At 36.6% G+C, this 128,865-nt stretch overlaps 17 protein-coding genes and 1 long non-coding RNA gene across 21 annotated transcripts; 12 read left to right on the forward strand and 6 right to left on the reverse strand.

Annotated features, from left to right (window-relative positions):
- The first annotated feature begins 626 nt into the window (after nucleotides 1–626).
- On the forward strand, nucleotides 627–2,306 carry LOC125196919 (6,7,8-trihydroxycoumarin synthase-like). The gene is made up of 2 exons (XM_048095583.1): nucleotides 627–1,502; nucleotides 1,621–2,306. Exons 1-2 carry the CDS (start codon nucleotides 627–629, stop codon nucleotides 2,230–2,232), a joined length of 1,488 nt encoding a protein of 495 aa, XP_047951540.1. The 3' UTR covers nucleotides 2,233–2,306.
- Nucleotides 2,307–7,006: 4,700 nt separating this feature from the next.
- Nucleotides 7,007–8,472, forward strand: LOC125196163 (GDSL esterase/lipase At2g04570-like). Its single transcript, XM_048094560.1, has 3 exons — nucleotides 7,007–7,400; nucleotides 7,492–7,984; nucleotides 8,098–8,472. Exons 1-3 carry the CDS (start codon nucleotides 7,026–7,028, stop codon nucleotides 8,286–8,288), a joined length of 1,059 nt encoding a protein of 352 aa, XP_047950517.1. The 5' UTR covers nucleotides 7,007–7,025; the 3' UTR covers nucleotides 8,289–8,472.
- Nucleotides 8,473–8,656: 184 nt separating this feature from the next.
- LOC125196162 (protein disulfide isomerase-like 2-3) lies at nucleotides 8,657–12,789 on the reverse strand. The gene is made up of 9 exons (XM_048094559.1): nucleotides 12,633–12,789; nucleotides 12,139–12,297; nucleotides 11,477–11,590; nucleotides 10,902–11,059; nucleotides 10,126–10,225; nucleotides 9,567–9,743; nucleotides 9,301–9,446; nucleotides 9,066–9,212; nucleotides 8,657–8,979 (listed from the first exon to the last, which is right to left on the reverse strand). The coding sequence occupies exons 1-9, from the start codon at nucleotides 12,753–12,755 to the stop codon at nucleotides 8,805–8,807; spliced, it is 1,299 nt and encodes a 432-aa protein (XP_047950516.1). The 5' UTR covers nucleotides 12,756–12,789; the 3' UTR covers nucleotides 8,657–8,804.
- A 777-nt stretch (nucleotides 12,790–13,566) lies between these two features.
- Nucleotides 13,567–16,778, reverse strand: LOC125192944 (zinc finger CCCH domain-containing protein 66-like). The gene is made up of 7 exons (XM_048090624.1): nucleotides 16,404–16,778; nucleotides 15,966–16,138; nucleotides 15,785–15,844; nucleotides 14,907–15,017; nucleotides 14,533–14,820; nucleotides 14,225–14,452; nucleotides 13,567–14,146 (listed from the first exon to the last, which is right to left on the reverse strand). Exons 1-7 carry the CDS (start codon nucleotides 16,456–16,458, stop codon nucleotides 13,793–13,795), a joined length of 1,269 nt encoding a protein of 422 aa, XP_047946581.1. The 5' UTR covers nucleotides 16,459–16,778; the 3' UTR covers nucleotides 13,567–13,792.
- A 7,169-nt stretch (nucleotides 16,779–23,947) lies between these two features.
- On the forward strand, nucleotides 23,948–29,930 carry LOC125194108 (E3 ubiquitin-protein ligase COP1-like). The gene is made up of 13 exons (XM_048092150.1): nucleotides 23,948–24,277; nucleotides 25,274–25,351; nucleotides 25,936–26,091; nucleotides 26,281–26,646; nucleotides 27,112–27,269; nucleotides 27,368–27,433; nucleotides 27,962–28,040; nucleotides 28,136–28,291; nucleotides 28,379–28,477; nucleotides 28,652–28,756; nucleotides 29,044–29,223; nucleotides 29,295–29,405; nucleotides 29,522–29,930. Exons 1-13 carry the CDS (start codon nucleotides 24,038–24,040, stop codon nucleotides 29,690–29,692), a joined length of 1,965 nt encoding a protein of 654 aa, XP_047948107.1. The 5' UTR covers nucleotides 23,948–24,037; the 3' UTR covers nucleotides 29,693–29,930.
- Nucleotides 29,931–30,074: 144 nt separating this feature from the next.
- LOC125194107 lies at nucleotides 30,075–34,490 on the reverse strand. 2 transcript variants are annotated; one of them, XM_048092149.1, is made up of 10 exons: nucleotides 34,191–34,490; nucleotides 33,995–34,080; nucleotides 33,549–33,639; nucleotides 33,165–33,461; nucleotides 32,927–33,074; nucleotides 31,432–32,385; nucleotides 31,100–31,338; nucleotides 30,943–31,016; nucleotides 30,539–30,647; nucleotides 30,075–30,329 (listed from the first exon to the last, which is right to left on the reverse strand). In XM_048092149.1, the coding sequence occupies exons 2-10, from the start codon at nucleotides 34,048–34,050 to the stop codon at nucleotides 30,276–30,278; spliced, it is 2,022 nt and encodes a 673-aa protein (XP_047948106.1). In that variant the 5' UTR covers nucleotides 34,051–34,080; nucleotides 34,191–34,490; the 3' UTR covers nucleotides 30,075–30,275. The 2 variants fall into 2 exon arrangements, with proteins under 2 accessions (XP_047948106.1, XP_047948105.1); XM_048092148.1 differs by having other exon boundaries at nucleotides 33,549–33,690.
- An 866-nt stretch (nucleotides 34,491–35,356) lies between these two features.
- Nucleotides 35,357–37,107, reverse strand: LOC125191937 (clathrin coat assembly protein AP180-like). The gene has a single exon (XM_048089374.1). The coding sequence runs from the start codon at nucleotides 37,067–37,069 to the stop codon at nucleotides 35,564–35,566; it is 1,506 nt and encodes a 501-aa protein (XP_047945331.1). The 5' UTR covers nucleotides 37,070–37,107; the 3' UTR covers nucleotides 35,357–35,563.
- Nucleotides 37,108–37,909: 802 nt separating this feature from the next.
- Nucleotides 37,910–38,555, reverse strand: LOC125192960. The gene is made up of 2 exons (XR_007171498.1): nucleotides 38,476–38,555; nucleotides 37,910–38,054 (listed from the first exon to the last, which is right to left on the reverse strand). It is a non-coding gene; the product is annotated as an uncharacterized LOC125192960 (long non-coding RNA).
- A 1,037-nt stretch (nucleotides 38,556–39,592) lies between these two features.
- On the forward strand, nucleotides 39,593–44,541 carry LOC125192784 (nucleobase-ascorbate transporter 1). Its single transcript, XM_048090436.1, has 14 exons — nucleotides 39,593–39,941; nucleotides 41,085–41,182; nucleotides 41,953–42,129; nucleotides 42,211–42,311; nucleotides 42,405–42,480; nucleotides 42,566–42,625; nucleotides 42,710–42,897; nucleotides 42,979–43,075; nucleotides 43,188–43,274; nucleotides 43,375–43,433; nucleotides 43,516–43,607; nucleotides 43,702–43,779; nucleotides 43,864–44,024; nucleotides 44,105–44,541. Exons 1-14 carry the CDS (start codon nucleotides 39,866–39,868, stop codon nucleotides 44,315–44,317), a joined length of 1,563 nt encoding a protein of 520 aa, XP_047946393.1. The 5' UTR covers nucleotides 39,593–39,865; the 3' UTR covers nucleotides 44,318–44,541.
- Nucleotides 44,542–47,780: 3,239 nt separating this feature from the next.
- Nucleotides 47,781–51,365, forward strand: LOC125195265. Its single transcript, XM_048093441.1, has 3 exons — nucleotides 47,781–47,795; nucleotides 48,320–50,153; nucleotides 50,955–51,365. The coding sequence occupies exons 1-2, from the start codon at nucleotides 47,781–47,783 to the stop codon at nucleotides 50,108–50,110; spliced, it is 1,806 nt and encodes a 601-aa protein (XP_047949398.1). The 3' UTR covers nucleotides 50,111–50,153; nucleotides 50,955–51,365.
- A 2,533-nt stretch (nucleotides 51,366–53,898) lies between these two features.
- On the forward strand, nucleotides 53,899–56,269 carry LOC125193914 (plant UBX domain-containing protein 4-like). The gene is made up of 4 exons (XM_048091853.1): nucleotides 53,899–54,384; nucleotides 54,714–55,008; nucleotides 55,557–55,652; nucleotides 55,761–56,269. Exons 1-4 carry the CDS (start codon nucleotides 53,945–53,947, stop codon nucleotides 56,142–56,144), a joined length of 1,215 nt encoding a protein of 404 aa, XP_047947810.1. The 5' UTR covers nucleotides 53,899–53,944; the 3' UTR covers nucleotides 56,145–56,269.
- Nucleotides 56,270–56,442: 173 nt separating this feature from the next.
- On the reverse strand, nucleotides 56,443–57,757 carry LOC125193915 (uncharacterized protein At4g08330, chloroplastic-like). Its single transcript, XM_048091854.1, has 2 exons — nucleotides 57,632–57,757; nucleotides 56,443–57,093 (listed from the first exon to the last, which is right to left on the reverse strand). Exons 1-2 carry the CDS (start codon nucleotides 57,712–57,714, stop codon nucleotides 56,649–56,651), a joined length of 528 nt encoding a protein of 175 aa, XP_047947811.1. The 5' UTR covers nucleotides 57,715–57,757; the 3' UTR covers nucleotides 56,443–56,648.
- Nucleotides 57,758–58,638: 881 nt separating this feature from the next.
- LOC125192565 (chromatin remodeling protein EBS-like) lies at nucleotides 58,639–61,498 on the forward strand. 3 transcript variants are annotated; one of them, XM_048090179.1, is made up of 6 exons: nucleotides 58,643–58,895; nucleotides 59,215–59,339; nucleotides 59,547–59,889; nucleotides 59,971–60,039; nucleotides 60,802–60,940; nucleotides 61,322–61,498. In XM_048090179.1, exons 3-6 carry the CDS (start codon nucleotides 59,564–59,566, stop codon nucleotides 61,346–61,348), a joined length of 561 nt encoding a protein of 186 aa, XP_047946136.1. In that variant the 5' UTR covers nucleotides 58,643–58,895; nucleotides 59,215–59,339; nucleotides 59,547–59,563; the 3' UTR covers nucleotides 61,349–61,498. The 3 variants fall into 3 exon arrangements, with proteins under 3 accessions (XP_047946135.1, XP_047946136.1, XP_047946134.1); XM_048090178.1 differs by lacking the exon at nucleotides 59,215–59,339 and having other exon boundaries at nucleotides 58,639–58,895; nucleotides 61,223–61,359; XM_048090177.1 differs by lacking the exon at nucleotides 59,215–59,339.
- A 1,873-nt stretch (nucleotides 61,499–63,371) lies between these two features.
- On the forward strand, nucleotides 63,372–67,721 carry LOC125196694. The gene is made up of 18 exons (XM_048095304.1): nucleotides 63,372–63,629; nucleotides 63,848–63,965; nucleotides 64,074–64,261; nucleotides 64,364–64,471; nucleotides 64,628–64,692; nucleotides 64,855–64,960; nucleotides 65,038–65,121; nucleotides 65,423–65,569; nucleotides 65,640–65,768; nucleotides 65,856–65,923; nucleotides 66,042–66,075; nucleotides 66,320–66,404; nucleotides 66,572–66,639; nucleotides 66,710–66,823; nucleotides 66,909–66,944; nucleotides 67,023–67,109; nucleotides 67,178–67,269; nucleotides 67,513–67,721. Exons 1-18 carry the CDS (start codon nucleotides 63,516–63,518, stop codon nucleotides 67,607–67,609), a joined length of 1,740 nt encoding a protein of 579 aa, XP_047951261.1. The 5' UTR covers nucleotides 63,372–63,515; the 3' UTR covers nucleotides 67,610–67,721.
- Nucleotides 67,722–70,856: 3,135 nt separating this feature from the next.
- LOC125193348 (ribonuclease 3-like protein 3) lies at nucleotides 70,857–73,281 on the forward strand. Its single transcript, XM_048091122.1, has 4 exons — nucleotides 70,857–71,118; nucleotides 71,349–71,746; nucleotides 72,316–72,462; nucleotides 72,534–73,281. Exons 1-4 carry the CDS (start codon nucleotides 71,064–71,066, stop codon nucleotides 72,795–72,797), a joined length of 864 nt encoding a protein of 287 aa, XP_047947079.1. The 5' UTR covers nucleotides 70,857–71,063; the 3' UTR covers nucleotides 72,798–73,281.
- A 577-nt stretch (nucleotides 73,282–73,858) lies between these two features.
- LOC125192105 lies at nucleotides 73,859–77,071 on the forward strand. The gene is made up of 3 exons (XM_048089559.1): nucleotides 73,859–74,163; nucleotides 74,762–76,060; nucleotides 76,665–77,071. Exons 1-3 carry the CDS (start codon nucleotides 73,981–73,983, stop codon nucleotides 76,890–76,892), a joined length of 1,710 nt encoding a protein of 569 aa, XP_047945516.1. The 5' UTR covers nucleotides 73,859–73,980; the 3' UTR covers nucleotides 76,893–77,071.
- Nucleotides 77,072–108,687: 31,616 nt separating this feature from the next.
- On the forward strand, nucleotides 108,688–110,647 carry LOC125195266. Its single transcript, XM_048093442.1, has 5 exons — nucleotides 108,688–109,024; nucleotides 109,121–109,338; nucleotides 109,452–110,328; nucleotides 110,428–110,545; nucleotides 110,605–110,647. Exons 1-5 carry the CDS (start codon nucleotides 108,688–108,690, stop codon nucleotides 110,645–110,647), a joined length of 1,593 nt encoding a protein of 530 aa, XP_047949399.1.
- Nucleotides 110,648–110,705: 58 nt separating this feature from the next.
- LOC125192188 (ATP-dependent DNA helicase pif1-like) lies at nucleotides 110,706–112,091 on the forward strand. The gene is made up of 2 exons (XM_048089704.1): nucleotides 110,706–111,180; nucleotides 111,517–112,091. Exons 1-2 carry the CDS (start codon nucleotides 110,706–110,708, stop codon nucleotides 112,089–112,091), a joined length of 1,050 nt encoding a protein of 349 aa, XP_047945661.1.
- Nucleotides 112,092–128,865: the final 16,774 nt, after the last annotated feature.

Genomic DNA, 128,865 nt, shown 5'->3' on the forward strand with positions numbered 1-128,865 from the left:
TTATCATTTTATATAAACACGTAATTATTTATAAAATTAACTCTAAATATTTGGATAAACTAAATTGAAAATGTAAATTTATTAACGTGATATAACGCACTCATAATTTTATGTTGAATCTCAATGCATATAGATAAGAAAAGTAAAACATATAAAAAAAATTAGAATAAAAAATTAATTAGAGAAAATCAAGCATATGATTGGCCAAAACCTGCAAAATTAATTGAAACGAATAAACAAATTAACAGAAATGAATAAACAAGTTAATAATCTAGAACACATTACACATATATACATGAAATCTAAAAAAATTCTCCAAAAATTTGTCACGTGAAACAGATGTAACAAATTACGATCTATCAAGTCTTGCACGTAACACAAATATATGTCAATTCACACTATAATAATATACTCTTGTAGTGCAATCACCAAATTAAATATTTTATCTAATATTATGTAAAATATATGCATATCTTTGATTATCTATAACAAGCAAATTGGAGATCTCGCATGATAACTCTAATGATCAATCCATTTGAATTTTGAGTACATTAAATTAACCTCTTCTATTAATACTCTATAAATATTGAAATAAGAAGCCACTCTTCACAATTACGTTCATCACAATGATACTTGTACTGTCCATAACTCTACCAATATTCTTGATTTTCTACATCCTCCACAAAACCCCAACTCGGGCAAAAACCACTCTACCACCGGGCCCGCCGCCTCTGCCGCTGATCGGAAACCTCCATCAGCTCGGCACGGCGGCCGACCCTCACATCTACCTCCACCAACTCTCCAAAAAATATGGCCCCATTATTCACATGAAACTAGGCTCAGTTCCTGTCCTTGTAATTTACTCAGCCAAATTAGCCAAACAAGTATTGAAAACTCAAGATTTGGCATTCTGCAGCAGACCAAAATTACTAGGAACGCAGAAACTATCCTACTACCGCTCCGACCTCGCATTCACACCGTACAACGAAGACTGGAGGGAGATGAAAAAGATAACTCACATTCATTTGGTAAGCAACAAAAGGATTCAATCTTTTCGCCCCATCCGCGAAGAGGAGATCTCTCGTATGATCACCAACATTTTATCTGCCTCTTCTTCCTCATTGAATCTGAGCGAGGTGGCGATGGCCGCCAGCAGCCGTATGGTGTGCAGGGTTGCTTTTGGTAAAAGATACGAGGAGGGCGGGCCGGGGATGAAGAGATTCTATCAGATTCTGAAAGGATTCGACAGCCTCACCACTTCTTTCTTTGTGTCTGATTACTTTCCTGCTTTGAGTTTCGTTGATAAGTTCAGTGGCAGAATGAATAGTGTGGATGCGGTGTGTAAGGTCATGGATTCGTTCTATCAAGAGCTCATCGATGAGCACCGCGAATCGAGGAGGATGGAAGAGGAGGAAGACATGCTTGCTGTGTTGATCAAGCTTAAAGAGGATCACTCTTCTTATAGTGCTCTCACTTGGGATAGCATCAAGGCCCTTCTAATGGTAACCTTAATTTATTAATTGCATCATTTTATAAATTTTGTTTTCATTAATTATCTCTAATTTTACTTTTTTCTTCTTTTGGTTTTTGGACTATAAAAAAATTTTAATTATGGAATAGAATATGATCATAGCTTCAGCAGAGACAGTTCCAGCTGCAACGATCTGGACAATGACAGCTCTGATGAAAGCACCAAAAGCACTGGAAAAGTTGCAAAAGGAAATGAGAAGTTTGGTAGGAGAAAAGGGGAGAGTAGAAGAAGATGATCTGCCAAAACTTCCATATCTAAAAGCAGTAATAAATGAGAGTTTGAGGTTATACCCACCGGCCCCGCTGCTTATACCAAGAGAAACGATGGATGTATGTCGTCTTGATGGCTATGAAATCGGCCCCAAAACAATGGTTTATGTCAACGCGTATGCTGTAGGTAGAGATCCCGAGTACTGGGAAAATCCAGATGAGTTCATTCCGGAGAGATTCTTGAATAGTAGTATTGACCCGAAGGGGCAAGATTTCGGGCTCATTCCATTTGGGTCGGGCAGAAGAATGTGCCCTGGCATGTCTATGGGATATTTGACAACTCAGCTTTTGGTTGCAAATTTAGTGTATAGTTTTGATTGGGAATTGCCTAGAGGAATTCATGCACAAGACTTGGATATAAATCCAACGAATGGAATCGCAGTGCATAGGAAAAATGCCCTTCTACTTGTGCCTAAGAGTTATGCTGCTTAGTGTGTGTGTGTGTGTGTGTGATCTTCTATTTTACAAATAGTATTAATAAAAGGGCAGCAGATTATCATGGTAAATGGTGGCATTAAGTTTATTACTACGATTCTACAATAATTACGAGAATAACATGAAAATATGATGAAAATAGTTGATCGAATATTCCAGCATTTCATCATTGAGTTAAAATTTTGAAAATAGGATGAAAATAGATCGTCTTTATTGGGCGAAGCTCATCATGTATTGTTATAGAAATCGTACCATTCAATGAAATGTTACTTAACACGTGATGGAGAGATTAATCAAGCTATAGTGAGATTCGAACGAAAAAGTGATTCGATATATATTTAAGTTAATCTTTTTTGTCTACGTTGGAAGTGTTGTTTAGCCGGTTTAGTTGCATGTAAATTTGAAGAGTAGGGTACTAGTGTTTGCGATTTGAGTGAACTACAAAAATAGTCTCTGGACTATGAGGTTATTTTATAATGGTTTCTGGACTTTAAAAATATTACCAGCAGTCCCTGGACTAAGGGTTAATATCAAAAATAGTCTTTTTGCAATGTTTCGAGACGAAAATGCCCTTTTGAGGGGTTTTGGAGGGTTTGGACAATTTGGTCTTTTTACACTTTTAACATTTTTAATCTGGTATTATTTCAGTTACGTACTAATATAATTTCGTATATTAATTTGAAAACAATCAAAATTACTAGAAAATTTCAACAATAATCCTATATAAATTTTTAGTCAACTTGATAATATTCTATCACAAGCAATTATAACAACCGAACAGAGGCTAAATAATATAGTTCTTATTTTTCCATCATGATTAATATTATTTTTTTTACTTCTTCAATTCAGTTGAATATTATATTAAATAACAAAAATTAATAGTTTTAATCAATATTTATGTGTCCATGAATTAATAGTTTTAATTAAAAAAAATTATTGATATTTAAAAATCAAAAATTTAAAATTTAATTTTATAAATTAAATCTAATATTGAAATAAAGAAACAAAGTGAAGGAAGACAAAGGGGAAGAAGAATGATAATTTTGAAATAATATCAGATTTAGTAAATAACTGAAATAATATCAGATTTAAAATGTTAAAAGTGTAAAAAGACCAAATTACCCAAACCCCCCATAACCCCTCAAAAGGGCATTTTCGTCTCAAAACAGTGCAAATGACCGTTTTTGATATTAACCCTTAGTCTAGGGACTGTTGGTGATATTTTTAAAGTCCAGGGACCATTTAATTATAAAGATACTCCAGTATTTTTGTCATTAATTATTTAAAATGAATTTGCATTATTAATATTCCAGGGACAAGCAGATTTTTTATTTGGAATAAACAACTCATTGGTTTTCTAGTTTTTACCCAATTACTCCCATTCCTATAAATATGATTATTATAAATTCATTTTTAGTAATCAGTAACAAAAAAAAACAATTTTAGTATAAATATATTTAACGGATATTGGTATTAAAACTAAAAATTTAGCCAAAGTTTGATATATTCGACAAACTTTAAAATTAGTTTAAAATATCACAAACTTTACATTTTATTTGTTATTTCTCACGGCAGGTCAATCACTATATCCGACTAACTTACACGTATTTTTTTTATCTTAAGGTATTTTAGACGAACTTTAAAATTTGGCCAAAATTTGTAGTTTTAATACCAATATCCGTTAAATATATTTATACTGAAGTTGTTTTTTTTTACTAATTACTAAAAATGAATTTATAATAATCATATTTTGTAGGAATGCGAGTGATTGGGTAAAAACTAGAAAACCAATGAGTTGTTTGTTCCTAATCAAAATCTGCTTGTCCCTGAAATATTAATAATGCAAATTCATTTTTAATAATTAATGACAAAAATAGTGGAGTATCTTTATAATTAAATATTGTATATTTGAATTTCAGAGAATGAATCGGTGAGGTGGGCCATGGGGAAACGGTGTTTGAATAATGAATAAAGCAAATTATGTTGAAAGGCTTATTGTTTGCGTTTTAACAACAGCATGGTGTGCTGTGAATTACTCCAAAGCAGAGTGCTCCCGCCCTCAGTGATAGTGGATAGTGAATTTATATTATTAAATTGATATATTTTTTTAAAAATAAAATGTATATATTTTTATGTGATAGATGAAAATAAAAAGTACATATATATATTTTTATGGTAGGAGGGAGTATAAAAAACTAAAAAAGTTATGGCTCGACTCAGTGGCCCATCACAGAAGGCCCAATAAAATAAGGTCTCATTCGACCTAGTTGCTAAATTGGTAGCTTTAAGCCCATGTTAGTTAAGAACTCGCTGCTAATTTTATGTTAGTATCATTTTAAAGTGACATTAAAATGTTTTATGGAGTATAGCTGGCGGACAGACATGGCATTCGTATGCTGGAGAACGGAGATAGCTTACCACTCCAATGTAAAGCAAAATTGTGATCTGTTTGTGGGCTTTGATTTAACTGTGAACGTCATGTGCATTAAGAAGGTAACTTTGATGTCGACTACTTATCACACTATGCATACACGTTTCATCGAGGCGTCCGCGTTCTAGATACCTCTCCGTCAGATATTAAAATCTGCCTTTGCATGATAGAGTTGGTGTCTCTTATTATCGTTAATTTTTGTTTTTTGAGAATTTTGGATTGTTACCGCTTTTACTTCCAAAAAAAATGTTATGCGTAACATAGTCTCAATTAAATTAAATATCATATTAGCAATCATGTTAATGAAATTCATGATCAAAAGATATGATAGTTTGCTTCGATATTAAATGCAAATCGTAGCCAAACCTAGAAATTCTGTTTTCTTATTGCTATAATAATATTATATTGAAATTAACAAATTGTCTCAGTTTATGAATATTGAACTTTTAAATTATTTTGTCCATAAATTTCAGTTGTCTTTCTATAAAATAAATAATGTTTTGGATCGATCAAGCAGACAACAAATTAGCAATGCAATTATACACAAGAAATAATGCTAAATAATACCAATAATTGAACCTGGTCGAATATTAGTAAATACTTTGGAGTTTGAACCCTACCTTTAGTACTTAGTAAATAAATTTATCGTTGGTTGTATTTGATATTGTAATTATTGAAATCGATTATTGTCCGGAAATATTAGGCCAACTCATTAATATTGGTATCGTAAAGATTATTTTATAATCGGTTCCAAGACGAGACTGTAATTTTGATTGTTACTCCATATACTACTGGATTTATTTGCGTATAGAGTATTCTTTACGGGTAATTTCTATTGTATATATATATATCAGAATATACGCCAAATTACGGGTACTAGATAAAAGGTTAAAATAATGCTAGCAAATGGAGTAGCAATTAAGAATGAGATAAATACATTTTCGAGGGATAGTATTCATAGCACCTCCGCCATAGTGGATGGCTTGATGCTTTAACGGCAACGACATTTTTTTCAAAAATAGGAGGTAATTGAGGTCAAACAAATCAGTCTTTGTCTAAAAGTAATAGATCTTACTTTCGGTGGGAAGTTAATTTGCATTAAAGAATCCTATTTTTATAATACAATTAGTGTTACAAAATTTTCAAGCAATTAACTTTAACAGTACGTTCATATTTATGAGGCGAGATGTAACGTGCATTGATCAAATCATTAAAAATGTGTACTACTCCATTTCTTTTCTTTTTTCCAACAATAATGTACTAGTAATTAATATAGAGGATATAACAAAAAATTAAGATATTAAATTTCTTATGGTATTAAATTAAGAATCATTAAACAATTTCAAGGGGCTAAGATGAAAATTTTCTGCAACCGACATATGCTAAATTCGATAGTTGAGACATCTTAACATATGTGATTTTTTTTCATGTATCAAACATGCTCACACTAATGAACATGGTGAGAGGCAAAACAGTTGAGAAACAGATCAATTGAACAACTAAAAAAGGGCAACAGGAGCTAGAAGAAGCTTGCAAAACCTATCCTGACGAGCTACCTCAAACAATAATGAGATAAAAGCAAAAAAAATAGCAAAAACAAGACAATTCAATCCAAGGCACACTGGGGCACGACACAACAATAATACCAACAAGACTACAACCTAAAAAAAAAGGATCCAAGCAGCAATCAACTGCACGAAGGATGGGGACGGCCACAAAATCTGTATGCGTGCAACGAGTCACGAGAAAGTGTACTACTCCGATCGAGGAATAGGGAAGTAGATCAAAGCGGTTAACCTAAATGATATATTTAATCTTTTGATAAAAATTACCAACTCATTTAATCTCTTTTATTTTATTCTTTTGTCTCTCCTACACTTATGTCTGTCGTTGAATGTAGAGACGGAGCCAACCACGGACACGACTCGGAGGTTACATGGATTTTTATTTTTTTTTGTATTTTTAATTATAATTGTAATTTTTTCCATCCAATTGTTAATAAATACAATAAATATTTAATTTGGCCCCCCTATTCTTTAAATCATAGCTCCACCCTAAACGCTTACATTAATGACGTGTACTGGTGATTAATCTGGTATTAATATATACTCGATTTTTGTTTTCGTCTTGATTTTTATTCAACGAGGTACAATACATGTCAAAGTAACTAGGGTTTGAGATTAGCAAGTATGCATGGCCACCTATGACCACAATTTAATTAACCAACCACAAATTAAATTATCCGCAAATGTAGCTCTAACTGTTCCATTCACTATTCATAACTTATTTCACTATAAATACACTGAAGCAATAATAACAACTAAATTTATTGATCACAACAATATTCATTCATATCACCATGAAAGTCTCACATGCAGGGCCAACACCACTCCTATGGCTGCCCTTCCTCCTCCTGCTCGCCGCCACAGCCGCGGCCAAAGTTCCAGCGATCGTCGTCTTTGGTGACTCGTCCGTAGACGCCGGGAACAACAACCAGATCCCGACGATCGCCCGGAGCAATTTCCTCCCCTACGGCCGTGACTTCTCGGGTGGAAAGGCCACCGGGAGGTTTTCGAACGGGCGAATCGCCACCGACTTCATATCGGAGGCGTTCGGGCTCCGACCGGCGGTGCCGGCCTACTTGGATCCAGCTTATAACATTTCTGATTTTGCTGTGGGGGTCACGTTTGCTTCTGCTGGCACTGGATATGATAATGCAACTTCTGATGTACTAGTAAGTCAATCTCATAACTTTCAAAAGTAGCGAATTAAATCATAAATTTTTTGATTAAAATTCACAATGATTTAATTTTATTGATCTTCAGGGAGTTATTCCTGCGTGGAGGGAGTTGGAATACTACAAAGACTACCAAAAGAGATTAAGAGCCTATCTTGGTGATGGGAAGGCCATATATACTATCTCTAATTCATTGTACATAATAAGTATGGGAACAAATGATTTTTTGGAAAACTATTTCGCCTTTAATTCGCAGCGACGGAGTCAATATTCGATCGATGCATATCAGCATTATCTCATTGGACTAGCCCGAAATTTCGTAGTTAACCTACATGGCCTTGGGGCCCGTAAAATCAGCATCGGGGGTCTTCCCCCGATGGGCTGCATGCCCTTAGAGAGGGCCCAAAACCTAGCAAATGGGAATGGATGCATGGAGACGTATAACGTAGTGGCCAGGAGCTTCAACGATAAACTCTACAATTTAACCAGAGTGTTAAATAGGGAAATACCTGGCCTCAAATTGGTCTTCTCCAATCCCTACTACGTTCTTCTACAATTAATCCAAAAGCCATCCTCTTATGGTAAGAGTTCTTAGTATTAATTACTCACATTTTATGATTATACCACATGATCGATCGGGCTTGTTCACTGTCCGATGTGTCCGTATACTTATATGCCTGTGGTTTTTGTACAGGGTTTCAAGAATCACAGAGGGCGTGTTGTGCCACGGGGATGTTCGAGATGGGGTATGCCTGCCAGCGCAGTCTCCTCACGTGCACTGATGCAAATACATACGTATTCTGGGACGCGTTCCACCCGTCTGAGCATACGAATAAATTGATCGCGGATCATGTTATCAAGACTGCCTTGTACAAGTTCCTTTGACATATGAGTATAGACAGAATCATATATTCATGTGTTTGTCGGGCTGTGTCTGAGTTATCTCTGACTGAAGAGAAATACAATTTTGCTACTTTTGTCGCTTCTGCAGATTACCTACAGGGCGATGCGTGTAAACATTATGAATTTATATATGCATATATAATGGATAAAGTTTATTACTTATAAATTACTGTATAATTGAATATTAAGAATTTAAATACATTCTCGCATCAAAATAAATAAAATAAGGAAAGACAGGCGATACTGTCGAAAGTCGAAACCAAATTAATGTTTTAAGTCTGAATATTTTAGTTCAACAAAATGATGTCTTTACTTATATGTTTGTTCATTTTAGCTGTAATCGCAATCGCTGCTAAAAAGTACTAATTCCAATTTCAGCAAATGACGAAATCCCTTTTGAACATTCACTCACCAACAAATAACACTACTCTGTTACATCAAAACTGTTTTTTAATTAAGCAGAAATCTTGTTTCTCTCAAAAGCTAAAAAGAATAGAACTAGAGCTCATCTTTGGTGGCAGTGTCATCTCCCATGAGTTCTTCGAGGGAGAACTCGTCTTCCTCGATTATCTCTCCGTCTTTGCCGTCCCACGGTAGGGTCTTCACGATCTCGGGGTCAACAGCCAATGGCAGAGTGCCCTTCCCGCCACGTCCGGCTTCTTTCACAAACTCTCTGAGAAAGCAAATGGGGTTTTACTTCGTTTGCAGTGAGGGATCAAATGAAGCGAGAAGAAAAGAGAAACAGAGAGAGGAGCTCACGATATCTGGTCACGCTCGAACGCACTCTTGAGTGGGGCGTAGGCTTTCTTCTTTAAGTTGAGTGCCACCAGTGCTGGATATCCGTAGCCCCCGACTCCAACGTGCTGCTCGAGATCCGCCTGCTTCCCAGCAGCGGCCCAGAGGAAACTGTAGCATTTTTGAAACTCAAGTCAATCATGTCAAAGATAGGGGTACAGAATGAGAATATGAGATTTTTAAGGAGCTTTTATCTTGCCTGTAAGGGCTCTTTCTGAACTTCTCTGCAACCGATAGCAGAATCTCGAGGTACTTGTTTCTACCCTCTGCCTTGGAGTCCAATATGTCAGGGAGGAAGGCTACAAAGCAGATGGCAGCTGAGCCACACTTCTCTTCCACAACATCCTATACGAATATACAACAGCATTACAGTGTCAGATGTAATACAACTTGACTGAATTGTCGTAGGAAAGTGAGATTGGGGGTCAGGGGAGGCGGGAAACCAGAAGGGGTGATGGATCATACTGGGCTAGTCAATTCAGTCACTTCGGGAGGGGCAGCATTTGCTTCCAGCTGCTCCAGAGCGAAAGATTCAATTGCTGATGCAGTTCTTGCACCTTCATATGGGAATGGGCTGTCTTTGTCAGCACCAAACACCATAATAGTGGGAAAACCTTGCACATTATACCTGCTCATCAAAGACTGGGAAGTCTGATTGGTTAGAAATGGGAAAAAACCTTCATCTTGTATCAATGGCAAGAAAGAAAGGATGGAGCTACAACATTTATATTACCAAGCAAAATATCTACTACTTATGAATACAGGAATATATACCTATGCATATATACATTAATGTCACTCTGCATAGCTCACACTTCTCAAGTTTTAGCACAATGGCACTTCCTAGTATAGTCTGAGAAGTAATACAGATCTCTAACGCATATGACAATGACATGAGGCATGATTCATACCGAACATTGCTAAAATTAGGCTTTGTGAAGTACATAAATGAACTTATGATCACTCATTAGAATAAAACACAGTAAGAACCAATGTGACCAGTGCTTAATGGCATGTGGCTTACCTTATCTGCATCACAGTCAACATGACCCAACTTCACCTGACCCTTGAGACTGTTAGCTGCCTTCTTCCACTCAGGAGCAAGCTTCTTGCAGTGACCACACCTTCACAACAGCAAATTGAATGACTATATGAAAAAACAAAATTTCATAATAGCTAACCATAAAATCACAATATCATTATATCAGAAGAAGTGCAAAGATTTCAATCCAATTAATAGTTCACCATCTTTGATTTCCTACTGTTCACAAAATCCATTTTCCCAGTCAAACTAAATTCGACCTCAATGGAACAATTCACATCTTTCAACTTTTGGCTGCAAGACTTGCAAATCTACACTCCTCCAGCCCTTCTTCATTCTCGACAACAGACATTTCCATGGTTGCACTTGCACTACAACCCAAACTATATTTACCAGATCACATAAGCTCAAGCCTGCTCTAATGGTGAACCAGTACTGCCTTAGATATCCTTATATGCTTCAACATAGCCAAACCCAGATTCCACTTCTTCTCCACCTGTCCCGTGGGTAATGCTCCACAGACCTCAAGAATATTTCTCCCATTTTCGTCCTAACCTCAATGATCCCCCACCCTGCCAAAAATATAATACTACTGGAAAACTTTGTCTCTCCAACACAACTACTCATTTACTACATCATTATACTACTATCGAATAGAAATGCGGGATGTAATTCAAACAAAATCACAGGTTTAACTCAAGGATTAACCCAAAAAAAAAAGATTAAAAAAAAAAAGATATAACAAGCACACAACTCACCAAGGAGCAAAGAACTCCACAACCCACAGTTCCTTGCTTTTGAGTACCAATTCATCAAAATTGCGAGAGTTCAGTTCTACAGATGCACTTGGTTCCGATTTCTGACTTGATCCTCCTCCCGATTTTCCATCCAGGCGTTCTTTCAGGAGTGCTTTGACCTTATGGAAATGAAGAGAGAAAAAAGAATCTAGTTATCCCTGCTCAACAATAATGACTCGGTGCCAAAACAGATATAGTGCAAAGTGCCTGACTAAGAAGTAAGAACCTTGTGCAACTTGACTTGTTACATATCTACATAGACTAAATGAATACCCAACAAAGTAGTATGCACTAATACATAAAAAAATCTTTTATCATAAGGATGATAAACAACTTTAAGTGCAGAAAGATATGACTGTAACTTTTTAAGGACCTAAAATCCATTTCAAACGATCCTTAAAACTTTATTGCCTGTCAAGATAGAAGGTGGTGATAAGCAAAGCACACGAACATAAATAAGATAACAATATAGAAAATGGAAAATGAGAAGCAACTTGCAAGTAATAAATTTAAAGCTTAAAAGAACCATAATTCACCTGTTGGAGTGTAAATTCGACAATAGGCTTGACATCTCTAGCTCCTTGATAATCTGCAGGGGGTTTCCCTGGTGCAAAGACCTTAATGGTAGGAAATCCTCTAATACCATATTCCTACATAACACAAGGACCAGAGATTCTTCAAAATAATGGACAAAGAAAGCCTTGTTTATGGGAGAAATAAATCACATGTCAGAATCCTATGTAGTGAAAGCTTTTCATGGAAATTTTTTTAAATGAATGATTAAAGAAGACTGAAGATCAGATATCAAGATTTATTATCTACTATATCCAGAGATGTACAGTAATAAGTAAGATACAGAAAGTCAAAGAGTGGATTAAACTTGTGTTAGCTATAGATCTAACGGCACAACGAATGAGCATCCTTGCAGCATATTTTCCATTCTTTAATGTCAAAAGACCATGCAATATTTCCAGAGTAGAATCTCTAGATGCTCCTAGTCCATAAAGTGACCAATCAATAGATTAACAGCAACTAAGAATGCAACATCTTGCGGAAAAAGCATTAACGCAATTGTATATCAAGTTGAAAGCAATGAAGTAGCAACAGCACAGTGGTAAATAATTCGTGATATTAAGCTCTATAAATAAATAAATGATACTCCATATGAATACCACCAAATTGTTCAACAAAAAGTTACCTGAGCTAGTGACTGGTGAGCATCAGCATCTAAAGCCGCCACAGTTGCCACACCTTTCAAGACAGTAGCCGCCTTCTCCCACGCAGGTGTCAGAGCTTTACAATGACCACACCATGGCGCGAAGAACTCTACCAAAACTATACCATTCGAATTGAGCACCTGTGCGACATAAATAAACAAAACTTCAGAAATACTACGCCGTCGACTAAGACTCAATAAGAAAAGATTGAGCAGTCACGCCAAATTTTATCAAATTTTTGTCTCATCCGGCTACGAATTTACAAATTCAAGGCAAATCCACCTCCTCAGTGTAATTGAAAACTAATCACGCACTCACATCATGGAATATAGGCTAAAGAAGCAGGTACAATGTTAACCAAATCACTTTCACCAAAACAAACAAGTAAAATGAGCTAAAATTAGTCTTCAATAACATTACACCATAAAACTCTGAGAATCTTCAGAAACGGAGAAACGGAAGCAAATTCGCGTACCTTGGACTTGAAATTGTTAGGGTTTAGCTGTACAACGGGGGAGGAAGGTCCGTACAGAGCATATACGCCGAGATTTCCAACCAATGAGAGAAGGAGTAGTGCGATCAGCGGTGATTTCTCCATTTTTGGACCTTTTTTCTCTTTCGAAGTGGCTTAGTATTATTTGCTGAGAACAAATCACCAGCTACTGCTGGTGCTACGTAGCTCCGGCCAATGGAAGCGATCCACGTCATCTTGATTATATTCATTTTGTTTTCGTTCAATAATGTCCTTTCAAACTATCTAAAATTATGTTTTTAAATTTTTTTAATTTATTTTTATGATATAATCTCGTAAAACTTATCTTTCCCTAAATTTTTATATATACTACTTATGCCTCAAGGTATAAAACATAAAACATCTTAGATGAAATCCATCCGACTCTTTTCAAAATTAATGTCTTGCTTTTCTAGTTCATTCTTCATTAATAAAACTCGTATATTATTTACATTATCACAATTTGCAACACTTACCACTACTTTCATATCCATATTAATTAATTTCACTTTATTTTATTTCAAGCTACATATATATAGTAGTAGTATTATTAATGACAATAAAAATATAAAGTGTTGATTTAAAAAACTAGCTTTAGTAGAATCTATGATTCTATGGCTTCCGTTACCATCCTATATGCACATATTAAATAAATATACATTTGCTTTTTCTAGGATTATAAATTTGTCAATTTTTCGGTTAAATAGAACCAACAAAATAAAAATTAATTTACCAAATAATAAAAGAATACTAAGTACGAAATTTGCGCGCATTAACCATTTGATTAACTCTTTCCTTTTCCGTCCAGCTCACAGCCCAAAAAGATTAAGAGAAAGAGAGATATTTATTATAAAATAAAAAAAAATAAAAAATAAAAAAAAACACATCTGCACAAGTCTTCAAAAAAAAATTCATAGTAATACTCTGGATGAGAGTTTAAGAAATACGATCCTCCCAAAAAAGATTAAGAAAAAAAAACAAAGAAAACTGACAATAAAAATAGAACCATCTGAGTCTTCAAAATAAAATTTCATAGTAACAGTATGTGAGAGTTTAAGAAAAAACATCAGCCAAAAATAGACCATCACTGAGAGGGTGATGGCGGGGTTACTGGCGACAGAGCGTCAGTCAGACTCGCCGTGATGAACCTCGGATGAGGCCTTCGACGAGTGTGGGAGCGAATCAGACTGGTCGAGTGACTCCCCAGGGCTCTTGGTGTCTGAGTTCTGATGATGCTTGTTGTTAGCAGTTGCTTCCTTTTTGATCCAGTCACTCAACTTGGATGATTTGGTTGGGGAGATGTCGGCTATGGGCAGCGATATACTCTGATATGGGGCCGGAGACAAGTAAGTGAAGGCCGGAGGAGGGACACTGAGGCTGTACGCGTAGTTGTGCCCGTCCATGGGGTGGTCAAATCGGCAGGTAGGGCCATATTTGCAAAGTCCATACATGCTATAATATGAACACACGGGCTGGCCCTGCATTTAAACAGATGTCGAACCATCACAATCACGAACCAACAAAACCTAGTAACGTATATATAATGAGAAACTTACAGGTCTTAGAGGAAGACCGAGTGGACCGAGAGAAGTTGAAACTAATTGCGTGAGCTTTTCTCTGGGATGGTGATATTTGCACTCTGATCCGTATTTACAATTACCGTGTTCCATGAAATATCGGCATTCCGGTTGATCTGGTCTTTCCGGGAGATACGAGACAGATAGATGCCCGCTCGGTACTGGTCCAGTTAGGACACTAGTGACAGACAACGGATTGGCGTTTCCCTAGCAATCGGAAAATGGAATGCATAATAAGATGATCCCGAAATAATTAACCAAAAATGCTTTCAACGAAAATGGCATACCATGTACGTGTTCCATCCTTGCGACTGAGGTATAAATAAGGGCATGTAGCTATGTGGAACTTGGAGAGAGCTAGCAAAATAAGTTGCCTTTGATAAGGATGCAGCTGAAACACTTTCAGATGATGCACCAAGTGAAGAAACACTTGCAGAGCCGCCTGAACCATAGACGGGTCCTGCTACAGGTAAGACATTTGCAGCAGCTAATGTAGGCTGGGGATGATGGAACTTGCAAGCATATCCATATTTACATAATCCTGTACGCATATAAAAAGGACAGGGCCTTGCGTCCTGTACATCACAGCCAATTCAATGAGGTCTATCAAAATTAATGCCCGTGGCTAAATGGAACAACCGGATTATAGAAGATATAGCACCTGACGCATTGGTAAGCCCAACATATTCAACACGAAATCAGCTTGTCGATCCTTCGGATGATGATATCTACAGGTTGACCCATACTTACAGGTGCCTGTCTTTATATAGTGCTGAAAGACGACATAATCAATCAAAATCAGTACAAACGATCAAACATTTCTCTTCACATATCGCAACCTCATTTAAAGCATGAACAGAAACTAAAAAGTCATTGAAACCTAATCAGCCCATATCAGGAAATACTTCAACACCATTTGATCGACATGTGGCCAACAAACAGAGTTACTTAAACGATTCGTGCAGGAAATGCAAAACATGCCAACAAGCAGAGTTCATTAATGAACTTAAATAATGAAATACATTAAGGGGTTGTTCGGTTTGCAAGATTTGATCTAGGGATTAAATATGTATTGTGTTTGATTCATGAGATTGAATCTCACAACTTAATCCTAGATGGATAATCATGTGATAATTAGTCATAGCCACCCCTCCAACTAAAATAATCTCGCAACTTAATCCTAGATGGATTCTCATAGGATAATTAGGCATGGCAACCGAACGACACCAAATAAGAATACCCAGCAAATTTAATACTCGCCTAAACAACAAGCCAATTACCACAAGTAAAGGCAAAAAATGCATCTGAACTGAATTTACTTCACAGCTCAATATCGTACATCAGTGTTGCTGCTAAGTGTATTCGAGCTAGGAACTAATGGCTCGTTTTCTTAAAGCAAAACGATAAGTGATATTCGGGGAACACCCATTCTATAAATATATAAGCTTCCATCCACTATGCAATAAAAGTACATAAAACTGAAAGCAAGAATATAACCAAAATAGGTTGAAAAGTAATAGAATCCAACAGAAGAATTACCCCACAATCTGGCTGTCCAACCCTTTCGGGAAGTTCATTGCTCGTTTTAACACCATAAACCTAGAACAAAGAACAACAGGAAAGAATCTGATCAGAATGAAAAGTAGCCAAAACAACAAATGCAAAACAGAGAAATGCAAAAAAAGGCATGATATATTTCTATATGTAGATATGTATGTACTTGTCCTGCATTAGAGGGATGATTAAAACGGCAATCGCTCCCATAGCCACAAGACCCCGTCCGCAAATAGTATATGCAATCGGGTTCACCCGGACGATCCGGGTAGGATCCTAGCTCATCACCAGCTCCCCCATTTTCACCACTCTCTTCTACCTTAAGCCGTCTCATTGCCTCTGCCGAAATGAACTAGTTAAGCATTAAAACCAAAATACACAAGCGAGCTTAGAGCTAAGATGATACTCAAAATTCAAGCTCTGTTAACAACAAAAAAACTGATGTAGAAGGAAAAAAATAATGATTCAATCAAACCCCATTATCAAAAAACACCGATCATCAAACAATACGAGAGATCAACCGAAAATCAACATTAATAAAGCGGAAAATAGAAACAAAACCAAAGATTGAATCGAAAAAATCAGCTCTGATCAAAATTCGCACCTTCAACTCTGTCGGAGGTTGAGCCATTCCTCGAAAATTTCCGATTTCCCGGCATCGATTTCTCGAGAATTTTTTACCGACACTGTGCTGAATTTGTGGTTTGGAATTACGATTTTGATTTTGATTTTGATTTCGATTTTAAATTAGCAGCTCCACTGAATGCACATGCGTGTGATTATGATCAAAATTCAGAAATCACGCCAACTTTTAATGGCGAATAAATTAGGCGAAGAATAAAAAAAACTAATATGAGTCGGATTCGATCATCACTCGCTTAAAAATTATTCGATTTCTCTCTCTCTAGCACAGAGGCTTCAGATCTTCGAAAAAGTCCCTAAAACTGGACTGCGTATCCTTGTGAAAGATTTTCCTGCACTCGTGTACGAATGTGTTAAATTTAATTCACCAAATAATTCTTGTATACAAGAACAAAATGTACTCGTGGCATGTGGCGATAAGACATATTTGCCCCTGGAAGTGTATAAATATTCTAATTTCTCTTAATTTCTTTCTTTGTACATATTCACTTTATAACCGAACAAATGGTAGGTTTATGTAGTAAGGTGGTACTAAAAAGGACAAAATTTGGTTACAAAAGTCCCCCTATGAAATTTTAGTAATAATGTTAAAATTATTTCTGAATTGGCCTACTAAAATAATCAAAACTCAGATATATCCGACTTTTAGAGTTTTGTTGGAAAATGTTGTTGAGCATATTTCTAAACCTAATTAGCTTGGTATGAATTACTAAATCTAATAAACGATTATGAACTTAGTAATTTTGCTATTAACTCACGTACTTCATGTCAGGCTTAGCAAATATGTAGACCTAGCATTTTTGGTATGGTTCCAGACAATCATATCTTACTTAGACATGCACAAAGCACACTTCAAGTTTGATATACAAGATATGAAATAATATCATATCAAGCATATTAATCGTGCATTTGTTATACGCATGGTACAAACTTATAGCATTAAAATTTATAATCATGATATAAATTCAGTCAATTCATATCAAACTTGTAGACCATTGGGTGCCCATCATATGATCGATCTGCACGTGCATATTTGGTAAATCTCGATACGAATTTGTCGAATCCGAACTATGATTACAAAACAAAAGCTACAGAAGGATCAATGTACTAAAAGTCAAATCTATACTAAGAGAGTTAGATGGAAAGTCAATATTGCCCTTTTTGGAGGGAAAATATAAAGCTATTTTGTTTATCATTTTGGTAATTTTGAGAAATGACAACCATTGGATAGAAAATTGATCCAATTAAATGATAGCTTCCCAATCAAGATTTGGAACAATAATAATAGTATGTATTTTTAAAATTAAATTTATTTTAATTCAATAACTAATTTATTAAATATTTTTTATAATCCTTTAGATATTAAAATTATCGTATGCAATATTAAAACTAAATTTATTATTTATATTTAATATTAAAGCTAATATAAATATATTTACATTTAAATTTAGTTTACATAATTACGGAATAAGATGAAATTATATAATATAAAATTAAATTTGGCTTACTATAAAGTTTGTATTGCTTCTTAATATAAATAGTAGTGTAAATTGTCACATTATTCAAAACAACCAAGATGCATAAAATATTATCGTTATTTTAAGTGACAATTTACTTTTTGTATGTATATGTGGCGGGAAGTAAGAAATTTATTCTTTCTAATATTAAAAATTCATTTAGTCTTTGGCCATGTATATCAAGTTATGCCATGGTCTGAAGTTAAACGGAAAAAATAATAATCAACTAAAGTGTGATTATTGGATAATACAAATTTTTTAACTTGACTTCTCTAAGAAGTTTTAAATTTTTATGATTTAAATTATTCATATTTTAATGTGGATATGTTTAATATTCCTGAAAATTTTCAATTGATTTTTTTTAATTAAGCTATTAAATTTGAATTTACCTTTTATTTCGATTAATGACTACCATAGCACTATCAATAAATATTTTTACTCACGCATATTTTCTTATTCTAATTAAGTCATATTCTTTGAACATAGTTACACATCTTCTTTTTGTCATTAATTTTTATTGTTTTTACTCCATTTAAATTATAAATTAAAATTGTATTGTATAGATATTTCATTCATTAGGGAGTAGTAAATTCGTCATTTAGAGTTAGACAAGATAAATACATTTCTATTTTTTTAAATCTTCACACTAATTAGAATTTATATTTTCTATATATTTATTATATTGTGTATTCATTATTTGAAACTATTATGTCCTGCATAGCACAGATGTCAATACTAGTACAACAAATCTACTTAAAATATGTATGGAGATAGAGCCCTCTTTCAATCATTGACTTGGTAATAAAGAGATTTTCCGTTTAAGCAATGAAAAGTATATTCCTTTAGTCATGTGTTTATACTCATTTTGCACGGTTAGGACATAAAATCATAAAATTGTACAGACATTTTTTTATACTCCCTGGTTTTTATTCCAGGAGTAATTAACATATTTATGGTGTTTCCAGGCGTGCTTGTAATGTTTTTTCTTAAGAAATGCATTAGCTCATGAAAATATTTGTCTTTTTATATTTTCAGATACTAGTAGACAAAGAAATTAGCATGCTATGTGGGGGAGTTTTCTGTCATTTCGAACATCATAGTTTATACTAGTATTACAAGAGGCATGGTTCTAGGAAATAGGAATTGGGCGAAATATACATAGAATTTACTAAATTTGTATTTTATCTAACTGTGAAAAATCGTCGCCGTTGAACGGGGAAAAAGTAGTAGCGTGGGCTAGAAGCAGGAAGCTGTCAGCCGTTGATCAAATCGGTTCCTTGGATCTTCTCTGATGGGCCCACATATTGGAATTTGTTCTGCTTTTTGAATAAAGGATTCCGACCGCGGTGCATGTAATAAGGAAATAGGCGTGGGAATGAAAAAAAGATACACATATTCTCACATACTAATGTAATGTACTGTAATGTAGTGGAGCATATGAATTTTTATTCTTAATAATTTTGGTATGGTGAACCATTTTAGGATAACCAATTACCTATGATGCTAAAAATATGTTACAATTGCTTTACTAGATAATGGAAATTAAGTGGTACTGGTATTGATAACGTATATTCGTAAAGAGACTCGAATTTTGTCATATTACCTAATGTTATTAGTATAAATATTATTTTCATCCTTTCAAAATAGATAATAATTATATTTTGATCCATTAAAATACAATTTTTTTAAAATTTTTTCTTTAATGAAATGAGTCACATTCTCAATTAATAATTTTTTAATTATTTTTGCTCGATGGAAAACTGTCAACGGCACCTCCAATTGTGTGGAGTACAAATATGTAAATTTTGACAGAAGTAAAAGAAAGAATACAATGTAGTATTAGGAGAATTAGCAAATTCGAGGTCATTTTACTGAAACTTTCAAAAACCAAAACAAGACAATAGTACTATATGGCGTGAACAAAATAAGACAATTTAGGGGCCGTTTGATAGCTATATTTCGCCTAGATAAGAGATTAATCTGAGTTTATTTGTGTGTTTGGTAGTTATGTTACCAAACATAGTAGCCCGTGTTTTATTTCCGGCCCGCACAAAGCCCACTGAAAATCTTATGTTTTAGTCATATTTGTAACTACCCAAAATCCTATGTTATTTATCATGGAAGCCTAGTTAAGTTAGCAAAATACAATTTTACCCATCAAAATTTCTAACCCATCAATTTTACTTAGTTGTTGTATTGAAGGACGTCATTTTCCTATTAAATCATATTAAGAATTTTGTTGATGTCAATTTGTTGTTCTAATTATATTACTTTGTTATTTTATTTACATTATATTATATTATAATATTCTCATTATATTACTTTATGTTCTCGTTATATTACTTTACATTAAATCATATTATATTCTCATTATATTACTTTATTTACATTATATTATATTATACTTATAATTACGTAATACTTGAAGGCAATTACTTTTGTTTTAAACATAACGCTTTAAACTTAAAAAAATTGAACATATAAAATTTGATACTTAATAAAATATTTTCATATAGAATTTGTCCAAAATAATAATTGATTATTCATAAAATTTGTCCAAAATTATTAATGCTCACAAAAATAGAATACCAAAATAAATATAAGTTTTTTGATATAAAGATGCTAATTTTTGTAAAGAGTTTAGCTTGAAAAGATGTTAATTTTAAACAAAACGATTTTATAGGAATTATTAGGGCAAAATGATGATAGTTTAGTAATTAACTTAAACTAATGAGGATAATTTTGACAATCATAATTTTAATCCTTACTTGTGACTTATTGTACCAAACACTACAATAAGATAACTCACAATTATCTTAATCTACCAAACACCCAATATATGTAAATTAACTAATCGAAACTATGATTACTATCATAATGGTATCATGTCTAGTCTAAACATGACATAGCTACCAAACAAGCCCTTAGAGTACTAGTTTGTTCACTGGTGATGAAAAAAAATAGTACGGAGTACTACTCTAGGAGTCCACAATATTCACTATCGTAATTTTACCATCACATATATTTTTACATCATCACTAAGAGTCCACTCACAAAACCTTACATAAACATTCCTTGCTTTGCAGTATACATGGGTCTTATATATTTATATCTGAATAAATTAAATATTAATAAAATAACAAATTTGCTTTAAAAATCACATGCAAACTAACCATAATAATTTGAAACTGAATATTTTATCTTATACATTAACTGCTCTATCAATAGACAGATTCACACGCACATCAATACACCAACTTATACTCCCCTCGTCCCAATAAATATGAAACGTTTATTTTTCGGCACAAGATTTTATGTAGTGTTGTTTTGTGAGTTAAAGAAGAGAGTTAAGTAAGAGAGAAAGAAAAGTGGAGATAAAGTTATTTCTATTTTAAGAAACGTTTCATTTTTAATGGGACAACCTAAAAAGGAAAACGTTTCATTTCTAGTGGGACAGAGGGAGTATTACTTTAGTGACTAAATATTTTATTTGGGGTTGGCACAAGTTTAACGCATAATCGATAAAATAAGAAAGAAAGAAAAAAGTGAAATAACTAATATTATTGGATGATGAAACCCATAATAATAAAGTGTAAGAGGATGAGCAAATATTTGTACAAATAGATATTGACTATTTCTAAGGTTGAATGAAAAACGAATTACTAAGACTTTCTATGGGATAGAGAAAATATAAATCAATACAATTAGAGGGATACGATCAATTGATAACTATCTTTAAAATTGATAACCGACAACTATGTCAACAACCTACATTACAGATGTCAACAGAAGACATACATATGTCAACTGACAGCAATGAGCTTAGACATCTTTGACAGAGATCTCGAGTTCGACCCCTCTTAGCAACAAAAATATAGTGGAAATTTATTTCCACTAGGTTTAGAAGAGGGGAGTCTTGACCCACTCAGTCAATTCACAATTTTTGCGTGTGTGAATTAGTCAAGCGGTAGAGGTAGAAAGGTTAATGTCTGAGATCAGTGGTGGACCTACAATGGGGCATGGGGGTCCCATAGAGACCCCAACTTTCATAACTATTACTATACATACACTATTAGTTACGGCGTGTGTGAGCTGGTCAAGCGGTAGAGAAGTTAATGTCTGAGACCAATGGCGGACCTACAATGGGGCATGGGGGTCTCCATGGAACCCCCAACTTTCGTAACTATTACTATACATATATATACTATTAGTTTTATGAATATAATTTTCCATCAGCGCAAGTGGCTGACTCCATGGACTTCGTTCGGAGAGGTCCAAGTTTGAAACCTCCTCAGACGTACTTATGCTTAGTTTGTCCTTTCGTTTTCACATGCCCAAAGTGGTGTTTTAGTGATCTTTACCAATACACAAGCTTCTTGCAATAAAAATCTCCTTATTTATCATTCCATTAAAATGAAAACAACATCATCTCTATTTTATTCTCTCTTACTTTATCATTTTTTTTATTTAACTTAAAAAATGTCACTTATATAAAAATTTTGGAGAATACTTCTCATTTTAGCAAACATACACAAGCTTTTAGTATTAACTTACACTCACTTTACTTTTTTGTTTCGCACATAATTTGCACAAACAAAAAATCTCCTTATTTAGTACTCTCCATTAAAATGGAAGTATAATCATCTCTATATTTTTTCCTCTCTTTATCATTTTTTACTTAACTAAAAAAATATAACACTATACAAAATCTCGTGCAAAAAAACAAGTGTTTCACATTTAGTGGGACAGAGAGAGTTATTGTCACCAACCTTTTATTATTCGTACTCATTATTCATCTATCTCGTAACCTCCTGCTACCCGTATACAACTACTTACGGTGAGGATAAATATCGAAAAAATTCTATTACTGTTAATAGTAAATTGTACCCTCCAGAGTTGAAATCTTGCGTCCGCCACTATCTGAGACTGAGACCAGAGTTTTTGCGTGTGTGAGTTGGTCAAGCGGCAAGTGGTTAATGTTTGAGACCAAAGGCTTCAGGTTCGAGTCCACCGTTGCGCGACCTTTCAAATTTTAAAATTTATAAACCCATAAAAAAACAAATGTCTTCATAATACTCACTTCGTCTCACTTTAGGAGTCTCATTTGAGTTCGGCACGAGTTTATTTATCCATAAAAAAAACTAATGTCTTCGTAATACTCCCTTCGTCCCACTTTGAGAGTCTCATTTGAGTTCGGCACTAGTTTATTTACCCCTAAAATAAACACATGTCTTCATAATACTCCCTTCGTCCCACTTTAGGAGTGTCATTTGAGTTGGACACGAGTTTTAGGAAATGTAAAGGAAAGTTGTTGAAAAAAGATAGTGGAATGCGAGTCATACTTTTATATAGTACTCCCTCCGTCCCATAAAAGTTGAGACAAAACTTTTGGGCACGGAGATTAAGAATTTATATTAAATAAATAGGAGAGATGAAAAAAGCAGGAAAAATAAGAGAGAGTAAAGTAAATGATGGAATAAAATAAGAGCGATTAGATGTTTTGTCTTTAATTAAAAAAGGAAATGACTCAACTTTGTTGGGACGGACTAAAATGGAATACGACTCAACTTTTATGGGACGGAGGAGTACAAAATGTGAATGGGAAAAAGTTAATGGAATATGAGACTACTTTTATATATTACTCTGTTTTATAATAAAATGAGAGTGACCTTATTGAAATGCATGTTCTATTATAATTTGATATAAAATATTTAAACCAAGACTCTTAAATTGAAATATCCATAAATAGCAAACTGATCCTAGCAGTAAATTCAAAAAAGAAAAGTAATTATCCTAGCAATAAATTCGAAAGAGAAAAATAGTACTCCGTAACTAGATCTGTCACATAGGTCGCAATAATTCAGAAAAGAAATTAACCTTCTTTTGTGTGTATTATATGAGTACTGTCTCTGCATTGAATTGAATTATCCAATTATCCATCTCCACGGCGGATATGATTATAAAATTGAAATATCTTCGTCCCCACCACCACTCCCACTCAAAATCCACGCGATTCACACTTCCTATCTCCTAATCCCCTCTCTCTTCACAATTTATTCGATCTAGGATCACCCGAGGAATGGAGGATTGCTCGACGACTTTCACAGTGCCAGCGGCGGATCCAGCTCCGGAGGCGGAGGACAAGGAGTTGTCGTGCCCAATTTGTATGCAGATTATGCAGGACGTCTTCCTAACCTCGTGCGGCCATAGCTTCTGCTACATGTGCATCGTCACTCATCTCCACAACAAGAGCGATTGCCCCTGCTGCGCTCACTTTCTCACTCCCTCTCAGCTCTTCCCCAATTTTCTCCTCAACAAGGTTTCCTCGCTGCCTCTGCTGTGCGTGTGTGTGTGATTTCTTATCTTACATTTTCCTCATGTGGATTTTATTTCGTAATGTGTTATACATCCCTCAGTTTCATCCTCGACAAGGTTTCCTCGCTGCCTGTGTGTGTGATTTTTTTTATGTCTCATTTACCGATGTGTAGATTTTATTTCGTAATGTATTATAGATTTCCATTGTATGTGGTTTTTGATCTTCTGTTGGATTCTTTTTTCCTTCTCTTTTTTTGAAAAAGTTTGCTGGCGTGTGGTTTGTTTAGTGTGAAACTGAAGTTGCTAGTGTTTAGTGATTAGCACGGAAGAAGATAATATTAGGAGAAGACATAAATAGGAGAGGAATTGGCTTTTTTATAAATTCGCATCCCTCTTTAATAATTACAACTAGATTTACTTTTAAGATAAAGGAGACTCACAATGTTGAACATCTAAATAGCCAACAAAAAAGGAAATAACAAACATATCGTGCACAGTTTCATGCACCATTTGGCAAGCTGTTCAACTCGATTTAATTGTTTTGTTGTTGGGATGCTGAAGATGAAGCGATTGATACTACCATTGCACACTAACAAGTGCCTTTGATCCACTAGATTTGCTATAATATTGTGGAGTGTATATATCTAATGTAGCGGAGATGTGTGGCTTTGGGAGGGACAAAGAGGAGGTGGTGGTTGTTATTGGAGATGACATGAGATAGTCACAGGAGTGACAGGAGAGGCTGGATATGTCAATTTGGAAAAAGAATAAAAACTGATTGTGTTCATACTTGGTTAATGTGGGTGCTGTAAATGGTCATAGCTCTTATGCAACAGCTTAAAGGAGCAGTCGTATGTGTTGCCTTTTCTCCTTGATTTTACAGCTTTTCTGGTTACTTTACTGTATTTTTATGATTCGTTCCTACCTAGTTTGCATCTTGAAATAGTTCAATTGACAATGCAGCTTATTGTGATAAGGTTTCTATGTACCACATTTGTAGCTATTGAAGAAGACATCTACCCATCAACTATCAAAATTAGCATCTCCAGTAGAACAATTTCGTCATTCACTGGAACAGGTAATTATGATTTAGGTATTGCTTACATGGTTTGATGTTACGAGACAATAGGTTTTTAGTAAATCTTTATCAATGTGTTTTTTTTTCTTTGACATATCTGGATGTTATTAATCCCTCTTTAGCCTTTTTGACTCAGTCATTTTTTGCAGGTAGATTCTATGCACCTATATTAGATCCTGCACTGATTCATAATCAATTGGTTGAACCTATCCTGTAATGTTGCAAACCTTAATAATATAAGGATTTCAATATGTAAATTGGTGTGACCCTTAATTACTAATTTACTAACCACATATCGTGGTGAAGAACTTTTCATGTAAATGTTCTCCTGATATTAGGTTTGGACTTTTCTTTTCTTGCTGAGACTGCTTTAATGTTAAAACCATACATGGTGATATTGGCTGTGTTACCACTTGCCTCACTATAATTAGTATAATATCTCATCATTAATCTGATTCCCATGTATTCTACTTTAGTAATTTTACTCCGCTCATGCACCAGAGTCTAGCCGTCAATGCCAATTGCCAAGCATATTCTCTATCTGCTTTTCTTACAGAGGATTGATATGTTCTATTCGTAGACAGGGCTGTCAAGTTTCAGTGAAGGAGTTAGACTCTCTAGTGTCTCTGGTTACAGAGAAAAAGAGAAAATTGGAACAAGAAGAAGCAGAGAGAAACATGCAGATTCTGCTGGACTTCTTACACTGCTTAAGGAAGCAAAAAGTTAATGAACTCAACGAGGTTTGTCTAATATAGCATTAAATGAGAGAGAAACGGATTTACATCATTTATGTCAGAATGTTTGATTATAAAATAGTTATTTGTCATTTATACTTGACCATTCATTATGGGATACTCTGCTATTAACTTACTTTACCATAGAAGGACATATTACCTATGATGTTTCTTCTTATTCTTCATATTTGTAAGGTGCAAAGTGATCTGCAATACATCAAGGAAGACTTAAATTCTGTGGAAAGACATAGGATAGAGCTGTACCAAGCAAGAGAAAGGTGTTCAGTTAAACTGAAGATTCTCTCTAGTGATCCTCTTGGAATTAGATCCCGCACTTCCTCTAGGCCAATGGATAGAAACATGTCAGGCCCTGTGTCCAACTCTTACAACTTAAGAGGAATTACTTCTATGAACTTCCAGTTCACTAAAGACGAAGCGAAGGCTCAAGTTAATAATATCCCTCGAACCCAGAGCAAGGAAGCTGCTCCGAGCGAACCAACTTCACAACATATGAGCCAATCTGGTTTGGCAGTTATGCGGAAAAAGCGAGTCCATGCACAGGTTAGTCATCAGGCATGCTTGACTAGCTTTTATCTCGGCAAAATCTTCACGTAATTGCAGCGCCTGGATTAGCAAAAGTTTTAGCCTCTCCTTATTTTTAAATAGTCCTCCTTGTTTGATGATTTGATTACATCTGACCATGAAATCCTAGTAACTGGAATGCAGTTCTTTTTTTTTTTTTTCTTTTTTGTGAAATCAGTTTTGGAAATTTTCACATATTTTAGAAGTAATTAAGAACAAATAAGGTTTACTTTTAGTACTTGATTTTGAGATTCAATGGTTTTTGGAGTAATACCAAATATGAAATGACATACCTGTTACATCTAAGCTATATAGTACTCTCACTGAAATTTATGTCATCATTTAAAAGATAAAAAAAGTTCATAAAAACTTTGATTGAGTTTCAAAAAAGATTAACAAATCCATTTCTTAAATACTCTCACTGAAATTTATGTCATCCTGCAGTTTAACGAACTTCAGGAATTTTACTTACAAAAGAGACGTCAATTGGTCAACCAAATAGAGAAGCAAGGACATAAAGATAACACCATCATTAGAAGAGAAGGTTATAGTTCTGGTTTAGCAGATTTCCAGTCAGTTCTAAGTACGTTTACTCGGTTCAGGTAGGTTCATATGCATCAGTAACACTGTGGTTTACTCCCATTTACACATTGTCTAATCACATATTCTCATGAGCATTTGCAACCTTGTTTTGGAACAGTCGATTACGAGTAATTGCTGAACTTAGACACGGTGACCTATTCCACTCACCCAATATCGTTTCAAGGTAAGTGGAAGTCCGGAGGATAAGTTGCAATTTCATTTAGTAATCTCACAATGTCAAAATTGAAAATGGGAACTATCACAACCTACATTGCGAGAAGTCTGAATTGGAAAATGAGAACATAGGAAGGAAGGCCTGAAGTTCTTACAATTCATCCACTTGAATTAAAATCCGTTCAAAAAGAGAGATTGATGAGGGAGAAAACAGGGTATGGGTGCTTACTCATTGTGAGAGTAATACTTTGGAAACATATATCCAGATGACTATCACATATAAAGTGAAGAGTGATAATGAGGATAGATGATCGACAATAAGATTATGTTCTATTAATTATATACTTGGATAAGTAACTAGCTTTCCTCTCATGTCCCCACAAAATATTTAGCAACAGGATTCTTCTGAAATTATTTTGTTTGATGCAATCATGATACTACGTGGAAGCATTTTATAATGTTATATATGTCCCCCACAGTTATATTTTGTTAGTATTTTGATGTTAAGCATATAAATTTTTTATTTTTTCCTGTGCAGTATAGAGTTTGATCGGGACGATGAGCTGTTTGCTACTGCTGGAGTTTCACGGCGGATAAAAGTTTTTGATTTCTCATCAGTAGGCTTCTTTTCCCTCAGCTACTTCCTTTCCTAACTTTTGTAAAGCCACACTCTTTTTTTTGCGCCTTGCATCTGACAACATTATGTTTACAGGTTGTGAACGAACCTACAGATGTGCATTGCCCTGTTGTTGAGATGACTACTAGATCTAAGCTTAGCTGCTTGAGCTGGAACAAGTTCACGAAAAATCACATAGCTAGTAGTGATTATGAAGGCATAGTAACTGTCTGGGATGCTGGTACTCAACAAGTAGGATCTAGACTGCATCAAATGTCTCCTTATTTCTTTTAGTGTGCACACACTGAAATGGTTGCTTCTATTTTTGGACTCGTGCAGAGTATCATGGAATATGAGGAGCACGAGAAACGGGCATGGAGTGTTGACTTCTCCCCAACAGAGCCTTCAATGCTTGTTTCTGGTAGTGATGACTGCAAGGTGAACCTTTTAGTCCATCCCAAGTCCTTCAAGCCCGATATATTAAACTCGGCCTGCAGTATATGTTCGGTTCTTAGCTACAGGCGCTTATTGATAGTTTGTCTTCCATCAATGAAATTGCCTTTGTTCGACTAAATGTCTAAGCTCCATAATGACGACCCATCCAACTTTCAGGTCAAAATTTGGTGCACAAAGCAAGAAGGTAGCGTTCTCAACATCGATATGAAGACTAATATATGCTGTGTGAAGTACAATCCCGAGTCCAGCAAACATGTTGCGGTACATAATCTCTGCTATCCCTATTTCACGTATTCTTTTGAACTTGTTGCATTCGGTATGAAATACTGGAAGAATCACATTACTTCTTATAGATGAAGTATATCCTAGTCTACTACTGATTTGTGGATATAATAACGACTTTCTCAAAATACCTTTCAATAACAAAAAACAGTACATATAGCAGACTCAAGGAGAGTGCATTATCGACTTAACATTCAGCATGATATTTCGTTGATATTTACAGTTCTTCACCTTTTTGTATTTCTGAATTGCAACGTATTCTACAGGTTGGCTCTGCTGATCACCATATTCACTACTACGACTTGAGAAACCCCTGCCATCCAGTCTCTGTGTTCAGTGGTCATAATAAGGCGGTTTCATATGTGAAATTCCTCTCCAGCAACGAGCTTGCTTCTGCTTCAACAGATAGCACTCTCCGGCTATGGGACGTGAAGGACAATCTGCTCGTAAGTGACACAAATGCTTGTTAACATTCGCCTACATGTGACATGTTACATATATGTAGTTGTATTTTTAGGTCCGTACATTTAGAGGGCACACCAACGAGAAGAATTTCGTAGGCCTAACAGTCAACAATGATTTCCTAGCTTGTGGCAGTGAAACAAATGAAGTCTCTGTCTATCACAAGGTCAGTAGATATACAGTAGGCCTTACTGCTTTAGAATTTAAGGCTATTTCTTTTTCATCTGGTTTATCTTTTTAAGCCCGCCTCTTTCATCTCACCACGAGACGAATGAAACTCAGGCTATCACGAAACCCGTGACATGGCATAAATTTGGATCCCCGGATGTCGAGGACGTCGAGGAAGATGCGGGATCATACTTCATAAGCGCAGTATGCTGGAAAGTTGGAAGTCCCACCATATTAGCTGCCAACAGTAGAGGAACAATCAAGGTGTTGGCCCTCACTGCTTGAGATAAGGAAGCAAACAGTAACTCCGGAGTTTGGACTACGATTGTTCAAGTCGGATTCTCTATTGCAACATTGTGCAACGTCGAAATTCTTAATTATTTCACCATATCTCCGCCGATTTCCACAAGAATTTTTAAAATTGAAATCCATCAATCGTAAGAGATGTTGCACAATAATGTAATGGACGATTCGGCTTCTGATTATTTCACAGTGGGTTGCGTTACTGCATATTCATCGTGTATCCATAAAATCGCAACAGAGACAGTTTGATTTTGTTTGAATTTGTTCGTTGCAGATTACTATAATAAAAACAAAACCAATTCTTGCCATTGTGATTTTGTTTAGATACAGCCATGCAGCCTTTCATTAAATTAAAGCATGTAAATTACCATCACAATTAAGCTGCATTACATTCATCCAAAATTTCTTCAGACAGCCCACCGACAAATAGGAGAATACTTACAACGTTAGCATAGATTATAAAAATACAGTAGATACATAGATCACTCGGGACAAGCTCTCACATGTACACGATGATATTAGTATATTACACATTGAATGTTGTTGTATATGGTACGTGTCAACATCATCTAACCATTCCTGGGCTTGAACTGCTGATGGGACTCTTCCCAACTCTTGGCTGCAACAAGTTAAAAAAGAATTACTGAGTGAATCCATACTGTGGCAAACTTGCATCCAAGCTACTATGTGAATGAAACTGATAAACAAACTCGAATCTCAATAGTGAATTCAAGTAAGAAATGAGAATTTCACGACCACCATATTTTGTGTAGGTAGATGTTCCGAATATGGACCTGATCAGCTACAAAATGCTGGAGATATACTTACAGATAAACGTGTTGCAGAAGTATGTGTATCTTGATCGACTTTTTGAGCACTCGCTCTCCTGGGTCTACGAGACAATCTGTGGTATAACTCCTTCATATGATTATACGTGCTGCAGTAAAAACACGTGTGATTATCAATCTGAATATGAGAACAGTGCTTTCATGTGTTTTTTTATTAACTTAAAATGTTTAAAGAAATTGTAAAATTACCAACTAATACAAGCTCATTAGAATAAACCCTTTTTCCTTTTTGGAGGAGTGTATGTAATGAAAGAATTTATAGAACATGTGATTCTCATTACAGAGTATGTCATAACATTTTCCCCATTGAAACTAAGTTTCCCATTAAATATGCGTAATGTATCATATTGAGATGACAACATGGCCAAAATGTACGAAAAATACCTCAGCCGGTGTCTATTGCATGCCATGAAGAAAGCCACAAAACCGTTCAGGATACTTCGGAGAGCACGGAAAATCTGAAATAAAGGACGGAGATGAGTGAAGAAAATGTAAACATGTACACTCTAGCAACAAGGGTAGAATGATATAACCAAAGTACCTGAGAGAAAAGGTCGTTCCACAGAGAGCGCCAGATTGAAACCTCATACGAGCTCACTGTTGATTCGACATCCCTGGTAAAACTAACTAGGCTGCCAGCGAACAGCAATAAATCTCCAACCATTTCATAAACAAGTGTGCATAAGTATGCCACGAGGCTACAGAATCCTAGGACGAGTCGAATTGGAGCATAAAGGAACTCAAACAGTATCCAGAATATGGGACATATAACCGATATTGCTGCAATCAAACACAACATACATACAAAATTATTTAAGTCAAAACAGCTTAGAAATCCAAAGAAAAAAAAAAGAGAGAAATATGTAAGCTCACCAATATTCCATCCAAGAGACAAGATAAACCACAATGGCAGCACTAAAATCTCTATTAGGTCTCCTACCATTGCGAAACAAGACTCAGTCACCATCCACATGACTGAAAACAGATTCTCAGCAACTTCTCCGAACACACTCCAAAGAGGAAGTAAGAATTCCAGAAACTCAGCAAATGGTCCAGCCATTGGCTCTATAACTAATGTAAAAAATGAACGAATGGTTCTCGTTGCAGAAAGAAACCACTTAATCGCCTTTTGAAAATTATGAAGGAATAACATGGTCCCTAAATACTTGATTCTTGAAATCATTTCCAACGATTCTATCCAGTCGAACAGGGGCCCGAACAACCTAGATGCTGTGGCCTTAAGGAGTGGTACATTTTTATACAAGTCATAAAACCCAATGAGGACAGTGATGATCGATATAAGCACATAGCAAGCCCTGGCCAACGGACACATCCAGGGACGATAGAGATGGCAGAATACTGGATAGGATTGAAGGAAAATAACCCATGATGGAAGCCCAGCTTCAAGTAGAGTGAGTAACCGCAGATCAGACATAACTATGTACATTAATTTGTAAGGAAGGTCGCGATCATCAAACCGAAACAAAATCAGAACATCACGGTACATGGAACACTGGAGTGTGTCTTCACATTCGCTTGTATCTGGCGTGTGAGACAATATATCAACATTTTCCACGTCAGCTTCTTCAGAAGGTGAACCAAGATCGAAGTGTATAGGACTCGTAAGTTTCCGCCTTTTGTAAGGAAACCCATCAGGAGGAGGTGTGTGGAGTCTCTGAGTCAAGTTTTGCCCCATTACAGTATACATGCTGAAACTACTACTTGAAGAGCATGGGGATTCAGTTTTAACATTGGTGCAATCACCTGCAATATCTGCCTTCCTGTCACTCCTTGGGAAACTTTCTTGTGCGTCATGGAACACCTCCCCTGTGACAAGGTCAAATTCAGGAATAATCTGGAAATTATATTGGGCGACGGCACCAACATAAAGGCGGTACACTGTCGATAACAGAAAAATCACATGGACAGCAATCTAACTGAGGCTTTGCTTGCACAGGACATCTTAAACGGGGAAAAGTGATTGCTGGATTCTAACAACTGAGCTTCTATAATTGCTCAAAGTACATCCTATCAAACGCCACTCCTTCGACACAGTCCATTTTCAAGATTAATGAATAATTGATTTGAAGTATGAAAGGAGTAGTTCACATATGAAATTAATTACAAGGAGAATTAACTCCTACCCCCCAACCAACCAAAAGAAAAATGCACACACAAGTCACTGAAAATTGTCTTTGTTTAGGTTCTTGATCTTTGAGCAGTGATGATGTACATGTATCTCAGTGATGTTTCCTTTTACATGCTTATTGAAGAGCTTATATAGCGATGACAGGCATGAGGCAAAGAGATGACGAGTAAAATCAAGAATTTAGAGCAAATCTCTGGAAGGAGGTAAATCTATGACTACCTATTGTAGCATCCAAATGCTCTTCCAAAAGGATCCGTTCATCGAGGGTACCAGGGAACCATGAAGAAATCGAGTTAGCGGCTTGGGCTACGCTATCGAATTCCCACCTTCTCATGACTTTAGCCTCCATTGCAAGCGAGGTATCAGTCTTTCATGAAACACAAAGAAATGTATACTCAGAGTTACTGAATACATTTAAAAGTGCATCACTTGAAACCAAATTATTGAGATTGGCTACCTGAAGCTCATTCAAATAGTTAATACCACGTACATCCCTCCATGCAACTTCAAAGACAATGAAGCCATACAAGGTTCTATGCAACTTGCTGTTTGCAATCAAAGAATTCCTAAGCTTCTTGACAGGTAACAAAGCCCTCTTCCGGGACAAGGTCACTGCATCAATCAACGAGATCCACTGCTTGAAGTTCCTCAACTTACTTGTGTTTAGTGAGGGAGAAGTCTCTAATTCCGAAAGTTGTCTCAACAACTTCCTATCCTTCCCCCTCTTCGTGTTTGCAAAGGGAGACAACCTGGACTGCAACACAATGTCAAGAATGACTCAAGCAAATGGCTAAAATTGAAGTTACAAGAGATTGTGATTAATCAGAGAGGTTTCAGAAACCTTAGTGACCATCAACTGCCACAAATGTGTGGGTCGTGACACAAGATCCTTCAACCATGGCCGGTTATCCACCAAGATGTAGAACTTCCCACTGTCAGAGGCCATAAATAGGCTCAGATGTGAAAGATAGGACTGCAAATCCCTGCTCAAAATTACCAGAATAGATCAATTTCTGCAACTTGTAGAAATTTGATAAACTATTTTCACCCCCATCATCAAATCCCCATTCCCACCACTACTTACACTGATTGAACTAGTTTGAGAGAGATAATTTCAGTTCAATAAAAAAATCAGCAAACATAAAACCAGCTAAACAACTCTTAGAGAGAGAATTCAATTCAATAAAAAACTCAGCAAAAAGAGTTGGGTTGAACTTCTAAAACTGAGCACAACTTCTACAAACATGTACACTCATCTGATCCCGACACTTGAAAACAAAAAAGTACCCAATTTGTAAGCCTGTTAACGGGAACACGCAACGGCCATTGTCTCCATTCGCCATCTAAATCTTCCTTCTCTCTCAAAGACACAACTGTTCGGTGAAAATGACAACGCACTTGATCTCAATTCCAACACAGTAACAAAAATAAAATTCAAGCAAGAAAAGAGTAGCTCATGACAACAAATGTAAGGAATCAAAACCTGAGGAAGACAATGCAATTGGGAGCTGATCAAGCGAATTCCATAACAATTGCTGTCTAGAACAATCAAAACGGCAGGCGGCACTACAGAACTTCATTAAACAGAAAAAAAAAAGGCAAAAAAAGAAAGAAAATATAAAGCGCGGGAGGCAGTGGAACGGGGCTCTGATGTCGCAATCAATGGTTAGAGACAAGCGCATCGATAAATGAATCAGAAAATGCAGAGAATTAGTGACGCTAAGAAAGAGAGATTGCTAGTTGATAGGGAATTATTGCTATCGAATTTGGGATTTTTGGGAATTAAGGTTTTTGGTTTTTGGTCAGGGTTTGGCCATGTTGTTGTGTACTGTGCAAAGGGTATCTTCGGTATTTCATATCCTGTAGCTTCCCGCCAGCAAGGAATTTGGGATATTCTCTCTTCGGATACCAATCCTGCTATTATCTCTTTCATGTGATTTTACCGAGTTAGTACTAAAACTACTTTTATACTTTTGGTTAGTTAAGTAATAAAAATTAGAGAAACAATAAAATATGATAGATAATTAGAGCATGCAGAAACGAGAGAGAATCAAATTTTTTGCAAAAGAATAAATGAGTCAAATGCCTTGTTGGTAGCAACAAAATATAGCAGTAGTTGTATAAATTAATTTACAAAAATATTCAAAAGCGAATAGTTACATGGTTATGTCAATATGTGTTCTACATAATTTATGAATTCGCGCACAATTATCTGAAATTCAAATATAAAATCTCGATTGCATATGTGACTACCACTTCATTAATTTAAGAATCCCCTAACATTTTAGGATGGAGCATACATAAAAACACCCTTAATGCACGTTTGAAAGAAAAATTTCCTTCACGTTAGAAATCATTGTAAATCCTTAGATTATGAACATCTACATGGGAGTGGTCTTTTTTTCTATTTCATCATCTCTTACATAAATTGATCCTACTTCATATACTTCAATTTCATGGGAGTTTTTTTTTTTTTTTTCTTTTCTAATTCATCATCTTTTACCATAAATTGATCATGTTTGATACACTACGATTTAATAGGAGTGAGTTTTTTTTTTTATATATTAAATTCATCATCTTTTACGTAAAATTGATCATAATTGATACTACACGTTATCATCGTACATGGGTTATTTTATTCCACATAAATATATACAAATTCAACACACAATTTACACCCAACCCTATTTGAATACCAAGCCTAAACAATGTCAATTGAAACAAAACCAAGATACAAATAATTTCCTCAAAAATGCTTTCTTTAGTAAAATTGTAAGTAGTGATGAATTAGGCATTGGTCAGATTCGAGGTTGTAATTTTGCCTCATCTTCTTCAACTCCACCGACTATACTTAAGCTAAGTTAGATACTTGGCTATGACATTGTTTTGGTTCATCCACCACTTTTGCTGCTCACACACCAAAAATTGCTCCATCGCATCATGACCTAAACATGGTGTTTGATCTTCAAATTGAATTGGAATTGTAGGCAATGTAACCGCACGTTGAAGGCTTTGTGCTTCCATTGGATCATCCACTAGGAATGGATTGTAGTAGTTGTTTGGTGGCATTGTGTAGCTTTGTAGTAGGCACGGTTGAGCTGCCGGTTCCCGTTCCAGTTCCAGTTCCGGTTCTGGTTCGAATAAAATAAGCTCCCAATTGTCCGAAAAGTTGCCTGTCTTGTCGGACATTGGTAGTAATGACGGCGATGATGCTAATGTCTTTGCCATCACGACTTCCCAATTGTTGGATAAATCGTGATGCAATTGTTGTTGATCGCCAAGGTCTGAGTCATCCCACAACGAGATGAGGTCGACCATGGAGTAGGAGACGGGGAGGGACCTGACCGAGCCCGTCTCACTCAGCATGAATGCCTCGTCTCGTTGTGGCGTGGCATTTATTAGCTCTTGTAGAGAGGCGCACGATGCTCCCATCTCGGATAACGATCTCTCCCCCTCTCTTGCTTTCTCACAAATAGATTGTTCATTCAAGAATTCTTGCAAAGCCTTAATTTGATCTTCCGAGATTGATTGAACGCTTGGGTACTCGAAATCGCGCCCAATTCCTATGCTTTTGCACAAATTGTAGAAGTTGTTTAGCTCTTTGAATTGCTTTGCAGCTTTGGCGCAAGCGTGGTATGCATTCACACAGTTATGGATTTGTAAGTGGAAGAAGCCTTCTAGAATGAGTGAGAGCCCCTCAGAGATGTCTTTGTAGAGATCGAAGCTCTCTAAAACGACGTCGTATAAGCACATTTGGACCAACCGGTTGACCCGGGCCTCGCCCGTCGGGCGGGTGGCGATGGCCCGGTCGAGCAACCGCTGCCAGTACGCGATCCGGTCGAGTATCATAGCCGGTTTCATAGCTAAAACCGGCTCGCTAGGCCGCCTACCGTTGTGGGCGTGGAGTTTGGCCGTGAGGAAGCAGTCGAGGCGCTCGTCTAGGTAGAGGGCGAAGGTCCGGACGAAGGACGTGAAGTCCCAGCGGCTGGTGTAGCTCGACTCGTCTCGGAAGGAGGCGAGGTTGAGGATCTTGGCGTGGAAGACCTCGTGGGGGAAGTAGGGGTCGCCGTCCTGGAAGATGCGGAGGACGAGCATCAACGACTTGAGGGCCACCATCCAGTTCCGCGTGCGGCCTATGCGCTTGGCGATGGCACGGACACAGGCCGCGGTGTGGAACTTGTTGGAGGAGAGGAGGAGGAGGACCTCGTGGACGACCCTGTTGTCCACGGGGTCGTCATCGTGGGTGGTGGCCTTGAGCACAGCAACTTCAAGGGAGGGGGAGGTAGTGTTTGAGACCAAAGCAAGGCTAATGCTGGTTTGGTCCTTCACTGCTCCAATTGCTCTTTGAAGCGTGCTTGGCATTGTTGATGATGAGAATTTCAATATCTCATCCTCAGCAATCACCACTCTCTGATTTTCTTCAATATTCACAACAATATTGAAGCGTGACTATTTTTGGTGTTCTTGAAGTTTTTTTCCCCATTTTGGGGATGTGGTGGGATGGATGGTAATGCAGAAAGAGAGAGAACTATGTGATCAAGATTTTGTCATAGTTGAGGTCTTGAGAAATGATGATATTTTTCCTAAAAGGTCTCTCCATCAAATATTTTTCTTAGCATAAAAATTTGACTACCTATATTATCTTTACCAAAATGCTGCTAGTATTAGACTTTGGATTTTACTACTGTTGCGATTTCATAGGCAGCTACTGACCTGGTCCATTGCTTGGGGTATTGAACATTTTGTGCAATCGGATATGATATAAAGTAAAGGGAATCCGAATTTTATGTTTTTCAAAAGTCAAACCATTTATATTGCAATTAATTTCTGTAAATTAGCCCAATCAGAAGGCCCAGCCATATAGCCTGACTAGGCCCGTTGATAGGTTATGCTATAAGCTTAATTATTTCAAGTTTACTATTTTTAATTAGGGTAAACTGCCTCTAAAATCGTCAACTTTCACAAAAGGCTGGTATTTCCCGTGAACTTTAAAAGTTGCACGAAAAATCGCAAACTTTGCCGGGTTGTGCAAATTTCCCGAGTGACCCGACCCTGAAATTTTCCGGTATTAACTTATCTTATGTGGCAGCCGGAAGCATGACTACGCAGCTGGAACACAAAACGACGTCGTTTTGTGTTATTCTAAAAAAAAATTATTAAAAAAACTCATATTATTTCAATTTTTAATTAAATTTCGAATTATTAAAAAAGCTCAATATTTATATATGGAAAATTTCTGGAAAACTCATATTAAAAAAACTCAATTTCTGGGAAAATTTGTATCTTCACCTAAACACCAAAATCGCGCTGAGATTTCTGGGAAAATCACCACCGCAAGACATCGTCCCTGCACAAATTCACATTCCAACTTTGAATTCATGTTCTGTAAAACAAGTGTTCTGTTTTTGCGAATTCATGAATATATAGGCCAAAAACAAGTGTACAGTTTTTGCGAATTCATGTTCTGTAAAAACCATTAAATTCAAATCTTTTCACACTAACCAACTTTGAAAAACAAATTAATCATCAGCACTATCTAACCTTTCAAATAATTGAAGTGATAGCATTACGAAAAACAAAGATACTAAGCTTTTCCCTAAGAAATAGTAAAATGACGTCGAACAGCAAAAACCATTGAGCACTGCTACATCGAACAGCAAAAATCATTAAGGATTGGGACAACTAACATAATTTAATGAAACCAAAATTCTTCCTACACAAAATCAACAAAAAATTGAGCAGCGGAGGTTACGGAATGCAGAACTTACGAAGTCGTCGGCGCCATCCGCCGTCGCCGTCGCCGTCGCAGTCGTTGTCGTTGTCGGGGAAGAGCTCGCGTCGGCGCTATGTGAAGAAGAAACCGTAAGAAACCCTATTTGGCAGAATCAAATTTTTGTTATCGGGAAGAGTTTGGGGATTTTGCTATTTAAAATATGATTTCAAATTTATAAAATTTAAATTCCATGTCATTGCACACATCAGCGTCCACATCATTATCCACGTCAGACAATTACACACGTCACCATTCTACATAGCCGGAATACCCGACTCGGGAAATTTGCACACGGGAGCAAAGTTTGCGATTTTTCGTGCAACTTTTAAAGTTCACGGGAAATACCAGCCTTTTGTGAAAGTTGACGATTTTAGAGGCAGTTTACCCTTTTAATTATTCTACGTACAATGATATGAGTACTTGAGGTCCAAGTCCATTTAGTTGATCACAAAAGTTCTCACATCCTTCTCCTCCCAACAATCAATATCGAAAAATCAAAGTTAATTTATGATAATAAAAAAGGTTACTTGCCTATAAGTTTTAAACTTCTCGCTAAATTCTATATACCATCCTCTATAAATTATCAAATTATTAATTTATTCTTATTTTGCAACCAATTTTTTAATTAATTCTAATTTTTTTGGCAACCAATCAAAATTTCGACACTAACATAATTTAATGACTTATTTATATGGCATTGTCGAACGTCAACCAAAACAACGACACGTTTTAGGCGGCGTAACAACATCGTATTATACGAAATTAAATAATGTTATTTGTTGAATTGTGAATTATATCTAGCATATTAGTGTCAAGATTTTAATTGGTTGCCAAAATCAGAACAAATTAATAATTTGATAAGTTATAGGCAGATTTTAAAGTTGGTATGCAAAATCAGTATTTAGGGCAAGTTTAGGAATTTAGTCGCAAATATCCCTAATAAGAAAACTGTCATTAATAGTGATGTGATCATTAGTATCCGGAAAAGCCAAAACAAAATTTACTACTACTATTGTTCTCATTATTTTGAATTTAAGCAGCCCCAACGGTAAATAAAAGAAGAGTGGAATGCAAAACAAATTCACAGATTCGGCATAAATTCAAAAGGCAGAGCCTTTCGTCCCATGTTATGAGGAAACCGAAACACACACATTGATATTAGCTTCGCCTCCTCCGACTGTGTGTGTGTGTGTGTGTACAATCTTTGTTATATTCCCATTCTCCACTTTACTAGTGTTTGTGAGTGGCAGCATATTTGTTCTCTCCTTTTATATATTCTTCCCGGCTGCACTTTTTCCAACTTTTCTATCTCTTGTCTCTCTGCCGCTTTACTTTTCTCCTTCCTTATTCCTTACTCTCTCTCTCAAGCTCAGAAACACGCAGTAATGGGTGACATTCTACACCCTCCCATGGAGCAGCTCCAAGACCTCGAATACTGCATTGATTCCAATCCTCCATGGCGTATGCTTCCACTCTCCTTTCCTCTCTTTTTTCACACACTACACACACTTACTTATTGTGGTTTCACTGATGTCTGTTTGTTTTCTATATGTTTTTTTTTCTTGTATTTAACGTTAGCATATTCCACATATCTGTGAAGTGAGGGGTGGGGTGTAGGGGGCTTTCAATTTCAATCAAGAAACGATTTTTATATCACGTCACACATTCAGATCAATGGAATTATAAACCTTTTTCTGTGCATTATTTGGCTGACTTTAAAATGACATTTCTTGAAATTCTTGTTATAAGTGTGTCTCATAATTTAATCAAGACACGATTTTTATATCACTCCAGATCCTCTGTTCCTCTTCATAATTATAGATGTGTAGAAATATTGGAGTTTTGTGGGGCTTTGCCACATTTAAGGTGGGAAGCTATGTTGTTGGGATTAATGAGTTTTTGGTACATGACTATTTGGTTGGTTTTCAGAACTGTAAATAGGTTTGTTGCGAGTCGTGAATCAATGGTTATGGTCCCCCCACCTACAATTCAATTTTTATGGGATTTTTTTTCTTGTTCATTAAAAAATTGTGTAACAAAAATGTTCATTACTAATTGTTTGTGCTGGAATCATGATTGCATTGTGCTTAAAGTAATCAAAATTCAAAATTTGAAGAGTGAATCAGATTTTCTGGATTTTTGTGTCTTTTCCCCCTTCCTTTTTTATATGGTCTCTGTGTGGACTTTATTGTTTAATGTAGTACTACTTGGTTTGGTGAGAATTCAATTTTTCATACAAATTTGGAAGCTGAAAAATCTGCTTTTTTATGCTCATTTAGTGATGCAGCAGTGCTGTGTAAGGTGATAACATGCTCTATTTAATGTTTAAAACAGTGCAAACATAAATTTTTTTAAAATTATGAGTAATTATAGGATAATGAAGGCCATGATTTTCATCCATGTTTGAACTTAATTCCAATTTTTGCTACTATAGTGATGTAGACTTTCCTTTTAAAGTAAAAAACGCGCATTATCCGGTAAGAGGCGAAGGGTTCAATGGGGAAATCCTGTTGATACATGATGTGCAGGCATGAAAGCAGCAGAATTTGATTTTTCTTACTATTTTGTGTCTTAATTCTCTGATGTTTATTCTTCTATCTGCAGCTGAAACCGTTTTGTTAGCATTTCAGAATTACATCTTAGTACTTGGTACAAGTGTGATGATCCCGACAATGCTTGTTCCTATGATGGGAGGAAGCGATGTAAGACACTGCTCTTTCTTGTTTATCTGCATTGTCTAATTATCAAGCTGCAAACCATAGGACTTATTTCGCTTGCTTATCATAAGAAATTTAAGCAGCTGCTTCAAACACAGTATCATGAAGTAGTGCTACTTGTGTTTCTTCATTGAAATTTCAGACAAACCATCAATTCTAGCATTTTTTCAAGGCATTTGAGATGCATCTTTCCATGTATAATGTGGATACGACCTGAACCTTCAGTTCGTTTTCTTGTTTATCTTCATTTCCTAATTATAAAGCTGCAAATCTTGATTCATACATCTGTTGCGGTTTCAAGATTTTTGTGTTCTTTATTCATGTTTTGCCTTTCATAGTAAACCAATTCATTTCAAGACGAACCTTAGGAATCCGCTTCCAAACCCCCTGTCTTGCCATCAAGAGGTCTTATTTCGCTTGCTTATCATAAGATATTCAAGCAGTCAAAGCATTGTCTAATTTTGAAGCTGCATATCGTCATGCATATTCTTCAATCACATTTGTCTTTTATGGTAAACCAATTCTTTCCGAGTCGAAGCATAGGAGTCCTCCTCGAAACCCCCTTTCTGTCATTAGAAAGGACTTATTTCACTTGCTTATCATAAGAAATTCGTGTGTTTCAACACTGTAATTTCAGATACACCATGAATTCTAGCATTCTGTAAGGCTTGTGACAAGTGACAACTCATCTATGTATAATGTGAACTATATAAATTCAGTTTTCAGTTTGTTTTCTTGTTTTCTGATCAATGCAGGGAGATAAGGCGAAAGTTATTCAGACATTGTTGTTCGTTGGTGGCCTCAACACGCTCTTTCAGACACTCTTCGGAACCAGGTTACCTGCTGTGGTCGGGGGCTCATTCGCGTATGTTGTTCCCATAGCATACATCATCAATGACTCATCGCTGCTAAGAATTCAGGATCCTCACGTGGTGAGTACCCATTGATCTCAATAAACATGATGAGAGACGAAAAGAGGGGAGCTTACGCCTTTTTCTCTTTCTGTTTTGCAGAGATTTACGCACTCTATGAGAGCTATCCAAGGAGCCCTAATTGTTGCTGCTAGTATACAAATAATTCTAGGCTACAGCCAAGTTTGGGGCCTATTTTCGCGGTATAGTTTTGTTTCTACTCTCGATTTCACCAATTAGGCCAACAGAAGTTCCATTTTTGACATGTTCTTGAATCATTTTCTGTTTCTTGACAGCTTCTTTAGTCCCCTCGGAATGGCACCTGTCGTTGGATTAGTTGGTTTAGGGCTGTTTCAACGAGGATTCCCCTCCGTAAGTGCATACACTTGCTAGTTTCTTGCAATGATCTCGTACACTCTTTGACTATATGTTCACTAATCTGTCAGATGCTGTGCAGCTAGGAAACTGTGTGGAGATTGGTTTGCCGATGCTTATTTTGGTCATCGGCTTGTCTCAAGTGAGTAAATCATGCAAGAAAGCGCGTTCTTGATCACGACATTCCTGCAAGTAACACACTGTTTGTTCCCTTCCCCAACTGCAGTATCTTAAGCACATCAAACCAATGAGGGACTTCCCCATCTTCGAACGGTTCCCTGTGTTGATCTCTGTCGCCATTATCTGGATATACTCCGTTGTGCTGACAGCTAGTGGCGCTTACCGGGGCAGACCAAACACTACTCAGATCAACTGTCGGACGGACAGAGCCCATCTCATATCTACAGCACCGTGGTTCGTGTTGCCTACGTCACTCCTCACACAAAAAAGTCACGAATTTTAGGGCTAATCGATGAGTTTTTTTCTGATGTCAAGGTTCATGTTCCCTTATCCTCTCCAATGGGGCGCGCCTACGTTTGCTGCTGGCCACTGCTTTGCGATGATGTCAGCTGTGCTCGTCTCAATGGTTGAGGTACATGCAACACGAACGCTCTCTTTAGTAACTTGATGACGCTACAATGGAGTTTGTTTGTGTGTTTGTTTTCAAGTGTCTGATCAAAGGTTTCATTGGTTGATTGCTGCAGTCGACCGGAGCATACAAGGCAGCGTCTCGTCTGGCTATAGCCACTCCGCCTCCAGCATATGTGCTCAGCCGGGGCATTGGTTGGCAGGTGGAGCCATGGATTCTGTTAGCATTATCACTATGTGATGTGGTCCATTTTCCTTTTTTTCATCGCGTAATGTGACTCGTTTTTCTCTTTTCACGTGCAGGGAATAGGTGTCCTACTAGACGGCCTCTTTGGCACGGGGACTGGCTCCACTGTATCCGTGTATGTATCAACTACAAATTGTTTGCTTAGTTGTCTGACTGCTAAAATTTTGACGTTTCTGAACATGGTGGCGCGTTTCTAGGGAGAACGTCGGGCTGCTTGGGCTTACTCGGGTCGGAAGCAGGAGAGTGGTCCAGATCTCGGCTGGTTTCATGATATTCTTTTCCATCTTAGGTCAATCTCATTCTCAGCTCTCTGTAGTCGATGCAAATATCCGATTTTTCTTGTTTGCGTTTCAACTGAAATTCCAAAAATGATCACGGTGCAGGGAAATTCGGAGCTGTTTTTGCTTCAATCCCCTTTCCGATATACGCTGCATTGTACTGTGTCCTATTCGGCCTCGTAGGTACGATAGTTCGTCACCAAATAATTGAAAGAAATTTCATCCTCGAAATTTACGTTGTAACCATATTTCCCTCCAAATTTTCAGGTTCAGTTGGCTTATCATTTCTGCAGTTCACTAATATGAATTCCATGAGGAGTCTTTTTATAACTGGCATATCACTCTTCCTTGGGATCTCCATACCCCAATTTTTCGACGGATACTGGACCCCGCATCGCCGTGGCCTAGTCCAGACAAATGCAGGATGGGTAAGCCCAGCCGGCCTTTATGAAATAAAATACGAGATTGAACAATAAATTTGATAAGTCTTAATTTTCATCTCTTTCAGTTCAACGCGTTCTTGAACACGGTGTTCATGTCCCCGCCCATGGTGGGGCTGATCATCGCGGTATTCCTCGACAACACGATCGAGGTGGATAAGTCGAAGAAGGACCGGGGGATGCCGTGGTGGGCCAAGTTCCGGACCTTCCGAGGCGATAGTCGCAACGAAGAGTTCTATACGCTGCCGTTTAATCTCAATAGATTCTTCCCTCCTACATAGTAGCAGTAGTAGTTGAAGAGTTGTAGTACATTCGGTTAGATTGAGAATGAGATTGAGATTGAGATTGAGAGACTTAGTGAAGGCTAATCTTGTTTCTCTATGATTCAATTTTTTTGGGGCCAAAGGGTTGCTGATGAGGGCATCAAAGTCTAGCGATGAATAAGTAATTAGATGTGCATTCTGCTTGTATTAGTACATTTATTTAAGCTTGTATTAGTAGTACATTTAATTAAATTTAACTTGTAATATTGTATTACAAGTAGCACTAAGTGTCGTTTAATCTCAACACCATTCTTCCGACCTGTAATTGTAACATTTCTAACACGAATTATCTTTGACCATGGGTTTATTGAATTGGTCATTTTGACGGCCAGAATACTATCACTAGACCCTCGATTTAATGCAGAATTTATAAAGTAAGAGAGACGTAGAGGAAAAAATAATTAAAGTATTGTTAATAGATAATGGGTCACACCTCATTAAAGAGAAAATAGTTTTCAAAATTAAAAAATACATATTCTTGTGGGACGAACTAAAAAAAAAGTATATATTCTTGTAGAACACATGTAGTATATGTTATGAAATAATATATTACAACAAAGTAAATGATAAAATATAATTAGAATTTATTCGATGATAAATATAATAAAATATTTATATATAAAATATTAAATAATTAGTTAAATATATAATTAAACATGGATTATTGTCTAGTAGTACTATAAAAAATTAAATGTTTTATACTATAAAAACATATTTCAAGTTAATACTGTTTCATACAATTGTTATTGTCTAATGTGTTTTATACCTTGTTTGAGCCAAGAGATCAAATTTCATTACACACAAATTAAATAGTTTTTTGAAAAATATTGTAAAAGTTAGAAAATCGGTCAACAATTCGCAGTCGAACAGTGACTATTTTTTCTATTGATTTTACCTGACTTAAATACTGATTCACGACGGAATCGACTTTCACGCCCTACTTTAGACGTCACCACGGTTCATGAACCGCCGGTTCCCGGTTCGGAACCGCCGGTTCCGGTTCAAAAAAATATGGAACCTGAACCGGCCCGCCTAGGGTCAGGCGGTTCCGGTTCAGTCACGGTTCCAAGCCGGTTCAAAACCGGCGGTTTCCAGACGGTTCCGGGCCGGTTCCGGTTCGGACCGCCGGTTCAATGCCGAATTTTTTTATTTTTAATTTTTAAATTTTTTTCTGGTATAGTACTAATTGTAGAGTTGTAGGTGTAGTTGTAGTCTTGTACTATCGAATAAATAAATAAAACGAGAATGACAATTGACAAATGTAGTAGAAGTCGACATTGGAGTTGGAACAATTGGAATTTTATTGAAACAATCATACAATCATACAAATTTGAACGATATGTGAATGTCGATATTACAAATACAAATGTTGAAAATTGAAATTACAAAAGAATCAAAAGACTTAAATAAAAAAAGTTGAAGTAAAAAACAATAAATTATAAATGTAAATAGATAGTATATATATATACTCTTAGTCGGCATGCCTACGCCTGCATGCCTATACCCTAAACCCTGAAAAGCTACCGGAACCGCCGGTTTCCGGCGAACCGGCGGTTACGGTTCTTGATTTTTCGTGAACCTGAACCGGCCCGCCTAAACCGCCGACTCCTATCCGGTTCCGAACCGCCACCGCGGTTCCGGTTCACGGTTCCGAACCGCCGGTGACGGTTCCGGGCCGGTTCGGTTTGGTGACGTCTACCCTACTTTAAGACACTACACTTGACCCTAATATGTCAATAGTGATAATTTGTCATTTTTAATTTCAATTTCACCCTTGCGAGTAGGTCTGTCAAAATGGATATCAGATATTGGATACCCGATATCCAAACCCGAAAAACACTGGATAATTGGATACCCGATACCCAATTTTTTGGGTTTCGGATCGGAATTCGGTAGTGAAATTTTTGGATTATCGGGTATCAGATAACCCGATACCCGATCGGGTATACCCGAATTACCCGATTTTTTAATTTAATAAATTAAATGTAATTTTGAAAGTCACATTTAGTGTTGGTGTTAAGAGGTATTTTTGTATTGTTTTTATTGGATTATTTAATGTTTGAAGATAATCTTTGATTCTATATGTGTTTAGTTCATCTTTGTGTATATGTAAATTCATACTATAAGAAATTAATGACACTATAAGGCAACCAAGATTAAGAAGCCTTCTTGTTACAGAATTTGCATACCTATGTTCTAGCTTGAACTCTTGTCAACACACGATTTTTCTAGATTTAAGACTAAATAAAGAGCATGAATCAAACTTGTTGTATTCCAAAATAATAGTATTAACATACATGTAGAAACAATTTCAAATATTTTGTGAAATGAACGCATCTGTACTCATATTTCATTCATCATCCAGTTTGCTTCATTCACTACCAGTGGCTAAAATTTGCATGAAATAATATGCACAGTTTCACCAATGTAGTATACTACAAGTTTGTAGTTAATTTTTTTTAAAAAAAAATCAAAATCGGGACTGGATACCCGATTTTTCGGGACTGGATACCCGAGTCGGGTATTCGGGTATCCGAAATCAGTTTCAGATCGGGTATCGGGTATCAATTTTTGGGAAATTCGGGATCGGGTACCCGAAATTTTCGGATCAGATATCCGCGGGTACCCGATTTGACGGGCCCTATTTGCGAGTTTCAAATTGCAAACTATGAAAAATCTTGGTAACATGCTGGAGCAAGTTCAGTGCCGTAATTAGAGTCAGATGACATTATTTTCAAATGCATTGATTTCAAATGTGACGTCAAAAGATAACAAACATGAGAAGAACATATGGTAATATGCATTGTGCCCGATATGACTTTATTTGGATGTGTACCACATTAGATATAACTCTCTTTATCGATGTAGGTCATGCAAAGAGCACATGCGTTTCTCAATCTTATTGATTAAGTTGAGTAATTTACAAGTCAACGAACATGGATGAAGTATATACATATATTAAGTAGTGTGTGTCTATATACAACTATATCACAATTCACATGAACATCATTAGCCATAATTTTAAATACAGTCTCGTCTCGTGCATGCAAATCTTAACAATTTATAATGATATTCATATATAATTAGTCGAAAGTAAATCACATAGCATAGTCCAACTCTAGGAGTGAGATTGTATAAGACTAGCTAGAGAGTGATATAGTAATTAATAAAATATTTATCCTAATGTTACTAATTTAATTTATAAGTAATTAGGAACTTTATGATCAGTCATAGCAGAATTGTACTAGTATTAAATTAAAGTGGAAAAAATTCTTTTAGTTCTTAAGTACTTTATAAATAATACTAATGTGATTTAGTATCTTTTTAAAGAAAGTAATGTAAAACAATCAAACGGAAATAAAAACATATACTCCTTATTATGCAAAAATCCAACTACGCCTTATTAGAGGAGTTTGTAAACATGAATATCTTTTTGGTATGCAAAAATCGACCCATTTTCTAACGTTTACAATATTTATCAGAAAATTTTTTAGTATCAAACAGAGATAAAAAATCTCTTTGATATATTATTATTAGTTGACTTCATAAAGCATTGATACATTATGTTTCATAATATCAACTGATAATATCAACTGATATTAACGTATTTGGCAAATAATATTAAAATTTTATGCAGAATAAAAAGTATACTCCACATAGTTGAAATTCAAGATGAATCTGACATTCCTAAATCTATAGACCTCATAATCTTTAGGCGAATAAATTAAACTTTAATTATTACTCCGTATATCAAAATTTGTAATACTTATTATTTTAAAAATATAATATCCAGTAAGATAGTAGTATAACCTTGAATGACGTTGGGACGTTGGCAATAAATGTGAGTCACACTTAAAAAAGTGAGTAAGAAACATTCATATTACAAATAGATTTTGACAGGTTGGCATGAGACAGAGAAATAAAAGACAGTTTTAGTAGGGATTGTAGTAGTAGTAGTAGCCGACCGCCTACCCCTCCTCTTCCCTCCTTTTTTTTACCAGTCTCCACACCATTTCCCAATCCCATTCTCTCCTTTTCACAATTCCCTCCGCCAAGCAAAGCAAAACACAGATGCCCTCCTCCGCCGCCGAAACCCTCCTCTCCATCTCCCTCCTCCTCGACCGCCTCCTCCCCGCCTCCCTCTCCGTCTCCTCCTTCTCCTCCCGCTGGCAAATCATCCGCTCCAAACTCGCCTCCGCCAAATCCCTCCTCTCCGAAATCTCCGACTCCCCCCACTGGTCCGACAACCCCCTCCTCCTCACCCTCCTCCCCTCCCTCCTCTCCACCCTCCTCCGCACCCAAACCCTCTCCCACCACTGCTCCCTCCCCTCCTTCTCCGGCGGCAAGCTCCTCATGCAGTCCGACCTCGACATGGCCTCCGCCTGGCTCTCCCGCCACACCAACGACCTCGACCTCCTCCTCCGCTCCGGCGTCCTCCACCAGTCCACCGCCATCGTCCTCTCCCGCCCCGACCCCAACCACGACCTCGCCTTCTTCGTCACAGACCTCTTCACCAGGCTCCAGATCGGCGCCCTCCACTTTAAACTCAAGGCTCTCGATTCGCTCATTCACCTCCTCTCCGACCACCACAACTCCTCCGCCGCCGCCGTCGTCGCCAAAGAGGGGAACATCTCCTGCTTGATTTCTCTCCTCGATTTGAACGCTCATTTCTCCATTCGAGAGCTCGCCGTCGTCGCCGTCTCCCTCATCGTCTCCGCCGGCGATTTGCCCAGGAAGTGCGTGTTCGAGGAAGGGGCTTTAGGTCCCCTCCTCAGGATAATCGAATGCGGCACAATGCCGATGAAGGAAAGCGCTGCTATGGCGGTCGAATTCATCACCGACGACCCTGACAACGCGTGGGCGGTTTCCGCCTACGGCGGCGTCGCCATTCTCGTTGAATTGTTGAAATCCGGCTCGATTATAGCTCAATCACACGCCGCGGGTGCAATTCGGAACATTTCCGGCGTTGAGGATATCCGAATTGCTTTGGCGGAAGAAGGCGCAATCCCTATTTTAATGCAATTGCTCATTTCCGGTAGCCAATCGACGCAGGGGAAAGTCGCTAATTGCATTTCAATCCTCGCCTCTACCGATGAGAAATTCAGAGGGCTTTTGTTGGAGGACAAAGGATTGCATCGATTACTGCAGCTCTTCTGCGGTTGCTCCAACTCTGAAACAATGGAGCACGTTTTACGCTCGATTTACTCCCTCTCCGTCTCCGATTCCGGCTACAGAATGCTCTCCGGTTCGACGGCCTTCATCATACAGATCGCGGAGCTCGTGAAGCACGGCAATGTGATGCTGCAGCACATCTCAGCCTCGTTGCTCGCGAATTTGGCCATCAGCGACGGCAACAAGAGGGCAATCGCCGGAAGCATGGGATCACTCGTGAAATTGATGGAGTCGGTGAAGCCGGACGGGATGCAGGAGGTCGGGGCGAAGGCGCTGCTGTCGTTGCTGACGGTGAATTCGAATAAGAAGGAGTTCGTTAAGGATGAGAAGAGCTTGATGAGGCTGGTGCAGATGTTGGATCCGAGAAATGAGGTTGTGTCGAAGAAGTTTCCTGTCGCGGTGGCGGCGGCCCTTGTGGCTGGAGGGAGCCAGGGGTGCCGGAGGAGGCTTGTGGCTGCAGGGGCTCACGGGCACGTGCAGAGGCTCGCGGAGATGGACGTGCCCGGGGCAAAGAAGGCGCTGCAGAGACTCTCTGCGAATAGGCTAACCAGTATCTTTACTAGGGCTTGGCGGGACTGAATGGATCGATCGAGAAATCTAACCGATTTTAAGCCATTGAAAGGTATACTAATAATTCTTCATGAATTTTGTTTTTGTTTGAGTAATTTTTTGCTTTTTGTTTTATGTTCTTGCTTTAGTTTATGTTTGAGTTGTGAATTTGATTTGATTGGTTTAGAGGTGTTCATTGTTTGTTTGTACTAAATTTGGGGATAGGTTGGTAGATTGGAAATTTGGAATGATATAAGAATTGAGATCCAACTTGAATAAAGAATTGGGAAAGAATTGATTGAAGCAAAAACTAGATCATGAGCTTATTCTTGTGATAAAATACTCTGACAATGTTTTGAGATAACATGGGATTCCCACATCATCCATTTCTTGTACATTTTCAATTCAAGAATTTATTTATTTTTTCTTGTGCTACATTAATTTACATCCTAGAACAGAAGTTGGATGATTGTTTCATTAAAACAGGCAAGAAAGTAGTTGGTGGTCATAACCATTGAATACATAGGAGATAAAAAAAAGAAGTAAGTAAGTTCACATGATACTTGTAAGTTGGGGGCCAACCAAAAATGTGATACCAATGCCAGAGTGAGGGCCTCTTTAATCATCCCAATCCCCAACTGTTTGTAGTGATTTTGCTCGATTTCTAGAAGACGAACATGATTGAGACGTTGTTGTAGTGGTGGTGGTGGTCGACGGGTCGTGGCTGCGGGTGTTTTTCATATCTAGACACACTACATTAAAAGTGTGACACATTTGATTTTCCTCATCATATACAAATGCTATGATTATAAGCTCTCATTTTCCCCAACACTCTCATCACTGCTGTATTGGTTATGTTTCATCATTTCTACAGATTGCTGATGGAGTGAGGTTTACCTTAACAGTCGGAGACGAAGAAGGTCTCCTTAGGCAACAAACGTAACCGGAGTACGCCTGAAAGCGTATGGTAGTTACATACTGTAATATATGGAAGAAATTGAACATTTGGACAAAAAAAAAAGAAAAAAAATGGAAGAAGGGTTGTTTCTAATTTTTTTTTACTATGGCATGGATGCGGTTATTAGGGAGTATCCTTGTTTTAATTTCTTTTAACTTTTTAAATTATCATTTTATTAATTTGGTATGTATATTTGAGTGACGCAGAGTGTGCTGTTTTCAATGGTTTTCACTCTGTAATTCCTTTGTTACTCTGTTTGTTATTGTACATTTCTTCACGCCTGTAATTTTAATCTTTTATTTTATATTATTTCGGTGATGACTCCAATTTTGCACTAATTTATTTTACTATATTTATTTGTAATCTCATATTTTAGGTATTATTTTTAAATTAAAATACGAGATTTGAGCCGGATTTTTTTGTTCCCTTTATTTGAGACTTGGAGAAAGGGAAATAGGTTCATCACGAAGGAGGAAGCAGCGGCGTGATGTAGGGGAAAAGTAGACTTGATATTTTTCTTTTATTTCTATATATAATCTGTTATCGATGGAATATATGAATCTTTATTGAGATTATATTCTTTTGATATTCTCCAGTCTTTATCGATAAAAGTAGTTGAACAATTGATTGTTTTTTTCAATTACTCCCTCCGTCCATGATTAAGAGTCCCAATTATAAATGGCACGGGTTTTAAGAAATGTTAAGAAAAGTGGGTGGAAGAAAGTTAGTGGAATAAAGGTCCCACTTGTATATATTAGTTTTAAGTGATATGTGAGTGGAATGAGTCAGTGGAATGTGAGGTCTTTTTACCATTTATGGTAATTATGAACCGGGACTCTTATTCGTGGACGGACCAAAATGGAAAAACGGGACTCTTATTCGTGGACGGAGGGAGTAACAAATAAAATTGGGGTTTACCGTTTAGACCATCTCCAACCATACATCATATCCCATTTTTGGTGTAAAAAACATCTCCAACCATACTCTAAACCCAAACATATTTTTGGGTTTTTCTATGTGATAACACCAAAATTAGAGTAGAACACCAAATTTGGGTATCTACTGCAAAAAATTTTAAGATTTGCAAATCACTCCATATATAAAAAAAAATACGTTGTCTTTCTCTGCAGCAAGAAAGCATGCTATTGGAATACTTGTTTCTTTGGTTTGGTAGTAATGCTGCAATGGAATGCATTATTTCTTTTGGCTTGGCATTCGTTATTTAAAATTATTTATAGTCAGGTGAGATTCATTAATTATTTAAAATTAAGAACATTTCAAATTAGTGTAAGTTTTTTAATGTAAAGTATATTTAATACTATTAATAAGAAAATTAATTTAATTTTTTAATATAAATAAGTTATTGAAAAAGTATTGTGGGTTTGATGTGTAATTTAAATAAGTATGTGAGTATAATTGAAAAAGTATAAAAAGTAGGAGAAAATAGAATATTCTTTTGGGTTTGAGTTTGATGTAAATGATCGGAGTAAAATTACTTTTGGTGTTAACTCATACTCAAATTTGGGTTTGAGTTTGGTGTAAATGGTTGGAGATGACCTTAGTACTCATATTTTGCAACGGAAGTTGCGTATATATCTGGCATTCCAACGCCAGGCCCAATTTATTTTAATCAATGAAACGATACTTCATCTGTCTCATTTAAAAATATTTTTTTTAAATAGAAATAATTTTTTTTCTATTCTTCTCTGCTCTTACTTTTTTTTCTTTAACCCACAAAACAACACCATACAAAATCTCTTGCCGAAAAATAAATATTTCATATTTATTGGGACGGAGGGTGTATTTTCGATCTAGACATGGTTGGACTAATAATTTTGGTCTTACCAATCATTCTTGTTATGGTTGCACTAATAATTTTGGTCATACAAAGTAAAGTAACAATCATGAAACAGTGCCTTCTTTAAACAACCACCTCTTGTATTATTGTTTCTGGCTTCATATATATACACATACTCAAAAAAACTTATGGGATAGTGGATACGATTTGGATCAAATCGAACCAAATTATAGTCGTTGTTTAATCTATGAAGCAATAGTTAGACATTGAATTGATTTAAATATCTAGCCAATTAGAAACTTTAAGAAAGATTACCCCCTATGCAAGTGGACTACACTTGGGCACAATTTAAATGTGTACGTATTACTCCCTCGTCTCATTGAAGATGATCTATTTTTTTTTTCTTTGTCCCAACAATTGACTCATTACTTAAAATAGAAATACATTGTATCTCTAGTTTATTCCCTTTACTCCTTCCATTTAAACACGCAAACTAAAGATATAAAAAATCTCTTGCCGCCCAAGAAAGGAAGGAATCATCTTCCTTAAAATAGAATATAAAAATTTCTGGATTAGTATTCAATTACTAACCATTGCTTACGCAACAAAAATTATTTTATGAAATTTTATAATTTTATATCATGTTCATATATTTTTTTAAAAACATGTCATAATAGTCTTCGTATATCATTATATTGATATAATGACATAACTAATTTAACTTTAATATACTGCACTATTTTTAATAAAATAAATTAGAAATTATAATTAATAAAATACTCTATTCGTCCGTGATGAAGAGTTCTATTTAGTCAATTGATTAGGAGTCCACTCGTGATTAGCGGGGGTACTATTTATCTAGAATTTTATTTTGAAAAGAAAATATAATTGCAATTCTGTTTTGAGTATTCTCAATATAAACACACTTATAAGTAAAATGACGTCACATTTGACTTGGAAATCGGAGCTTAGGTTAAAATGTAATTTTACCCCAGGAGTTAAAAAGTAAAAATTCCAAGTCGCAGCTACTGACAGTTCCAGTCCATATAAATCCGAACCAAAAATTCCTCAACAAGAAAAGAATCAACCAAAAAAGAGCGCTCCAACAATGGCGAATCAGTCGCCGGAATTCGCCGGAGATGCAACTCTCGACGGCCACCCTCATATTTCCCTAATCAACGCCTTCTGCGAGATCACCGCCTGCCCTTCCAAATCCGAAGCCCTATTTTTCCTCGAATCGCACAATTTCGAAGTGGACGCCGCGGTCTCCACCTACCTAGACGACGCCAACCCCGTCGAGCCTTATTCACCTTCGGAGTCGCTGTCGCCGTCTCCTTCCCGGTCGCGATCCCCATCTCCGCCGCCTGCTTCCCGCTCCGCCGCTAAAAGTGGCGTTGGAGTTGGTAGTTCCGCTGCTGGAGGCGCTGGCGCTGGCGCTGGCGGCCGAATTAGGACTCTCGCTGATCTCAATAAGAATCCTACAAATGAGGAGTCTGATAGTGATCCTGATTTTGATCCTCAGGAATACTACACTGGCGGAGAAAAGAGGTAAAATATTGCTCCTTGCGATGAGTTTTGCTTTATTTTCATATGGTATTTGTCATGTCGTAGTTTACAATTTAAATGATCAACCAGTTTCATTTTGCAGTAAAGAAATTTTGTTATGCATGATAAGCTCTATTACTATCATGATCATACCCTAGCCATGTGATTATTTGCTATCTAGTTTACAATTTTACTGATCAAATACTAGATCATTATGTAGTGAATAAATTGTGTCTATAAATTCGATTACGATCAAACCCTAGCTTGTTATGTAATGAAGAATAAAAGATACTACTCTGTTCGATATAGCTAATGCTATTGTTTGCGATTAGTGGAATGCTTGTTCGTGGTCCACCTAAGCCGAATGATGTGGATGCCATATTCAATCAAGCAAGACAGTCAGGAGGTGTAGAAGCAGCAGCTGAACATATCTTGCCTTCTTTGAGCTCAAGAAGCTTTGCTGGGACGGGAAGGTTACTCTCCGGGGAGGTTTCTTCTGCTACCCCTGAGCCTAGCCTGCCTCAAACTGTTGTTACCCACAACATCACTTTTTGGAGAAATGGATTCACAATTGATGATGGGCCTCTGAGGAGGTTTGATGACCCTGCAAACGCCTCCTTCTTAGAGGTATATTGTTGTACTTTTTGTTCATTTGATCCCAAAAATTTGTTTGTAGAAACTTAATCTTGATGTGGTCACTCCACACTCTGTTTCTAGCTTCTAAAGAAACTTAATTTCTTTTAATTCTCTGGTAGCTAATATACTTTTAAATCCATCTCAAAAGTTTGGTATTCGTATTTTCTTCATTGAGATGCCATATCGTATCATTGCTCCAAGTTAATTAATCTTGATATGATTCACAATCTGTTTATAGCTTCAAAAGAAACTTGATTTCTGTTTTTTTCTGGTAGCTATTATGCCTTAAAATCCAGGTCAAAACTTTGGCATTTTTCTTGATTAAGATGCCATATTTTATCATCAGCCTCTGCTTGAAGATTGTTTCTACTTTCTTTTGATGATCAGTTGATCACCAGAAATATTCAGTTGTATTATATTCTCGTATATCTTAGGCTCAGGATTCCTTGTGTCGTTTTAGCTCTAGTTCACTGACACTTTTCTTTGTTAGCTTCCTAATGAAACCATGGTGGTATTTGTAAATATATATCGTGATGCAGAGCATTGCAAAGTCCGAGTGCCCAAGGGAGCTTGCACCGGCAGATAAGAGGAATGCTGTTCATGCTAATCTTACAAGGAGGGAGGAAGACTACAAGGTTTAAGCTCACTTCTAACGATCTAATACCAGTGTCGTTTCACCTGCAACTACTTCAATATTGCAGACTTTCATTTTCTTTAGTGTTGCTCATGCTTTTGAAATGCAGGAGCCACCAAAAAAGAGTCTTCCCTTCCAAGGAGTTGGAAGAACTCTAGGTGGCACCAGTGACACAGCAGCGCCAATGGAAGCGAGCAGCATTCATACTGTGCTGACTGCTGCTCCCACACCATCCCCTGGTCTGGTTGTTGATCAGGCGCAGCCTTCCACATCTATCCAGCTGAGGCTGGCAGATGGGACACGCATGGTTTCACGCTTCAACAACCACCACACGATCAGAGATATCCGAGGCTTCATTGATGCATCGCGGCCTGATGGACCAAGGACTTATCAGCTGCAATCCATGGGTTTCCCTCCCAAACAGCTCATTGATCTGGACCAGACGATAGACGAAACCGGAATTGCAAATTCGGTTGTGATCCAGAAACTATAGCCGGTAATTATTTGGTAATTATTTGGGTATATTATGTGAGAAACTGATGAAGTCTTATATTTTGTTGAAAACCAATTACTCTACATCTTGATTAGCCCTCTATATTCCCACTGGTTTCAGTTTTATTTGGGACTTCTTCTTTGCAAATTTGGATCTTCTACACTTCCCATGTGATGCATAAAATGTTTGCTAGACAACTTTTGTTTTAGTATAATATATAGTACTCCCTTCGTCCACAATAGATGTCACACTTTTCTATTTAGTTTGTCGCAGAAAAGATGTCACGGAAAAAGTTCTCTCACATTAATATAAATATATTATTTTCTCTTTCTACTTTACACACAACAATATTTCCTAAAATTATGTGTCATTACAAAGTGTCCCATTTATTATGTGACGGGGGGAGTATATATTTAGACACTCTGAATTGGGAAAAAATAGAAGCTATCTGTATTCGGTTGTTGATTGGGAAAAGTAGAAGTTACAAAACCTTTTGATGCATACTTAATCAACCAATTGAACAGTTGAGCTTGTATGATCATGGAATTCTTCAAATTTTGAGTCCAATTCATCACTGAGAGTAAATGCCACGGGTCTCAGAGAACGTATCTTGATCTCGTACATCCTACGAGCAGAGATCCCATCCCAAGTCATTGAGCCTTGCTTTACCAGTTGATACGGAGAGGAAGAAATGCCATCCTCCACATTCCGCGCCGTGCCAATGTAGCTCCGACAACCCCTACATAACAGCTTGGTTGGTCGTTGAAATAGCCTCCATGAAGGCAAGTAGGGTAGCCATCGGTGCTTGTTTATCTGTGTGAATCGGCTCTCATCAACAGAGAAGAAGGATATGACCCCTCGCTTCATCGACTTGCCGTACTCTGAATCGATCATTGATATGTTGCGGTTGCAAGAGTTGAGGTTCAGTTCGTACCCACACGAGCCACAACTGCCGCAAGAAAAAAAAAAAAAAAAAAAAAAAAAAAAAAAAAAAAAAAGGGAATTGACAATTAACGAACTAGGATTGAGCATGAGAACTGGATCATCAACATAATATTATATTCAACGAGTACATATGCATATATATGAAAATTTGAATTCATTTTCATCACAAACTCACATTTTTGGACATATATAACTTTGGTTTAACTCTTTATCTACATATCAATCTTGATTCACCATATGGAAAATTACAGCATGGCTTACCTTCATCTAATTATCTAGTTAGAGAATTTCATTACATACTCCTCTTTCTTGTATAAAATCACACATCTTTAGTTCTTGAGATCACAGTAAGATTAATCCATGTAGCTGAAACAGCTCTAAACAAGAAAATGATAAGCTCAATCTCTCTATCAAGAATCTTTTATATTCAATTTTTTTTAATTTATAACTCATGGATACTTTTATAGAGTATGTGAATGAGCAAAAAATATGAAAAGGAAAGGAATTGATGAAGACGATGGGTGGGAAAGAGAGAGTTAAACCTGTAAGACACATGAGAGTAGGAATCAGATGATGACAGTTGCAGTGGCGGAGCAGCCTCTAGATCGTCGCTGCCGAAGCTCATTACTGTGTTGTTTTTGTGTGTGCAGTGATTGTGAGTGTGTGAGAAGAATATAGTACTACTAAGTAACGAGCTGTGAGCGGACAGCATCAAAAGGCTTGCAACGGTAACTACGTTGCCGTGATTTCCTACGCTGGTGTAGCTGCACCTAGAAATTGGATTTATTTTTTCAAAGAATTGACCGTTATTTATTTTTAAATATTTTTAGCAAATACTATCATTATGTTAAATAATCTGTTGTGAAATTCTAAGTAAATTGAAAAATAGTCTAAATACAATACCAAAATAATGTTAGAAGAGTTATTATCGCCTAAAATTAAATTAAACTTTCTAGTTTGTTTCGTATTTGATCTTTGGCTTTCGCAGATGAAAATACAAATACTACTATTTTCATCCACTAAAAATAGTTTTGGTGTTAAGTATGAAAAAAGAGTTATAGAGGTGAACAAAATCTATATAATTGCAACATTCAACTTTTGACTATGTTGTATATTTTGGAGATTTACTCTTTATAAATAACATTAGTACGCTAATTTTTTTAGTAAAATACATTTCATTGATTTATTAAATTTTTTTTAGTAAAATGAGCCTAATATAGAAAAAGAGCATTTATCATTTGAAGTGGTAAGAGCATCCGCAATGGTGCTTAGGTCAGCAATAGGCCAGCCATTCTCTCCCCTGCCACGTCAGCAACACTAAAAAATCCACCTGCCACATCAGATTTAGGTCAGCCATAGGCCGGCCGCAATAAAAATAATTCAAAATATACTACATTTACTTTTAATTAAATTTTCGACACATATACGGGAAAAATTCGTTAATTTTATTTAAATAAAAAAAAGTACATTAACTAAAAATCAAAAAAATTACATAATAAAGAAAAATCCGGACTTCCACACACGAGCCACCGTCGGCTAGCCGGTGGCTAGCCGGCCATTGGAGATGCTGAAGAGTTAAATCGAAAGATCCATTGATCAGTTTAGGCAAAGACTGAACCCTTGTCGTCCGACAAATTTCACCCGTAGCCACTGAATTTCTCTCTTCAACACGGCAATTAGGGTTTCTGTTTCTCACTTCCCTGCTCAAAATTGGACCCAGTCCTTCGATCGCGATGGCGAAGACGAAGCCGGGGAAAAAAGACGTTGATTCCTACACTATAAAAGGCACCAACAAAGTTGTCAGACGTATTCCCATTTTCATCCCCTTTGCTCTATTTTTTTTATTCGTTTTTATTTCTCTTGTGTTTTAAATCGTCGTGTTGGCGGTTGATTAACATGATTTTGTACTTTTTGTATGTTGAGGTATCAAATGTGGGGTTTTGGGGCTGTTTGTTTTGATGTTCGTGGCTCATGTTTTGTGTTGCTAAAAATGTTTTTTTTTCTTTCTATTCCTGAAGCTAGGGAATGCTTGTTTGAGGTTGATTAGAATTTGGAATTTGGAATTTGTTTATAATTTTGTTAACTAGCTTTGGTTAAACAACTCTGTTTTAAGCTTCTTTATCAGGTTTCTGGTTGGTTACTTGCAAGTTTGAAATGCCTAAATGCTGTCATTTTAACTTGGTTTGGAGCCGGTTGTTTGTACACGTGTAACCGGGCAGCTCAATGATCTCAATTCGAACGGAAACAAAGGTTTTGGTGCTGTTTCTAACTCGTTTTCTTGTCCTAGGAAATGTGCTTGAACTGTTTTAGTTTTGAATATGCGTGTTTTCATCCACCTCGGCCACTTTAAGTCTAGTTTTGAAATTTTGAACTTGATGGTTTATATATGTTGTGTCTTGATACATTCATTTAGTATAGTTTAGTTGATGTGAACTGAAATAAACTGGTGTTTGTCAGCTGGAGATTGTGTGTTGATGAGACCGCCTGATACGGACAGGCCACCATATGTGGCACGAGTCGAAAAGATTGAGGCTGACCACAGGAGTAACATGAAAGTGCGGGTGAGGTGGTACTACCGCCCTGAGGAATCAATTGGAGGCCGTAGGCAGTTCCACAGTTCCAAGGAGCTATTCTTGTCGGACCACTACGATGTACAAAGTGCTCACACCATTGAAGGAAAGTGCATTGTGCATACGTTTAAGAACTACACCAAGCTAGAGAATGTGGGGACGAATGATTACTTTTGCAGATTTGAGTATAAGGCTGCTACTGGAAGCTTCACTCCCGACCGTGTTGCTGTGTGAGTCTCAGCTATTAAATCTTTGATGATCAGTTATTTTTATTCTATCTGTTTATTTATTTGTTGACTTTGTTTCTCAAGATATTGCAAGTGTGAGATGCCTTATAATCCAGACGATCTCATGGTGCAATGTGAAGGATGTAAAGACTGGTATGATATATATCCTACAGTTATTTTTCTTATAATGTAACATTCGTCTGTGTATTTGAGGGTCTCTGAGAGTAATTTGTCTTCTTCACAAATTCGGAACTTTCAACTCTTCCCCCTCCCTCGCAAATTCATAACTATCCATTTATGCTGCCAAGTCAAGGTTCATCATGTTTGCCACTTTGACCAGTCCAACTAGCTGTATTTCACTAATTTTACGTTTATAAGAGATAATCGAAAATAAAAGGGTGTTTTTCCATAAAAGATCACCCGGATGGCCTCCTTAGTCCATGAATCCTCTGTGTCTAAACCGTTATTGGCCTTCTTCCCTGGGTATATTGTTATGTCTTTCTCCTATTCAAGATATATTTGGAGTTTACAACAGAGAGGAACATGCCTCTACTCAGGAAAGGCAGTCCAGTTTGGAAAATTTTGGTATAGTTTCTACCATCAGAGGCAAAGATCTCATGCTAGAAAAAATCAGAAATATTTACTGAGATATCACTACAGATGTGTGGTTTGAGCGATTTTATTTTTAAATTCTGGTTAGTTAGTAGTTGTAGGTATATTGTAGACTAAAGAGAGCCAAATTGGTGAGTACTTTCTGATGCTCATGACACACGTTTTCCATACTATTTGATGTTTTCTATTTCTTCGGCCAACTTAGAACTTGTGTTGTGTTGGACTGAAGATTATTTTCATGTGGACGTCATTTCCTTACATCCCTTTGGAGGATATGTTTCTGATGCTTCTTTCCGATTGAAGGTTTCATCCTTCTTGTATGGGCATGACTATTGAAGAGGCAAAGAAGCTGGATCAGTTCATGTGCTTGGATTGTTCATCCGACGATGATACCAAAAGGTCTTTGAACTCATTTCCTGTATCACCAGCTGCTGAGACAAAGGTGAAGACGTTTTCTTCTCTTTGAGCTCATTTTTCTTCTTACCTGTAGCAGTAGATGCCTCTACCCTAAAATTTTAGGCCATGGCTGTTAAAAATGATGGTTTCTCTTGAGAAGATAATAATAGGAGAAACAAAAATCATGTATATCAAAATTTTGTGTTCAGGTGAATCACACTATACTTGTGTATTAGATATACACACATCACACACACACTCTCTCTCTCTCTCTTAGTGGGATCAAGATAAAGTTTGGAACTCTTTTTACTTCGTCTCCTCTGTGCAGTAGCTGCGAGGACGAGGGATGATTTTCTTTCTATTTTGAGACACAACATACTTATTCAAGTGGGCATCTTTAACCCCTTCGATGATAATGAATTGTTAGGTGGAGGCGAAGCGAAGAAAGAGGTGAATGAGTAGTGCATGAGTATGTACGAAGATTTCTTGCATAGTAGTGCACTATTTGTTGTTGTACCGTGGAATTGTACAGTGCAGAGAGAGGGAAAACTATAAGACAAGGCCTGAGGCTTTTTCCTAATTTATGCTAACCTAGTTTTCATCATCTATTTATTGTGCAGACTAGTAAATTAGTACTACTACTACTACTCATTATTGTTGTTATGTGCGTGTACAATTTCCCTTAAAAAACATGAAATTGTTGATTAAAACCTGTCGTTAAACCTAGTTTTCCAAAAATGGTAGAAGTAAAATATTTTAAATGTGTGATTTATAATTCGTTATGTTTTCTGATGTGTATGTAGTGTTTCTAGTTTTCAATCTCCATGTGTTCCTGCAGAGCGGAATGTAAGGGTGGATTGCTTGTTTTATCTTGTCTGGTTTAACATTGACAAGCTCAAGCTCTGACTCGCATTTTGATTTTTTACCAAGGCTTGAGCTCTATTAATGCTTATAGACTTGGGTTTGAACTCGATTCAGTTATAGCCCTAACGCGAAAGAAACTTGTGAAACTGATATAGGGTCTAGGTGATCGTTGTCCCTACAGCTTCCTGCCACATTTCCTTCGCAGTCATGAATGTGCGGCCATCGTCAAAGATGGAAATCGGAAGCGAAGGCGACTGGGTTTGTGAAAGGGTGAAGGGGATTCCATATTGTTGAGAAAGGGGTAGTTTCAGGAATATTTCCATTAAACTTGATCACTGTTTGAACCAGATAAGGTAATCACAACATGGAGGCTTAGTTAATATGCCAAAGATTGTATTCTAGAGAGAATCAAGATCATCGACATCTGCTAATCATCACCATATGCTCGAAAGCTGTAACGTTCTTAATAGAAAATTAGAAATCATTGAAGAAGAGATCAGGTTCAGGTAACGAACAAGGTCTCGCCTGCAACGAAGCTCATGTAGCTTTTGCTCCCTTCGGGCACCACTCTCACTTCCCCTTCCTCGATATAAAGAGCTGGTTGACCTGCCAGTCCCATGGAAGCTGGCACTTGCTCGTCTTCCATGCAGACCATCTCGATACACCGAGCTCTGTCAGGCACTCCTTGACACCTTCCTCTCTACCTTCATGTAGTAGAGCTCCTCCAATGGCGTCTCCACCTTCATTGCTCGTGCGGGCTGGTACTGCCTCGGGCCAGGAGCAAACCCTTTGTGCTTTTTGGCAGAAGACAAGGAGGGTGTTAGCATTGGAGCGATGATACTCCTAGCCATATTTGATGATCGTATAACCACTTGCTAATTCAGTGACGTGCAGAAACTGCACGAAAACACGAGGATTGAGATTATTTTGTTCTTTCAAAGCATACAACGTTGTTAAACAAGGGATGCACTACAAATTATCACCAAAATATCATAAATGTATGGAAATAGAATTGTTCGTGTAATTATGCAATCTTGCATTGGGAAACCATTCTATTGTGCATATATCATAGACCAAATTAATGTGTTAACGGATATCACATTTTAGGAGTAATTCAAAAGCAACTTTGATAAGAGAGATAATTTCCCAGATTGTTTTTATTAACACAAACTTTAAACGCTAAAAAAACTTCATCTTACAGAAAAACTATGCAGTGTATCCACAAAGAGGTGAGAAAATCTATTTCTTGAGCTTCGAGTTCTCATTATTGCAGAAAATTCCTCTAGTTTTCTCTGATATGCAGAACATCAATATTGACCATAAATGCTAAAAATGGGCTCCTCAATTATACTTTTTTTTTTTTTTTAATTCTATGAAACACAAAATAAGATACTCCTACTATTTTTTCTCTTCAATCAGTTAAATAATCTTGGTTAAAAAATAATTTACTTTATAGTACATAAGTTTTTTGTATTCAACTCAAGTCCATTTTTTTTTGTTACTAAACCAATATTGAATACAGTTTCCACATGAGCCTATTTTGGCGGTAGATTTGACGTTACTGCATGTAAATAAACTATATCGTCATTATCAATTTCCTACCATAGACAGATAGACTATACCAGAGGTCGAGATCACTCCACAAGGAGAAGGGGAGAATTGGGCACGTATAAGCTCCAAATTTCCATTAATGGCTTTGCTGCAAAAATGATACTAGAATCTTTGTAGCTGAAAACCCAAATTTCAAACTGGGAAAAATGATGGTGGTGCAGGTGAGAAATGGAGGCTGGCCTTTTGCAGCTCCTTCTCCGCTCCCAAAACCTAGGAGATTTCAGCTACTGGCTCAAGCTTCTATTCCTTCAACAACCCAAGTATTTTCTTCTTCTTTTTTGTTATTATGTACTTCAAATTTGTTCCCTTTTCACCTCTCAATATTCAGTACACAAAGCCAATTGTAGTACTAGTAATTGGGGATTCTGGGAATTGCATTTACAGATTGATTTGCACCTTAAATCAGACCAATTTTGATTCTTTTTGTGTTTCTGAAGAGTGCCCTAATCTGAATTTGGGTTTATTTTGTTAATTTTAGAGGATAATGGAGAAATTGCCAATGAGTGGGGAAGTTGGTGGTGCTGGCGGTGCATATTCATACAATGCTTTAAAAAGATTGGATAATTTGTGGACTAGCATTTGCTCTGCTTCATCAGGTTTACTTTAATTATATCTCAACTTCTATAGTTCCAGTGTTTCCTTAATTTCAGTTTAGGGTTTGAAATTGAATAGAGAGGATAAATGTCCCAAAATTTGAATTTCAGTTGTGCAAGAACCTCAGCAAGTAGTTTCCAGTGTTCCTGGTCGGTTTCGAGAATCAGAGATGTCTGAGAAGTGTGGTGATGTGTTTGATGTGGTGGTTTGTGGTGGTACATTGGGGGTTTTCATTGCTGCTGCTTTGAGCTCTAGAAGCCTTCGTGTTGGGATTGTCGAGAAGGGTATACTCAAAGGGGTATTGTGGTTTCTGCTGGCTTTGTCATTGGATCTTTGGAGGAGCGAATGAGCTTAAAAAATGGTAGCTAACTCTTGACCATTTCCCTTTTGTGATGGCCAGAGAGAGCAAGAATGGAATATATCCAGAAAAGAGCTTTTGGAACTTGCTGAAGTCGGTGTTCTAACAGAAGACGACATTGATTGTGTTGTTGCAGCTAGTTTCAATCCCGTATGTTGCTTCATCTCATTTGTTAGTTTTGATCTATGACTTTCCTTAGAACGAGCATGAGAAATCTAAGATCAAAGTTGGATTCATCTCGCTGGGAAGAGGTTTCTTGTTTTAATATGACGTGATTGATGCCTATCGTTTCTATGACTTTGGCAGAACAGATGTGGATTCGAAGGGAAAGGCGAGATTTGGGTTGATGACATTCTCAATCTTGGTATTTCGTAAGTTTAGTATGAGTTACATTAACTGCGTTTAACTCTTTATACAAAAGTGAACATAGGCATCTCTTATGCAAAGAACATAGAAGTCTTTACGTATTGAAACCGTCCAGTTCTATTAAGCCGTATATTTGTATAGTTTATACTTTTTCATATAATTTGTAGGCCTGCCAAGCTCATAGAAATCGCAAGAAAACGGTTTGAATTCCTTGGTGGTGTCGTATTGGAGGGTTGCAGTGTATCGAACATATCAATCTACGAGGATGCATCTGTGAGCATATACATATACCTACAATTTGAAGCCTTGAAATTGAAAAGAATCTGACTAATTTCTCTGTTTTTTCACAGGTGTTACAACTATCGGATGGAAGGATTTTATCTTCACGTCTCATTATTGATGCAATGGGAAATTTTTCTCCTGTTGTTAGACAAGTTGAGATACTATATACACATAGGGGAAGGTTCAAATGAGAATATGAGAACCAGTTGCACTGAACGTGTAAAATAACTCAACTGAACGGATAAAGTATCTGAACTGTGATAATCTTAAAAGTTATTTTAGTGTTCTCACGGTGCAGATACATTAAAAGTTCAGTGAAGTGTTCTCACATTCTCGCAATATGGAGTATATAATAACGTTATTCATTCATCCGAAGTGAAATTCATAAAGCTATAAGTTCATATGTTGATAAAATTGTGTAAAGCTTCATTCTGATGCATTTGAGTTTTACAGATTAGACGAGGAAGGAAGCCGGATGGCGTCTGCCTAGTGGTTGGCTCTTGTTGCCGTGGTTTCAAAGAGAACACCATGAGTGACGTCATATTCAGCAGTGCTTCAGCGAAGAGTGTTGGAAAGTCAGTAGCACAGTACTTCTGGGAGGTGAAACGAGCTTCCTACATGCACATTTTTTTTCTAGCGACTGTTTTGTGTAATAATTAGTCATTTCTAGGCGTTTCCTGCTGGCTCGGGGCCTCTTGATCGAACCACGTATATGTTCACCTACCTCAACCCAGAACCCGGATCTCCCCTGCTGGAAGAACTGCTCGAAGATTACTGGGAACTGATGCCAAAGTATCAAGTAATGCTCCTCATTTTCTCAGTTAGATGCCTGACTTTTATGTCTTAATAGCTCGACTCTCTTGATTCGTTTGTTTGAACTTTGCAGAATGTATCTCTTGACGATCTAGAGGTCTTGAGGGTGATATACGGCATTTTTCCTACTTATTGTGACAGGTAAATGTCTGCAACTAATTATAAACTATCAAAAATACAAGCCTTAGTACACAATTATGTGAATCTGACTAATTTTTGTTGCTGTTTTCTGCCTAACTCTTATGGATTGAACCAACAGCCCGTTGCCAGCTGCTTTTGATCGCGTTCTACAGGTCTTTTACCCACCATTTTTGTTTAAAAGTCAGTAAATTATGCTTGTCGTTCGTTGATTGCCCTGGGGTTAATAGCAGCAAAAATCACTAGTGTTTTCACATAATTCCTAATCCGACATGACTTTTAAACTTCACAAATTTTACAACACCTTCTGGTTTTGGGGCCTAAATTTTAATTCTCGTGTCGAATTTGCAATTGATTTTTGGAGCAACTAATCCTTGCGACTTAGTGTGATCTCTACAGTTTGGGGATGCAAGCGGCATACAGTCCCCCGTTTCGTTTGGAGGCTTCGGGAGCTTGACAAGGCACCTCGGAAGATTATCAGCAGGTTATTCGCTACTGAATAAATCAGCATTTTTCTTATGTACACAATGATTTTAGACAGCTTCGGATAAAACAAATGATCTGCATTTTCACCGTATTTTAGAAAAATATAGTTTAAGATGCCTGTTTATCAACTAGTTTTTATGTGTTTTTTTTTTATTGAGGTTTAAGGTATACATGAAGCAATCAACAATGATCTTCTTGATTCCAAGAGCTTATCGTTGCTAAATCCATACATGGTTAGTTAACTTCTTCTCTCCCTAGAAAATCTAAAACGGCTCGTGTTGATAAAATCTTTTGTTCCTGCAGCCAAACTTGAGCTCGTCGTGGCTGTTTCAAAGAGCCATGTCCGCGAAAAGGCACTCCAATGTTTCGCCTACTTTCATAAACGAGCTTCTTTATGTCAATTTCGCGTGCATGGAGGTGTTAAAACTACTCTGATAGTTGTTTCTTGATAGAAAATGTTCTTCATCGTCTCACATAATTGATCTTCGTGTTTCTCCACCAGAAGCTAGGAGATCCGGTGCTTAGACCGTTTCTTCAGGTCAGTACTGTCTCGTTATGCTCTACAATCTGGTTCGAGCCCAAAAAACTACTAAAATTGGAGTTCACAATTTTGCAGGATGTCATACAATTTGGCCCTCTTGTCAAGACATTAGGCCTAGTGATGCTATCTCGACCTCAAATCTTGCCATCGATTTTTGAGCAGGTATATCTCATTTTTCTTGAGAGAGAGATTTGAGTTCACAGGGAGTGCTTATGATTCTTGCAATGCAGGTTGGAATACCAGTGCTTCTTGACTGGTTGGGACACTTTGTGATGCTTGGATCCTACACATTCCTCTCTTCTTACGCCGACCCCTTGATTAGGTAATGAATAACATGTGGTTTTTAACCCTCCGATTTCCATGAAACGTAGCTCGAGTCTGATTTCTTTCTACCGAGACGTGCTGTGTATCGGCGGAAGCAGATTTAGGGGGCTTTCAGCACGCCTAACCAGTTTTTTTATTTGTTGTTTATGGCAAGAGATTTTCGATTTTAGCTCCCCCAAAATTGAAGGTGTTTCTGCTTTCTGGTAAACGTTTTGAGAATTCATTTTGAGGTTTTTTGCAGGCCATTGTTGAAGAGATTTCCAGCAAGAATGAGATATGAATGGAATCAGAAGCTTGAGGCTTGGAAGTATGGATCTGGTCTAGATTATGAAAATTAACAAAAAATGATCACATTTTAAACATATTTTTAGTAGTTTTTAGTGTAATTTGGCGCTAATGTCAAGAAATGCTGTTCTTTCTGTTTGGAAATTATATTGCATTCTCATCTTACTAGTTTCCACTAAATCATTAAATTCACATTCCATTAAAAACTAATTATAAATATAGAATCTAACTTTTTGTCACGTCTTTCTTTTAGTACAGAACTAAACAATATCTTAAAACTTGCATTACTTAGTCAAAAAATATCTTTATGGATGGATGGATATGTTAGTGTAAATTTTTGTAAGTGAGAAGTGTGGGAGATTTATAAAATAAAATACTAGTATGATTTTGTTATAATGAGGCAGTATTTTATATGATCTCTAATTTTATACTACAAAGGGAGGTGAGGCCAATACGCAATCAACTTTGAAAATATCTATGCAATGTAATTCTTTTAAATAATACAAATACAAATTCAGTGGTTGATAAAGTATGGTTTAGTCAATCATGTAATTATTTTTTTTGTCAAAAATGTCAATACAATTCACTAAACCAAAAAAAAGGCAAATTAGTCTAATCGTTACATTTCAAATATTCTTCCATTTCTCCCTCATATGTTCTCTAATCACATGATCAAGTATACTTTATTCTTTTATTTACATATACATAAACATACATGATCATTGATCAATTTAAGTTTTTGCCAATTAGGGTGGGGGAAAAGGGTGACATTTGAATCCATTATTTGATTAGTCAAATAATAAATCATGATTGAAAGAATAATACTTAAAGAAAGAAACCTTTTTTTCTTGGAAAAGGGAGTGTCATTTTTCTAAAGATGGCTCTTTAGACAATTAGACTAATGATGTCTATATTAGACTATGTAGACCAATTTTACCATATAGTGTGATTAATGGTATATGGGTTATTTGCAAAAGCTTTAAAAAAGTGATATTGTTGACTATTAAGTGAATTTCTAGTTTATTTGCAAATGCATACATGCTTTAGCATATTCGTAGCTAGTGTGACATCAAATAGATCTTGTATGTGTGCTAGAGTAATTACGAATTTGGTAGATGGTTGTATAAAATAATGTCTATTTTAAATATGGGTCCCATACAATGAGATGTGCTAATTGTTACAGTCACGATTTGTTTGAGTCTTTGAAATGTATAATTGGACAAAGTATAAATGCATAAATTAATTCCCGCCTCATATAATATTGATAATTAATTATAGTAACTTCTTTGAAAGGTATAAATGTGAAAATGTGAAATATTGTCATTCTGTGTTTGCATTTGTTTTAAAGATGGATTTTTTCCAGGTAGGAAACTGGAAAGCTCAACTATAATTAAAATTAACCCAAGACGCAAATACATATACATATTCTTAATTAAATTCAGCAAAATTTATATCAACAAAAAATTCTCATGTTTAAATGTTAGTGAATAGATACTACTCCATACTTGTCTATGAAAAATAATTCAAATTTTCATTCTAATACGTCTACCAAATTAACAGACATTTTTTCGTGGCAGGAGGAAAATAAATAAAGTTTGTTAACTAAACCTTCCATTTCAATACATTTCTTCTATTTATTTTAAAGGAAGAAGTATATATCTTTACGTGAATCTGAAAATTGTTGCAATAAGCTCGCTCAATTTGAATACAAACTCAAATCAATATTTGATAGGTAGCTAAAATATTAATTCTTTGTAACATCAAAATATATACAAATGCAAGGAAATGTATAGCATATAGTATGTGATATATCTATACGCAATCTGAGTATCTACATAGAAGAAAAAGAAAAAAAGAAATCATACACGAACAAACTTACCCTGAAAGCTTGAGCTCTACTAATCGATGGAGATGGACAAGTATTAGTTATACGATCGAGCATGAGAGAATATATAGAGCCATTTAAGTTGAGCTGTTTATATATCGGCCGACGTCATTTATTATGGAGGTGATTGGATCCTGTAGGAACTCTACGTTTCTCCGAACCAAATTTATTTGCCAATACTTGATCACGAGCTTCGTTTTTGTAGAAAACTTGCTCGGAAGCAGGAGATGCGTCGGCGACAGCACGGAGCGAGAGGGCGAGGGAGAGGAGGAGGGTGGCGGTGAATACTGCTCCTATTATTTTGAAGATGTGGTGAATTGTCATGATCGATGTAGTTGGGGATTTTGATTTATGAGGTTATCACTTATCAAGCTTGTATATAAAATACAATTTCCGTTGCTGAATTTTTTGTCCTTATTTTGTCAACAAAATGAAATTGTTACTGTTGTATAGTATAGTAGGATCACACAATTTATAACATCCACTGCACATTAAAGTAGGGACCACTCAAGTATACATACAACCAACTATTTGATTAAAACTCGTGACATGTAAACCGAAACACAAACATTTCATAGAGGGATGAGTAAATTATTAGGAATATGGATGTTTTTTTATTAATCTTAATTATTGTTTCTGAGATGAAATTCGTATGTATTTTTATTGGTTTAAAAAGTATTGTAAGTAATCACATGTCGATGTATCATGTACATGGACACGATGATTCTTCGTTCGAAAAATCTCACTACTCAAAAACTTGTGTTTCAAATTGTTTAGAGAAAATGGTAAAAATGCTTTTGACTATGTTTCCATTTTATTTGTTATAACAATTAGTGGATTTTGGACCAACCTAGAATATGTTCAAACTTTCAAGCTGAATAATTGAAGTTTGATGACCAAATAATATACCAAAAATTAGAATATGAGTGTATCGTTTTATTTGTTATATTAATGAGATAGTATAAAAGTATTATATGCAATTTTAATTTGGACACTATGATTGTGATAAAAGAAAATTGGTATTGATATATAAGTCGTACCTAATTTTTCGTTACAGAACAAAAGCATAAATACAATATTATCATTAAGTATTTAATTTTCTTAACTAAATGAATTGGTATATGTTTGCTTCTCTGAATTGAACTCGTCTAGCAAAATTGGGCTTTATCTTGGGCCTTTTTATAGTTTACTTTGCTTCAGCACATATAGTTTTTCAATAGTTTAAGTAACTAAATAAAATGATTGTACTCCTAGTATACATGCCGTAACTCGTATTTCATCTGTATTTGATAATTGTTAGGCAATGTTGGATTGTCACCACTAATATTGTCTAAAGTTGATGAAATTTTTGCTTATAATTTAATAATTTATATATGTAATTTTGTAAATACATACTGAAATTATTATGAGAAAATGAAACGATTAGCGCTTAACTGCCAAAACGGTGTCGTATACTGATACACTACACCTGAGCTGCCGCTTGTCGTCATCGGCGGCATTGCGGTGCTGAAGGCCACATATAGTTTCGAATTTTTGAATTCCAGTGGGATTGAGACTGCATTTGGCCGAAATCGGGATTGAGAATGGCGGAGTATCCGCAGGAATTGGTCGTTTAAGCTGAAATGTCTTCGTTGTGGGAAGCTCTATTTCTTCCTGCCAAGCGCCTCCGTATATACGGTATGTTCCCTGCTTTCTCTCTGTGTCTGTTTGGGGATTTCCCTCTCTCTCTTTAAATTCATTCGACATAACTGCTGCGTTATCATTTGCTGATTTGTGATGTACTCTAGTTTGTAAACCTAATTGAAATTTCTGAACTATTTTAATGGTAAATTTTGTAAAATTTCTGATGCAGATGCTATTAGTGTTTTAATGATCTAAATGTAGCATGTTTGCTTCTTCTCTGCCAGGAAATATTTTATGTAATTATCTGAAGAGCATCAATGGCAGGAAATTAGACCTATCACTGGTTCAAGTTGAGTCAGAAACTAAGTCACTACAGAATCTTAAAGAAGTTGAGAGAATAATAGGATATAGATTTAACAACCGTAGCTTACTATACGAAGCGTTTACCCATCCATCCTACCAGCAGGGTTGCATTTCATATGAACGGCTCGAGTATATTGGTGACTCGGTGCTTAATTTTTTGATAACTAAGGAACAGTTTTCCAAGTACCCGGATCTTGCACCGGGATCGTTGTCCCCACTTCGAGCTGCCAATGTTGATACGGAGAAGCTTGCACGGGTGGCTGTCAAGCATAACTTTCACAGATACATCCGTTTTGGCGCTAAAATCTACACCAAGAGGGTATGTTGATTTGCTTCAGATTGTAGTATACTAGTATTAGTGACTTGTCTAGTAGGAGTGTTTGTTACCTTGATCATATGCTTTAATTCTGTCTTGTGGATTGAATGAGCAATTTTTACGTTAGTGATTAGCCATTTTACTGAATCTATGTAAGTCTGACATGGTTCTACACAGGGAGGATCAAGTTGTTCATAGTTGGAGTTATACTGAGATACACTAGTTGGTGTGGACTAAGGAAAGATTTCGTAGTTGTTCTGATACCGTGTGAGGAGAACTGATGTACCATCTTTAAATGTACATAGTTAGAATCACTGAATCGTAGAGCAACGACAGGGAAAATTTCATTTCTAATCAACAATCTCAGCTTGTTACATTGCTAACATAGTTTAACTGTAGTAGTATATTTGTTGGGAATGATGGAGAAACTGTGAATATGGTGATTAGAAACAGGATTTCAAGATCGGATGTTTTCTGCTAACTTTTTCTTTTGGCTTCTTTCTTGCCAACCATGTTGCTCTAAAATTTGTTTTCTTAGTTTTTCAAACTCAATTATTTTAGATATTTTGCAGATTCAGACATTTATCAATGCTCTTCCTAAATATCCTTTGCATTCACATGGTTTGATTCATACCCCAAAAGTGCTTGCTGATGTTGTTGAATCAACTATTGGAGCTGTTTATGTTGACAGCAATTATTCAATTGATACGACATGGGAGGTAAGGTGATTTTTAACCAACTCATTTAGCTGCTCGTAAAACTGTGTAACGCCGGTTTTGGTTTCCTGCAGGTAGCCAGCGATCTAATACAACCCATAATAACCCCGAGAATGCTTGAAAAACACCCCGTGAAGAAGCTCTATGAGATCTGCCAACAACACAAGCTTGAAGTGAAACTAGTGGATCAATGGTCGAGAGATGGAACTTACAAAGTTTATGTCGACGGTAAACTTAGAGGGACAGGTACGTCCCACGCAAAGAAGGAAGTAGCACTGAGCAGAGCAGCAAATGCTGCTTATAACGAAGTTTTACTCAATCTGAGCCCAAAAACTTAAAAATGAAGGCTGCTAATGTTTTTCAACAATGCGTATCAGTTTTTGTATTAAGCTATGGATTCCATTCTTGGATTTCACGGCCCAAGGGGACAGCTTCCTCGAGTTGTTTCTGAGACACTTCACGATTAATTGGCGCACCAGACTTGCTCTCACCTGTCCCATGTCTTGCTTAGCCCTCGACAACAGGTTTTATGTGACCCTGTCCCAGAGGAGGTTTTATTGAATCCATCGTCACTTGTCGGAACAAAGAACATTTGCCATGGCCCATGGAGGGCTGTTTGTAGCTAGTTCAAGTCGATGAATAATGCTCAGTTTTCCAATAGCATTCGATGGGGTATATAACTCATCTATCTTGGAGTTATATGAACAAAAAAATGTGTTGTTATCATTATTTACTTTTTCTACCAAAAATAAATTAAAATGTTTAAGGCCTTGTAAAAGCAAACGTTGAAAACATAACGATTTTGCCCAATGCAATTCTAAACATTGACTTGTGGACCACCTATAACCGATGGCTATTTTGGTGTGGCTTCACGAAAAGTCTTTTAAATACTTACTTTTATCCCTAATGGAATTCACCTAATAATGTAAGGTAAGTTTTTCATTTTGTTAACTGCTAGTAGATGATTTGGTCATAAAGTGCCGCACAACCACACATCCAAAGGCCCAATATCTAACCAAACGTCAAAGGCTAACTCTCCATGGCATAAAAAGAAACCAAAATACCTTTAAATAACACTAGTATAGGTACGTGATCAGCATATACTAATTTTAAACGTAGAATGCAGAATTAAATAGAAATAGTTTATTAGGAATACATTCATTGTTAGTTTAATACAAAAATTTTAGATCTTAAATGACACTTTTAATTTTTTATATTTTGAGTTCATTTTAAAATTTGAATTTCCTATAATGAAGTAAAATGTTATAATGGGCTTTTGCGTTGTTTTAAAATGATTTAAAAGGAAGTAGGTGTTTTGGGCTCTTTACTGGTGGGCCTGAATGTCAGCCCAAACTGACTGCTTCTGCCACTGGTAGGTAGGTAGAAGATTTCAATCATCTCCCTCCCATGAAAATTTCAGTGGGATTCGGTGATCACATTTCATTCAATTCAAGAAATTGTAGTCGAGATTGATCAGAATTTTGTTTCATAAAAGAGGTTTTTTTCCCCCTAATTTGTGTGATGGACTTCGAATTGAGGAGGGCAAGAGAGAAGCTGGAGAAGGAGCAGAGAGAGAGGAAACAGAGAGCGAAGCTCAAGTTAGATAGAGAGAGGAAGGTCAAGCAGGAAACCGTTCGCCAACGGGAAGCCATAGAAGCGACTCAGCGGCAACGCCGCCTCGATGCCGCCGAAGCTGAATTCAAGGTCCGATTTGTTTTCCGCCATCGATCATTTTATAAATGCAGTTGATTGCATTTTTTATGCTTCAGTTGCTAGTGTTTGCTATTCTGTGATAAAAATTTCTAGGTTAATTGATTGCTAGAAACCTTAAAAAAAATTTTAATCCTATTTTAGAATTGTATTTTGTGGGTGTTTAGTTGGTCTGGTTGATAAAAATCTCTTGGTTGATTACTAAGTGATTGGGATTTCAGTGAAATGTGATCTATTGTGTTTATGTGGAGTCTCCCACTTCCCCAATTTTGCATTCTATAGCTAGAAAAGCAGAAAATTGAATATTCTTTAGTGATGACAAAGAAGATACGTATTATATGCTTTAGTGATTGTATATAATTCTTGTTAGAAATTAGGATTTAGGAATTATGTCAAGAAGCTTTATAATGCTTTCCAAATCAATAGCTACATGTTTTAATACACATTTCATACCACACTGTCCGAACTTTAGTGATTATTGACTCGTTGGAGTTGAGTTTTCAGGTAAAAACATTATGTTATTAGTGGAATTTATTGGCTTAAGGAATAATGGGGTGTTTTTTTGGTGATTGTAAACTTGTTTGTGTCTTAGGCTAATCAGCTAGCAGAGGACAGCTCGCTTGCTGGTCGAGGAGTTGTTTTTTCTCGTATTTTAGAAGCCGTGCCTTATCAGGGTATTGGTGATAAGATCAAACTGCCTCCTTCCTGTTTCACAGAGCTCTCCGATCAAGGAGCCTTTGACAAAGGGCCGCTGCATTTCTCTCTATCATTGCTTCACCCTGAGGGTGCTATGCACGTTGATAATGGTGATGAAGGAGCGTCCAGGATGACACATGCTGGTGTCCTCGAGTTCACTGTTGAGGAAGGTTTTGTAGCACTTCCCCAGCACTGTTGGAGCAATCTATTCCCCGAAGAGGCTCCGAGCTCTGCTGCAGTCGAAGTACGTTACATTTGGCTTCCCAAAGGAACGTATGCGAAACTTCAATCTGTGGAATTTGGCTTTTCCGACATTCCTAATCACAAGGCAGTACTGGAGACGAGTCTTCGCCATCACGCGACTCTTACTCAAGGGGATGTTCTACTTGTCAATCACGGTGTGTTGACATACCATTTGCGTGTTCTCGAGCTGAAGCCTTCGTCGAGCATATCTGTTCTGGAAACGGATATTGAGGTCTACATCATAGGTCCGGAGACCGTGGATAACTCAAACCAGTATATGCTGAGGCCTCTCTCATTTGGAAAACCAGAGTGTGGAGTGGTTGAGGAAGGGAAGTACATGTATTATAAATTCTCCTTGGACGACGAGACTTGGAAAAGAATTTCTTCCAAGGATGCGAATATTTTGGTTAATCTTGAAACGCAGACACAAGACGGAGATACCGACTTGTATGTTTCTAGGCATCCCTTATTGTTCCCGACTCAGCACCAACATGTGTGGTCATCTCATGATTTGGGTTCAAAGGTGTTACTAATCGGGGCCGAGGATCAGAACTTGGGAACAGGTACCTATACCGTTGCTGTGTATGGCTACAAAGGGACGTCAAAGTACGAGGTCTCGGTGAATGTTGAAGATGTTGCTGGGCAGTTGGTGGGGCAGCACGCTGCATCTTCAACCTCGTCTGCTGAGGTAGACACTGCAGAGTGCAGAAACTGTAAACGGCATATCCCCTCAAGAACGATTGCTCTTCATGAAGCCTATTGTAGCAGGCATAATACCGTTTGCCAGCATCCCAGTTGTGGGGTTGTTTTGAGGATCAAGGAGAGTGAGAGGCACGTTCACTGTGAAAAATGTAGTAAAGCGTTTCAAAGGGAAGAGATTGAGAAACACATGAAAGTTTTCCACGAGCCACTTCATTGCCCTTGTGGGATTGTTCTCGAGAAGGAGCAAATGGTAAGAACTAAGCTCTTTCTTTCTTGTGCTCTTTGGCTTATTGTTTCAGTTTCTTCTGTCTCAGTGATGTGGCTTATTTTCCTGTTTTCATGAGCTAAATTGTTCTACTGTGACTGTCTATGTTTATGTAAAATGCTTTATGGCTTAGTTATCTTTTTGTTGAAGCTCTATAGTGTTTTAGAGTTACAACTCACACACACACACACTGACTTGAAGTCCCGATCTGTTGGTTGGAAGGAAAGTGTTTTACCATTAATGGAACTGTGCTTTGTCGTTTGTTGAAGCTGTATATTTAAGGCCTTCGTTTGGCTCACCAACTTGCACCTGATTTTAGTTTTACATGACTTGTAAAATGTTTCAATAATGGCATGGCCATACTATTTATCGACGACTGCCATGATTCACGATTTTTTCCCTTCCAAGAAATCCGAAGGAAACGATCAGTTGGATCTTGAAAAAAATCATGGCACCACAATGTTCTAGTCATCTTTAAAATGTTTAAAAGGTGGAAGATACAGTTGTCCAACCCTGTTTTGGATACAATCTATATACGTAGCAGATATTTCCTATTCCCACTCGACTAATGTCAGTGTGCACTCTACAGGTGCAGCACCAGTCCTCGAATTGCCCATTGCGCCTCATTACATGCCGGTTTTGTGGAGACATGGTTCAAGCTGGGAGGTCAGCTGCTGATGCCCGAGACCGTATTAGAGGATTATCAGAACATGAGAGTGTTTGTGGATCAAGAACTGCACCGTGCGATTCATGTGGACGATCCGTCATGCTCAAGGACATGGATATCCACCAAATCGCAGTCCATCCAAAGAACTAGTAGGCGTGTCCCCTTTCGGTCCTCAGATAATTGGTATATATTCAACCTCTTTAGTTAGGATGATTGGGATATATAGTACTAAGTATTTGACATCATCATTGATGACTTATTTGTTGTTTTGTAAATTTGTCCAATGAATATCTTATGATTTAATGATAAAATCGGTTTACACAAAATCATAATTTGTATAATTCATTTGGGCTATTTTGTTTATTATAACATATATTGATCTGTTGTTATTTAAATTATAAAATGTCCTAACTCAATAATGTTGAATTAGTTTTGAGAATGTCACCTTCAAATATGGAAAGCAAATAATCGTTCGTTTGATTCTAAAGAAATCCAATGCATTTTGATAGAATAAAATCGTCTAATACATTTCTCGAGATGATCATATGATAAAAAAAAATTTGTTAAATCATATCATCAAACAAATACATATAAAAGTGAGGTTCATATTCCAGCAACTCATTTTCTCATTTTTCTTCACAAAGTCAAACAATTTCTTAATACCCGTGCCGAGTCAAAATGAGACTATAAATGGCAGACGAAGGGGGTAGAATTTTTTTTCATTCACTTTCAAAATTTTAAAATAGTCTATTTTAATCCCCTTTCTTTTATTCTAAAATAGATTTATAGAATTTTTTTCATCCACTTTAAAAGTAATCCATTTTTTTTCTCAATTTTGCAATAAAATCGTCTCTATAAAGTCTCTATTATTAGGAAATAGAGGAGGGATGTTAGCTGAGAGGAAAAATTTATATTCCCTCTGTCCCAAGGTACTAACTCTATTTGCAATTGTTGCAGGTTATTGCAAACTATTTGTTCTATTTCCTTTTTTTTGGAAACTATCCTCCAGAAAATTTCTTCCAAAGTTACGGAATGTAATGTCTGTTTGATAAAATGATAACGCCACTAATTTTTGTTATTTTGTTATTCTACCATATTACTAGAAAAGATTGATTGTTGAAGTGGATTATATTTAAACTAAAGACAGAATTATGTTTTTGGACTGGAATATTCTACAGTAATAAAAAAGCGAGACCCATGAATATATAGGAAAGATATGGTGGGCTGTGAGTTTTATTTCTTAAATAAGTAATAAAGTAACAAGTGATGTGATAAAAACATATTTAAAAAAACTCAATCAAAAAGGTCGACAACCTTGACAGCATTTTTGACGTCCGTCGGCAGTTGGTTCCCGCCACGGCAGTGCTCGATGGCGGAGCAACCGCGGGTGTATTTGTTGGCAGGGTCATGCTTCGGGTGACGACTATAATAATTGTTTCGTTCAAGAGCGCCGTAGTCGATAACTTTATGATTTCCCGATCCATATGCCAGCGAAGACGGAAGAATAGCCCCGACGAACAACAGCGCCACCATGATTAAAACAAGCGTCTTACCCATGGTTGCACCTCCTTTTATTTAATTATTTATAAAGGCTCATTTTTGCTACTTTCTGAAATCGCTATTATATATTTTTGGCTACCTATTTATTGCAATATCTATTTTTACGTAGAGATGCATGTAAAAGTTACTTAAAATAGTAGCCATATTCCATCGTAGATATGCATTGATTAAAAATGGGAAAAATGGTGGTGATGCTGCTGCTTGTGGTTAGGCTGCAACCATGAGAAATCTACAATTACTAATTATAAATTTTCGATTGATAGGAAATATTATCAACGATGCTAGTCTGACCTCAAATGATTGACAATGAAAAATCTGTACCAGCTGAGTTTTTTTACTTAATGGATTGAAAGATGAAGTAGGTCTCTTTTTTTAGTAATGCTAATAATGAGTATGTAGCATTAGGTGAAAATACAGCAGAATTAGTCTCCATGCCCCAAAATTTTTTTACTGTCTCGGTGCACTATAAATTTACTGCTAAATGGTGAAATATACTCATCGTGAGTTGTGACCTTAAGGTTAGAGGTTAAAACTAGCACTGATATATAGAGAATCAAATCCAACCTACGTGGTTGCTGCTGAAAAGGAGAGAGAAAAAAGTACTAATTGAATTAATTATGAATGAAGAAAAATAAATATAATTGAATACTTATATTAATGATAATTTAATGGAAGCGTGATTTTGTCTGGAGTCCAGGGGTGGGTCGATACGATATATCGTATCGGAAACGTCGTATCGTGTATCGTATTGAAAATATCGATATGAAAGAATTTCATATCGTTATCGTATCGAAAGTTTCGATATATCGTACCGAAATTCGATATATCGTTAAATATCGATATATATCGAAAATAAAATATCGATATATATCGAAAATATCGATATATCGAAAATTTTCGATATATATCATATTTTCGATATAAAACGATGTATCGCGATATAAGGAAATTCATATCGTTGGCGTATCGAAAACTTACGATACGATATCGTATCGTATCGAAAATTACGATATATCGAAAATTCGACAATTTTTCGATATTTTTCAATACGATACGAGCGATATATCATTTTTTCGGTATTTTTCCCCAGCCCTAGTCTGGACAGACTAAGAAAAGTAAGACATGTCACAGGGCAAAGGTTGTGAAACAGTGCAAGTATATTATTTGCGAAAATAGATCCCACCTTAGTTTAAAATGTTGTTAATAATTCGTATTTAATTAATTACTTTACCCTTAGTAAAAAGGGTGATGACATCGCCAAACGCTTTTAAGTGTGGTAATATAGTACTTATGAAAATGGGAACTTATAAAAATGACTTACACAAGAATGACACATTTACATTACACGTGCTAAAAACTCTTTTTCAATGTTACCTCGTGCATGCCCAAAAGCCAGACCATTTCCAAACTATTATCATTAATTAACTCACCAAATGATTCTAATATCATGCATCTACATTATCGCAAAAATTGGGTATATATATTTCCCACTGAATCCTAAACAACAAAAAATCTACCTTGCATAAATCATCATTATTGAAATTGAATGAAAAACTATGATCATAATTGATTGAAAATTTCACGAAATATAATTATATAAATATATGATCACTTGCAAAGAGAATCTATACTACACACTATCTTAATAAACATCAACCATGATGGCTAATTAAAATGATGAAATATACTACAAATCTAAGAAAATGTACTATAACTATACTACATATTTAGAAAAACTCAATCAAAAAGGTTGACAACCGTGTCCTTAATATTGGCAGCTCCCTGCTCCGCCGCCTCCACGGCATCCTCCTCCTCATCCGTCATCAGGCGCCGCCCCCCACGGCACTGCTCGGCAGCGGTGCAACCGCGCTCGTATGTGTTGGCAGGGTTATGCCCCGGGTGTCCATAATAATTATCTCCTTGAAGGGCGCCGTAGTCGATAGTTTTATGACCCGATCCCTGTGCCAGCGACGACGGAAGAATCGTCCCGACCAACAGCAGCGTGGCCATGATTAAAACAAGCGTCTTCGCCATGGTTGTTGCTTTGATTTTTTTAATTTTTTTTTCTATTTTCTCAAATTGCTTGTATATTCTTTTTGGTTGCATATTTAAAGCTGAATTTCTAATAATTATATAGAGATGCATGAAAAGTTACTGAAAATAGTAGCTAGGCTTAGTGGACAGCCAAAATTTTAGGTTATAGGAAATCATGGAGTTCTTTTAATCCAACAAAAAAAACGAAAACAAAATAATTTTGTACTACACTCCATCGTAGATATCATTACAACTAATAATACATTTTCGATTAATATAAATAAATATTGAAGGGGTTGCCAAAAATGGTGGTCTGACCCCTAATTATTGACAATGAGAATTCTGCAACTGCTTATTAGTTTATAAATTATTAGACAGACTGAGAGATGAAGTAGGTCTTTATAATAACTAGTGTTAGCCCACGCGTCATGCGCGACACATAATATTTTTATTCTATTAATTAGATATTGTGAATAAATTAAATAAATTAGCCTTATTTTCCTCCTTAATCTATAAATTAATGATTCGTGCATATGCGCAAAAACAAATGTGATAGTTTATGATCTTCGTCTTCTTTGTTTCCTCAGTTCGTTGCTTCAGGTGTTTTCTCTGCATGAAAACTATTGAGTGACGAAGTTGAGTGACAAATGTGTAATATTGTATCTTCAAAATATTATAGATAGTTATAAGCTTATGTGATTTCTATATTTGTAAAAAGAAGAACTATTATAGCCTGGGCAGAAAAATTAAAACAAAACTAATAAAAATAAAACAAACTAACGTTAAGAAAAAACTTAAATATGAACTAACATCGTTTAAACAAATTAATCACATATAAATGTACTACTATAGGTAAAGAGTAATAACCATACCGAGAAAAATTCTTCTTTTTTGCAAAGAATCTGTTATGCAATGGGACAAGACAATGAAAGAATGAATTATAAACTAGCAAATGATACACAAGGAGACGATATTCAACTCTGATCTGGTGATTGTTAGAATCAATCAGACCCTCCAAGGGGCGATATCTGCTTCGAAAATCGGGAAACAACAGTGGACTGGTTGTTCTCCTCTGGAAAATTTCAACTTCCTGAGCACACCTAAGGAAAGAATTCCCAGCCCTAGGATCGTTAGATGGGAGCCGCCACAGACAAAGTGGATCAAGCTCAATTCGGATGGCAGCTTCGCATCTCAAACAAGCAGGTCGGGAGGTGGAGGAATCTTTAGAAATGAGCATGGAAATATTGTGGGAGGATACGCCATTGGGTTCACCGCTGGGTCAGCTCTGGAAGCCGAACTCAAGGCCTTACACAAAGGACTGGAACTAGCAGAGGATATGGGAGCTCCTCTCTGGATTGAATCGGATGCAATGGACCAGCAGGAAGCCGCCACTTGATTACAACGATACGTAACTACGTGAGAAAACGTAGTACCAAGTGATCACATATTCATCGAGAAGGAAACAAGATTGCAGATTGGCTGGCAAGGCATGGAAGCAAACAGGAGGCTCCCCTGTTTTTCGACCACAACTCTGCTCCCCCAAACATCAAGGCACTTTCGGATTTGGAGAAGATAGGAATGGCTAATATCAGACGCGTTCAGGAGCTGGGAATTACATGAGTCACGTGGAAGAGAGTACAGGGATGTCGGCTCACCTTGAGAACCGCCCCTCCTTTACTCTTTTCAGGACCACTTTGGTTGTAAACCTATTTGCTTGTAATGTAATGTCTTACTAGAGGCACTTTTGGCCTCTAAACATATAACGGTCTTTGTTGATGAAATGTACAGGCGTGGGTCCGCCTAACCCTCCCTTCCGTAGTGCTTTAAAAAAAAGGCTAGCAAATGATACATATTTATAGACAAAAAGTTGAAAGTATTATATAAATTCCTTGGAACCGTGCCTTAAATCCTTGTTTCATGCATGGAAAAATAAACAATGAATAATTTTAGTTTTAGATAAATAACTAAAAGTTAGTAATAAGCTAAGCATCGACACGCATACCAACCGATCATGAACACACATTCCAAGAAGATTACATAGGTTTGTCCACGTTTACTGAACATAAACATTCATGCACCGCAATCGAATCACTAACGAAGTATTGTTAGACTATAGGTCGTTAAGGAATGTGAACTCCATGATTTGAACAAATTTTTACTTTTGGCGAAAATTTGTGATGGAGTGAGGGGAGATGATGAAGAAGTGAAATAGAATCTTGCAAATGATACATATTTATAGATATTGTAAAGTATTGAAAATAAATTATTAACGTGGCGATTACAAAATAATAAGAAACAAATATATTTTGTCCAATCACAAATTTGAATATTGTGAGTAAACAAAGTAACTCCTAAATTTTAGTGAGACTAATAATCTCCAAAGTAATTGCCAAAGTAACTCATAATGTAACGTAAATATACATAAATATAATATTGCATGTAATGACCATTGGAAGGAATTAGTTATTCCATAAATATTTGAATTGATCCCATAACTTATAAATATTCCATAATAAGGACAAAATTTATAAATATTTTAAAAGAAGGCCAAAACTCATAAATATAATATTGCATGTAACGACCATTGGAAGGAATTAGTTATTCCATAAATATTTGAAATAATAATAATAATATTAATAATAGTAATAATAATAATAACAACAATAATAATAGTAATAATAATAGTAATAATAATAATAGTAGTAATAATAATAGTAGTAGTAACAAAATAGTAATAATAGTAATAATAATATTAATAATAATAATAATGATGATGATGATGATGATTATGATGTGTATGGAGTTGATGATGTGTATGGAGTTTATTATTATGTGAAAATGCAGAAGTATTACTCTTGATGCACAATATTTCTTTACAGCTAAAAGGTGAAATATATACACCATTACAAAAAAGAATGGCTAAAAGCATTTTGTAATGCTATTAAAGATGCTAATTTATATGTCTAATTATGTCACTAATATTTCATAAAGTGTTCTTATTGTTGATATTCTAACTAAAATTAGGGGAAACGAGTTTCAAAAGTTTCAAATTTACATTGTAGTACTATATTAATTATGAGTTCATACGAATAACTCACAACGCATCATTGTCAAAGTTTCAAACGAGTAATTCAAATGTGACTAAAGATTGGGACGGATCTTAGAATTGAAATGAATGATCTATATTAACAAATTATATTCTCAATAAAATATTTATTTTTCAGTTTTTTTATATATATAATAAATTTATTAATTACTCAAATACTAGTACCCCTCCATCCAAATGTCACACTTTCCTTTTTAGTTTGTTCGGTAAAAGATATCACATTTCTTTTTCGGAAAAAACTCTCTCACATTAATATATACTACTACTATTTTCTGTCCACCTAATATACAAAACAATTTTTCTTAAAATTTCGTGTCATTATCCAAGTATCTCATCTATTATGGGAGTAGTATTTATGACTTAAGATCGGGATAAATCTTGAATTGAATTCTACTCTTTTCTTCTATGAGAAAAAAAGGGATAATCTACTAAAATTAGTCAGTAACTCAAATTTGAGTGAATCGAAATGAATGGTCTAGCTAAATTAATGAATCGTAGCCCACAGGTCATAAAAAAAATTGATTTAATTTGAGGGATACTCCGTTAACATACAAGGGGAGAATGGCCTACTCAATACTCCAATCTTGTATATTCTGTGGAATGGAGAAGAGCAGCAACACTTGGCCAACAATTCGTCATTGCCGAGGATGGAAGAAATAACGATATTGGCATCTATAACTACGTGGATGCCAAAATATCATAATGTGAATATTCTAGACTGAAGACTCATGAATTTGCCCCAAACTTATTCTTGTAAATAAACTCAACAAATAAACAAGATAAACCAAGAAATGGAACAAGAAAAATTGATAAAAGGATAGATGATGGATTAGTGTTATGATTTAGGTGAAGAACAAGAAAGAAATCCCAAAGGCACTTTCACATACAAACACCTAATGGCTCCACAAACTAGCAACACAAGAATCAACCTTAGCCCGACAAAAGATCGAATGCAACCCGAAGGAATTTGATAAGTCTTCAAAAGATGAAGAAGGTGAGCTCTCAAATATGGAGAAATAGTCTCTTACAAATATTCAAAAGCTTTAAAAAAATGACATTTTCGGACAAAATGCCCGGCCGGGCATTTTGGGCCTTGCCCGGGCGTTTTGGGACCTTGCCCGGGCGTTTCCTCTGACGCCGGGCGTTTTTCTTGCCCGCCCGGGCGATTTTCGCCCGGCCACGGTTAGTTCCTCGGCAGCTCTGCGCGACTTTCGTCAAACGACCATATCTCTCTCATCCGAACTCCGTTTGGGGTGTGTGAGGTACCCACGCGAAGGTATTTCGACGATGAAGACGATGGTGGTCTTGGATCAGCATTTGGACACCGTCTTAGTAGGAAGATTGGCGTTTGAACAGACCCCCAGTTCCGATTTGGTGCGGGGCCGAGCCGAATTTGGTGTATTGCTCTCGAGACACTCGGGTCTTCCTTCTGGGCCTCCTCTTTGAGTCTTAAGCTTGTTATGAACAGACCTAAGGACTCTAGCATCTTCCTACTCATCTTCCTCGTCCTCTTTTGGTGTACGTCCTTGAGCGGGCTCGATGCATGATGCGTGTCGGTTGGGTTCGCATCATATCATCCATCGATTATCCGTCTCAGATTTCCACCACTGCCTCCAGGATTGCTCTATATATATTGTTTATGTGTATTGCAATTGAAATGATAAGAAAATTCCATTTCCTTTATTAATGCATAACCGATCCCTTTGTGCAATAATGTTACACGAGATAATCAATTACAAACAACGAATAAGCATATTTTTTTATCAAATAAAAGAAAACAAACAACATGAATACTCACTCCTATGCCTACACTAATTCACAAAGTCTGAAAATGAATCACCCGCCGAAAAGGCTCATAATCTTTGTTTTGAGAGTCTCAGCTCCCTTCTCCACCGCCTGCATAGCGGTTGCCGGCGCCTCCGCATCACTCAAAAGCTTCCTGTTGCCGCCTCCGCCGCACCCTTCCGCGGAGTTGCACACCTTGAACCCTTTTCCTGGTGACGCCTCCGCTGCCGGTTCAGCTTCTTGCAATGGGAGAGCGGTAGAGTCGACCTCGGAGGCCGCCCACGACGACGAAACAAGAGCGCTCATCACAAACAGAGCTGCCAACATAATCGCTGTTGTCTTCGCCATGCTGCAAACTTTTTTTTTTTTTTTTTTCTTTTTTGGAAAATCTATCGAGGTGGAAGTGTGGAATGATTTTTATTTTTCTGTTCAAATGTGGGGATGTTTTCTTGGTTTTATAGCCTCTATAATCTCATAACTGCATATTGGAAAAAATTATGTTTGATGGTTGACAAAATTGTAAGTTGTTACTCTTTTGAGGAGGATCGTACATTGTAATTAGGGTTCTTCCGAAATCACAGGGGGAAATGCTTAACACTGATATTTAGGTAATAAATCTGAGATGTTTGATTTTTTTTCAAAATCTTAAATTGGTAAATTTTGAGTAGGGCTGGCAAAATATACCGAAATACCGAAATATCGCACTTACCGTACCGAAAAAATGCCGAAAATATCGCATTTTCGGTATACCGCACTTTTCGGTACGGTATGATAGCTTACCGATAGATTAAGGTACGGCAAATGTATGAATTTTGCATATACCGCGGTATACCGCATCATACCGCAATTACGGTATATACCGTAATTTTGCGGTATATACCGTTAATAATTATATATATATTTAACATATTTAATATTTATAAAATTATACTAATATTTTATGGGTTTAGCAATTAGGCATAAAATTTAATCAATATATATTTTCAAAACTTTTGAATTCTCCTCTCCACCACCGCCGTTCTAAATTCTAAACTTTCAAAACTTTTCAAAAGTCAAAATTAAAGAGTAAAGTTAACCCTAATTCTAAATTCCAAATCTCCACAGTCCACTCCGCCACAGGCCCGCAACAGCTCTTCACGTCTCCACCACCACTCCACCGCCACTCCACCACCGCCGTCTGCCGTAGGTGATTCACTCCACCACCGGTGGACACACAGTTGATTCTCTCCACCACCGCCGTTCGCCAACACTCCACCACCACTCTACCACCGCTGTCCACCGTTGCATATTCACAGAATCTCTCTCTTTCTCGTATAATATTGGAAAGTATTATACATAATTGGTAGTGAATTTAATTTTTATCTCTTTTGGCAATTTTTTCTAATTCATAGGGTTGTTTGTTTGGATTAGGAATGAATTAATGAATAATGAGTGTGAAGTGGGTATGTGTTGTTGGCTGTTGCTGCTATAAACTTGTACAAAAGTTCTCCTTTTGAACTTGATTTAATGATTCTTCAGTTTTGTAGACAAGGTTTATTGAATGGAAGAGCAAAAAACTTTCTTTTTGGTAGTTGATTTAATAATTATGCAATTTTGTGTATCAACACTTTGAGAAGAGTAGTATGCTATGCTTCATGTTTTCTATCAATGGTTTGGTATTAATCTTTCTGATATGAGCTTTCCATGTTTGTTGTTTGATCTCGAACAGGTGTTGATGATGAATTGATGATTGATGCATAATGGAATGGCATCTTCTTTGAAGCTCTAGCATCACTTTCTCTACCTAAACCATGTTATTTAACCTTTTGGAAGTTGTATGAATATTGATGAACTATGTTTTGAATGTCATGAACTATGTTTTGATTTTTGAATGACATGAATTATGTTTGATTTTGATGGAATTTTATATTTTGGACCTTTTCTAGATAGATGAAATGTTACTTTCAATATTTTATATATCAAACAGGTATGTATGCGGTATACCGCGGTATACTGCAATACGGTACGGTATATCGAAATGTCGGTAAGGTAAAGGTTTTCAAAGATTGACATACCGAATTTTCGGCGAAAAATTCGGTAAGGTATAGGTATGACATTTTCTCATACCGCAATTTGCGGTACGGTATGCGGTATGGCATTCTCGGTGCGGTATACCGTACCGTGCCAGCCTGAAAGGTTCTCTGGTCTACGCGTGTTCAAATAGGAAATAGCAGGTTCCCTAGATCCAGCAAGTCCACCAGATCACTCGGTCTAGGAACTCGTGGGTCGCGAGGAATCCCGGTCGTCGGACACACAGAGCACTTTTTCTTTCAAAAACCCTCAACCACTTTACTAAACCTAGTATAGGAAAGTAGGGATCGATCCCACAGAGAAGGATGCATAATACTCATGTTCAAGGATTTGGGAGTGTTTTTGGTGTTGGCTGCTACCACGCATTTTCTTGGGTTGAGGAAAATCAAAATTAACTTGACTTGGGAACTTTTAAAAATTCTTAAACTAACAGCTAGACCTAGGAAATAAACCTACTGTGGGGACCATGTCTGAAAAAGCAAGGTATGATTGAAAAGTTGGCAGAATAACTAACTCTCGTACCGACTGACAGTGACATCGTCTTCTACAACCAAAATTGCGTAAAACTTCTTAAGAAAAGCAACATGAGCAAAATAAAAACAGAGCTACTGACTTGAAATCAAATTTATGCATAATAAACGAAGAACTTAACAGATCTGCATACCCTAGACGAAGTAAAATAGAAACCAAGAAGAAAAAAAAAAAGATCTATCGAACTACTATCTTTCCACACGTCGAATCCAACCTCAGACGCTAAATCCACTCCGGATCCAAGCGTCCGACATGAACTCCAAACAGCAGAAACTCTCCATCACGTCAGATTTTAAAAAAAAAAAAGAACTCCGAATACTCAAACAACCACAGATCTGTCACCAAATTCCACATCAAACACCTCAACATCAAAATAAACAGAGATCGACATAACAATTGAAGAAATAAGCTAACAGCAGAGAGATCTATGCAAAATGACTTGAAATTTAACCGCTAAACGCAGATCCACGAACGGTAAAACAATTAAGCATCATCAACATCAAGGTCGACTCCCAAAAGTGAAGTTCGACGGTGAAACAAGCAAAACAACTGAAATTAAAGGTAATTGTATCTTCGCCCTCACTCGGACGGTGTTGCCAAACACGAGATTTTCTAGAAAGTACCCTTCCGATCACGACCACCCCAGATCCATTCCCAAGTGTGTGTAAAGTGTGTGAGCTAAGAAGAGTGAAAAAAAAACTCTCTTTTTGCGTTGCATGCTCTTCTATATATATAGGCGTTTGAGTGGGCCCAGCGAGGTGTAGATAAGACTTTGTTGCCCTCAGCTGTAGACTCCTCTGTCACGCCAATTTTCCTTGTAAATCCTGCTCATTTCGTTCCTTTCCTTCGCTAGACCATCTCCTTCAGTACTTCCTTGATCTAGCGATTTTCTTCACACACCTGGCTTAGGAAACGTGTTAGACCCAACAAATTATAACATTTTTCGCACATTACCGATGCATGAAATTAGCCTTATCACAGCCCTAATTTTGAGTCAATAAGTTGGCTATGTCGTTCAGGGTTATTGTGTCCCACCGTGTTTTCACCTAGTATAATTTGTCACCATTTAATCTGGAACAATAATGGCATGTGAGTAGAAATGAGTTAGTGGAATGTGAGGTCTACTACCAAAAAGGATAAAAGTGAAAGATGACAAATTTTTAGAGATAAACTAAAATAAAAATAAGTAACAAATTTTCATATTGGAGGGAGTAAAAAAAATGAATTTTGTTAAAGCGCTTATAGCCTTCCTCTGGATTAATTAACTTTATCATATCGATTATTTTGCATATTTACTTTTCAATTTAAAAATTAATAGGAGTAGTAATTCCGATGATAAAGTTAATTAATTCAGAGTATCCTTTCCTGTTTGATCCCTTTGAATTCCATATTCAAGTTGAGTTAGGTTTAACAAAATTCAGTTTTTTGTTATAATAATTATATTTTAATTTTGTATTGAATAGTGAAATTATCACGACTAATATACCTATCTAAAAATCTAAATATGCAACAAAACGATACCAGCAATGGCATATCGAGAAATTTTAGTTTAGATATGACATAAATAATTATAGCCTCTTGGAGCTTCAAAATTCGACTGATCTTTTATCTCCTCCTTAATTTGCTTTCTTAATCACAGTCTATGTCTTTACTTTTTTCGTTAATATATTTCATTGTATGAATCTAGTAGTATTATTATTTGGATGGTTTTCTACTATATAAAATGAAAGTTCTTAAATTTATTATAAATAATGTCCTTAAACTTTTTTAGGCGTGTGTTATTTTTATTGTCATTTGACTTATTTAAGAAAAGTTTCCATTGTTTTATAAAATGGAAAAGATATGCGCATTGGCCATTAGAATAGAAAAACTAAACATATTAAATATATGCAGAGAAGAGAATTACAATGATTCAAGTACAAGATAAACGAAAAATGATACTAGTATATAAAAAAACATAGGAATTTGGAGTGTACAAAAAAATAATTACCTTTACAGGAGAAATTTTTGAATTAATGTACGTATTGGAAATAAAAAATATTAAAGAATTAAATGCATATTAAAAAAAAAGCAGAATATTGGAAAATGACAGTATTGTCGACTGTCGAGCTTCGCACCCATACTGCCAAACATGATGGAAGAGTGCATTCTTGGCCAATAACGTTTCATTGCTTTAGATGATGAATCTTGTGTTATGCTAACTTATAACACTGTATCAAGGTATAACCGCACCTCTTGTTCTAAGTTGTCATTCGATGGTTAGTATTTCCTTTTTTTTTTATACTTAAATCAAATGTATTTCTCAAAGGAAAACGTACAAGAAATTATCTTGGGCATATCCAAGAAATAGCAAACCGAACAGGCTCGGTTGCTAGAATAAAACAATCTAAAGGGCACAAAATCCCGAGATCCAAACAACATAAAAATCAACTCATGATGCCTTCAGTATGGAAGATGGGCCTCGTTAAACCCTTTTGAGACCAAAAACTCTTAACGGGAAAAAAGATCCCGAAAGGAAAAAGAGTACCCGAGAAGGTGGCACATTTCCGGTGGAAGTTAAAACCATGCCTTTGTGTGCGAAACGAGAGAAGGCGAGAGAGATATTCCATATATAAGATAAAGAGAGAGGGGGACATAGGGTTACCTTGTCTTATCCCCCTTTTACCTTTGAAGAAATCGTGAGGGCTTCCATTGATCATTATAGAGTAGGACGGGGATGTCACACACTCCATAACCCTTTCCATAAAGATGGGGTGGAAGTTGAGACCAAGGAGAACATATTCAAGGAAGTCCCAACAGATCGTGTCATAGGCCTTTCGCAATTCAATTTTGACTGTGCACCTTGGAACACCTCTAGCTCGGTCATATCTCCTCATGAGCTCCGTGGCGAGATGGATATTGTACATAATGTTGCGGCCCGGAACAAAAGCCGATTGAGCCTGGTTCACTAACTTAGGCAAGAGATTTTTCATCCGTCTAGACAGTATCTTAGTAATCACCTTGTAAAACACATTACAACAGACTATAGGGTGAAAGTCACTTACCTGGGGATTACTTGCTGATAAGGCTAATTTTATGCATTGGTTATGTGGTAAAATTCTGTGATTTCCTGGGTCTAACAAGATTTTATAAGCCAGGTGTGTAGAGAAATCGCCAGCCCCAGGAAGAAGACGAAGATTGTCTGGAAGAAGAAGCTGTTACTAGACTGAGGAACATCAAATTGGAGGGCAAAATAGGGAACACAAGAACAGTCTAGAAGCTCTATCCACTATAAATAAGAGCATGCGATCAACATGAAGATATCTCGTTCCATCACTTTTTCGGCTCTTAGCTTAGTTTTTCCACTTCTCTACACACACTATCACGGGGAATTGTCGCGGGGGTTCACGTTTCTAGTTTGGTTGTGGCGTAACACCGTCTCTACGGAGGCGAAGAAACAATTGTTATTTGCTTTCCAGTTTACACTTCGTACTTCCCGAGTCTTCGCTGTTCGAAGCTCGGTTCTGTTTTGTTATTCTCGTTGAATACTTCGTATTTTGCTACGGATGTTGCTACTTTTTTTTCGTTTACCTTATTGCAGTGTTGTTGGTTTGATTTGTTGGATGTTGTTGGTTGATTTGAGTTTGGAGTTTGAATTGTATGGAGTTTTGAAGTTGATCGGTTAAATCTGGTGGAATCTGTGAAGATCGGAGATGGAAATGATGTTTGATTGCTGTGGATGGCTTGGATCCGGAGTAGATTAAGTGTCCCGTGGCTAGATCTATTTACTTTTGCATGATTGAGAAGTTTAAATTCTGCATTCTCGTTTGCCTCGTCTAGTAGTTGTAGATCTGCTTTAATTTTGCCCATTTATTGTGTCTATCGGTTTAGTTTTGGTTTGCCCTGTTTGATCTTTGTTTTACCTTGTTTTTCACTGATTGTTTCATGGTAAAAGTTGGAGAAGATGATGTCGCTGTTAGTTAGTCCTTTAGTTAGTTAAATTGCAGCTTTTCCGGTCGTACTATGCTATTCTGGGGAATGGTCCCCACATTTCGCCTTTCGTCTGTCTAGGATAGTTTAGGAAGTTGTTTACCCAGTCAAGTAGTCTTTTCAATTACTTTTAGTCATTATACATGTCCCTGCCTAGATCTAGCTGTCAGAGTAGAATATTTCATTTATCCAGTCTAGAAATTAAAGCTCAACCCCAAAAATTGTGTGGCAGCAGCCAAAAATAGCTTCCAGGTCTTTGAACATGTTTTCTTACACATCCGTCTCTGTGGATTCGATCCCTGCTTCCCTGTACTAATCTTTTTAGCTATAGCGGGTTGAGGGTTTTGAAGGGCGAAGGAAGTGATTGTGTGCCCAATGACAGGTTACCCAAAGATTCTCTGAGTTCCTAGACCTGGTGTCTAGTGGATTCTCTGGATCAGAGGATTTTATTTTAAACACATCTCGCTTACTCTTTGACCACTCTTCACTTGCCTTCTTTGGAATGAGGGCAATTGCAGTCGTGTTGAAGCTCTTTAAGCGATGGACAGATTCAAAAAATTCCGAAGCTGCACCAATGAGGTCAGCGCCTAGCGTGCTCCAGTTTTTCTTGAAGAAGGCGGACGAATAACCATCCGGGCCAGGAGCCGTAGAAGCCACATCTTGTAACCCTAAAATCGCACAAGCCTGAAACGGACCATCCATTTCTCTATTTTCTGGTTTCCTCACCCCACGCTGCTCATCCACGTGCATTACTGCATTGAAGTCTCCACTCACCAAATATGGAAGGCCCTGCAAACCAAAATCTACTATCGAGTCCCAAAGGGATTGTCGTGTTTCAGATGAGTGCAAACCATAAACAAGGGAAAAAAGAAAGGAGTTTCTAGAGCGGACACACCTGATTCTTGTATGAATGGCTTGTTGCTCTGTAGTAACTACATCTAGGACCGTTGTTTGAGGGTTCCAGAGAAGGAGCATTCTGCATGTACCATTTCTGTCTGCAAGAACGAAAATAAAATTCCACGAGGGAAAATACCTGGCCATGAAGGCTTCCAAGTTCGGCTTTTGCATCTTGATTTCAACAAGGCCCATAACATCCACCCGATTCCTCTTGATCTGATCAGCCACCACCGGTTGTCTTTCAGGCGGCTGCATTCCCCGGACATTCCAGGTTGTGATAATCATTGAGCTTGGATAAAATCGGACACCCCCAGAGGGCGAGTGTTACACGAAAGAGATCGCTTGTTCTTGCCGATCTTCTTACGAACTGAGGTACCACTTGCCAAGTCCTTCTTAGGGCCTCGGCTCTTCGAGCAATAGCGCACACTAGGAGGATTAGAGTCCTCGTTGCATGGCTGATTCGCTGCAAGGTCAGCCGCCTGCTCAAACACCGGAGCAAGGTTCGTAGCTTCTTCTCTCGGTACCGAGCTACTGCGAGGTTGCGGCTTCCGGCCCTGGATCCCACCTGATTTGGCCGAGACCCCTTTCTTTTTACCGGAGCCAGCCGCCATGGCATCACCAAGGAGATGGAATTCCAATGGGTCAATACCTCCGTTAGTTTCACCTTTAAGTGTAATATTCATTTCAGAGGGGTGGCTACTGTGAGACATAATATGGTTAATATCATCTAGCCTTTCACATTCAGAGTCCTTGACCTAACCATCAAGATTGTATTCCAAATAAAAGTCTTCAGTGATCACGGCCGCAAGTCCTTAGTCTTTTTTCGTGGGCACATACGCCGAGTTTTCTTGTTGTAGGGGAGTCTCCTGCACCATCTCTTTGCTGGGGTTTGGTGCCCCTTGCACAGCGGAAGACTTGTACAAACAAATAAATCAGACACGGATCTATTTGACCGATTATGCGATTAATCAATTCACATGTTAAACAGATAATTGCATGCTAGAACGCAAATAATTCATGCTTATAGAAAGTAAATCCTAAAACATGAATTCTACGGTTTAGAGTTACCGATTTGATTCTCCAAAGAATCGTCGATTGCTCGCGCCTTCTCCACGTGATGATCTTCAATACTAGACCACGGATCTTCTCTCTGGTTCCCGAACTGTATCTCGATATCAGGGTGGGCTGATCTTATCAAAATACTAGGACTCGAATAAAGAAGACAGAAGAAATCCTTTTGGGAAAAGGAGTGGAATTCGAAAATTCCTACAGCTGGGGAAGCTGAAATTTTCGAAAATTACAAATATGAAAATTGTGATTATTATGTCTCCTTTATTCTCCTATTTATATTAAGTTCATTTTGGGCCCAGACAGGGGATCTATGGAAGGTTTTGGATATGGGCTCGCCCAATTAGCTTTTTACTAATTAAATTGAACCTACAATTTAATACAAGCTTATATTGGAATATTACGAGCAGCCACTACAGAAGTAATATTGCACTCCTCATCCAAATCCGAAATTACAAGTAATCCGGGTTTCCATTATTTATATTATTTATTTCCCGCGCTTAAGATATAAATGTCCATTAATTAATTAATGTCTGCTATGGACTTAATTAATTAACATCTTATTAATTCCAAGAGTGGACTTAGCAAGAAACACTTATTTATTATTCATAGAGTAATAAAACTCCAACTGGCCAGTTTTCCGAATAATAAAACCTTGTTCGAGCTCCTCTTGAGGACATTATCAAACGAGACTCACCTCGTGCGCGATTCAACATAATAGCAATCCTAGCACCGCTAGATATTAATCACCACTACCCAATATATCAGGATTATTGGGTTGCGAAAAACCCGCACCATTTGATAAGTCAAAGTAGTGCATAATCAATACCGTATGCTCAATGCTAACGTATGTAGATTAAGAAATAGTTATTTATCAAGACCTAGTCTTTTAGTAGATAGCATAAAGACACGTCTTGCTTGTTAGATCCATTCAAGTGTGCTATACCACACCAACGTCATCTTATTTCAGTAAGGCTTAGAAATAATCGGATCGACATTGCAACCTTTCACGATAGGTAGTCTAAGCCTATCTGGGTTGTGAAATTCTTCTTTTTCTTTTGCAAAGCATTGCATAGAACCGACTGTGTTACCTTAAAGTGGACGACGCCCACAACCAGTCTACTAAGCAAAAGACTTAGACTTTGTTTGCTTCTTATACATTTAAATGTTTATAAAACATCTTATAAATGCATAAGCAAACACAATGTAATAATATACTGATTCTATTCGTGCGAAACTGCTCGAATAATACTGAATCGGGTTAAAAGTGGATTATAGAGTTTTACGTATACAAGCAAGATTCTATTCGAGCGAAACTGCTCGAAACATGCTTTTCAGTATACCAAACCTAACACTCTTCAGACATTATGGTGCCGTTGACCTGCTCCGGGTCGTCTTGGATAGCCTAGAACCTGTTTCCATGCAGTGGGTCTTTGGATGTTGACGGTTCAGCACCCATGTACCCATTTGTTTTGTTCTTTCTAGATGGCTTCCAGACTGCTTGGCCCACCACAGGTTGTGTTTGGGTAATATGTCTGCTGTTCGCCGAACCACGGATGGTGGTGTCTCTTCCTCGACTAGGATCCCTACTTTTGCTGCTGGTACGAGGCCTAGATGGCTCCCGTTTTTTGTTCTCCAATTGTATCCTTTCCTGTTCCACTGGTCCGGGACAACCTAGTGTTACGTGACCGAACACATGACAAGTGTGGCAAATTTTAGGGAGATGCTCAAAGATAATGCGTTGTTGAAGTGAAGACCTATCCGGTAGGATAATATCAATGTTGTCTTGTGGGTCTTTTTGCATATCTAGCGTGATCTGAACACGTGGGCCATCAAGGGATTGACGTCGGATGGTGGCTTGATCAACCGCAATCGGCATGCCTACGGAGGAAGCAATTTTTTCCACCACCGACTTGGTCCAGAGGGTAAGTGGGAGATCCGGAATGCGTATCCAGATTGGGACTTGGAGCTTTACATTATCCTCAAGGTTGAGAGGGATCCCGAACACAACATAAGGGCCCCTGTTCCGAACCTTCTCGAGGTTCGAGTAGGTCTTAAATCCGAAGAGGATCCAACCTTTACTATGATAAGCAACATTGGTTGGAACACCCCATCTCTGGACCGGATTATAGACCACGGCCTTGCCCGGAAACCTACCTGCAAATTTTCCACACAACGAGGAACCCCATCCTTCCCGAATGGGTAGGATATCATCCTTGGTTAGTGAAATACTTGAAGAGTCAGTAGATATACCTTCCACTGGGAGCAGTGTACGTGCAGCAAGGCTTGAGTCGGGATTTGAATCTTGATTTTCGGCCAGCCACGCACTGTTGCATTTAATTTGGTAGTCAACCTCACTTATTAATTCATCTTCCGACTTGCTTCGACTCGTTCCATTCTCTATGTATTGAAGGGAGATCTTGAAGTGCTGAACTAGGGAAGCAAGGTTATATTGAGCTCCACCCACTTTAAAAAGGTGAGCGAAATATTTATATTTTTTCATCATAGAATCAAGGCCAGGCCTTCTCACACCAGTGATAGAATCCATAACAAACCCTAATTAAAAAGCAAGAAACAAAACCAATGTCCCTATATCCAATCTTTGTATACACAAAGATGAAGGTGATTGTTATGATGCGTGGAGAATACTGCTAAAATAAACAGAAACAGAAAAACATAAAGGAGCGAGTATACCAAAAGGGTACCGATCGCGAGACTTCAGTCGAACCGGCCTCTCTCAATCCGGTGAGCGCCGCCTATGAAGGTGACCTTCCTCTAAAGAGAGTGTTGGGCTGATGGCGTCGGATTCTTCTCGATTCCTCACCAAAGTAGCATGAAAGATACTCTAAAGTAGCGCTGCAGTTGTCGCCGGCTAGAATAATATAGAGCAACACAGGCCTCCCTTCTCCAATCTAGATCCACGGGGGAAAACCACCGTAATAAGAAAGGAGAGGGGGTCGCCAAACAACTTGGGATCTGCCAAGCGATTTTGAAACGAACACCGAAAAGGGATGATCCGATGAAAAGAGCAGAACGAAGGTAACAGACGGCTAGAGAGAGACGGCATGAGGAAACTCTAAAGGGGTGGCGGCGCCGTCAAAAGCTAACCCTAACCCTAGATGAGGAAGAAAGGTGAAGGAGGGAGTCTAGAGAGGAACGGTGGTAGCTTCTAGAGAGAAAAAATCTCAACCCTTAAAACTGTAGTATGGGTAAACAATATTTATAGTGGCACGGGCCCACTGTGAACGGTCTCTTACTCCAGAAACCCTAATCGGTACAGGCCCACTAAGAAAGCCTGTGTCATAGGATTTTTTGGAGAGCCTCGTTTCCACTCTTCAACGCCCCAAAGGACGCTGGTCGGACACCGAAGGGTACGAGACTCTCCGGGGTTGGACGCACCCAAAGGCATGAAGGACACGGCACAAGGCCGAGATGGACACCGAAGGGCACAAGGACCTAAGGGATGAGACACCGAAGGGCACGAGGCCCTAAGGGATATGACACCGAAGGGCATGGAGGCCCTAAGGGGTTGGACGCCGAATGGCACGAGGCCCGACGGGAAGAACATGCACGAAGCATGATTCCAGGCCGAGGCCCGTTATACACCAGGCCCGAAGGCCCGATGGGAGACACAAGGGCCCGAAGGCCCGAGAGGGACGCGAGCCCGAAGGCCCACGAGAAACACGAGCTCGAAGGCTGGCGAGAAACACGCTCATGCATGCATGCACGCAAGAGGCGGAGCCTTCATGGAAATTAATTCCACAAAGTTGTCTCCATTGAGGATTGAACCACTGACCTCATGGACGGGTAAGGGGGGCGCCCTTTGCCAGTAGACCAAGGGGGCTCTTTAAAACTGTAGTATGGGTAAACAATATTTATAGTGGCACGGGCCCACCGCGAACAACCCCTTACTCCAGAAACCCTAATTGGTACATGCCCACTAAGGAAGCCCGTGTCGTGGGATTTTTTGGAGAGCCTCGTTTCCACTCTTCAACGCCCCGAAGGACGCTGGTCGGACACCGAAGGGTACGAGACCCTCCGGGGTTGGACGCACCCGAAGGCACGAAGGACACGACACAAGGCCGAGATAGACAACGAAGGGCACGGGGCCCTAAGGGATTAGACACCGAAGGGCACGGAGGCCCTAAGGGATGAGACACCGAAGGACACGAAGGCCTTAAGGGATGAGACACCGAAGGGCACGGAGCCCTAAGGGATAAGACACCGAAGGGCACGGGGCCCTAAGGGATAAGACACCGAAGGGCACGGAAGCCCTAAGGGGTTGGACGCGGAAGGGCACGAGGCCCGAAGAGAAGCACATGCGCCGAGCATGATTCCAGACCGAGGCCCGTTATACACCAGGCACAAAAGATGTCACATGCATTTCCTCTTTTGAAAAAAGTCCCTTCTCACATCAATTATAAAATTATATTTTCTCTCACCACTTAACACACAAAATAACATCACCTAAAATCTCGTGTCATCTCACAAGTGTGACATCTACTATGGGATGATATGAGTATATGATTATCCATTTATGATAAATTGTGAGATTATTTTAGTTGGATGTGAGTAACTATGACTTATTATTATATGATTATCCATTTAGGTATAAATTATGAGATTATTTTAGTTACATGGGAGTGACCATTACTCATTTTTGCATGATTATCTATCTAGAATTAAGATGTGAATCAATATTATGAACCAAACATAATACATATTCAATCATGAGATATAATATTTCAAACCGAAACGGCCCTAAACGTACTTTTGATTTGATTCAATGATTTTTTATTTGATTCAATGATTTAAATTTGATCTTTGATTCTGCATTAGACATTAATTATTTTTTAAACAACTCTCTCTCTCCATATATATCACCGCATGCAATTGTATTTAGGAATGTAAATAATGAGTCTAGCTACCTGTGAGTTACATGATCTTGATTCTTGAATGATAATTTAACGAAGGTTTACAGTTGATCGAGTAGAGCTTGAACTTGACATTATATAATACAAGAATTGATGAAATCAAGTAAAAGTATTTTCTCATTTTAGAATAAGTAATTTATTAAATTCAATTCATTGATAAATAGAGTTGGAATTCTACTCAATACCAATGAGTCAAGCATACTGCGTAGAGTAGTTCAAATTGTACGATTATTGAAAGGAAATTTCATCTTATTTATTCATAAATGAATCAATGAAACATTTATATATTTAATCAAATAAAAGAAGAGCAACCATAATATGGTTAATACACAATTTGAAGAGGCAAATTAATAATGAAGAAAACAAATTCTTCAATGGAAAAGGCTCAAAATTTTAAATTTAAGATTCTCAGCTTCCTTCTCAGTTGCCTGCACAACCATGGAGATGGACTTCTCAGATTCACTGAAAAGCTTCTCAGATTCATCACTCAAAAGCCTGCGGTTGCTGCGGCATCCATGTAATGCTTGGCAAGCCCTCTTGAAGCCGTTTGTCGGCAAATCCAGCTTAGGGATGAGAGCACTGTAGTCGATTGCAGTGGCTGCCTCGGATGATGAAAAAAGAGCGCTCATGACAAACAATGCCGCGAACATCAATGCAACAGTCTTTGCCATGATAGCAACTTTTTTTTAAAAAAAAAAATGGAGCTGAGAATTGAAATTAATGTAAGATGAGTTTCCTCTGAAATTGTGCTGTTTCTTGATTTTATTTTCTGTATAATCTCATGGCTATTTATAGATCAAAGTTGAGATGCAAATTTTGTTGGTTAACCATTCATTTCAATTAGAGTTGATCCGAAATTTTCTGATTTCCATTTATTATTCTTTTTAATTTGTTTCGGAAAAGTTGTGTTATTCTTTCTTTTATCACTATCATATCATATACTAGTACTAATAAAGAGACAATGATTGACACTATATTGAATTTCTCCCACAACATTTGTGTCTAACTATTTATGCGACAAAAAATGATCGATCAACGCCTGAGTTGTTGCTCTGGTTATACATCGCAACGCAACTTCATGTATCATATATATTCATCGACTTTCGACAAGAAAATTGAAGTATATTCTCATTCATCCAGTAAATTAATGTTCATAAACTCCAATATTGTCAGTTAATTAGAAGTAGATGATCTAGTTTGTGCCATTTTTTTATGAATATTAAAAGAATTGAGACAGCTTTAAACTGAATAGCATGAAATTAAATGTTATCAATTTTATTGATTATATTTTGCGAAAAAAGGAATCATAAAAATGAAGTTGATGGAATCCTCAACTCAACGCACAACATTTTTGAGTGTGATCAAGAGCTTCCTGGCGGTTGGAGTTGGAGTGTCGCGGCCGCGGCATTTCTCCGCTATAGTACAGCCTCTGTGGTAGGGGTTTCCGGAATCCGCTGGCGGGGAAGTTCCCGGTTTAGGGAGGTCTCCGCCGATCGCAGGGTAGCCAATGACAGGTTGTGCCGACGACGCCGGAATCAAAGCGCCAAAAACAAGAAGCGTCGCCACCACCAAAACTACCATTTTCGCCATGCTTGCTGCCCTACGTACCCTCTTTTTTTTATTTCTATAATATTATTGTAGAAATATTGTTGCAAAATGTTTTCTTGATTTTATTTTCTGTGAAACACATGAATATATATAGGGATAAATAATGTGCTTTAATTACTTTTTGATATAGAAGATAAAGATGAAAATGTCGGCACAACAAGATATGAAGATTAGGTTTTCCTCATCCCTACGCCTCAAACCTTCATTATATCAAGATTACGTTTGTTATTTTAATATTTTGGTGAATTTAATTTATGTCGTTATTTCAGGAAAAATATTTAGGTATGCTTCATTACCAATTTTTACAGAGAATTTATTACGGTATAATAACTTATGAATACATTTAATAAAAGTGACGTCACTAAATGACTGTTTTATGGATGTGTATTGAGAATATCTATAATGGATCATGTAAAAAACCCATAAAGTATCAAATTCACTAGACCAATTCTACATCATTAGATCTTAAAATAAGTGGATGTGAGTAAGACTTATGGATTTCAATATATAGTAGATAAAATATCAAAAAAAAAAAAAAGTAAAATAGATCAATACAGTTTTATTGATATTATAAGTGCATTATATTAAAAAAATTTGATGCATTTATTGCTATAAAATCGTCTTATCAACATATATCCAAAAACTGAAATAAAAATTATAAAATTTCATCATCAGATCAGTTGGAACATATGCAATTAAGATCTCGTTAGAATCTTTATGAAATTATCTTTAATTTAATATATTTTTTACGAAAAAATAATTTAAATTGAGAGAGTTACGTAAATTTAAAATTTTAAAATGATTTTAAGATATAATATCTATAACGATACCTTTTATACAAGGTTATAAATAAAGGCAATTAATGGACTTGGCCATTGTGGAACATTTATGCACCTGCCCTAGTAATTCTTTTCCGGATTATTGATGAGAAAAATAAACTCAATAGCTAGTATTCAAATTTAATACACCATGAATCAGAGACTTTAACTAAAATAACATGAAAATTACTTTCCTCAATGAGATGAAATTTTTATCATAGAATATCACTGGTTTAAATAAAGTAAAACGAAGCACAACACGAGTAGTATAAAAGAAAGTGGATTGAATCCTCTCAACATCGATCCTACTAAGCTCCATGCTCAACATTTTTCAGAATGGGCAAGAGCTTCCTGCTGCTTGGAGGGCCGCCTCGGCATTGCGTTGTCGGACTACAGCCTCTCTGGTAAGGGCTTCCAGGCTGCGCTGGGGTACTTGGAACAGGTTGGTCTACGCCGATCACAGGGTAGCCGATAACTTTTCCAGACGACGGCTCAACCAAAGCGCTAAAAGCAATCAGCATCACCACGACCACAGCTACCATCTTCGCCATTCTTACTACCTTAGCCCTTTTTTCAATTTCTTTGATATTAATATTATACAAATATTGCAAACTTAATTTTTCCTTGGCTTTTGTTCTATGAAACTCATGAATTTATAGGGGATAAAATGAAGTTCATTACATATGCAGCATTGTGTTGTAATTAATTCGTTTTTCATTTCTTGATAATGAAATGGTATTCTTTTAGAAAATTAATTCCGTGTCATTACTGTGTTGCTAAAATTGCTCAGATTTTCAGTCCTCGAGTACTATTTGAGATCCTGAGATGAGATTCTCTATATCAATACAGTATTAAATGTTTTATTATATTCTTTGCATCATAGTATAATCTAGCAAAACTATATAATTTGTGGTATTATTACATTCATATGTTCGAAATAACGAATAAATACTAGAGAAAGCTCTGAACGCTTTTGTACTCCATAAAATAGAGACAAAGAATTAAAGAGCGAAGGCCGAGATTGGATGCTTTGAAAAATGATAGATATTCTTGCCTAATTCATAATGATAAACCCTAACATATTTTAAGTACAAAACAATGGGAAATTCAACAAGTATCACAACCCAATATTTTTATGATCTTTAAAATCTTATTCACTTGGACACATATCAATATGGATGTCAATCCGGTCAGCTGAGCGGGTTTCGGGTCAACCCTATTCAGATTGCGGGTTAATTGGGTGTGCACTAATTGGATTATAATTTTTATCGGATTATAAATATTCAACTCTAATCCTAAATTATTGGGTTTTGGGCTAGTCGAACAGGCTAATCGGATTGCAACCGATAAAATTAAAATGTGATCAGTCAAATGCATAGTGATGAAAATTAGTTATATGCATAGAATGTAAAATATTTAATTATAATCATTTTGAGATTTGAGTTTAAACAAAAACATTACCAAATAGTACTAATTTAAGGATTGTATAAATAAAATAGAACATAAACAAAATAGAAATTTTGAATTATGTTTTAGAAATTAAAATATTTCTAATAGTGAATTTGAATTTTCTAATTTATTTATCTACTACTATTATATTAATAAAAATCTAATATATATGTATAGGGATGTACTTAAAAATAACTAATTTAAAAGTTACAACGTACATCCAATCTCGTGCTGTCATATGGCACGAAACATGCAATGTTGTAAACACTAAAATACAATATATGTATGCAGAAGCTGTAGATTGATTTCGGCATATTGTATTTTAATTATAGGCATATTGCATATTTTATTGTTGAGTTTTGCAAGATATATAGACTGTTTAATTGCATTTTATATATACGGATTGCACTTATATATAGTTTATTTTGCATTGTAGACAATTTGTGTTAAAATGCAATTTGCTTATAACTAAAATGCAACAATATAAAATGTAATTTGCTTATAACTAAAATGCATCTGTGAAAATGCATATACATCTTCACAAATGTATATTGCATTTTAGTGTTTACAATATTGCATTTTCCGTGCCACGTGGCAGCACGAGATTGGATGTACGTTGTAACTCTAATTAAGAATGCGCCCTAATGCTCCATGTATGTATATTTAATATAAATTTTGTTATTTAGTTATTTATATTATGAAAATCATTAAATAAAGTGTTGAATTAGGTGTCATACAAACAGAGAAATAGATAATAGTTGTACCTAGGTCCAACCCATCAAACTAGCTCATCAAGTTTTGGGTTTGTTCTGTTCAGGCTGCGGCTAACCAAGTTGTAATTTATCGGGCTAAAAGTTTCCAACTTTAGCCTCTTAACTTCAACAGGCAACATGATGAAGGCTACATTAACATCTCTACAAATCAGTATATCACTAACATAACCTTAAAAATCATACTACTAAACAGAGCTAACATAAGTTCAATGCATGTGTCTGGCCCACTCCTTGGTCACGTTGTGACCCAATTTCTTGTTGTTTTGGAACTAAAATGAATTTTTTTGATAGGTTTAGGTTTAATTGCTAATAAAGGCACGGATTTAAATTCATTTAGCCATTTTCACACAATCTTTCAAAGAGAGTGCCATAAAATTGCAAGGTGAGAGAACGAAAATTTGTGCACTCATTAGCATAATTCACGTTTGGTTTTAATTCGGAGTGAATTGAAAGTCTCGTTTTATTCGAAAAATGAAGGAGTCGCAATTTTTGTGCTTTATCTGCTTTGTGACCGTTCGGGCCGATTTGCCAAGATCAAATCTCACAAACTCAAAATTTTGAGTTCCGTTTGTGAGAGAAAAAAAAAATTTGCGGCCCGTAACTAATAGAAGGCCCACATCAAAGCCCATCTCTATCCTAACCTTATCAATATTGAGATTAAACTATTGGTCTGACCTTAACCCTACAACTATTTTTAATAATAAAAAATGACTATATCACGTATTCTTAATTTCTTAGTGCTATCATCAAATGAAATAATCATAATCATTCGTATTCAATTATTTTATTAGAAATATTAAATAATTTTTAAAATTCTAAGTTGTAAAAACAAGTGCATGTTCTTCGTGTTATCATAAAAAAAATCGTATTAATATTTAACATCTAATTATTTTATTATTAAATCATTTTTAAATTTCTTAACTAAAAGATTACTTACATGCGTATAAACTCAACTTTTTAGTTCTCTCTTACTAAATACTATTATTATTTCTTTGGATGTTAAATTAAGTATATATACAATTGCATTAAACTATTAATCTTCGTGTATGTTGTGGTCACAATGCATGGATAGAGAAAAAAACAACTTAAATGATTTGTGTTATAGAGGGAAGAGAGTTGTGTGTGATAGTACGAGGGGAGAGATAAAATGGAATAAAGAAATAATATTATATGAATCAAACTCCAAGTGCCTAATTCTTTCTAATATTTTTTAATTTACTGCAATTGCTCATTGATCCGACCATTCAAACGATAATTTAGTTTGTAGAATAAATATTGATTAATGAAAGAAGAAATTATGCTTTGATTAGGAAGATGTAGGAAATATTTTCCTAAAATGATAAATGTTGATTATGGAATGCTTATTTTTTCCTAAATGATCAGAAAAGGTTAATTATGTAATACCTTAATTTAATAAATCATTATAAATTTATTGTAAATGTAAAATACCTAAAATATACTACTTTATATGTACAATCTTTGTTAATCATCATAATTTGTGCTTAATTCATAATAATGAACTCTACACATATTTAATGTACAAAACAAAGGAAACCCCAACAACCATCTCGAAACATAGGGAATATATCACTTCCCAATTTTTATGATCTTTAAAATCTTATTCATTTTGACACACATATCACTAATCCTAGAAATCATATACTACACATAAGTTCAACGCCTGTGTCTGGCTTTAGCCCACTCCTTGGTCACGTTGGTTCAACGGTGGTATTATCACTAGATACGAATGCAGATTGATAGAATATCTATAATGATACCTTTTATACAATGTCATAAATAAAGGCAATTTTTCGACTTGGCCATTGTGGAACATTTATGCACCTGCCCCAGTAATTTTTGTTCGGATTATTGATGAGAAAAATAAACTCAATAGCTAGTATTCAAATTGAATACACCATATATGCTCCCTAATTAGAGACTTCAACTAGAATAACATGAAAATACTTTCCTCAATGTTATGAAATATTTATCATAGTATATAATTGGTTTAAATAAAATAAAATGAAGCACAACACAAGTACTAGCTAGCTCATTGTTTTAATAGATAAAAGAAAAGGAGTAACATAAAGTGGATTGAATCCTCAGCATCGATCCTTCCTGCTGCTTGGAGTGCTCCATGCTCAACATTTTTCAATATCGCAAGAGCTTCCTGCTTCTTGGAGTGCCACCTCGGCATTGCGTCGCCGCACTGCAGCCCCTCTGGTAAGGGCTTCCAGGCTTCTCTGGTGGTGTGTAATGTGGAAGAGGGTTGTCTACGCCGATCGCAGGGTAGCCGATAACTTTTCCAGACGACGGCTCAACCAAAGCGCTAAAAGCAATCAGCGTCGCCATGACCACAACTAGCATCTTCGACATTCTTGCTACCTTGCCCTTTTTTTATTTCTATTATACTTATAATTATTGTAGAAATGTTGCAGACTGTTTGCTTGGTTTTATTTTCTATGAAATTTATGAATTTATATTGGGACAAAAAAAAGTTACTTACAGATGTAGCATTGTGCTCTAATAAATTCCTTTTTAATTACTAGTTGATACTAAAATGGTGGTTTTTTCGAAAATTAATTTCGTGTGATTAGTGTATTGCAAAAATTGCTAAGATTTTCAGTCGTCGAGTACTATTTGAGATCCTGAGATGAGATTCTTTCCATCAATACAATATTAAATGTTTTATTACATTCATTGCATCATAGCATAATCTAGCAAAACTATATAATTTAGTGTTAGTACATTCATATGTTCGAAATAACGAATAAATGCTAGAGAAATCTCTGAACGCTTTTGTACTCCATAAAATAGAGACAGAGAATTAAAGAGAGAAGGTCGAGATTGGATGTTTTGAAAATGCTAGATATTCTTGCCTAATTCACAATATTTTAAGTACAAAACAATGGAAAATTCAACAACTATCTCCAAACATAAGGGGATATGTCACAACCCAATTTTTTATGATCTTTAAAATCTTATTCACTTGGACACATATCAATATGGATGTCAATCCGGTCAGCTGAGTGGGTTTCGGGTTAACCCTACTCAAATTGTGAGTTAATTGGGTGTGGGCTAAATTTGGATTGTGATTTTTGTTGGATTATAAATATTCAACTCTAATCCTAAGTGATTGGGTTTTGGGCTATTCGAACGGGCTAATCGGATTACTAAAACCTTGGAATTAACCTTTGTCTTAGTTAGTTGCTGGATTTCTTTGAAGCTCTTCCTTCTCCCATTCTTCTCCTTCGTCGGCCACCGGTTTTGGTGTTGGGAAATTCTATTTTTAGTTTGTAGCTGTTGATCGGAAACTTTTGTAGCACTTCGCCCCCTCTTTTAATCCCGATCTTCGACCTCTGTAGCCGGTCTATCGATTTTGAGCGCGATCGTCAGTGTTGGTGTCTTTGGGCAGTTGAAGAGTTTCTGTCAAATCCCCAGATAGGCGATTATGTTTGGGCAATTAAGTGTCGGCAATTGGGTAGCGGTTTCATTTTTTACTCCGATTTGTGATTTTTAGAAACTATCGGCATTGCATGTTTGATGGAGTGTGTGTGTGTGTGTGTGAGATTTTGTGTTTGGCGTAGGAGACGATGTTGGTCCCCTATTTTTAAAATGCATTGTGTTTGCAATTGACACGCGGCTACTCCTTAAATGTTAAAACCTATTCATTTAATTAAATTAAAATTTAGTATGTATAACAGTTAATTAAGACAATATCCATTTACTTATGTTTGCGACATTATATAATTTGTGGTCATTTTGTAGTTTTTTGTTTTAATTTTGAAATATGTGTTGTTTACAACAATTGTACTAATGATGTAATATTTGGTGTAGGTATTGTTGATGTAACGGTTGAGAGTTCCTCAGCGCGGAGCAACATAGATAATGTTGAGCGTAATTTACTTGATGCGAATGAGAGTACTATCGCTAGTTCAAGTTTGGTTAAAAATGAAGGTATTTTTCTTTGAAATATTTTCTTTATATATTTTTAGAATATTTAGTCGTTATGAAATAAATTATCCATTCTAATATTGTATTAGCAATATTGTAGTTTAGTTGTTAAAAAAAATGCAGTACTATTAATTATGAACGTCTGGGCAAGCCATATAAGGTACTTTTACATTATTTAGTTTAACTACCAACTATGTTTGCACATATATATACAAGGTACTTTTACATTTTTTTTAGTTTTTAATTTTATACTGCCTTATTTCTTTACAGAATTTTGGATATTGGTGACACTTCGTTCACATGTTCACATTGTGGTGCATGCTTTTGGTTTGAGGAACGTCTGGGCAAACCATATAAGGCCACAAATCCTAAATATTCGCATTGTTGTATGAATGGTAATATTCAGATTCCTAATATGATATCTCCTCCTGAATTATTACGTCAATTGATGTTTTCTAACAATTTGAAAAGTACCCACTATTTGAAAAATATTCGTTCTTACAATTCAATGTTTGGATTTACCTCAATGGGAGGTAAGGTTGATAATAGTATCAACACAGGTCGTTCACCTCCCATCTTTTGATTGCATGGGCAAAATTATCACTTAATTGGTAGTTTATTGCCTTCAGATGGTTGCGATCCAAAGTTTGCTCAATTGTACATCTATGATACTGAGAACGAGGTCAATAATAAAATAAAGTCTGTTGGGTATGTTTTTCTGTTTGCTACTCTTAAATTTGAAGTTATTAAATTAAGACTTTTTGTCATTATTTGATTCAATCATTTTTCGATTTTTCAGGAGAAGTGTTGCCGACAATGATCTTCACTCAGAAATAGTTGGTGATATTCAGAATATGTTGGATGAAAACAATGTTTTGGTACAATCATTCCGAATGGTCAAAGAAAAGATTAATCAAGAAAATCAACCCAATGTAAGTTTAAGGTTGCTCGGTAAGAGAACTAGGGATGGAAGAACTTATAACCTATCTTCTGTCTATGAGGTTGCTGTTCTTGTGGTTGGTGATTTTGATGAAGCCTTGGGTGATAGAGATATTATTCTTGAGACTCAATCAAGGCAACTGCAGCGTATTAGTGAACTTCATCCTTCTTATCTTGGTCTTCAATATCCACTTCTTTTTGCTTATGGCTAGGATGGTTATAAAGAAGATATTGGTTTTTCCAATTGTAGAAATTCTTCCTCGACCCGTAGAAAGAAAGTTAGCCCAAAACAATATTTTTCGTATCGGTTGCATGAGAGAATTGGTGAGTGTAACATTATTTTGTACTCTCGGCGATTATTTCAACAATTTATCGTGGATGCCTATACGATGATCGAGTGTGGACGACTAAGATTCATTCGATCTTAACCAGAAAAAGCTACGAGCTGAAATGTATAATGGTTTGGCTGAGGCTGTTCTTCGAGGGGAGACAGATGGCTCCAAACATGGTAAACGAGTGATCTTGCCTTCCAGTTTTGTTGGTGGTGCACGCTATATGATTCAGAATTACCAGGATGCCATGTCAATTTGTAGATGGTTTGGGTATCCAAATTTGTTTATTACATTTACATGTAATCCTAAGTGGCCTGAAATAATTAGATTTGTTGAATCTAAGGGGCTGAAGTCGGAGCATCGACCAGATATTGTTTGCAGGATTTTTAAAGTAAAGTTGGATAATATGATAAGAGATCTTAAGACAAAAAAAAAATTTGGTGCTGTCAAAGCAGGTTTGGTTACATTTTTTATAATTCTATATTTGCATCGTTTAATTACGTTTCTTATTTTCTCTGATGACTAATATGTTGTTTAAATTTTTCTCGCAGTTGTCTATACTGTTGAATTTCAGAAGCGTGGATTGCCTCATGCTCATATCCTACTTTTTCTAAGCAATGAGGACAAACAACCTCATCCTCGACGCATTGATGAGATTATTTCTGCTGAACTCCCTGATCCAGTAACTGATCCCCTGTATTATGATAATGTCAAAGAATTCATGATGCATGGGCCATGTGGTGTTATTCGAAAATCGTCTCCGTGCATGGTTAATGGTCGATGTTCCAAATATTTTCCAAAGAAATATATTGCGTCCACGTCGTTTGACGATGATGGTTATCCTGTTTACAAACTAGTGATAATGGTCGTGTTGTTTTGAAGGATGGTGTGCCATTAGATAATAGATACGTTGTTCCTCACAATCGGTTTCTCCTAATGAAATATCGTGGTCATATCAATGTTGAGTGGTGCAATCAATCACAATCTATCAAATATTTATTTAAATACATAAATAAGGGATATGATCGTGTGACAACATCCTTTTTTCAATCTGGTGCCGAGGGTGCTGAACCAAATTTGGATGAAGTCAGTTTGTATTACGATTGCAGATATATATCGTCATGTGAAGCTGCTTGGAGAATACTTGGATTTGAGATTCAATATAAGGATCCTTCTGTTGAAAGATTGAGTTTTCATCTTCCAAATGAGCAACATGTTATTTTTGAGGAATCTGAGGATTTGGATGATGTTTTGAATCGTAAAACAATTCATGAAAGCAAGTTTTTGGCATGGATGCAAGCAAATAAGAAATATCCTGAAGGTAGAGATCTTACTTATGGTGAATATCCAACCAAATTTGTTTGGAAAACGGATCACTGGCAGCCTAGACAACAACGATTTTCTATTGGGAGGCTGTTTTATGTTGCTCCTGGTTCTGGTGATCTGTATTACTTGAGGTGTTTGTTGAATATTGTCAAGGGAGCTACATCATTTGAAGACATTAGATTTGTAAATGGTGTTCAATATGATTCATTTCGGGATGCTTGCTTTGCATTGGGGTTGTTGGATGACGATAAAGAGTATGTTGATGGCATTGTGGAGGCTTCTTTTTGGGCATCTGCGCATTCCCTAAGACTATTGTTTGTTAGTTTGTTGACCTCCGAATCTATTTCACGCCCTGATGTAGTTTGGCAAAGTTGTTGGAAATATTTGTCTGATGATGTTCTCTATAACCAACGAAAACTTTCAAATCATTCAGGTAACTTATAAGTGAAATCAATTTTGTTTTTGTTATTTATGTTAGGGATTTTTTTATTTATATCGTGAATTTAATTTACTATTTTTTCGGTATTTGTAGCTTTGATGCTCAATGATGATCAAATTCAGAGTTTCGCTTTGGCCGAGGTTGAGAAATTGTTGGCCAATGTTGGCAAAAGTTTGCGTAACTTCAGCTGTATGCCGTATCCAAATTCAGAGTATTTTGAAACTCCTGACAATAGATTGATCAGTGATGAGTTATGTTATGATCGTGAAGCTTTAGCAAGAGAACATTTGGAATTTGTATCCAAGTTCACTGATGAACAACTTCATGTTTATGATACAATAATGTCAAGTGTTGATTTAAATGCTGGGAGAATGTTTTTTGTATATGGCTATGGAGGTACTGGTAAAACTTTCATATGGAAGACATTGTCTGCAGGGATTCGTTCGAAGGGTGATATTGTTTTGAATGTCGCTTCCAGTGGAATAGCTTCTTTATTATTGCCCGGTGGTAGAACGGCCCATTCCCGCTTTAAGATTCCTATCAATGTGAATGAAGATTCGATGTGCAATATAAAACCAGGGAGTGCACTTGCTGAGCTCATTTTGAGAGCTAAACTTATTATATGGGATGAAGCTCCAATGATCCATAAACATTGTATAGAAGCCGTGGATAGGAGTTTCAGAGATATTATGCGTGGATGTAATGAGTTTAGTATGGACCAACCTTTTGGTGGAAAAACTGTAGTTTTTGGTGGTGACTTTAGACAAATTTTACCAGTTATTCCTAATGGTACAAGGCAAGACGTTGTCAATGCTACCGTTAACTCTTCTTATCTTTGGAGGAGTTGTACAGTTTTGAGGTTGACAAAAAACATGAGACTATTGAGTGTTCAATATGGTGATGAAGCCTCCAAGTTAGAGGCTTTTTCCTCTTGGGTTGCCTCTATTGGAGATGGGGTTATTGGTGGTCCAAATGATGGTGAAGTATCTATTCATCTTCCTTCTGACATTGTTTTGTCTAATTCTGGAGATCCTCTTAGAACCATTATTTCCAACATATATCCTTCGTATATGAATCCCCATGAGTTAAGTAATTCTTTGCATGGTCGTGCAATACTTGCTCCTACTTTAGAGGTAGTTGATGAGGTTAATCAATTCATGATTTCATTGGATCAGTCTCAAGGTCGAGTTTATTTGAGCTCTGATAGTATATCAAACTCTGATTTGACATCAAATGGCTTTGCTGAGATTCATACAGTTGAATTTTTGAATAATTTGAAATGTTCAGGTACTCCTAATCATGAATTGTTGCTGAAAGTTGGTACTCCAGTGATGTTGTTAAGGAACATAGATCCTTCTAATGGTTTGTGTAATGGCACCCGATTGATTATTACACGTTTAGGTGACTATGTTTTGGAGGGACAAGTATTGGCTGGTCATAATGTTGGTCTTAAGGTGTTGATTCCTCGAATGACTTTAATACCATCTGATCCATCGTTGCCATTCAAATTCCAACGACGACAATTTCCATTAACTGTGTCTTATGCAATGACTATTAACAAAAGTCAAGGTCAATCGCTTTCACATGTTGGATTGTTTCTGAAAAAGCCCGTCTTCAGTCATGGACAACTGTATGTTGCTGTATCAAGAGTCACAAGTCGTGATGGTTTGAAGATATTAGTTTGTAAAGATGATATTGATAGGAGTGAAGATTCTACTATTAATGTTGTTTACAAAGAAGTTTTTCAAAATTTATAAACTCATGGTTGTTGTTGTTACTATTGTACTTTCTATTTTTCTATTTTTGTGATTTTTGTTGTGGAAACTTATGATCTATTTATTTAGTTAAATTGTTAAATATTCTTGCCTAATTCACAATGATAAACCTTAACATATTTTTAAGTACAAAACAATGGAAAATTCAACAACTATCTCCAAACATAAGGGGATATGTCACAACCCAATTTTTTATGATCTTTAAAATCTTATTCACTTGGACACATATCAATATGGATGTCAATCCGGTCAGCTGAGTGGGTTTCGGGTTAACCCTACCCAAATTGTGAGTTAATTGGGTGTGGGCTAAATTTGGATTGTGATTTTTATCGGATTATAAGTATTCAACTCTAATCCTAAGTGATTGGGTTTTGGGCTATTCGAACGGGCTAATCGGATTACTACCGATAAAATTAAAATGTGACCAGTCAAATACATAGTGATTAAGGATGCGTCCTAGTGCTCCCTATATGTATATTTAATATAAAAGTGCAGGTTATTTTGTTATTTAGTTATTTATATTATGAAAATCATTAAATGAACGGTTGAATTATGTGTCATACAAACAGAGCAAAAGATGATAGTTGCACCTAGGTCTAACCCATCATACTAGATCATCAAGTTTTGGGTCAGTTCTATTCGGGTTGCAGCTAATCAGGTTGTAATTTATCAGGCTAAAACTTTCCAACTCTAGCCTCTAACTTTAGCGGGCTACATGTTGAAGGCTATATTAACATCTCTACAAATCAGTATATCACCAAACTTAAAAATCATACTACTTCTTCCACCCCAACTAAGTTATGACAAAATTTTTGGGCACGGAAATTAAGAAATTGTGTTGAAAAGTAGGAGAGAGGAATAAAGTAGAAAAGATAAACATAGAGTAAAGTAGATGGTGAGAGTGATTAGATGTTTTGTTTTATGTTAAAAAAAGAAATGACTCAACTTAGTTGGGATATATCCCAAAGAGGAATATAATTCAATTTAGTTGGGACAAAAAGAGTACCAAACAGAGCTAACATAAGTTCAATGCATGTGTCTGGCCCACTCATTGGTCACGGTTGTGACTCAATTTCTCGCTGTTTTGGAACTAAAATGAAATTTTTTGATAGGTTTAGGTTTACTTGCTAATAAATGCACGGATTTGAATTCATTTAGTGCCATAAAATTGCAAGGTGAGTGAACGAAAATTTGCGAATTCACGCTTGGTTTTAGTTCGGAGTGAATTAAGAGTCTCGTTTTATTCGGAAAATGAAGGAATCGCAATTTTCGTCCTTTATCTGCTTTGTGACCGTTTGGGCCGATTTGCCAAGATCAAATCTCACAAACTCAATAATTTTGAGTTCCGTTTGTGAGAGAGGAAAAAAAAACGCGGCCCGTAACTAATAGAAGACCCACGTCAAAGACCATCTCTACCCTAACCTTATCAATATTGAGATTAAACTATTGGCCTAATCTTACGCCTTTTATTAACATCAAGAGACAAATTGCATGTATTTTCAACTAGTGAGTATTGACAAATTTTGGCAATTTTTATTAGCTGTGGAGACATCTCCGTGTGTAGAGAATGATGCAATTTATTTTGTTAAGTTTTGACTCACCATTTATTGAGTACGCTTAAATACAAAATTAATTAATTTTAGTTATTTCAATTTTTAATAATAACGAAGTTAATAGTAGTGATTATATAATATTTTTATAAGCGGAATTAAGGTTGAATTGGAGGTTGATTAATATTTGCAAACCGAACACAACCTAGTGGATTAAAAACTTTGATGAGAATGTCATGTTGAACACAGTGATACAAGAGTTTGTATCATTTAATTGATGCCATAAGTGCTAATAGTACGAAATAAAATAAAACACTAGCTACTAGGTGATAAAAAGTGCATTGAACCCTCAATTAGTTCCATTTTTAACTAGAGTCAAGAGCTTCCTCGCGACTGGAGTGCCGCCTCGGCATTGCGTTGCCGCACTACAGCCTCTGTTGTAAGGGTGTCCAGAGATCGGTAGTGGTGCGTTTCTCGGGTTAGGTATTAATTTCCATGCTTGTGCGGACGGCGGCTCAACCAAAGCGCTAAAAGCAAGCAGCGTCACCACGATCACAGCGAGCATCTTTGACATTCTTGCTACCTTACCTTTTTCTCAAAAAAAACAATTTGTTGTAGAAATGTTGTACACATTTTCCTTGTTTTTTTCTATGAAACTCATGAATTTATATAGGAAAAAGAAAACAAGGTCTAATTCGTTTTTAATTTTGGGATATATTGGAAAATATTCCATTGTACAATGCAATATCGTAACTATATTTATGATGATATACGTGCCATGAATGTATTATGGTAAAAAAATCTTATTATTGCAAACCATGTCAATTCCATATATTCTCTTTATTTGTAGCAAATCTTTTTTTCATAATTGATTCACCATCCTTTGAAAATTGTTGACAAGTTTGTATCATTATCTTTATATTGATTTTTTTATTTTCTTATGAATATTTATAAATTTAATATTGAGACGCACAAAATAAAAGAACTATCGACTTTAAATAGAATAGAATGAAAATTACGTTCCTCAATAATGTTATGAAGTTTTAATCATATATAATTGCTATAAATAAAATAAAACCAAGCACAACAAAGCTAGTTGATTGTTTTATTAGCTTAAGAAAAGGAGTAATACAAAGTCTATTGAATCCTCAACTTCCTTCTAAGCTCCAGGCTCAACATTTTTCACAATAGTCAAGAGCTTCCTCGCGGCTGGAATGCCACCTCGGCATCGGTCTTTTATACGACATTCTCTGTGGAAAGGGGGTACTCCCGGGCGATGCCGTGGTGGTCCCGGCTTAGGTAATTTCCATGCTAGTGCAGACAACGGCTCAGCCAAAGCGCTAAAAGCAAGAAGCATCACCATTACCACCACAGCTACCATCTTCGCCATTCTTACTACCTTAGCCCTTTTTTCAATGTCTTTGATATTATTATATAAATATTGCAAACTTATTTTTCCTTGTTTTTTTTTCTATGAAACTCATGAAATTTATAGGGATAAAAGGAATTTCCTTACATATGCAGCATTGTGTTGAAATTAATTCGTTTTTCATTTCTTGATAATGAAATGGTATTCTTTTAGAAAATTAATTTCGGTATGTTGCTATAATTGCTAAGATTTTCAGTCATCGAGTATTAGTATTTATATAATCGATCCTGATTCCTGACATAAGAATATTCTTATATATTAGTGCATTATAAATATTAATATAATCTTGATTTTATAGAGAATCAACATCTAGTGATTATTGAATCAGATTGCATAATGGCTAATATTATGTGATACAACGAGATCAGTTTCCCCACAAATTAAATTATCTTCTTAACATAATTATATTGTCGATAATAATACTATATTCAACGCAAAAATAACTTCCTTATCGAGGGCGAATTCTGCCTTTCGATAATAGGGGCTTGATGCAACGCGTTTTTTCCCATAATCTTTTATCCAACAACTCTACAATTTTTCGTTTGGGAATTATAGTTAATGCAATGGATTATTTAATCAATTTCAATGAATGCAACAATAAAAATGAATGCAATGAAAGTATTGAAGAAAAAAGTGCATAAAAATCGCTATAAATATATATTTCCAATAAACGATAGTTTGAGATTAAAACGGAGGTGGGATAGTTTCATCGTGATATTGAATAGGTTGATCTCATGCCTAAAATTTTGGATTTTCCAAGAATAAATTGACCGACTAGATGTGAATCGCCTATATATGATGCGAAAATCTGATTTGTATAATGCAACCATTTTCCTTAGCAAATTAAAGTTCATTGTAGTATATATACTCCCTCCTTCCCACAATAATTATCAATGGACACGAATGTTAAAAAATATAAAGAAAAGTTGGTTGGAAAAGTTAGTAGAATATGAGACTTACTTTTTTATATTTATTTTATAATAAAATATGAGTGAAGTTATTAATAAAATGTGAGTGAAGTGAGCTAGTGGAATTTGAAACCTACTTACCATTTATAGTAAAAAATGAAGTGTGACAATTATTGTGGGACAGACCGAAATGGAAAAGAATGATAATTATTATGGGACGAAGGGATAATAGGATTACTTGAATTATTAAAAATCATGTTAAAATATTTACTTTTAGATGGCTAAATTATCGTTAGTTAGTACTCCCATTTGGTATACATATTAGATTAAATATACAAATTGTAATTAGTAATCAATTCATTGCAGATAATTAGGTAATCAAACTAAATTATCTTCTTTTAATTTTTAATGCAGATAAATAAATTCATCTTCACTGGTGATTTAATTACCCTAACAATATACGCCATATAAAAGAATGCGGGCCTCTCTGGGCCGAAGAAATAACACGGGTCTATAATTAATTTATTTTGTAAACCAAACAAGTATAATCATGCTATATATATGTCATATGTCTTAAAGTTAAGATGATAATCGAGAGAGGCGTTGTATGAAGGATGAACCATGGTGGCTAAGACTTTGTAGAGAATAGGAATTTGATTTGTATTTTCTGTTGTATTGAGAGTTCAGTGAAGCCCATTTTATAGGGGTGTTACATCATGGGAAATCCCTCTAATTCTAGGTACTACCAAATACATTAATTGTTTATTCTAGGTACCACCATATTCTTTATTGTAATACAAATTATCAATGTGTTGGTAATTGCTACTAGCCGTTTGAAGGCTCTTCTTGACACTCCCCCTCAAGTTGAGCAAGGGTATTTCCAATGTTCAACTTGGCCAATATTTCTTTGAAGTTCCTTGGACTCACAACTTTGGTTAGGATATCTGCCAATTGTTCCTCAGATCGAACAAATGGAAACTCGATAATTCCCCCTTCCAATTTCTCTTTAATGAAATGGCGATCGACCTCAACATGTTTGGTTCTGTCATGTTGTACCGGGTTCTCAGATATGCTGATAGCCGCTTTATTGTCACATAACAGCTTGCTCGTGCGGTTCGGGGGAAAGCCGATCTCAGTAAGTAATCTCCTAAGCCACATGATCTCCATGAGTCCACTTCTGATGCCTCGAAACTCTGCTTCAGCACTTGATAATGCCACAACCTTTTGCTTCTTGCTTCTCCAAGTAACTAGGTTGCCTCCTATGAATGTGAAGTATCCGCCAGTTGACTTTCTATCAACCGAATTGCTTGCCCAGTCTGCGTCAGTATAGCCGTCAACTTCAAGATTTTCTCCTTTCTTCAAAAACACCCCATAGTTAGTTGTACCTTTAAGGTACCTTACTATCCTTAACGCTGCATCCATGTGCTCCTCTTGGGGTTGGTGCATGAATTGACTCACAACTCCAACTGCATATGTGATGTCTGGTCTGGTATGTGAGAGATAGATTAATCTCCCCACCAATCTTTGGTATTTTCCTCGGTCCGTAGGCTTAGCTCCTTCGACAATCTTCAACCCGTGATTCGGTATCATTGGTGTTTCAGCGGGCTTGCAGTCTAAGAGGCCAGTTTCTGCCAACAGGTCGAGAACATACTTTCTTTGCCTCAGAAATATTCCATGACTTGATCTAAGAACTTCTATCCCCAAGAAGTATTTCAAGGGGCCCAAGATCCTTCATGTCGAATTCTTTGAACAAGTTTGATTTGAGATTGCTGATTTCCTCTATGTCATCCCTTGTGATAATCATATCGTCAACATAGATGATGAGACATGTTACCTTATCTCCTCTCCTTTTGGTGAAAAGTGTGTGATCGGAAAGACTTTGCTTAAACCCGTTCTTGACCATTGCTTGGCAAAACCTTCCAAACCATATCCTCGGAGATTGCTTCAGACCATACAGTGTCTTTTTCAATTTGCACACCTGTTCGGGACCAAATTCTGCATCGAATCCTGGCGGGACTGCCATGTAGACTTCTTTATTCTTTTCTAATTCTCCATGGAGGAACGCATTCGTCACATCAAATTGATGCAACGGCCAATCTTTACATGCTGCAACTGATAGTAATGCTCGGATGGTGTTGAGCTTGGCAACCGAAGAAAATGTCTCGTCATAGTCAATGCCATACACTTGAGTATATCCTTTGGCCACCAATCGCGCCTTGTATCTCTCGATTGATCCATCTGCACGCCTTTTGATGGTGAAAACTCACCTACATCCGACTGGTTTCTTCCCCTTTGGTAGAGAACACCTTTCCCACGTTTCATTTTTCATTAAAGCATCGATCTCTTTTCTCATTGCTTCTCTCCAATGCTTGTGTTTGACTGCTTCTTCAAAAGTCTGGAGAATTTCCTCTTCCTCATATAAGGCAGCCTCAAATGCTCGAGCCATCTCTGTGAGGTGTCCTTGGGCCATGTTCACCATTGAGTATTTTGTTTTTCTTCCTTTCCAGTCTGGAGAATATCTCTTGGGAGGTACTCCCCTTGTGCTTCTATGTGGTAGCTCGTAATGTTGTGTGTTCCCATTTTCCCTGTTAGCTTCATCTTCGTTTATCCTGACATTGTCAGTGGTATCTAATGAAACTGTATCAAATTCAGAGTCATTTACCTTAGGAATTGAAGACGGGTCTGATGGTTGGTCGGCATTCTCAAACTCAACGACCTGCCTAGTGGAGTGAGACAACCCATCGGTATCCTCTACTGACTCTGTTGGACTAGTTTCGATGACATGATTGGTTTCCCTTGGCTCATTTTCCTTTGGCTGATGGGTGGTTTCTTGCGAGATGTATAGCCAATTTAGTGGGTCAGTAACTGGACTATTCTGTTGACTCTCCCCCTGACCACTAGATTGGCTGTAGTAGTATTCACTCTCAACGAAGTCACAATTCATTGTAGTGTACATGTGTTTGGTTAGGGGATCGTAGCATCTGTACCCTTTCTGATTTACCCCATACCCAAGGAAGACACACTTGACAGCACATGGAGAAAATTTGGTACGATCATGTTTTGGGATGTGGACAAAAACCGTACAACCGAAGATTTTTGGGTCAAGAGTGAGAGTGGTTGGTTTTTGTATGGTTTCATGATTGATAAATGTATCAATAGGAGTTTTGAAGTTGAGGATACCTGTTGGGAGACGGTTCATTAGGTAAACAGCAGTGGCAACTGCTTCTGGCCAAAAGGATGTGGGAACTTTGGAGTCGATGAGGAGAGCCCTGGTGATTTCTAGGATATACCTATTCTTTCGTTCCGCTACCCCATTTTGTTCAGGTGTATAGGCACAGGAAGTTTGGTGGACAAGCCCTTTTTCTGAAAAGAAGGTTTTCATATCGGTGTTGATATATTCACCCCAGTTGTCGGATCATAAGACCTGGATGTTTTGTTTATACTGGGTTTGGACAAGTTTGTAGAAGTGAGTAAATTTTTCAAAAACTTCTGATTTAGTCTTTAAAAAATACACCCAAGTCATTCGGGAAAAATCATCGATGAAAAGAAGGAAATACCGAAGACCCTGGCCCCCATTGATTGGGGCAAGACCCCAAACGTCTGAATGAACTAAAGAAAACGGGGTAAGCACTCGAGTATTATTCAACTTAAAAGAGTGACGATGACTTTTAGCCAGATGACAAGTTTCACAATCAAGGAAATGTACTTTAGAAGTTATTTTAGGGAACATCAATCTAAGATTTCCTATAGAAGGGTGCCCTAACCGACGATGTAAGATCCAAGCCTGCCTGTCAGTTGGTCCATTAGTAAGTAACGCCGTACTTTGTTGGGCTATCTCATCCACATAGTACAGTCCGCCTCGTTCAATGCCACGCCCAACTATCGTCCCCGTCTTGATATCCTGTAACATGCAAAAACGAGGTTGCATCAGCAATTTACAACTTAGTTCTTTTGTTACATGACTAACTGATAACAGTTTATGAGACAGTGTAGGAACATAGAGGCAATTAGAGAGGCGGAGAGTTGGAGAAATATTAATGGTGCCCGCCCCTTCTACCCGAGCTAAATCTCCACCGGCTGTTTGGACGTAAGTCTTAGTGGGCTCGGATATGTTAAGGAAATCCGAGGGGTCAAAAGAGATTGTATCGGTGGCACCACAGTCAAAAATCCATAATTTCTCTTTTTCACCAATTTTAGTGGATGTGGAGTAAGCTAAGGCTTTAAAAGAATTTTGACATGGTATATTGGGGTGAAAAACAAGGTTTTTGAAATTTTCTGGGTCAATTTTGGAATTTTCGAAACGGCTGGGGGTATTTGGTTGGTATGTTGAGAATGGGGTTTAAAATAGGATTTAGAAGAATCTGAGGGGTGGAAATAGAATTTTGGGAACTTGGGGTTATTTAACCCTACCCCCTTTCTAACCCTAATCTCCGCCACTATCACCCCCAATTCTCCAACCCTAATCTCCGTCGTTCTCTCGTCCTCTCCCGCCATGGTCGCCGGTGATTCACCGGCGATGGAGGTCACCGGTGTCGGTTTACCTTCCGACCACACCCTGGTGACCGAAACTGACGCGATTGCCTTCTTCTCTTCCTCTCTGTTTCTTCTGTCGTTGCTTCCGGTATTAGGACGACCGACGCTGCCCGCCGTGTTGTCGGTGTTGGTAGCTCGATCTCCACCGGTTGATGCCGCCGCCGCTACTGCCTTGTTTCCTCCGTTTCGATTCCAATTCTGACGGGATTTCTTCATGTCTTCCCACCAATCGGGAAACCCATGGAGGTGAAAGCAGGTGTCCGTTGTATGTTTCTTCCCTCCACAGTGGTTGCATGTCAGTTTACTCTTGTCGGCTGGAATTGCAGAGAATTTGGGTGGCGGTGGTGGTCTACTGCGGTTGATTGCTGCTAATCCGGCACCTATTCTGGCTTCCTGTGGGTCGCCTGAGGGTTTGAAGACTCGTTCATTAGCTGACTCGCATCTCACCAGTCCGTAAGCACTTTGCACAGTGGGTAGCGGATCTTTGTTCAAGATCTCTCTCTTTAATGCATCGTACCTTTCATCCAAAGCCCATAGAAACTGGTATAATCTATGCCTCTGAGTGATTTTGTTGTACTTTTCAGTTGTTGATGGGGTATCCATTGGGTTTGGATCCCTTTCGTCGATGGAAATCCAGAGTTTCTGGAATTTATTCCATAAACTTTTAAAGCTCATATTCCCCTGCTTCATGTTGTATGTTTGCCTATGCAGGTCTGATACTTGGAATGGATCGGCTCCACTTCCATACGTGATGGCTAGACCCTCCCATAGATCTCGAGCTGTCGCGTATTGTGATACCTCATTGATGAGGTTGGCTTCAATATTGTTTATTATCCAGTTGAAGCAGCAATGGTCTCTCTGTTGCCACTTTGGATAGTTGGGTTCACTGATTTGGGGAGGGTTTGTAACTCCAGAAATGTGAGATGACAAACCCTTCCCTCCAATGGCTCATTCCATCAGATTCTTCCAGAGGGGGTAATTGTCCCCATTGAGTTTGTTTTGGACATGAACCTCCCCCAATGATTCTGGTTGATTTGAGGGTAGAGGTGGTGGCTGATCTTGGGTTTTTGGTTGGATATTAATCTGTCTGAGGAATTCGGCAAGTTGGGCAGCAAATTCCCCTGGGAAATTGACTAACGGTTGGTTTGTGTTTGGGGTTTCTGGGTCAGATTCTGACATAGTGTTTGTGTTCTTTTTTCAGGCTTTCAAAGGTTCGGGAAAGGTATATTTGGGACGATGATGAGATTTCTCTGAGTCCCACCCCGTCGCAACCTGCTCTGATACCATCTTAAAGATGGTAATCGAGAGAGGCGTTGTATGAAGGATGAACCATGGTGGCTAAGACTTTGTAGAGAATAGGAATTTGATTTGTATTTTCTGTTGTATTGAGAGTTCAGTGAAGCCCCATTTTATAGGGGTGTTACAACATGGGAAATCCCTCTAATTCTAGGTACTACCAAATACATTAATTGCTTATTCTAGGTACCACCATATTCTTTATTGTAATACAAATTACCAATGTGTTGGTGATTGCTACTAGCCGTTTGAAGGCTCTTCTTGACAATATGTACTAAGGAGTGGAGGGACACTAATCTATTAACCCCTACATTAATGTATGTATATATAGATAGATATATAGCCATCAAATTATCATTAATTTCTGGTCCCTATATTAATGTATGTATATATAGATAGATATATAGCCATCAAATTATCATTAAAATTTTGGTTTTTGTTATGAGTGAAAAAAATGATGTTAAAATGACAACCCCTCTTAAAGTGACACCGTGACACCACTTATACAATAATATCATAAACTTTATACAGCAATATTATAAACGCTACACAACAATCTATAGATTGTTGTATAGCGTGTTGGATATTGCTGGCCAAGAAAATTTGTTGTATAGTGTGCAATATATTGTTGGCCGTCTTTTTCAGATTTTTTTCTTTTGCCACGTGGCAGCTTATTATTCGTCCATGTGTACAAATGATTGGCTGGGAATGGTAGTATGGTGTTATTTTAAGAGTTGGTGGCACCCTAACACTCCCTTATATGAAATTAGCTACCATTGAACAAGAAGTAAATAGTCAATATTAAGAGAAAATATTCCATGAACTAGGCATACCAAAGTGGATATATGATTTGGTATGTCCCACTAGTAATATTTGGACAAATGGAATTCACACTCCAGTCGGAAGAAATACACTCCCACGCAGTTAACAGCACAAATTCTTGAATATGGAAACTTTGGATTCCCATATATAAACCATACATAACTTAAATCTCTCATCATTTTTCAAATCAATTAAAAAAAGAGTTTTCATTGCTATTAATGGCCACTTTTTTTATTTTCTTTGTTTATAATATATACAATGGCGTAGTATATATACGCATTAAAGATCCAATTTTTAAGACTTAAATCGCCCATTAATTAGATTTGAATTATGTATAGTTTAATATGAACTCAGACAATTAAAATACCACTATTATTAGGTTTAAATTAAGAAGTCACAATCTTATTTTTATGCCATTAAAATGATATTATACTAAGTTAAAAAATGATCATAAAACCAAGAAGATAAAACTTTAGCAAACCTACGTGTAGAATTCAAAATACTTAATTATAAAGAACAATTACAAAACAAAGAAATAAAAAAAGAAGTGGCAAATCTTTGAACTCCATTGATGGCAATGAAAACTTTTTTTTTAATTGATTTGAAAAATGACGAGAGATTTAAGTTATGAATGGTTTATATATGGGCATTAAAAGTTTCCATATTTAAGAATTTGTGTTGTTAACTCCGTGGGGAGTGTATTTCTTCCAGATGGAGTGTATTAGTGGGGCATACCACATCATATGTCTACGTTCGTATACCTAGTCCATAGAATATTTTCTCCAATCTTAGACCTAAAACAGAAGTATTGTATACCAATTTAAAAGCATATGCAAACATAAATATAGCACACAAAACAAAGCGGCTATTCACAAGAAACTTATTTAGTACTCTCTCCTTCCCCCATTAGGAGTAACACTTTGACCGGGTACGGGTTTTAAGAAATGTAAAGAAAAGTTGGTTGAAAAAGTTAGTGGAATGTGAGACTCACATTTTTATATTGGTTTTATAATAAAATGTGAGTGAAATGAGTTAGTGGAATGTGAGACCTACTTACCATTTATGGTAAAAATGAAGTGCTACTCTTAATTGAGGACGGACCAAAATGGAAATTAGTAACTCTTATTCGGGGACGGAGGGAGTATTATTAAAAAAAAGGAGTCATGGCAAAGATGATGTCGGTGAGCTTGGCATTTCTGATTGTGGTAAATGCTTTCCTCCTGTCGCCGGCTGAGGCGGCCGAGGGCGAAACAGCCATCAGAGATCACCACGTCAAGGGTAAGAAGTTGGCGGAGGAAGGCGACCTCGTGAACCGTCACAACAGGGGTTGCCTTGCCAGCCAACGATGTCGTGATGGTGAAGACTGAAGATGTATACAACATGTTCAGACAAGGAATTTCATTCTCAGCTTTTTATGTGTATAAAGTACTATGTAAAGGTTAAATTTGTTTGAATATCATTGATTTTCATTGTTTTCTTTAGCTAGATAATTAACTAGTCAAAGGCTAGTTCATGATGTAGATAAGTAATACTCCTTTCGTCTCATTTAAGAGGACACGTTTTTCTTTTTAGTTTGTGCAAATTAATATGACACATTTTCTTTTTTTGGAAACTTTATCTCTCCAATCAGTGGCGGAACCAGAAACTTAAAGAAGCCGGTGCTGAACTTTAACTACAAATATGTCAGCATGGCACTAATATCCTAATTATCTCCAAGAGCGGATAGCCTATTCTACTAGTGTCACAATATCAGAATTGTCAATTAATAGTACAAATTATTTACCATCATATTCTATTATAAAATTAATATATAGAGTATAAGAGAATCCCCATCCGTGCTCTTAAATAAGAGCAAGGAGGTGGGCACGGACCCACTTTTACTTCTTGTCCTTAGCTAAGAGCACAACACCCACATCCGTGTTCTTCCGCAAGGACAAGCTCAAGGGTCCCACCATTCTATTATTCAATTTAAATACTTCAATTACTAAAAACATTTCTACATTATAAAAATACATTAAAAATAAAAATTACATAATTAAAATCCTAAAAAATAAAAATTACATAATTAAAATCCTAAAAAATAAAAATACATAATTAAAATCCTAGAAAATAAAAAAATACATAATTAAAATCCTACAAATTAAAAATTACATGATTAAAGACTAAAAAGTACCACCGTGGAAGACTAGTCCTCTATCCCCAATATTCTCTTGAGACCCCGGATCATTCCCTCATGTGTTGCAAGTTGCTCGAGAGTCATCTTAGACGTATCGTTCATATAGAGTTGACCCAAGATGGCCCACAGCGAGTTGTACGGGGGTGGAGGAGGCACAAAGGGAGCGGGAGCGGGGGCGGGGGCGGATGGAGTCGTGGTGCGACGGCGGGTGGCCGTTGCCTTCTTCCTTCCTTGCGGCCGGCGGGAACTACTCGGGCCAGCGTCAGGCTACCCAAGTTAGTTCCGGCAAGCTGGGTAGCCACATTAACGGAGGCGCCGTCGGATAGGGCTACCGACCTCGACCATTTGCTAGAGGAGCTGGAGGAGGATGCTACTACGCCGCCCCTATACTTCGGATGTTGGCGCCCCTCCTGCTAACAACTGAGGTACTTGAACGGTTTCAACTCCATGCGTTGGTAGGTCGCATGAAAGTAAGCTCAAGGGGCCAAAAATTGCATTGCCGGACTAGGGAATGAGTCGGAGTCGAACCAATCGTGGTTCCAACCGCGATTGTCGGAGGGGTGATCGCCGGAGCCGGACATTGTGTAGTGTGGTGGAAATTTAGATGAGAGAATATGAGAAAAAAGATGAAAGAATATAGATGATAGAATAGATGAGAATGTGATTTTTTTTTTGTTGAACTGGGGGTTTATAGATGAAAATGTGAATTCTGAGGAAAAAAAATTGAAAAATAAATTAAAAGCGGGTAGAAAACGGATATAGTTTTTTGGGAAGTGGGAAAATATTTTTTTTAATTTAAAAACATTTTTTTTAATTAATTTCGAATTTTTATAAATAAAATATTGATATGCCAACGGCTAAGTCGTTGGCCAATCAGACAGCGCCACGTAAGGGTGCTCAGGGGCACGGACGTGCTCTTAGCTAAGAGCAGCGTCGTGCTGCTGACACGGACGGACGGACGACTTTTTTTCAACCGCTGCAATTGCTCTAAAAGAAGACTCAAATTTGACTCACTTTTTCACTCATTTCGTTTACAAAGTCAAATAACTTTAAAACTCATTACGAGTCAAAATGTAACTTTAAATTGTAGACAAAGAAAACAATACCTTTTATATGACTCACTCCGTCCCACAAAAATATGCACTTTCTAATTTTGGAAAGTCTTTTCTCTCTAATGAGGTGAGACTCATTCTCCACTAACAATACTTTAAGGCCATGTTTGGTTGTCAGGATTATGTATGGGAAAGTAATCTGATTTCTTAAATTTTAAATTCCTGTATTTGTTTCACTTTTTAATCAAACTGGGAAAGTAATCAGAATCCGAGAACAAGGAAAGTTAGTACAACTTTCCAGGATTCTGAATCCTAACTTTTCTTAATTATTCTTTTTTTCAGTTTTAGGATTCTTACATATTTAAGCAATATAGTATAGTTTTTATTATTATTATTATTATTATTATTATTATTATTATTATTATATTATTATTATTATTATTATTATTATTATTATTATTATTATTAATTACAATATTTTAAAAACAATTTAAAATAATAAATCATACTTAATTTCACTATAATAAATAATTATAATTAAAATGATCATAATTATAACTATATTTTATAATAATTCATAATAGGAATTAATAATTTATTAATAATTAATAATTAAAATATAATTATATACTATAAATTATATAATAAATAATAATTATTATATTTTATAAGTAAATAATTAATCAATAAAGTCATAGTGCAATTTTAAATTTTATTCAATTATAATATCCATAAATATTATAATTATAGTATAATAATTATTATATTTATTATTATAATAAATGAGTATAATACTCCATGTAACTACAATTATAATTATATTAGCATATATTATGATGGATAATCCATATTTAAACTATCCATCGTAATAATAAATATAATAATATAATAATTATTATTTATAATTAAATATTTATTAAAGTTTTTATAATATTATTCTTTTATATAAATAAAAAATAATAAGTATATTTTTAGTTTGGTGTTTAAATTAAATATGAATTTAAAATTTTGATATTGTCCAAACACATGAAAGTAAAGTTACTAGGAATCATATTCTCGGGATTCATTTTCCCAGGAATCATTTTCCTTGCCAACTTTACTTTCCTGTGAACCAAACATGGCCTAATTACTTTTTCTCTCTACCTCTTTCTTATTTTACCAATTTTATTAAAACTCGTGCCGAACCCAAAATGCATTTTCTTTGAGGATGGAGGGAGTAATAAAAATATACAGATTATGATATTATAAGATAATTAGAAAATAACATAATTAAATACAAGTGATTAATGTATACATATAATAATTAATTATAAATAGAAGATAATAGTATGACATTTTATCACATAAAATGCAAAAAATTTAAGGATTTTATAAAAGTACCAAATCTTTTTAAGAATGAATAAAATTTTCAAAATAAAAATTCACATTGTCTTCCGTGAGTTTATACACTAAATCAACTAACAAATAGTGGAGTAGTAGTAAAATACTTTTTCTCTCTCCTCTACGCACCCCCTCGATCTTCTGTCCCATTTTCTTCCTCCCTTTTCTCTCTCCTCTGCGCCCGTCTCTCCACACTCATTTCCACCTCCTCTTTCTTTCACCGTTGTGTTCCCTCTCTCCCTTCCCCTTCAACCTCTTCAACTCCTCCTACCTATAAATGAGCGACCGGCGCCGGGCAAGCCCCCGCTGGACCGGGGGTTTGTCCCTATCTGGTTCCCCCAACCTCTTCAACTCCTCCTACCTATAAATGAGCGACCGGCGCCGGGCAAGCCTCCGCTGGACCGGGGGTTTGTCCCTATACTGGTTCCGCCAGTATCTCCAATTAATACATCCAACCACTTTTTCTCATTCCTATTAAAATATTCATCTTTTTTTCTTTTTCTATTTTAATATTTCCACCCACCTTTTCTCCCTCCAATTAAATACATTAATTAAAAATTCCTAAAATCTCGTGTCGGCTAAGAAATGTGTCATATAGTCAAGACGGAGGGAGTATATAGTTTGTTACACAGTATTTGTGTAGTTGACCTTTGAAGATAAATTGTGTTTTTACATTTGATAATTTTTATAGAGTTAATTGCCTCAGATAGTATACACGTATACGTATCATAATTTGTAGTTAGTGCAAATTTTAACTTTTGGCAATTACTACAACCACAATCAAAATTCTAAAACATTAGCAGTAGCAGTTAGTACCACTAAGACGACGTAGATTGACCTAAATTTGAGAATTTAGTAACCATAAGTAGATTAAGAAATTATAGCCTCTCCAATCTTCAATTACATATGTAGAGAATAATAAAATTTTGTATTTCTCATAATATTTACAGCACATATATCAATATGTTACTTGGATCACGTTAGGGTAATACTAATTTACTGTAATTGGACATTAAAACGTCGACACAATGGCGGTTCAACATTTACGATTTTCAGCCCTAGACTCCACAATATATAGTCCGTCGAAGTTTCAGTAATTATTCTTTTTACCTAAGCAAAGAAAAAGTCATGACCTTCCCCAAATTTGATTGAAAATTAAAGCCAAAAAATCAGGCACAAAACCTACAAATGGAAGAAAATAAAAACAGTCTTACAAATGAAAAAAAAGCTAATATTATGTATAAAAAGTTTGGAACACATGTAACAGTTCATTTTTCAAAATTCTAATTTGGGCAATTCAAAATTCATGATAAATATCGAATTCTCTACCTTATACTACTACATGGAAATATAATATGGTGGACGTGGATCACACCATGCCAATGTAATTAAAACTGCTACCCTATATTCGGTAATAAATATTCTCCTTAATTAGAATTCTCAATTGAGTTTTTTTTTCAATATAAAATCAAGAAACAATTGTAGAAAAAAGCGTCATCTATATATATCTACATTAAATAGCAAGAACGGCGAAAATGATGGCTATCTTGGTGGCACTGCTTCTTATGTTAAAAGTGATTATTGCGTATTAATATGAACAGTTTTAAGTA

The sequence above is a fragment of the Salvia hispanica genome, chromosome 6 (genome assembly GCF_023119035.1).
Source record: "Salvia hispanica cultivar TCC Black 2014 chromosome 6, UniMelb_Shisp_WGS_1.0, whole genome shotgun sequence".
NCBI classification, from domain to species: domain Eukaryota; kingdom Viridiplantae; phylum Streptophyta; class Magnoliopsida; order Lamiales; family Lamiaceae; genus Salvia; species Salvia hispanica.

Coding starts and splice junctions, on each gene's coding strand:
- LOC125192188 (XM_048089704.1), top strand. CDS start 110,706: ATGTTTTTTGTATATGGCTATGGAGGTACTGGTAAAACTTTCATATGG. Junction 111,181..111,516: donor TTCTTATCTTTGGAGGAGTT/GTACAGTTTTGA, acceptor ATCAGTCTCAAG/GTCGAGTTTATTTGAGCTCT.
- LOC125196162 (XM_048094559.1), bottom strand. CDS start 12,755: ATGGAGAAATCACCGCTGATCGCACTACTCCTTCTCTCATTGGTTGGA. Junction 11,591..12,138: donor CTCACCAGTCACTAGCTCAG/GTAACTTTTTGT, acceptor TGTGTTATGTAG/GAATATGGTATTAGAGGATT. Junction 9,447..9,566: donor TGACTGAATTGACTAGCCCA/GTATGATCCATC, acceptor ATATTCGTATAG/GATGTTGTGGAAGAGAAGTG.
- LOC125192565 (XM_048090177.1), top strand. CDS start 58,823: ATGGCGAAGACGAAGCCGGGGAAAAAAGACGTTGATTCCTACACTATA. Junction 58,896..59,546: donor CACCAACAAAGTTGTCAGAC/GTATTCCCATTT, acceptor GGTGTTTGTCAG/CTGGAGATTGTGTGTTGATG. Junction 60,941..61,321: donor CACCAGCTGCTGAGACAAAG/GTGAAGACGTTT, acceptor ATGAATTGTTAG/GTGGAGGCGAAGCGAAGAAA.
- LOC125191937 (XM_048089374.1), bottom strand. CDS start 37,069: ATGCCAAGCACGCTTCAAAGAGCAATTGGAGCAGTGAAGGACCAAACC.
- LOC125195266 (XM_048093442.1), top strand. CDS start 108,688: ATGTATAATGGTTTGGCTGAGGCTGTTCTTCGAGGGGAGACAGATGGC. Junction 109,025..109,120: donor ATTTGGTGCTGTCAAAGCAG/GTTTGGTTACAT, acceptor TTTTTCTCGCAG/TTGTCTATACTGTTGAATTT. Junction 109,339..109,451: donor GAAAATCGTCTCCGTGCATG/GTTAATGGTCGA, acceptor GTTGTTTTGAAG/GATGGTGTGCCATTAGATAA.
- LOC125194107 (XM_048092148.1), bottom strand. CDS start 34,050: ATGGCGAATGGAGACAATGGCCGTTGCGTGTTCCCGTTAACAGGCTTA. Junction 31,017..31,099: donor GGAACGACCTTTTCTCTCAG/GTACTTTGGTTA, acceptor CCTTTATTTCAG/ATTTTCCGTGCTCTCCGAAG. Junction 30,648..30,942: donor TGCAATAGACACCGGCTGAG/GTATTTTTCGTA, acceptor TTTTTACTGCAG/CACGTATAATCATATGAAGG.
- LOC125196163 (XM_048094560.1), top strand. CDS start 7,026: ATGAAAGTCTCACATGCAGGGCCAACACCACTCCTATGGCTGCCCTTC. Junction 7,401..7,491: donor ATGCAACTTCTGATGTACTA/GTAAGTCAATCT, acceptor ATTGATCTTCAG/GGAGTTATTCCTGCGTGGAG. Junction 7,985..8,097: donor CCAAAAGCCATCCTCTTATG/GTAAGAGTTCTT, acceptor GTTTTTGTACAG/GGTTTCAAGAATCACAGAGG.
- LOC125192105 (XM_048089559.1), top strand. CDS start 73,981: ATGGACTTCGAATTGAGGAGGGCAAGAGAGAAGCTGGAGAAGGAGCAG. Junction 74,164..74,761: donor CCGCCGAAGCTGAATTCAAG/GTCCGATTTGTT, acceptor TTTGTGTCTTAG/GCTAATCAGCTAGCAGAGGA. Junction 76,061..76,664: donor TTCTCGAGAAGGAGCAAATG/GTAAGAACTAAG, acceptor TGCACTCTACAG/GTGCAGCACCAGTCCTCGAA.
- LOC125193348 (XM_048091122.1), top strand. CDS start 71,064: ATGTCTTCGTTGTGGGAAGCTCTATTTCTTCCTGCCAAGCGCCTCCGT. Junction 71,119..71,348: donor CAAGCGCCTCCGTATATACG/GTATGTTCCCTG, acceptor CTTCTCTGCCAG/GAAATATTTTATGTAATTAT. Junction 71,747..72,315: donor CTAAAATCTACACCAAGAGG/GTATGTTGATTT, acceptor GATATTTTGCAG/ATTCAGACATTTATCAATGC.
- LOC125196919 (XM_048095583.1), top strand. CDS start 627: ATGATACTTGTACTGTCCATAACTCTACCAATATTCTTGATTTTCTAC. Junction 1,503..1,620: donor GCATCAAGGCCCTTCTAATG/GTAACCTTAATT, acceptor ATTATGGAATAG/AATATGATCATAGCTTCAGC.
- LOC125196694 (XM_048095304.1), top strand. CDS start 63,516: ATGATGGTGGTGCAGGTGAGAAATGGAGGCTGGCCTTTTGCAGCTCCT. Junction 64,693..64,854: donor ATTCTCAATCTTGGTATTTC/GTAAGTTTAGTA, acceptor TATAATTTGTAG/GCCTGCCAAGCTCATAGAAA. Junction 66,405..66,571: donor CCTCGGAAGATTATCAGCAG/GTTATTCGCTAC, acceptor TTGAGGTTTAAG/GTATACATGAAGCAATCAAC.
- LOC125192944 (XM_048090624.1), bottom strand. CDS start 16,458: ATGCCGGGAAATCGGAAATTTTCGAGGAATGGCTCAACCTCCGACAGA. Junction 15,845..15,965: donor ATCCCTCTAATGCAGGACAA/GTACATACATAT, acceptor TCTTTGTTCTAG/GTTTATGGTGTTAAAACGAG. Junction 14,821..14,906: donor TGGGCTTACCAATGCGTCAG/GTGCTATATCTT, acceptor TGTGATGTACAG/GACGCAAGGCCCTGTCCTTT.
- LOC125193914 (XM_048091853.1), top strand. CDS start 53,945: ATGGCGAATCAGTCGCCGGAATTCGCCGGAGATGCAACTCTCGACGGC. Junction 54,385..54,713: donor TACACTGGCGGAGAAAAGAG/GTAAAATATTGC, acceptor GTTTGCGATTAG/TGGAATGCTTGTTCGTGGTC. Junction 55,009..55,556: donor CAAACGCCTCCTTCTTAGAG/GTATATTGTTGT, acceptor ATCGTGATGCAG/AGCATTGCAAAGTCCGAGTG.
- LOC125193915 (XM_048091854.1), bottom strand. CDS start 57,714: ATGAGCTTCGGCAGCGACGATCTAGAGGCTGCTCCGCCACTGCAACTG. Junction 57,094..57,631: donor TACTCTCATGTGTCTTACAG/GTTTAACTCTCT, acceptor TTCTTGCGGCAG/TTGTGGCTCGTGTGGGTACG.
- LOC125192784 (XM_048090436.1), top strand. CDS start 39,866: ATGGGTGACATTCTACACCCTCCCATGGAGCAGCTCCAAGACCTCGAA. Junction 42,312..42,404: donor GTTTGGGGCCTATTTTCGCG/GTATAGTTTTGT, acceptor GTTTCTTGACAG/CTTCTTTAGTCCCCTCGGAA. Junction 42,626..42,709: donor TGGTCATCGGCTTGTCTCAA/GTGAGTAAATCA, acceptor CCCCAACTGCAG/TATCTTAAGCACATCAAACC.
- LOC125194108 (XM_048092150.1), top strand. CDS start 24,038: ATGGAGGATTGCTCGACGACTTTCACAGTGCCAGCGGCGGATCCAGCT. Junction 26,092..26,280: donor AAGTTAATGAACTCAACGAG/GTTTGTCTAATA, acceptor CATATTTGTAAG/GTGCAAAGTGATCTGCAATA. Junction 26,647..27,111: donor AAAAGCGAGTCCATGCACAG/GTTAGTCATCAG, acceptor GTCATCCTGCAG/TTTAACGAACTTCAGGAATT.